The sequence below is a fragment of the Pieris brassicae genome, chromosome 1 (assembly GCF_905147105.1).
Source record: "Pieris brassicae chromosome 1, ilPieBrab1.1, whole genome shotgun sequence".
NCBI classification, from domain to species: domain Eukaryota; kingdom Metazoa; phylum Arthropoda; class Insecta; order Lepidoptera; family Pieridae; genus Pieris; species Pieris brassicae.
In genome coordinates this window covers 13,011,251-13,136,504 of record NC_059665.1, presented here as the reverse complement: position 1 = coordinate 13,136,504, position 125,254 = coordinate 13,011,251, and the positions used below count along the sequence as shown (strand labels likewise).

General features: G+C 33.3%; 3 protein-coding genes across 5 annotated transcripts; 2 read left to right on the top strand and 1 right to left on the bottom strand.

Moving 5' to 3' along the window:
* The first annotated feature begins 49,159 nt into the window (after positions 1 to 49,159).
* Positions 49,160 to 64,498, top strand: LOC123712117 (guanylate cyclase soluble subunit beta-1). Of its 3 annotated transcripts, XM_045665082.1 has the most exons (15): positions 49,160 to 49,297; positions 49,738 to 49,757; positions 49,827 to 49,900; positions 50,222 to 50,322; positions 50,749 to 50,867; positions 51,944 to 52,099; positions 52,901 to 53,051; positions 53,346 to 53,500; positions 54,536 to 54,667; positions 54,986 to 55,068; positions 56,581 to 56,751; positions 57,560 to 57,797; positions 58,496 to 58,633; positions 59,242 to 59,399; positions 62,951 to 64,498. In XM_045665082.1, exons 2-15 carry the CDS (start codon positions 49,755 to 49,757, stop codon positions 63,069 to 63,071), a joined length of 1,800 nt encoding a protein of 599 aa, XP_045521038.1. In that variant the 5' UTR covers positions 49,160 to 49,297; positions 49,738 to 49,754; the 3' UTR covers positions 63,072 to 64,498. The 3 variants fall into 3 exon arrangements, with proteins under 3 accessions (XP_045521038.1, XP_045521045.1, XP_045521056.1); XM_045665089.1 differs by lacking the exon at positions 49,827 to 49,900; XM_045665100.1 differs by lacking the exon at positions 62,951 to 64,498 and having other exon boundaries at positions 59,214 to 59,332.
* LOC123712136 lies at positions 59,874 to 62,043 on the bottom strand. The gene is made up of 3 exons (XM_045665111.1): positions 61,833 to 62,043; positions 61,153 to 61,386; positions 59,874 to 60,600 (listed from the first exon to the last, which is right to left on the bottom strand). The coding sequence occupies exons 1-3, from the start codon at positions 61,960 to 61,962 to the stop codon at positions 59,939 to 59,941; spliced, it is 1,026 nt and encodes a 341-aa protein (XP_045521067.1). The 5' UTR covers positions 61,963 to 62,043; the 3' UTR covers positions 59,874 to 59,938.
* A 2,765-nt stretch (positions 64,499 to 67,263) lies between the features above and the next one.
* On the top strand, positions 67,264 to 124,891 carry LOC123711571 (glutaredoxin domain-containing cysteine-rich protein CG31559-like). The gene is made up of 6 exons (XM_045664167.1): positions 67,264 to 67,445; positions 84,516 to 84,572; positions 97,342 to 98,950; positions 113,421 to 113,654; positions 121,563 to 121,628; positions 123,891 to 124,891. The coding sequence occupies exons 3-6, from the start codon at positions 97,505 to 97,507 to the stop codon at positions 124,065 to 124,067; spliced, it is 1,923 nt and encodes a 640-aa protein (XP_045520123.1). The 5' UTR covers positions 67,264 to 67,445; positions 84,516 to 84,572; positions 97,342 to 97,504; the 3' UTR covers positions 124,068 to 124,891.
* Positions 124,892 to 125,254: the final 363 nt, after the last annotated feature.

Here is a 125,254-nt window from a genome sequence, read left to right as displayed (position 1 = left end):
TCGACACCCTGAAGTTAGCATAGTAAACATATTAAAACAAAAAATGTCATTTTTTTCTATTATCAGTGACGCTTTTTTCTACAAACGTAGAATAAGGCGAAAGATAATAATTTAAAAAATAATCTTGTTACGCCAAAGAAGTATAACTTCTAACGCGTGTACACAAGTACACACACGTATTTTTTTTTAATTTAAAATGATTTCGAGGAGGCCAAAAAAACTGTTTTAACTTAAATCAACCTTTTGACAAGATTTTTTATTTTATAAAGTTTATTATCTTAATTTACCTGAACATGATAACAAGAGGTACGCTTTCAATGTGTAAAAAACTAGTCGTTACCGAACCCTAGGAAGCTCAAACGTGATGAACTTTCTCATTTATCTTCACTAACAAATCACGTAAGCTTTCAAATAGTCACACCAAAATTGTATGCTAGGTCAGGTTGTTTTAAAACGTAGAACCGTAAAGCTAAAAAAAATCTAATATTATGTGACAAGTGTGGGGGAAAATATGATTTACGATCCTGATAACACTACCCTCATATATTGAGAGAACAGGCAACCTCCAGCAAAATATAGTTAGACGGAAATAGTCCAACGGATATAAACAACCATAATTGCAGCAATATTACCCAAGATATGTTAACGTGCTATCGGAGTCGCAAAACTGTTCATAAACAGAACTAAAAGTAAAATCCAATTTAAAAAACTAGGGTGAAATGAAATAGCTCATACAAGGAGCCACAAAACAGTGTATTTTTGTAATTTTAGCAACTAGAAAGGAAATTAATTACAGTGTAATGGTAGCCAAAAGTATTCTGATGACGATGATTCATAAATAATTAGGCCGCGTGTATACGTGATTTGTATGAAGTAGCAGGAGGCATTAAAGAGGCACCAGCCAATTGCTCCTCACCGACAATGCTCATCGGCTAGTAACAAAATCCCTATATACTTTATTAACCTTTAAAGGAATAAAAATAATTTTAGCATGCCAACAAGGGTTAACAATAAATGTGAATGTTGACAGAGGATGTAAAAATTTTACTCAATCACAATTTATAATATTGAAAAAAACTTATTTGTTTAAAATAAAACCTATATTGGGTTAAAAATTCATTAAATTACTAAACCTCATTGTGACAACTAACAATTATGTTAAGAGTTATATTTTGAACACTTACATAGTCAAATTCTAACTAAATTAAAATATTAATAATATCGTTAATAATGTCATTACTGTTCATCCATAAGAAAATTCTGCACACAGACACAGTACAATCCATGTTAGTGTTTGAATATGTAAATAAAGGCAGTGTTGCACATGTGTAGAAAAAGTTTTAGTTTAGAATAATGGAATGCCTGTTTAATTGTTTTATTACGTGATTGTCTTCTGTTATAGAAGAGTACTTCTCTATTAGACGCGGACAGTGAAATTGGTGATATTTAAACCTAAATTATAGTGAATATGTAAAAGTTTGTAATTTTACTTGTATAATTATATTAAACTCGAAGAAAGTGTTTTAAAATCTAAAATCCTTCAATGGCTGAACCTCTCATGCTGCTGTGGGGAAATTATATTACTATTTTGTATTAATAAGTTATTTATATAATTTGTTTTTATGAACTTATTTTTAAGTTGGAAACTTAGTGCTATCATTTTTTATTTTTATATGTATTGCACGATCAATGTTAGAACCATTTAAAAGTTGGCTACAAAAACCGCTCACTTAGCATGATAGATGTATGCTATCAGGACTGGATTTAGAGGTCTGGAGGCTCCAAACATTTCAGTCGCGTTTTTTAATCAATAATTTGTTGTGAAACCAAGTAGATTTTATAAATTCAGAACAATGACTAGTACTAGCAGAGTTTGTAATGTTACTTATATAATTATATTAAACACGAAGAAAGTGTTTTAAAATAGCATTTTGCCTCCAAAGCTCAGTCCACTCAAAATTGGAATCGTCCAACAATCCACCTTTTAGCGAATAGGTGAGGGCATTTCATAGTTTAAGAGGAATGGTTGCTCGTGTGAAATTGGAACAGTTCGTAATGGTAAGACGAAAACCACGAATTTCGCTTTTTCTTAATAAAACACAGAAATAATTATTTCAAGGGTATTCAAACAATTGATTAACTTAGCGTAGACGCGACCGTTTAATAACATATACATTATTGCACCAATAATAATCGGAATCTGAACACGATCAATTACTCGTGAAATCCACAGCCAATTTAGGTATAGAACGCAACGTCTGATCATGTATACCAAACCTACATTATGCCCTAAAAGAAAAGTGGCAATAAGCGGGGAATATAGCAAGATACACAAATAAAAGGTGGACTTTAAAGACTACTTTATGGAAAGGACGAAGGAGAAGGGATTAGGGGGAAGGGGGGGAAGGGACGAAAGAAATAATGAGAATGGAGGAAAAAGCCTTTACCCGTGAAGAGTTCCGATGAAATTCCGAGCCTGAAAGAAGTTCATATATTAGGATAACAAGAATAAAAATGTATTTAACAATAAAATATACCCTACATAGACAACAATAATATATAACCTACATAGTCATAATATTATAATACCACATACGTATATGTAACCTTATTTAATATATCACTCAGGTGTGTAGGATTCGATTTCCGATGATAAAATAGTGTTGCCTTAAAGGTACAAAGGTTTTAAGATAAATCAGCATCATATTAGTACTTTTAATTGTGAGGTAACGGAAATTTACACAGTATGTCAAAGAAAAATAATTGTTCTTAAATGAGGCTTATACAACAATGACAAGAGGAACAGGCCGGAGGCAAGGAGGAGGCTTTTGCCAAACAACACATATTATAAAAAGAATAACATGACATAAATATAAACGTGTTTAAGTTTAAAAGTATCTGAATAAAAAAGGCTGTTATTATTATTATACAACAATAGCAAATCTAGCTTATACAACGTCCGTTGTCAAGATTTGAATTACCTGTAACGGATAATGGTGACTTTAATATACTGAGTGAAGACGTATAAAACTTTAAAATTTCGAAGTTAAAAGACGATTGTGTAAAGTAACGTATGTTTGTTACATCCAGTTGTAGGGGAAGATGGGCCTAGATGAGTTTCTCTTGTTTAGGAAACCAAGTCAGTGCGCCAGCAGAGTAACTAAAAAAGGCATTATCCGACGAGAGCTCATTGTAAACTATTTTTGTTCTTTACCTGCTCTGATGTCATTGGGGGTGGGTATAATTTCACTGTTAGTTCAGAGGTATTTGTTGAAGATTGAGATGAGGAGATGGTTATTCCTTCAATTCCCTTGGAGAGCGTTGGAGTAAATGCGAAAAATATTGGTTCGTATTTACACATACGCGCTCCACAGAGACTATGCAACCAAGTAATTAATATGAGTACATACGTTGCGTGTCAATACCCATTAGGTCTACATCAGCAATTTCAAACACTGAGAAACTATAATGGATACTAGAATGTATCTTGAGCGATAACGTAATATATGAGATACTTTAGCTTAACATATGTGTATATGTTTGAAATATACATAGATTTTTTAATTAGACAAGAAATTCTATTTTTCTTTCCATGACAGCTAGGGAATTGCAATTGTTTCAAAATCTAAAATCCTTCAATGGTTGAACCTGTCATGCTACTGTGGGGAAATTATGTTACTATTTTGTTTTAACAAGTTATTTATGTAATTTGTTTTTTAGCTTATTTTTAAGTTAGAAATTTAGTGCTTTCATTTTTGATTATTATATGTATTGCACGATCAATGTTAGAATCATATAAAAATTGGCTAGAAAAACTGCTCACTTAGCATGATAGCTGTATGCTATCAGGACTAGATTTAGAGGTCTGGAGGCTCCAAACATTTCAGTAACGTTTTTTAATCAATAATTTGTTATGAAACCAAGTATGTTTTATAAATCCAGAGCAATGACTTCTTTTAATATTTAAGAAACATAATGTATGTGTGTATTTAAGAAAATTTGTTTACTAGTGTTTAACTAGTCGGATTTTAATACATTTTTTTTTTCGAAACCTCTATTGTGGGAGCCTCCCTTTTATGGAGGCCCCGGAGCTGTAGCCCCACCCTAAATTCAGTAAGTTTTTGCATCGGGACTATACAAACTATTTGTCTACATCGTAAAAGCAAGTATTTAGTTAGTGTTTAAATAAAAAAAATATTAAATTAAGGAATAATCATTTATTTATTTCGTTATACTACAGCTAACATAGATTATATACGTATAAGAAATACCAATTATAGTAAAGATATAGCCAAAGATGGAATACATAATATATACAAAAAGGTGCAAACATTTACGAAATGAAAAATACAATAAAAAGTATTACTCAGGTGATGGTGTGAAAGTGAGGGCATGAACGGGTGTGCTTATGATGCAGGTGAATTATCCCTAGGGAAATTCTCAATAATAATGCTCTATCCCTTATGAAATATATTACAATTATACCATGTATATGATATGCTCTGTATAATTGATGAAACACTGCATCTGAATACTAATTAATGCGATGTCGGAGTTGTACGAGAAATTAATGTTTGATTCGATAACGTTACTTAATAAACAATTACGCAAATTCAATAAACCTGTATGATTATAAACTTGCTTAATGGAAATTTTCCTCTTATACCATTAAGAATATGATTCTATTATGACTTATGAAACATAGTTAAGGCTTTTAATTATACATATACATAATTTTACGATTCTCCGTTGTTTTATACAAATAAAAGTTATTTCTATAATATATAGGGTCCTGTTGGACTTTCTCGAAAAGTTGCCTATGAACAATCTGTCACAATTTTGTTTTTAGTTTCAAAAATTCTTAATTGTTCAATCTCATACATATAATTAAACGGTATTAATTTATTTCCAGTGCACAAATATACAGCATTTACAATATTCTTAACCTACATAATAACAATATTTATTAAATAGACATTTTAAACAAATTTAATAAGTGTGGCAGTTTAACGCTGGCAGCATTTCCTTGCTGTATTGCGATACTTATTCGTTGAGCGATGAAAACACCAGCTTTGGGGTCACCGATAGTGTCTACCAGCCGCCAACTGAAATTTTTAATTAACTATAATATAAAGTAAATCAGTGGCACTACAACCTTTCTAGGTCTGGGTCTCAGATTTCTGTATCTGTTTCATGATCATTTGTTAGGCTAATCAGCCTTCTGTGCCTGACGCACGCCGTCGACTAATTGGGTGTAAGGCATCCTGATTTTCTCACGATGTTTTCCTTGAATGATAACATTCGCGCGAACAGTGAAGTGCGCATTTATATGCGCACATAGTAAGATATTTCATTGGTGTTCAGCCGGGATGGAACTTACGACCTCAGGGATGAGAGTCGCATGCCGAAGCTACTAGGCCAACACTGCTCCCTGCACTGCACCCAAATGCTTTTGCTTAATTATGCGTAGCGTATGATAATTCCATTGAAATTATGTTAGTTCTCAGTTAAATAATTGTAATTGTCAACGTAAATAATATAAAAAGCGATACCATTATGACAAAACGAGTGTATATCCTGAAAAATCATATTCACTTAAAACCTTTACATCGGTTACAATATTGCATTATCTTGTGGCCTTAAAAGCTAACAAATTCCACTCTACCGTATATTAATTATGATACATCGTAAGTGCCCCAGTAAGTCATAACTTCGTTATTTCGCTATAAAGGTAGTATCGAAGGCATTGAAATTAATTCTATCTTTTATGTAACACAAGCTTTAAATATTAAAGTTTATACTTCCACTTATGTAAGCTACAAGATTGTTTTTGTGGTTAAGTGCCTCAGGGTTTCATGGGGAGCAATGTCTATCTTTTAACTTGGCAATTAATGAACTGGCGGAGAGTTGATTACCAGGTCTTCTTGTCCGTTTCGTCGGCAGGTGTTAATATGTCCACTGGGAGTAAATGTATATTTCGAATCGTTTAAATGATATAATGGGGATAGTAAATAAAACTGACCGTGGTTGGTAACACGGAGGGCAAAAGTATACGTGGCCAACCAGATGGACGGATCAAGCGAAAGACTCATCTTCCTCAAAACTGTACACTGTCATCCGAGAAGTGCGAAACTGGTGGAAAGAGATAGTCCCCTCCACTCTAATCACAACGCTCAGACATTAGTTGTCGATTAAAGAGAAATTAAAAAGATGTTTACGGTTTAGATATAAACACCGGTTTTTATGAATCCTAAACAAATGCTTATTAATAACAAAAATGTTTACTATTATTTTATTAAAAATTCAAAACAATCTTAAAAGTAATGAATAGGCCAGTATGGATTTAAAAGAAAGGGCTACACAATGAATGCGGCTTCATTCATGAAAGTTAATGACATGCAGTGAATAGCTTACTTTAATTATTTTATACGGAATATTGTCCTCAAGTCAAGGCTTAGAGTTATTATTTCAAACATAGTGTTTTAAAAAAAAAATATTGTGACACCTGATGTTAATTGATACCGTCGCCAATAGACACTCACATTGCCATAGGGTTCACAAGTGCGTTGCCGGCCTTTTAAGAATTGGTATGCTCTTGAAGAACCTTTAGTCAAATTGTTTCGTAAATTCATCGGTGGGCAGCTGGTTCCACATAGTGGTGGGTGGCAAAAACTGCCTGAAAAAATGCTAATTTGTGGAACGATATAATAAACATACAAGAAATAAACACTAATAAATCAATGTAAATCACCCCTAAAAGAGGCAAGGAGCAAACCAATTTCTGAACTACAACCAACAGTAAATATTGTTTGACCGTACGTACGAGTTGTGAACGTATGAGACCATAAGTTTGTCAATAACTCGCTTAACAATCGAGCCAAAATTTTAGTAATAGTTGAAGTCGTTGTTGAAGTCGAACTGGTGATGAAGACCAGAATCCACTTATTTAGTTGCTATATATGTTAGTGTACCCTGAGGTTACTGCGTTTTTAAGGAATGATGTTCATAAATATTTTTACTTTCTCCGAACTCCTAACCAAAATAATCCTCCTAAGTATTTTGGAATCAATTCTTCAAGAGCAACGCACTTGGAATCTACAATTGACGTCCACGCATTGTGCGAAACCAGCAAAGTGAGTAATAAGCTCTAAATGAAATCATGCCATCTTTGACTTTTACTTGCCAAATATCCGTAACATTAATTCATATCAACAACAGATCAGTGAACGGTAATTTTTTTTCGTTCTATTATCTGGATTATTGGATCCATATTTAGACCATGCACCAGAACCACATTTGATTTCCATAACTAAGTCGTACCAGTCGCCAATTAATGGAACTAAATTTTATATCACACACTGAGTTATACTATACTACTACTAACTTAGCGGTTTACTTTAAGCAAATAAAACGTAACCTTAGATACAAAAAACATTAGAAGTGTATTTTTATAATAATCAATGACTGAATGTAACACTTTCCTTGCATTATAGGATTTATTTATTGAAGTAAAACTTCTTTATCGGCGTTGGAAAAAAATCCGTCACATTCTTTGGTTACACGTCACATTTTTCGGTTAGGCGTCACATTTTCCCGTTACACACCATCTTTTTCTTGACCCTAGTACGGTTGATTCGAAGAGATTCGAAGCCATTAATAACAAAAATATATAATAGCGATAACAATGCTAGTAATAATTCTATTACAATTAAATATTACAATGAAATTCTGTAATAATCTTAGTAGTAAGGTATAATGAAATAATTGCATTATTTGTATTAATGTCTATGATAATAAAAGCCTTTTGTTAAACTTTATCTAATTATATTTTTATTGTAACCAATTTCCGTAAAGTTGCATATAGTAGATCATTTTTCGAGAAATAAGGTCATAAAGAAGTTTTACTTCATTTGTGTGTACACAAGTACACGCACATATTTCTACTATTCAAAATTGATCTTAGGCTTTTATTTGTGTGTGTCACTGTATCTATTATTTAAACTAATATCATTGGTGCTGCAACCTGATGATATAATAGGCTGTAGGTGATCAGAATCCTGTACCTGACACACGCACGTCAACTTTTTGGGCATATAGCAAGCCGGTTTCCTCGCGATGTTTTCCTTCACCGTTCGAGCGAGTTTTAAAAGCGCACATAGAAAGAAAGTTCATTGGTGCACTGCCGGGGATCGAACCTACGACATTGGGGATGAGAGTCGCACGCTGAAGCCTCTAGGCCAACACTGCTCTTTACTTACGTTAATTATTTATTATTATTTAGTCATTATAACAAGTGTCCTGAGTATAGAGTGGCAAATATTAGAATAACAATAACATCATACCGCAATTTGTTATTTGATAATATTATATTTAGCCAGTTTCAAATAGGACGTAAAGACAATTTTCACGTTCCCTTTGTCTCTTACAATGATAAAAAAAAAACATGAAAATGTATTCAAAATTTTCCTCCTCTTTGCTATTTCGGACATTTTCTCGATTTATTGAAAACTCCTTTGAAGTCATCCTAAGTTAAATGGGATAACAATTTAATATTCTCTCTTCATTAACATATTAAATTCAATAATGTTTTCGAAGAATTGCTTTTTAATGTTTTTGCTTGTAATATAAATTTGTGATTTTTAAACGCCCATCATAGTTAATGGCCCAATAGGATCAGACACATTACTGCATTACTTTAGTTGTTCATTTCGTTTTATTCATTCGTTGATTAAGGAAGGAAAAACGGATTTCAGGCTTTTTTTAGGAGTGAGTTTAACTACATACGTAATAGTCTAGAAAGACTAATAGTAGAGGAGCCCTCGAGCGTCGTAGAGAACTAAATTTTCCGGATTAATTATTTGTATTATTATAAACTTATAATTATTTTACCAAGTGACCATATATGTTTATAATAATACAAATAGCTTTAATCCGGTTAAAAAATTGTTTTCTTTTAATATGTAAAAGCTATGTTAACCAAAGACTATGTTATATAATGTATACCGTATATTGAAAAATGTAAAAAAAAACAGTACCATAGCTATACTCGAGCGCGTCAGATTGATAGCATTCATGTCCTACGTAGTTTTTATAATGTACATATAGGTCATAGGTAAGGGTTGAAATAGGTAAAAATAATATTAGGTCCTTACATATGAAATTGGCGCATTTCGTACTGGCCACTTTAATCACGATGTTCTCCTCTTTGGTAAGGAATTCCAAATTCAAATTTGTACAGCTATTTACTTATGTATTTGTGCTTGGATGACCGTCATTCATTTGTTTTTTTCTGTTTGCGTCACTTATTTACAAAATGGAAAACTTAAAGTATCGCATTATTTACGAGTAAGAGTTCCGCCGTGCACGGCCTCAGACCCAAGTTGATAATGAAGTATTGAAGGCTATTGTGGAAGGAGATCCATCGCAAACCACGTCCGAGTTAACTGCAGTCTGCGGTGTTAGTGATAAAACTGAACAATTTGCTTCAAGTGAATTAAAACTGTTTTAATTCACTTGAAGCAAATTGGGAACATTAAAAAGCTTGAAAGGTGGGTACCTCACGAATTGACTGAAGCTAACCGGCAAACGCGCGTCGACTGCTGCGTTACATTACTGAACCGGTACAATAATGAAGGTATTTTAAACCGAATCATTACCTGTGATGAAAAATGGATTCTTTACGATAATCGGAAGCGCTCAGCGCAATGGTTGGATCCTGGCCAGCCATCCAAATCCTGCCCCATGCGAAAATCAACCCCAAAAAAGTTACTTGTAAGCGTTTGGTGGACTAGTATTGTTCATTGCAGTTTTCTCAAATCTGGCCAGACTATTACGGCTGATGTCTATTGTCAGCAATTGCAAACCATGATGGAAAAGCTAGCGGCTAAACAACCTAGGCTGGTCAATCGCTCCACGCCACTGCTACTTCACGACAACGCTAGACCACACACTGTACAACAGACTACCAAATTAGAAGAGCTTCAATTGGAATGTCTAAGACATCTTCCGTACTCCCCAGACCTAGCTCCAACAGATTACCATTTCTTTTGAAATTTGGACAACTTCTTGCAAGGGAAAAAATTTAACTCTGATGGGGCAGTCCAAATCGCCTTCACAGATTTTATTGATTCCCGTCCGACTGTTTTTTTTAGTATAGGGATCAATGAACTACCGATGGCAAAAGTGCATAGAAAACAATGGTTCATACTTTGATTAATTAAATATATTATATTTAAAAATATTCGACTTTTTGTCTCCCATACAAAACACCAATTTCATATGTAAGGACCTAATATTTAATCGAACGCGTCAGATTTTCTAAAGGGGTGTTAAGTTTATCTAAAAAAATGATCTCATCGATTAATCTGACGATTTGGATGTGACGCAATCTGGCAGCCGTCATTAAAAAGTGCAAAAAAATCTTTACATCACTTGAACATTGTCAGATTAGTGACATATGCACTTTTAGCATGTAATTAACTCACCCTACCTTAATCTGACGCGCTTGAGCGTTTCTGATGATTATTTTTACTAATCTGATCCTTTATCCTCGTCAGGCAGCCATATGTATTGGGCTCACTTGGTAGAGATACTTAACCAGGTACATGGTATCCCCCTGTATATTAATCTGCCACGCTATAGTAAATCCCAAAATCCCCGTTTGGGATCCCCTAGTAAACTGCAAAATTATTGAAGCCACAGAAGATCAGAACATCCTAGGATTTTTTAGCTTGGGGATTTTCTGGATTGTTCATACAATAATAATGATTGATTTAAACAAAAAAGATTATAAAAAAATATATAATTCAAAATTTTACCAAATTATCCAAGACAACGCACTCGCGAGCCCTCTGGCATTGAGAGTGTCCATGGGCGGCGGTATCACTTAACATCAGGTGAGCCACCTGCCCGTTTGCCCCGTTTTATAAAAATAAAAATAAACAAATTTGCACGCCATTTTGACTGAAATACGGAATATTTATTGTAGATTATTAATTTAGCGTATTCACAGCTATTCTATTTTATTCTATTAACAAAGCAACTAAGATCGGATTGTTACAAACTCTAAATAAAACTATATTATATTATATGGATAATATATAATATTCTGAAATAAATAAGTTATTACTATTTGCTCGAACATTGTGTACTTACACATCAGGGACAAGATTTCACCGTTTTCCAATAACGACAGTAATAGTAGAATTCCGGCGAGTCCAAAGTTGTACATCTGTGCAAAGCATTGTACAGGTAGACAATAAAAGCAATACGTGACACAATGGGATACCATATTACCTATAACTTTGTACATTTAGCCATCATGTCACGTAAATTTCAGGATTTACTGTAAATTCTACCGAATCAGTAGAAATACTACACTCAAAGGTTTGTACACTGTTTTATTTAGTTGTAGAAACAATAGTGGCTTTGTAATTTCAAAATGCGACCCTCATCCCTGGGGTCGTAGGTTCGATCCCCGCTGTGCGCTAATGGACCGTCTATGTGAGCATTTAACACTCGCTCGTACGGTGAAGGAATCAACGTGAGGAACCCGGCATGTCTTGGACCTAAATATTCGATGGATTGGCACAGACAGGTACACAGGACACCTACTTGCCTATTAGAAGTGATCACGGAACAGATATAGAAATCCAGACCTAAAAGCTTGTAGTGCCATTGGTATATCTAAAATAAATAACAGAAGATAACAGTATAAATTATTACCACAGCATATGTATATGGCAAACAAAACCTTTTACACTAAACAATAAAAAAATAAAGATCTTTGGAGCCAGTGCAGTCTGTATAGTAATAAAATCTGGACAAACTTCAAATCGATTGTATGACATCATTAAAACGATTATTACAAACAGTAAAATATATAACTTTACATACGATATATGTATGGACTACGTGAGCTATATCACGCGAACTTCCGTCAAAATAACATTTTACACATATATCACCATCATTTCGCTTTTATGCGTAATATGAAGCAGTTTTATAAACCACTAATTTAATCTGGGTGTAACAGCTGCCATTTAATATTAATGAAGGGCCATAGAGCCGTTGTGAAGTGTACTTGTAAGCTTTACGTTGAGGTTCATTTAGCTAAGTTTAATTCATTAGCGAATTGAGTTGAATGTTTCAAATTATCACGATTACTGGCACTCTAATAGTCTATATATTATTTATCTATCAATATACTTGGTTATACTATGGTTGAGTGCAATTCTCCATCTAATCCTTATATTCATTGTTTATTCAAATTCAAAATAATTTATTTATTCAGGTAACACTTATGAGCGTCAATAAAGAAATAGATATTAAATGTTTCTAATTTTACATTTACTGCCAGTTCTCAAATCAATGGTGTAGAACGAACGAGAAGAACTGGCAATAAACTCTCCGCCACTCTTTTTAATCGCCATGTTTTTGTTGTTTTACGAAATGTTTGTAAGGAGCTGCTTCCAATACATCTTTAAGTAATTAATTACTTTAAGTAATTAGTAATTAATATTAAGAAAATATAAAGAAACGTACACAAAAATCCAAGAGTTATTTATTCATACCGATATACAACTTTTTGTATTTTTTAACAACACTCCCAGTCTAGAGAAATTATTATGTTCAATATTAATTCAATACTGTTCATCCCAGTACATTTGAATGGAAATATTTTAATTAGGCGTGGATAATTTCGAATCAAACAGATAATTAAATCTTACGGTTCAATATCGGAGATATGAAAAAAGTTTCTTCATTAAGATAAAAGTAATATTTAAGTTGGGAGAAGATATTTAATCAAAACACGATAATTTTACGCCCTTTATGGGCCGGTAGAGTTTCAATATTGAGATTTAATATTGGTTTTAATATCAATTATGACTTTGACGAATTTAAAAAAGGTTCTTATTTAACTTTGATTTTTATTTAATTTTAGTTGGCATTGAACTGTGTCATTAGATTTACTCGATACTATTTAGTATACGAAATTTATTGAAGTGAAACTCCTTTATCGGCGATGAAAAAAAATTACCGTCACTTTTTTCGGTTGATTCAAAGAGATTCGAAGCCATTAATAACTTAATTAATATTAACGAATAACAAAAATACCGAAAACTAACGAAAAACTAAAATATATAACGATAAAAGTAATAATTCTATTACAATTAATGAATTCTTTAATAATCTTAGTAGTAATAAGGTAAAATAAAATAATTGTATTCATGTCAATGATAATAAAAGCCTTTTATTAAACTTTATTTAACCAATTTTTGTAAAGTTGTATCATTTTACGAAGAATAAGGTCATAAAGAAGTTTCACTTCTTACGTGTGTACTACTATACTAGTACATGCACACATTTTTTTAGTATTGCGGCTAATTTCTGTATGCCGTATTAGAGAATGTTCAATATCTTATGTACCACTGTCAACGCAATGAACATGTCACTTTAAGGTCACTGGGCCAATTCCTGGCCGACATAATCACTGTTTCGGCTTAGACATTGGCTTTTTAATTTGATCCATAAGACTAAACAGCGATAATTAATATTATAAACAAATGTACCTAAAACGTAAATGACAATTTTTTTTCGTAAATCTGGTAAACAGATTAAATAAAATATGGTATATACTTAACTCAATCCATAAGGAAAACTGAGAATTAAAGAAAACGAAATGCACAGAAAGAATACCTTCACTTGCTAGGGCCAAGAGAAAAACACTGGACAGGACAGGGCCATTTTACAACGGACCTAGGAAGTACAGTATATTTTTCGACCGATTAAGTGAAAGACTCGTCGTCCTCAAAACTGTACATTGTCATAAGAGAGGCGCTGGACAAAAAGCGGTGGATATAGATAGTCTGCTCCAGATGCTTCAGACCACAACGCTCAGACGTGACCTGCCTGTCTGATGAAAGAGTACGCCCATAGTTGCAGTTCTAGTAACAACATAAAGCAAATAAAAAATAAAAGAAAGAACATCAATAGTAATAAAAATGAAATATTAGGTGCAGTACGGCGAGGAACAAGTTTTACCGAGGTGAAATTTTATATAACATTGCTTGATTCATCGCAAGCATAACACATAGATAACTTTTTCAATTTCCTTATAAGATACGATAGCAACATATTGGTTTTCGAGTTAACGGCAAATTATTCCATATGTAAAATCGTATCGTCTCAGATTTTCTTAACGGGGAAGATGTTCGTTCTTCCTTGCCTTCTGTCTAAATTCCAGCTGGATTGTCTAAATATGATTTTCAGACTGAGACCAGGTTTAGTTGGGTATGCGAAATGTGTCATAGCAAGAATAGGAGGGTTGGCAACAATTTTGAGACTGACTTTTGACTAACACGATTTTGCAATCCATCGTCCTTAATCCAGGAGTGTCTATAACTGCTCTAGTCTTTCGGCAAAAATATACAGGTCATACGCGAAAAGTAACAAAACACCTTATATCAACAGTGCAGCCCGCAGCTACTAGAAGCCTGCAATGCGGTGAATCTTCAATGCTGGATTGGAAAAAAAAATTGACGACAGTTCACAGATAAATTAATCACATTGCCATAAACACTGCGAAGATCGCCTATTAAGACCAACTTTCACGCGCAGCATTGAATTGAATCTGTTCCGGAATATAGACACGAAAACTAAACTAAAATTATCTAGCAGCTTGGGAATGCCATATCAATGAGAAATATATTCACAACGGCCCAGAGTCGTTTAGCTAGACAGCAAATTTAATCGTCTACGTCGTGTGGCCTTATTGGCGCGGTTATAAATTAAATAATATGTTTATATGATATGAGCATTAATATACGATGTATTGGAAGTAGAAGTTTTACCAGGTTATTTTAATGGATATTTTACCACGAAATATGTATGGTTTAAAACGCGTTGGTTGCCCGGAAGAGATCTGTCATTAGCGATTGCTGTTGCTCTCTTATTATTATTTAAGTTTTCCCATTGTACTAGTTTAAATAAATTACTTTTCAAACTTTCAGTATAAATAAACGATATTTAACTTTAAATATTAGTGAATTGTAAATAAAAAATCTTACTCAATTGTTTGTTATTTCTTCGCTTCAATGTTGAAATTCAGTTTATTTTTAGATAAACTGAAAATAATTAAAATAATTGTTTGTTTTTGGAATAAATTTGGCTACTTATATATATTTTTCTATGTAAAGGTGACTATTAACATATCTATAATATAATGCGATTTTCTTATTAATTTACTTAATTAAATAAATTGGTCCGGTCCACCCCTAATTATAATATAGGCGACATTTTTTTATGATACAACCTACAAAAAATCATACAACCCCTTAATTTTCATCCCTCTACGATCAACCCCTATTCTTTATTTGTTAATCCAAAACTTATGACTTGAACTCTGAGGTATATAGACAAAAATTAACATAACAACCTAAAATATTTTCATTCCGGAAATCCGAACCGTCTCTGTGCATAGCAAAATTTTCCATATTTTTATGTACTACAAACGTAGGCTAAATACAATAACGTTAAGGAGAAACGAAGTTCGCGGGGGCAGTTAGGTATAACTTTCAAGTTATAATAATATAAATACTCTAATAAAATCAAAAACTACTATAACGTTTTCATACTTTTATTTCACAGTAACAGAACTACGTTAAATCTGATTTACATAGGCTATTTTATTTCGAATTTTTTAAATAAATCGATGTCACCCGAAGTTGTGTAAGGCTAGTAAGTCCTTCATAAAGTGATCTGCTGAGTATTCATTTTATACTATCCTACTTGACACTGTCATATTTAAGTGTTTCAGGAATCGAACCTAGGCCATTGAATACAGTTAATCAACTAAATGAGAGACATAGACACAATGTCACAAGAATATTACAAAGTTCTCAACATAATAGTTCGTACTATTTCAATTTAATCAAATTACATGCTCCAGCGCTGGGATTGTTCATTCGCAAACAATGAATTATCATAATAGACCCGCAGTGATCCAGCATTTTCATTCAATCCGCTTTATTAACATTTATGCTAAATTTTAAAGACTCAGCTGTACGGGTTCCGAACATTTTATAAAATATTTTTATGATTTAGAATTAAAAATTATCAGTTCAAACATTTAACATATTTAACTGTGTTAGATACTAGTGATCTATTCTAATAAATTCCTCCAGTAATACTGGGGAAGGTCCTGTTAGCATAGGTCTCTTAGCAAACGTCACGTACTTACGTTTATGTTTATGCTACATAGGAGTTTCTTTGCAGTAAGTGAGGTACTCTGTTCACCTTCTCATAAATATCGACATGTTAGTTAAATTTTCCAAAATTGAAGGAATCTATTAAAGAAATAATGGATAATAGTTACATAATATAATATTGTACATAATATATTTAATAAATATAGCTGATTTTAGTATATAACTAGTCTGGCCATAAATATTGTTATATAAAACCTTTTCATTTCCAACTTTTTAAATTCTTTTGAATTTCGAACACGAATAAGGTGTTAAAAAATAGAATTTCACTCATCACCTTGCACAATGTGGATATGGAGCCGTCCGCCATATTCCAGACACTATGATGTATCAGCCGTATGTTTGTATATTGTACTATCAACAAAAACAACAACACTTCATTCGTTGAAGACAAGATAAGAATTATAAGAGCGGAAGACTGGCCCTCATCTTGCCTAAACCCGAATACCTCAAACCTTTAAACTTCAAATTATGGTCAGTTTTGGAGGACATGGCCTGCTCTAAACGACACGACATTGACATTGAGTTTTTTAAAGTTTTTGGGGAAAGCAGTGGCGAAATGTCCCTTAGAAACATCCATAGATTCGTGGCCAAATAAATTAAACACCTGTAAGCCAAAGGTGGCCATTTCGAATAGAATATTTTATTATTTATTGTTGAAACTTTCATAAATATGTATCTAAAAATTACGTAAAATCACATTACTAAAAAAAATGCAGTTTTATTTGTAACAGAACTTATGGCTGGACCAGGTATATAATACTAAAATCGCCACCAATATCAATCTATCAGTAAAGTGGTGTTTGAAGAAAATATCATATGGTGTGATCCTTGTATCTTTTTACAAATTGGCAACCGAGAGGTTCTTTCAAGAACTTCTCGTTCTACCCCTTTAATTTGAAAATTACTACTAAACTTAAAATCAAGTAATTTTATTGGGTTGAACTGCTTTATTTACCGCTTACTGCAAATCATCTTAAATAAATTAATTAAATTTTGGATATGTATGAATCTGTCTAACGTAAGTAACGTCCATATAAAACTGAAAACATACACATCAGACGGTCTACTGTTGTACTCAACGGTAAATAACCAAGAAATTCAATGGAACCTTAATGGTGGGCTACTTTTTATCGTAGTATTGTCTTTTGTTAAAATAGCTTTTACACATTAAGAAAAATATATATAAAAAAATATATAATATAACCGTAAAAGTCGCCGTCACCACGCACGCTGAAAACCACGCAAAACGTCGGTAAATTTTTTTTTTGAATTATGTAAATAATTATAAGTTTTAATAATAATACATAGCTTTAATCCGTTCAAAAAGTGTTTTTCTTAATAATTTTTATCGTCTTGCTTATAATCTGTTGTATTTAAAATGATAAACGACTATTTTTTGTTGATCAACATGACAAGATAAATTTACCTTGTAGAAATTTTACTAAAGTACTCAAACCAAAATAGCTAAACGCATTGTCCATCAAAGTTTATTAATCGTTTTACGAGTATGCTTCAATTGTGTCGTAGCACGTAGCATGTTATTTCTTAATAAAAACATAGAGCCATAATGTCATTAAAAAAGTTAAATGACGATAAATTTATAAGTCACGGAACAAATTTTAAGCTGCTCCATATACTGTTGGAGTACATTTATTTATTATGAAATCTATGATTAAATATGTACCATATCAAGGACTAGTTCTAGGAAATGCATTGAAAAAAAATTGTACATCGATTTGGTCAAAATGCTTATTATGCGCATACACACAACTCTGAATTTAAGGTCGTCGGAGACACACGAGTTTTAATATTAACTATGCCTACATTATACATTTGTTTTTATTAATAAAAAAAATTACTAGTTACACTAGAACTGTGGCTGTGCACTACGGAGGTACTATTCTATTTGAGCTATTACCTCAGTATAGGTAAACATCGTGAGGAAATATCCTAGACCTACAAAAATTTACCAGACTGACCTTGCTTGCGTAGGTAAATAATATAAGTTATTTATGCATACACCTATAGATTGGAGCAACATAATATTATTATGCTGATACCATCAATGAGAAATTTTAGATTGCACCGATTTCAAGTAAAGAGCTGACCAATCCTTAAAGGGCTGGTACTCACAAGCCCTCTGGCATTGAGAGTGTCCATAGTGTTGATGTGATGGTATTACTTAACATTAGGTGAGTCTCCTGAACGTTTGCTCCATACTATAAAAATAAAATAAAGATCTGAATCCCATCTTTACTCTCATAGAAAAGTCTAAATATATTTTATATTTATATTTTCAATAGATTCAATCATTGACTTATATTATTTATACCATATCCACACATTAAGTTGTGTTGTAAAGTATGACGTTAAAGAAAATTAAAAATCTTTCAAAGGCATATAAGACAAAGCGTATAATCTCGCTAAAGAAATTTCGCCAAACAAGGGCCTTATATTTGGCATATTTAAAACTTCGCCTTTGAAGCTCTCAGCGTGGAGTAAATACGGAATTTTTATCGTTATTAAAGTATTTGTAATTACTTATATTCGTACAATAGAAAGTTGTATCAACTTCCCCTCAAGAGTAATACATGAAATGAATAATTAATAAATAAGTATCTTTTATAATTAAAATTATAGATATGATTCGAAGATTGTTTATAAAACAAAATTCGTACTTTTTCATTTCTTGACGTTTTTTAAATGCAATCAGTATTTATATGCATTTTTATATTAAAATCATCATCACTAGACAGCCCCTTATATGCATTAGCCTCATAAGTATATTCGCCATCGCTATTTCGTGCTTCTTGCGTCAGAGTTCTAACAGCTATTGTTTCGAGGTCCTTAACAATCTCACCCCACCAACGCAGCATCGGTCCACCAATTTTTGTTTGGGAGTTCATTAAGGACTTTAGGGTTCTATAGTCCGCCATGAAAGCTGAAAAATAAACTAAATATCTGAATAAAGTTTATAAAAATCTGAATATCAATTAAACAAAACGTCTTATACAATGTTTTACGTATTATACTTACTTAACTTAAAGTAATATGTCCCGCATAGAGCAGAGTGAATCCAGCATATCCGTCAGTGCTTCTCTTAATGTTTTAAATATAAAATCAATCAATTGTTTCAATGACATTGTGAGAAGCCACTTGTATTTGAAAAGACATGACTCGCACGTCAATTTAATTTCCATAATTGTATCTACATGCAGATTCAATAAGGCACTGGTGCCGCGGTTAGAATATCAATGTAGGCAATATAGATTGAAGACTTTATACCAGGTTACATTATCTAAAGAAGAATATTAACTGAAAACTATAAGTATCAATTGTATAACTTTTTGTTTTGTCAATACATAACCTTAACTTTCCGACTTTCAACTAATTTTCATTTATACGCTGACGATCTTCAAATCTACGTACAATCAAGTCTCGATGATCTCCCGCAAGCCATACAATCTACCAACAATGAGCTGGCAAAGATAGTTGACTGGAGTAAAAAATTTGGTCTTCTAATCAATCCCAAAAAGAGTAAGGTATTAATTATTGGCAGCCCCTATTTCACGACGAGAATTGATTGGGCCAGGATACCCCCTATCCATATCAATGGTGTAATTTTAAATTTTAGCCGTACAGTAAAAAATTTGGGGGTTTTATTTGATCAAAATTTATCCTGGGAGCAGCATGTTAAAGAAGTTAGCCGAAAATTATACGGTGCCTCCAGTATCCTTCGACGTCTAGGAATTTTCTTCCCTTTAGTACCAAAACCTTACTGGCGCAATCTCTCCTCCTGCCATTACTGGACTACGCCGATTCCTGCTCCTCCGATCTTAACGAAGAATTGCTAAATAGACTGGATCGTCTCCAAAATTTCTGTATCAGATTTATATTCGGTCTAAGAAAGTACGATCATATCTCTGCGTTCCGTAAGCGGCTAGGCTGGTTGCCAATTCGTCAGCGACGCGATGCTCATGTTCTTCATCTCCTATATTCCATCCTGTTCAACCCTAAAACTCCTTCCTATCTCAAAAATGATTTCAATTTTTTGGGAGCCCATAACTATAGCTTACGCTCTTCCGAAAACTATACCCTTGAAATCCCATCTCATAACTCCTCCTTTCTTGGCGATTCCTTTAAGGTCTCCACAGTTAGGCTATGGAATTCACTTCCCGTCCCTATTCGCTTAGCTCCTTCTTTATCTTCCTTTAAATTTCTTCTGTACAAACATTACCTGTCCACATCGTATCCCGAACTTTCTTACTAACTACTAACTGACGTGAGACTTATCTTAAATTATCGTAATTTATGTGTCTTTTTACTCTTTAATGTATCTTTAATATTTTATTCCTGTTTAGTTTTGTTTTAATAACTGTGTATTACATGTATTTTGCACTACTTGCCTATCTTATTTAATACATTTTTTTTTTCTTTACTCACAGTGATTGCCTGGAAGAGATCGCTCGTAAGCGATAAGGCCGCCAGTTGCCCTCCTTTTGATTTAATTATGTTAATTTTTATTTTGTAGTGTAACGAAGTGTAAATAAATAAATAAATACATATATAAATAAAAGCTTTTTAGTGTTCCCATTAATAACGTCACTAAAGAATAATGATAAATATATTCTTCAAAACTTAAGCTTTTTTTGTACATGTGTCTTAACTAAGACATCATGGAACATTACGATCTAGCCTAACTTAAAACTAAAAAGTACTTTAAGTCTAACCTAATTTACTAATACGGATATGTAACTAAAAAAGTGTCCGATAACACTACTTACAGTCTCTTTTAAAGGGAAGACACTCTGATCTTGTGTATTATTTTTTCACTCACTGATTAGCACTTAATATTACCGTGCACTAACACTAATTCACTAGTTCAAATGACTTAACATAAGTAAATAAATAAATAAACTAATACGTTTTATTAAAGAAATAAATTAAAATATTGCATTGATCGACATCTGAAAATGTCTGTCGCGATTCAGTTTCCTTACAGAGAGCTATTTCATGTAAGTCCTTTAAATTAAAAATATACTAAAAATTACATTTTTACTACCAAATTAATTTTGCAAAAGTCGAATTTCAGAAAAATCTTCAAAGAAAATACTCACTCAGAATACATAAAATGAAATATCTTTATAGAACCTGTCTGTAAAGCAAATATTCTCGAAAGGATAAGAAAACTTGTGTTATTACTTGAAATGAGGTTCAGATGACGGCACGTAGCAATTTTTCAATAAAGACACCGCGATTCGCTTTGACATTCAATATTACTTTTAGCGACCACTACAGAGTCAATAGCATTTATTTTTCTTTATAAATCACAACAGAGATGTACTTTATAAAACAATATTTTTTACAAAACAGATAGCAAACGTGGAGGAGGCGGAACTGATGTTACTGAACCTTGTATGTAATGTAACTCGCCAACATTGGCGAGGGCGTTGCTGTTTTTTTCAAGAATGTGTACGCTCATTTTTCGACTTCATAAGCAACACCTATTATACCTACCATATGATCAAACTGAAACTGGCCTTACCGTCCAACAGCAATTAAGTAATAAAGATTAAATTTTATGTAGATTATTGACTGTAAATTATTTAAAATGGTCAACATTGTGGTTGTGCATAACATGTCGCAATATTAACAAATTAACTCAAATTTCTGCATTTTATCGATAATTGTATCGAGTAGAAATGTATCAGTTTATTTGGCAAGATTTGGCTGATATTTACAAAATTTATCAGACACCTGAATACAGAAGATACATAAGAGTAAACACTAGGAGTAAAACATATCTTTTATTTTGGAGAAAATGTCTGCTAATTTACGATACAACCCTGGTATCTCACAATAGAAGCTTTGACTATATCTCAAGAGCCGCACTGACTATTTCACAAAGCCGCCTTAGCACCTTTGACTTACAAAACGCGTTTACATATTTATGTATATGTGATGTTAGTATTACCTGTAACACAGTGATTTCATAAAGAATTTAGTGCGAAATGTCTTAGACAATAACACTGAACCGACCAAGTTGTAATATCAGAACAATGCGTGTTTAAATAAAGTATCAAATTCAAAAAAATGTGGCACTTTCATAGAATTTTACTGATTGTAAAATTCGTCTGAATTTTTTGATTAGTGCTGGGGTATAATTAGGATATTTGCGACGACTTTAAAAGACGGAAACCGGATGTTCATTTGAAAATAACACGAGGTTGTCTAAAACTGGTACGCTTAAAATTTTACGTCAAAATTAATTAAGTAATTACTACCAAAGGGTATTAAAGTCGAGATTTAATGACTCGCGTATGTCAAAAGCATATAGGATTTTATTGAATACACAAAAATAAAAACTCTGGCCTTATACAATCAATACCACTATAATACTAACCCATCACGTTCAAAAATGTTTGTATAGGTAACACAATTTACACTTATTATAACTATATTATTTTTGTTAAGATAGAAAGAAATGGAGGCAATTCCTATACATAATAAGAGGTCCTTGAGAATATTTTTTTTTTCATAATTATATCTAAACAATTTAAGAGTATTTTGTGTAGATGGATGTATGTTTAACAGACAGTTGAACGGAAGATAAACTTTTACGAGGTAGTTAAATGATATCTTATATTTTAACACACACATTGTATAAGAAATACAGCTATATATGCAAGAGTTACGGGTACCACAGAGTTCATAGATGTGGTCAGAGGTTTTTTTTAAATACGTGAAAGATAAAAATTTTAATGGTGAAAGCAATTAAATAAAATTAAATTTCCAAGTACCTGTCTACACTACCTTCTGCCTAGTGATAGTGTGCGTTCGAATGACGGGTTTGAAACGGTCACTTCTTTGTTGTCATTTAACACTGAACACAGCTGTCTAAAGCCTACCAAAATTTAAAGTTTTCTCACGACATTTTTCTGCATCGTCCGAGCAAATATTTAGATAGGATGTTCGGAAGCCTAAGTGTGCAATTGGGATCAAACCTACGACCTCAGGGATAAGTCACAAGCTGAAGCCACTTTGTGGCACAGTATGGCTCAAAGGAAATACATATATGTAGAAAATACTGCCAACCAACATTATAGTATTATGAAACTATATAGTTAAAGTGCGAACAGTTAAGCTCATAATGACGAGATAAATCGAGTATTTTTATGTCAAATTTATTTTTTCTCATTCGATTTCATAAAACGCCAGTCTAAGCTTCTTACTGGCCGTTGTCATCAATCAAGCAAAGATTAAAACTGCAGGCATTTTCAACTGGTACGATTAATCTCTCGGCTTTGCGAGTATCGAATGACAAATTGATTTTTACTCAACTATAATCCTATCTTTTAAGTATTCAGTGAGTTTATCTTTTCTGTTTATATTTGATTACACGTAGAAAACGGTAAAGGCTGAAACGAATTCAGTTATTATATGAGAAATATTGCAATCCGAGTTTTGAAACAAACTTCGCGGTCTTTTGACCTGTATTGATGAATTATTTTATGAGTTAAAATAAATAAAAAATATTGTTCCTTTCTTTCGTTTCTTTTGTTCTCGCTACAGTCGATGACAAATGGATTGATGATATGTTTTCTCTGAATGTTGTTTTTTGGGCCGTGAGGTTCATGTACACAGGCGCTCATTTTAGATTTAAGTCGCCGCCTTGTATAATACAGGTGGTGCTTTCCTCGCTTAACTACTATACACAGAGGAACTGTTGCCAGCAGTAAAGGTACACTGCCACAGGGACCAAACTTTTTAAATTTGTTTTAACTCTCTATCAATTTTATTATTATGTAGGTTCAGATTGTAAACACTGTATAAAAGTAAATAAGTTCATGCTCGCTTAAATTGTGGCGGCGTTCATGCGTCGGGTTGTCTCTCTCCCTTAAATATGGAGAGGGGCCGATGGCTGGCCATGCGTCATACTCGTGAACGGGTGCCACTTGTGGTGACTGGTCGTACTTGAATTCGTGTATGCGGTGATGTTAGTTATTTATTGTAAATGCGCTTATTTCAACATGCCTCCGGCTGATAGATGATCTTTGACAATCTGATACCAATCTTTGTTTCGAATTAATTATTTTATTATTATATATTACTTAAGATGTCATATGGAAAATGGTGTAATGGTTGCAGCTCCTTACAAACGTTGTGTAATACAAAAAAACTTGGCGATTAAAAAGAGTGCCGGAGAGTTTATTGCCTGTTGTTCTCTTCCGTTCTACGCCCTTGATTTAAGAACTGGCAGTCAATGTAAAATTAGAAGCATTTAATGTATATTTCTTTTTTTTGACGTTCATAAGTGTACATCGTGTTACCTATATGAATAGATGATTTTTGACTTTGACTTTGAATAAAGTTAAACATAACATTTCAAAAATATTTTTCATTACATATTAAAATTTTAGCTACAGATACTGTGTGAGCCTGGGTATCCCGAAGCTATTTCCAGGATGATCCCTTCCCTCGGTGAAATAATATGCGCTGGTTCGGCTGTCTTGTGTCAGAATAAAAAACGGAATCCAATAATCGATAAGACTAAAACTAGCACTTACCATCAACAGTGACGTATCTCACTCCAAACACCTTCAATGATGAATCAAAAAAGGTAAATGATATACGATAAGCGGTATATATTTAGTGCGCACGCGACAGCGGTTAAAACTTAAGTCCCTTGCGCTATTACACCGGGACACCACCTACCATCTCCGGTTCGTGTGTCGAAGTCAAATCGACAATTGTCATCCTTCTTTGACTGACACCGATTTAGCGCGAACAGATACTGTCCAATAATTTTTAGTGTAACATTGAGTCGATATGTCAAAAACGCGTTTAATTACATTTGGACGCTCGACAATTAATTTTACCCATAATTAACGACCACGCTGTAAATTCTACGGAAGTAAATTACTACCACATACTATAAATCATTGACCATGCTAAAATGAAACGATATTCCGAGCCGTACGTAAAATCAGTTTAATGTGTTATAAGCTTGTTATAGCTGGTAATACCGACCGGCCACGGTAATTGTGTTACGAGACAAAACCGCGTAATGCTACTGTTGGTTAGTCCTATGTTGTTGTTATCTTTGAAAATTGGGAATACTAGTATGTGACATGAGAGTCTGAATATTTCATCTTTACTTATGTGCGCAAAATAACACTTTATTCTCTAACCTCTCGTAGGTCAGAGACTAAAATGTTATTTTGCGATTGTCTTAATAATTGACTGGTCAATCGCTAAGGACAAGGCAGACGAGTAAATCGGGGCCATAAGCCAGGGCAGCAATTGAGAGTCATTGCAAAAATGGTATATAATTTTAACAGAGATAATAAGACATGTTAGATGCTTCTTTTTGCAGACGACCTAGAATTACTCCCGTCAATTTAAGAAGTGGACGACTGTGAACGCTTGCAAGTTATAGACAGAGTATGAGTGGAGCCCAAAATATAAACTTCAATTTAATATTGGTGTTGGAGGTGGATGCTAAGGATTCGCTGGACAGCTAAAGAAACAAACGTGTCAATACACGGCATGGCATCCATATGGCGGTTAAAAGTATAAAATCGTGCTTCGACACTTCATTACCGACGCAACCTAAGTTTTTTTTGGACATGTAACTCGCCTTGAAAACCTTAGTGTGCCTGGCAGAGAGGAGGACAAGAGACCGATCAAGAAAAGGCCAAAACGGGTCTTACCATCACCCAAACGCAGAGGCTTGCCGAAGACAAAATGGAAGAAGTTGTACAGTGCAGTACACGATTTTCGAGACTCTTCTCTCACGAGAGTGCACTGAAAAAATATTGAATTTCGAATTATATCGAATCGTGAAAACCAAGGTTGTTTACGACACCCAGGGCCAGAACCAGACTGTTGCACAGATCACCGATAACAAAGGCGTTACACCTACTGTATGCTGTTCACGACACTATCGACATCTTTATATGTTCGTAAAGTGAGCTAACAGTACAGATATTCATTATCATTTGTATTTAATATTATAGTATATTTCATTTTAAATTTCGACATTTTTCTATTGGCTTAGTACTGTAAAGATAGTGTATTGTGGGTTGAAAATTAAGGGTTATATGCGATTTCTATATTGATGAGAAATATATCTTAACCTTAGATATTAGGTTACAACCTCTCAGATGTACATTAGACGTATATACAAAAGATTATGCAGTCAGGCTAGCTGTTTCAGAGGAGTTTGGTTATTTTTTCTTTTATTAATTGGGAACGTCCTTAACAATTAACTGGATTGATAACAATAAAATCATTTTCTTTCTTCTATCAAAGAAAGCAATAAACTAACTAAAATTACTTGAGGATCACTTATGATACACTACTATTTATTTCACTATGGAGCTCAAATACCAGAGCTCTCCCTGCCAACACCACACTTGAGGCGAACAGGTCCATATCAACGCTTATATTGTTAAACTTACTCGCCGCCCCAACCTTAAAGCTTTTCCTTCTGTAATTAGTGTTGACTTTCGGTGTATACTCTGCTTGCCTTAGATTCAATAAGTCGATGGCGTGCGTCAGTCACAGAAGGCTGATAACCTACTTGCCTATTAGATTAACAAAAGATCATGAAACAGATACAGAAATATAAGACCCAGACCTAAAAAGGCTGTAGCGCCATTGTTTTTTTTTGTGCATATTTTTAGCGGCCTTTTATAAACACGGACGTGATATAAATATGGCCTTCGTTATGAGGGAAAGGAATGGTTGGTAGTCTTGCTGGTATAAGAGTTACGAACTGAGACTGCATAAAGTAAAAGATACTTCACGATTTATATACATATATATACGCTTGATTCATCGACCCAATTACGCCTAATAGATATGTAAAATGTTTTATTACATATGCGAAACGATACGGTCGTGTTTGTTTTAGCAATTTTAATTACAAAAGTAAACTGCAGCCAATCCCTTGTCAATTTCATAATTAGAGAAGTGGTTGTACGGTGTTGATTGTAATGGATATAGATTCATAACTGTTTAGGGTTGACACGAAATATTTGTGAGTGTATATTTGTCAAAGGAACCTTTATAGAATAGAATCAATTTTTTGTATTGCATATGCTATTATAATTTTAATTATTTGAATAAAGCTTATCTTAATTTAGTATTCATAATGGACAGAAACCGATGGAAGCAGAGAGTCCGCACTAAATGCTTCGTTGCTGACCACGACGCTGAGACATGAGCTGCTGATTAAAGAGTGAGAGATTTATCAAAATAACCTTTTTAGAATAGAATAAATGGCTTTGAGTTAATATTGCATATGTTGTTATAATTATAATTATTTGAATGAATTAAGTTGATATTAATTTAGAATGAATAAAAAACAATGGCGCTACAACGTTCCAGGACTAGGCCTCAGATTGTTTAATTTGTTTCATGGTCATTTGTTTTTTCAATAGCGAAGTAGGTGAGTCTTCTGTGCCTAACACACGCCGACTATTTCCTGACAATGATTTCTTTCATTGTACGAACCATAACACATAGAATATCCGGGGATCGAACCTACAACCTTGTAAGAGAATCGCACAAGGACGTTAGCATAAGTATTGATTAGGTTTTATACAAAGGACATGAAGACCCTAAGAGGCCATAATGGTTTCAAAAAAAAAAGTTCACCATGTTCACAGTCACAATATAGAAAGCCACATACAAATATGATTACTCAATTTTAGCTTTTGATTTACTTCCAACATTGTATACAAAACGTATTTCGTTTATTTACGTAGGAAAAGTGGAAAAACTTGACAGCTGTAATGCAACATGACACGTAGTTTTTGCGGTATCAAAACGATTTCCCGAAAACGGTTACCCCTAATAAAAAATCAGCACCCGGGAAATGGATCGTGAAATATGTATCCAGGTTGCGGCTTGGCTTTTTATTTATCTGGGTGATTTACACCCGGAAAACCATACAATACTTAAATTATATAACATTTGGCAACATTGATATCATCTAGAAGAAGCCTTCATCACTTATTCCTTACATAGAATAACAAGAAGTCCAGGGTTTGTTTTCCGAAAAAACCCGAGAAAGACCTGATATGCCCATGTACACATATACACACTCAATGACAGTGAGCCGACAAGTGCGTTGCCAGCCCTTTAAGAATTGGTTCACTCTTTTCTTGAAGTTGAATTGGATTCTCAAACACTTTAGTGAGCAGCGGATTTCTCATAGTGGAGTAGTAAAAACTGTGTAAAAATTTATAAAGAAATTAATGGTGAGTATATAAAGAAAATAACATTAACTTAGCGCAACTCGACAATTCTGTAATTAAATTTTCGCTGTCTATTGTCCATTAAGCGACCGACTAAACGAATATGCCATAGTATGTCGTATGCCGAGTGAGTCATAAGGCAGACGATTTAGGTCACAGGTTATTTTAGGTTTTATAACGTACTGTATGATGAAGAATAAAATATAATTTCATTTATTATTCCTATACCAAATCTCATCATCGCTGTCGAGAAAATTGGATAGGCCATACACTTCGAAGGGATCCCAATCATATTCCGAAGCAGGCCCGTGATTGGAATCCGCAAGGAAAGCGGAAGCGTGGCCGTTCCAAACAAACCTGGCGCCGAACAGTTGCAGACGAGGCAAAGAGAGCCGGAAAGACTTGGAGCCAGGTGAAACAGGAGGCTCAAGACCGGACGCGATGGAAACCCACTGTGGACGCCCTCTGCCCCATCTAGGGATTATAGGATATTAAGGAGGAAAACTCATCATAATCGATTTAACGTATTAAGCATCTAAAAAATACAAATTAAAAATATATTAATAAATAATATACTACTAACAAGATTATTAACTCTTTTACGTAAAATATGTGTGAATTCAACTTACTTTATAACTGATGAGAGTGGGTCCTATGGGTAGGACATTTTCAATCTCCAAGGTGCCATCATTCTAAATCCTAATGGAAATTACCGGATTTGTTGTGGTTTTTGTTTCGAAGCTATTTTTAATTTGACTTCGATAGAAACACGTTATAAATACATCGAAATCGTAGTAGAGTTGTGCTTTTATATCTAATAATACATTATTTCTGATTATAATTGTTCAAATGACAATAGTTCGAATATGAACCCCTGAACATAACACGGACACGACCACAGAACGGAGCGAGCGTCGATCCTGAGTCCATAGATCAAACATCCATAGATCCAGGGCTAAATAGCCCACCTCCGTACAGCTCTGTATCAACAGGGCCCAGTACCTCTCGCGATGGAGGGTGCAACAAAAACGTAATAAACCAAGGTCCGAGTCTCGTAGCACCATGGCGTTAGTCGCGGGAACTCATTCCAGCTGAACTTAACTGTCAAAGAACCTTCAGGCCAACAGCGAGCTACATACATCCCAAATTAATGACATTGAAAGTTTAATGTTTAGTTTTGATCTTTTAGACAATGATTAATATTTATTATTTTTGTTAAAATATTAGTTTTTGTACCGCGATACTTCAAGAATGCAGTATGAAGTTATAAGGTAGTGTTTGGTTGAATAAAATACGAACTTGAACTGGTATTGCGACGGTCAAAGCACCAATCGAGTTAAACTATTTGAAATTTACTGTTTAAACAGTGAAATTTTTTATCACAAGAGAGTCGGCAAAGTTGTTAATATCGGCCAAGTTTACGGAAAATTACTTCAGGCGTTTTCTTCTTTTTACTAAAAGGTTTAAAGTACCTCGATTTACAACAAAACTTCAGTTAAGTGGAATAAAAAATTCTCCGTTGACTTTACTTCATGTTGGAATTGACATTCCGTGAGAATTATTACAGGGATGGAAAACGAGCTTTTAATGAGGGATTATATACTCTCCTTAACGGCCAGATCCGGACATCTTAAAACAGAAGAAAGGACATTCTACTACGAAGCCTTTTCTGTGTCGAACCCGAAATGAAGACTTCTGGATCGCTATTTGTATTATATTATTCAGTTAAGTAGCTGTACTAGCTGACCCGGCAAACGTCGTTTTCCCATGTATATTATTTATAAGACACATTTTTTTAGTTCAATACATGCAACAATAATATAATATAGGGGTGGATCGTAAATGGGTGACAATTATGTATTATATATATTAATGTGACACGAGAGTTTTATGTGTATGTTGCCGTAAAGTAGTTAAATCAGAGAGTTAATTGAATCTCTAGACAGTTAATTAAAAATCGATATTCAATCATTAACTGTCTAGAGATTCAATTAACTCTCTGATTTAACTACTTTACTGCGACATATATAGAGACATATTATGTTTGTCAATAGCAGAGAGAGGAACACCAACCATATGTCATCACAAACGCGAGAAATTTGTTTGTGATGGCATACATGAAACGGGGAAAAAAGTGGGGAAAAAAACGCCCAATAATTCGGGATGATAAAATAAAACAGATAGCGGGGTAGTATTGCAAAATGGTAAGAGACAGGTGGAAGAAGTATAGTAAATTTAAATAACCATGTCATTAGGACATGTAATACTGACTATATAGTATCGAATACAGGCTGCGAGCCGTCTAGCATTGACAGTGTCCATAGTATCACTAAACATCAGATGAGCCTTCTGCCCGTTTTTCACCTATTCTATAAAAAAACAAATACTTTACTGCACAAAATTTTGACGAGCAATAATAATGTCTGCCGTCAAGTCCCTTGATAAACTTTCATACAATTATAGAAACTCCGCCTCTTGAGCAACCAATTCTGAACTACGACAATTTTATTCTGTAGTGTAAAAGTTAAAGTTAAGTTAAGTTAAGTTAAATGTAGTTAAATTTAATATGCTGTGGTTCTACGCTCCTAGCTTAATGACCCACTGTTATTCCCTTTACCGCTGTAATCGTCACACCGTGCTAAAATCTACAAAGGAATTGCACCATTGAGTTACAAAGGTATTCTGTAGTGACGTATTACAGTCGATAATTTTTAACGTAATTCAGACATGAAGTTACTAGCGGAATAAATGTTTATAACTGGAAAAAGCTATATTTTCTTAAATAGGTCAACGACATTTTAATTAATTGAAGTCTGGCGAAGATCACGCCTATCGTCAATTAGCAAGTCAACTTCTGCCGATATCGGAATAAAAATGAAATAAGCTTGGATTTATATATATTAACTGAACTCAGTTGTGGGTTCAGAGCGCTTATTTGCCGCGCATTAAATTTTTATAGAACCAACTGTCAGTCGTAGTATGTCTATGATACCACTTAGAGGCCTTTAAAAAAAGAGCGTACCATTCTCACAAAGGGTGGAACACCCGTAAGCCTCTCGGCGTTGCAGGTGTCCAAAGTTGGTGTATTTTGCCTTCCCATAAAAAAGCAGTTGAGAAATAAACTTGTTTGTTTAAAGACCATAGAGCAAACGGGCTGGCGGCTCACCTGATGATACGCCTGCGTGGACACCTGCATTGCCAGAAGGGTCGCAAGTGCGTTAATTATAATAATAATAATCGTTTATTTGCCAAGATAGTGGTACAGTGGTTAGATCGATCAACTACAAATATCCGCACATAGTCATATGGCATGCAAATGTCATATAAATATTTACAATGTCTTATTAAGAACATAAAATAATGACAAAGTTAAATTATTTACAATCGGTGTCTACTAAATGGTCCAAATATTCGCCTACGCTATAATTACATGGCAGTGATCTATAACTTCTAGGAAGGTGATGAAACAATTTTTTGTATACATCGTGGTGGAACATGCAGGGACCCCAACCGTGTTGGATCCCTCGGTATATAAAGGCTAGTTTCTTTCTACGTTGGCGGCCTTTTAGGCTCTCTTACGCTCTTTTCTTCCAGGACTCTCAATGGTATTGGTTTGGAAATACTTGGTGTGTAGCTGGTTCCTCATAGTGGTGCACGGCAAAATCAGTCATAAAACTCTTAGTTGTTTGACGATAGGCGTCGAGACAGGTGGAATTGCAAAAATATTTTTTTTATACATTATGTTTATACGAAATTGCTACTCAAATAAAGTATTAAAGGCCAACGCATACCTTAGTAAAATACCTTCTTGCGTCTGTCATATCTCGACGGCCTAGGTTTACTACTACTATTTGCGATACCAAGGGCAATAAACAGTCTGTTGCACAGATCCCCGTTATCCAGGACGTTGTGACTACTGAATGATGTCTGTCGTAAAGTGAATTCACAGTAGCGATATTGTGTAAATTATGTGTTTAATATTATATATGTACTTTATTATATTTTATTTAATGTTTCTCGACATTATCGTATTGGCATAGACTGTAAGGTTAATGTATGTATTTCGGTAATAAATACCTCTGTGAGATTTTGGTCAAATATAAGGTTTCCTCACAATATTGCATCATTATACGATGAATACATATCAATCAAAACGTTTAAACGACTATATGAATAAACCAACATTCACCGAAAACAAATTCAATTTAATCATTGAATTTTTTAATTTAAAAAGGTTGCTAGGTTATTTAACAATATTTGTGTAATACATCACTATGCCATAGAGTATGTACCATATATATAATATTTTTTGTTAGCCAATAGGATCTGTTGTTCAAACAAAATAAAACATTTTAGTGGCGCGCTTATTATATGTGTAACCTTTAAATTTTAAATTTTAAGTTCAATATTATGAGTTATATTCAACTATGTTAAGATTTCAGTGACAGTTTTTAAAGTGAAACTTCTTTATCGGCGTTGGAACAATTTTACCGGCACATTTTTGGGTTACGCGGCACATTTTTCCGTTACGTGCCATCTTTTTATTTTCCCTACCACGGTTGTTTCGAAGAGATTCGAAGCCATTGATAACAAAAATATGTAATAACGATAAGAAGGAAGTAATAAAGCTATGAAATAATTGTATTATTTAAATATAAAGTAAAGTTGCATATAGTGATCATTTTTCGAAAAATAAGGTCATACAGGAGTTTGACTTCTTGCGTGTGTACACTAACTAGTACACGAACACATTTTTTTTATTTAGGATAAGCTTATACGCATTTGTTTTAGAAATATATATATCAGACAAAGTAAGAACGGTTGCGTGGATTCTTGTGATTTTGTCGAGTTTCTGTTTCCTCTTTTTAACAGAAAACCTAATAGACAATATTCATAAGAGTAAAAAACAAAAGACAAAAAATTGAATTTGATGCTTTTTCTGCCATAGACAAGAACACATTAGCTTCATAGACAATTTATTGAGTTTACCTAAATAGTATCGATTCATCGACTGATAGACGGTACGAAGTCTGCCAGGTCACTTATTAAGAAAATATATTTTTATTATTAAGTGAACATCACTATTTTCCTACTTTGAAAACGGTATGAGTTCATTTGTAATGCACAACTCCTCAAACACAAAGGCAGCATTATTAAAAGACATAGGTCTAGGTTCTTAGTTTTGCATACTGCTGTATTGAATTGTTAAAACATATCCACCACCAAGATGTAGTTAGCGAATGTTGTTAACCCAAAGTTCCGTTCCATTATTCGCAGTACATTGAAAGCATACATCGTGATCTATATATATAAAAATGAATCCCTATTTCCCTTGGTTGCGCGTGAACTTCTGGACCTATTTCGCTAATTCTTTTTTTGTTGTGTTTGTTATTGTAAGAAGGTTCTTTTGATAATAACAAAATAACAAGAAAATTGCGCAGAAAATTAGAAAATTTAAGAATACTTTTGTTACGACAGCCAATTTATTTTTCAATGCATAGCGTCTTTAGAATTCAAACATTTTTCATGTAACTTTATGGCGTTTGACATAACATTGACAGAATGCGCGCTGCAAATATCCTGTAAGAGAATGAATGAATATCGTTATAAAATAATTACAGTCGCTAATTGTTTGTGGCATTAATCTTGAAAATCCATGTTTTTCACATGGCCAGTTATATGTCGCCTGTTCCCGTGTTGGAATACCAACAAAACTATTTATATACGCGCCAGAAAAACAAACAAAGAATGTTTTTTTTTTTGATAAAGCATTAGAATAATAAACACTTCGTTTCTGAATTATTTTTTAGTTAATTATACCAATTAGAAATTAATATTCATAGTTAAGACAGAACAACGTCCGTCGGGTCAGCTAGGTACTAGCTTATATAACTTTTAAAAGTATGAACATATAAAAACTATCATTTGAACCATATAATTATATAAAAGTTAAATTTATATATCAAATATTTATTTTCGTCTTTTTTTATTTTATTTAAGTCCTTATCGAAAAATATGAGTAAAGTAGAACGTAAAACCTATGAATATTTAAATAAAAACAATTAATATTCAAAGACATTCAACTCGAGAAGAGAATTTCCCAGGCAATTAATTTTCATTATACTTTTTTGTTCCGTGACTTAGTTTTTTGAGCAAATGTTTTATTTAATAATAACCTACGGTAAGATCACAAATATAATGAAATAAACAGCAAACAAAATGTTGATACCCACTTAGTTAAAAAAAAGATTCTAACCTAAAATATGTATTTAATTTGCAAAATTAACTGAACTAAATTCAAAATTCTGAAATGGGAATTCAATCTTGTAACTGGAATTTAAACAAAACATATTTAATATATATAAAAGTATCGACTTCAACATAGGAACTGAAGAAATTGAACAACTTAATATCAAACCTCAAAACAGAAGTCAGCCATTATGGAATACCCAAACGAGGGTAAAAACGTTAAGGTGCAAAAGAAATAGAAGCTAAATTATAGAAGCAACAATTACATGGTAGCGACACCTACAATCCGGCTGCAGATCACTAAGAAGACCATACCCATTAACACCCAGATACGCGATACCAAAGTCATTCCGACCACTAAGGATATATACAACCTCTCAGCTTTAGCCACTGGAGCCTGCGGGCCAGATAGTCGTAGAGCTACCCTAAAGAAAGAAGGTCTCATCCATATTATCGTTTTAAAAAAACAGGTTTATTATTTTTTAATTATTAGCCTTAATAATAAACTTAAAGACAATGGTGCTACAATCCTTGATAAAGTATGTATTACATACGTTCCTTGGATTGTTTTTTTTCTAATAGCTGGTGGACTAGGGGCTGGAAAACATTTTGAGACAGTTAATGCGCTTCAGATGATACCATATTAGTATGGTTAGCCACGATGCTTAGACAAGAGCTTCCGGCTTAAAAGAGAGTTAGCCTAGTAGTCAGTGACCATCTTTTTTTTGTATTACTTTAGATTGAGGATTTAGGAAGACTTTATATAACACTAGCTGCCCCCGCGAAATTCGTTTCTCCTTAATGTGGTTTTAGTTAGCCTTAATACGTGACACGAAAGAATAATTTCACTGTATTATCGTCACTATAATTTGAATTTGATTCACTTCGGTCTAAGTAACACGTGGTTGGCTATGCTAACACCAAATATTAAAAAAAGTAGAAATAATTGAATTTCACGGTATTTCGTTTACTACAAAATAAATGTAATTTATTCTTTAGCCTCAATAACACGAGGTAATCGTGATATTGAATTGTAGCTTATATGACACGTTTGTCGGTTTACCATAGCAGTGCCTTACTACTTACTCAACCCAGTTGAAAAGTCTGTTAGAATATTTTGGAGTTAACAGATAATTGTGACTGTCAATTAATTATAGACAAATAATTTGCAATAAAATAAAATTGCGACTATAATTAAAGATCTAAGCTATCCTATCTCTTAAGTTGGACCAGACTGCTCACGGTGTGCCACTTTAATTTAAAATCGGTTAAGTAGTTTAGGAGGCCATCGCGAACATTTATATATATTAAGATTTGGTCTTGCACTTCTTGCACTCATCATTTTTCTTTTTCGATTATTTCTTAAAAGGGTTGCCTGGAAGAGATCGCTTATTAGCGATTAGGCCTCGTTGCATCCTCTGTAATTTTTATATACTGTGTTATTTGTGTTTCTTATATTTTCGCAACAAAGTATGAATAAATAAATAAAAAATACAAGTCAAATCTTTACTTTTGAAGTTAGTTAAAAGGAAAAATAAACTGGTGCATAATGAGGATAAAACAGACGACCTTAGGATTGGGAGAAACACTGTATACTGTATATATTACTCAACATTTCATGTCTTTGAAGTAAAGCGAGGTATATTATTAGAACAAGTTTTTATCATTAGTATTCTGTTTTAGTTTCCACTTGCCACTTTTATCATTTATCCATGCATTCGTACAATTTAAAGTTTTATGAGAACAAAAGCTGCAGGAGCTTCACGAGATTTAAAAGTTTGAAGCCTTTAGAAAGCTTTTAAAAGTCCATTTCATTCAATAGACAGCGTCTGTCTAAGTTTTATGAGATGTTTATCACAGTAATAATACAATTGTTGTGTAAATTTGTTGTATAGTTCGATTTTCGATGCAAAAAAACTCGAAGTCAAATAATAATGATTGGTTTGGTTTTTATTGCAAGATAAGAGTATGTACTCTGTGATTGCCATGCATCTGTTGAGACAAAATTTTAATTTTAATGTTTATGGTACAAAAAACGTTGTCATTCGTGTTCTTTATTCAAATTTAAAAAAAAAACAGTTACAAAAGAAAGCCCTATTTCCCATTTTTGTATATTCCTACCTAGATATATTATGTTCTCTGTCCGTGCCGTTCGCCCTGTGTTTAAGTTATTTTTAATTTTATATTCAGTGTATAGTGATGTCTTTGTATGTAAGTATATCAAAACTCATAAATTGTCAATGGTAAACTAATAAGTCCCATAGGGGCAGGGTTGAATTTAATGAAATTCCTTACAGACTGAATCGAGGTCTGCATCTCTAATACTTTTGCGGCAAGGTTATCTCGTATTATTCACTGGATTTCCCCAGGCCTTATCTAACAAGGGCTAAATAGCACGTATTCAATAGTGCAAGTTTTGAAATGCATTAAATTGGATATTATCTAGGCCGTTGTTACTTTTCACAATTATTCATTTCAAATATAGAATGACTGTATTACATTACCAATATTTCTCGGATCATAGTAGGTATTTGAAAATCTATGAATAAAAATGGAACAAAATTTTTGACTGTGAAACAACCACTCCTTACCTGTCCATACGAAATCATTGAGGCCAAACGGCTGAAAAGACCTTAACCAAGATTAAAAAAGCTGATGAAGACCGATAAGACGTTCTTCACCTTGACGTTATAGAACCTTAATTCGAGTAGGTCAGCCTCATGATAGACATTTTTTTGAAGTGAAACTTCTTTATCGGCGTTGGAAAAAAATTACCGTTACATTTTTGGGTTACACGTCCCTTTTTCCGTTACGTGCCATCTTTGTCTTATCCCTACCACGGTTGATTCGAAGAGATTTGAAGCCATCAACAACAAAAATATATTACAATGATAGTAATAATCTTAGTAGTAATAAGGTAAAACAAATAATTTTATTATTTGTATCCATGTCTATGATAATAAAAGCCTCTTGTTAAACTTTATCTAATTTAATTTTATTTAACCAATTTCTGTAGTTGCAAATAGTAGATCATTTTTCTAAAAATAAAGTCATAAAGAAATTTCAATTCTTACGTGTGTACACACTAGCACACGCACACATTTAAATTCTATTTATACGTTTAGTACTATTACAATTACTTAATTTGACCTAAATAGACAAATTTATACTTCAGTTTTAAATAAACCTGGAAATTTAGGTCATCTAAGCTCGGAATATGACGCTAATTAGCGCATATTGCATAGTTTATTTATTCGGCTTACCTAAGCTTATTACGGCTTTGTCAGACACCCGAAACTTTCACTTAATTATTGCATTTTATTATTTAACAAACATTGTTGAACAATTCTTTTGTAAAAAACCTTTTAGTCAATAATATTTTTGACATGAAGGCAACAGGCAGTACAAAAGCTCAAAATATAATTAAAACGGTATATTATTTGAATAATATGATTTTCATAAGTGGCGTGTACTGTCCACACGTAAGAAGTGAAACTTCTTTATGACCTTATTTTTCGAAAAATTATCTACTATTTGCAACTACAGAAATTGGTTAAATTAAGTTAAATTAGATGAAGTTTAACAAAAGGCTTTTATTATCATAGACATGAATAAAAATAATAATAAAAAAACCTTTAACCTTATTACTACTAAGATTATTACAGAATTTCATTAATTGTAAAAAAATATTACTATCAATGTTATCGTTATTATATATTTTTGTTATAAATGTGACGCGTTACCGAAAAATGTGACAGTAATTTTTTTCCAACGCCGATAAAGAAGTTTCACTTCAAAATAAAAGAAGAGACAAAATAAAACTCAAGAACAAAAAGAAGAGAATCTTACTGCTGACAGCAGTTTCTGACAGAAGTGCAAAACTACAAAACATACACGAACTAAGAAATAAAGAAAAAAAGCAAATGAAGACAATTGTTTTTTTTTTAATAAAATAATTTAATTTGTTAATAAAATAATATTAAACGACAAACAATCCTTCGGGTTTATTATTAAGGTTATCTCATACTGACATAGTATCGAGGTCCTGTAACCAACAAATGTCTTGTGTAAGTCTTATCTAGTATTGTGAAGACATATATAATCTTATCTATTCATAAGTTTCTAAGCATACAGCCAGCAAGAAGTGAATAAAAGGTTTTGTGAGCAGTTTGTGTTCCACCGTCACTTCTGTATACTTTTTTATAAATATAATTTAAACGACATATAACAAAGGCATGCAACGATCGCCTTGTTAATTTTAACCGATCAATATACAGCTGTCAATTAGCGTACAAGGTCGCAACCGGTAGAGTTTTCTCTGACTTAATGCTGTTAATATTATCACCACATCTATTTTCCATTTTGAGAGTTCTTAGAAAATATATTCATGATTGTGTCTAGTGATCAAAAATATTTATAGTACCTAGTTCACTTTCTCTTTTAACTATACATGCTTTTTTAATATGTGTAATAAAGTTTTTTTTAGACAGCACACTTTCTTCTTTGTGTGTTTTGTGTTTCTTACAAATGACTTCACCCGGCTACTATAAAAACTTCATGGACTTCTCTGGCTCGATCTGTTTCGATCGGTCAATTGTAAATGACATTTTTTTTGTTTTCCTTGACGCAAATGCATAGTGGATTGTAGCTGGCACCTCATGATGATACTGGTTACAGTATAAAATCCTCGAAGGTCAAGATTATTTGTCTTCTCCGTTATGACCACTTAACGTCAGATGACGCAATCTGCCCTTTTAGGACGTAACAAAAGAAAATCGTCGAACTCATTACAAAGGAGGGTTATTTATGTTTAAGTACATAACCAAAGATATTGCCGTTTGATATTTTAGAAAAGAACGGGAAATAGTGATGAGATAACATCAAATAGTATTTTAGTGGTTGAGCAAATATAAAATCTGAGTTCCAGCTTCCACTGTGTCATTAATGTTTGTAGGCCATTGGGCCTACTTCCTCATACAATAAAGGAACAATATCTTAGACTCAAAAAATTATTACTTACGTAATTATAAAGAAAAAAAGGATGAAAGTGGAGTTCTACATCATTGTAAAATCAATACTACTGTATTCACTGACAGTATTCTCTCAAATCGCTTCTGTCAATACAAGGAGACAATAGCCAAGCTTACGTTAGTTTGAAACTGCAATATCAACTTCCACCAAGTTCTTGTCCTCGTTACGGCATCGTATTTTCAGTACAATGATAAAATATTATGCAATCTGGTAACATAATATTATCGTAAGAATACATTTGCATAAAATGCCTGTTCATTGCTTTTGTTAGGAGCACACTAGAATATGCTAGCACTGTTTGGTCCCCAATCTACAAGAAATAGATTAAAGTAATCGAGAACATTCAAAAAAAGTTTCTGAAGTTTCCTGTAAGTACTATTACTTTAGTATTGAATATTTGGAATCTATGTTCCAAATATTCAATACATTAACAATACGACCTAATGTTACATGTTATTTGCAACGGTTTAATTGACTTTGAGTCGCTTTTACTAGTTCACACCCTTCTTCATACAATACAAGGTAAATCCAACTTTTTGAAATGCCTCGGTCTTCTACAAACTATTTACGTATCTCTGTCATATATCATATTCCTTATGATTATAAAAAAATTACCAGCAAATAGATATATTTAATGTAACTAAAATGCTTAAAAATATTATATATAACTCTGGTAATAAAGGATTATTAGATATAACGGCTTTTTTATTAATGATCAGTGCGTCTTACAATTTCTTATATATTTATTTTATTGGTTTTTACGTAGGTAATATTTAACTGTGTTTTACGTTTATGTGTTTCGTTTTTGTCTTTTGTGTATAATGTAATTGTTCAGATATTGATTAATAAGTATCTGTAGTAATACTGTTAATCAAATAAATGAATAAACGTATGCTTAGAAGATACACAGAATCCTATTAACGAAAACGAAATTTATAATGTAAACCATAAGAACTAAATTTAAACGATTAAATAAATTTTAATTTGTTGTACCCTCTAGATACCTTAGGCACCCCATCATCCCATTTGTCCCCCCATTCAGAAGAACGCATTTTGGGCAAAACACACCGATCGAGAATGAGCATTCTGATAAACGAGCGAGGTCTGTATATACATAGTTGCTCTCCTCACACTTTGGAATCGAGTAATTAATTCTTAGCGTTTTTTTATCTCGTATATGTTATGTTTGCCTATACGTGCTTGTCGCATTAAATATTGTATTTTATTTTACTTGTACGAATGAATCAGTGTGCCGAGCGTTGGCAAGTTATATGATTAATAAATTAGAAAAAGCTTTAATTTAGTTGCGTCTATTTTTGATCATGTTTACAAATAGAGAAATTGGCAATTCTAGTGAGAAATGTTACTACTTCAAGCACCAGTCAGTGCCACAATCGTACACATAATCTTTTACTATAAAAGGCATTAGCGGGTAAGTTTAGTTTAACAAGTGAATTTATTTATCGACTTTACTTGTTAGAGTTGAAATTCTTAAAAATCTGATCATTCCAGTTGGTTTAAAATAAAATTTTAAAAATTATTATATTTACATTCGTATTAATAAACGTAAACTGAAAATTTCACTAACAAAACAGTAACAATGTGTTCATTATGTAGTACGAAGTTGTACAAACTGCGAGGCATTTACGCGGAATAATGAGATAGCTACTGTAACAACTCGTACGCTGCTAATTAATTTCACTTGTCTTGCTTAATCTTCACGGACGCTTTTTAGTTTATACCGCTAATTTATAATATTTTAAGCTTATTTATGACTGAGAGAGGCTGTAGCAGGAGTAAATTGTGTCGTAGCAATTTTGCTTAAGTTAACTATCTGCCACTTATAGAACCCATTTTAGTGGTGTTTCCGGTGAGTAGTATCATTATAAGCAGAGGCTTAACCCCTGAAATCTCGGAATTCAAACACAGCATCTGCAGGACTTTGTTTTCACAATTTCAATTTAAAAAAAAAGGGCAAAGCGTTGTTCAAATTGGTTCTGCATTTGACGTGAGGTAAACGGCATGTCTTAGACGATCATGATGTGTATCAGTCATAAATTGTTGCCCTTTTATCTATGAAGAAAAAATATCAATGAGATATGTCTGTACACTACATTATCTTTGGATTAACCAAGGACCTGTTAAGATAGCTAAAGTTTTAGTTAAGATCATGTTTATTTGTTATTATTTCTTAACACTTCGTTACATTACAATATATAAAAAAATTGAACATAATTAAATCAAAAGGAGGGCAACTGGCGGGCTTATCGTTTTCGAGCGATCTCTTCCAGGCAACCACTGTGAGTAAAGTGCAAAAATACATATTATACACAGTTATTAAGACAAAACTAAACAGGAAAATAAAAGTAGAAAAAGAAATAGAAATTAAAAAGACACATAAATCACGATAATTTAAGATAAGTCTCTCGTCAGTTAGTGGTTAATAAGGAAGTTAGGGATACGATGTGTACAGGTAATGTTTGTACAGAAGAAATTTAAAGGAAGATACAGAAGGAGCTAAGCGAATAGGGACGGGAAGTGAATTCCATAGCCTAACTGCAGACCTTAAAGGAGTCGCCAAGAAAGGAGGAGTTATGAGATGGGATTTCAAGGGTATAGTTTTCGGCAGAGCGTAAGCTGTAGTTATGGGCAGGCAAATCCTGACATACGCCGTTGACTTTTATGGTCTAAGAAAAGCTGGTTTGCTCGCGTTTTTTTCCTTGACCGTTCGAGTGGATGTTAAATACGCACATAGAAAGAAAGTCCATTGGTGCCAAGAATCGAATATACGGCCTCAGGGTTGATAGTCGCACGTTGAAGTCACTAGGCCAGCACTGCTCTTAATTAAGGTAAATTACTTACTGTAATAATATTTTAGACTCATATTACAGTGAATTAAACGTATAAATGCATTTCTCTGTATAAATAGTCAGTATATTTTTTATTTAATATCAGTTGAAGCTTATCATATAAGCTAATAAACAGGTAATTACAATTGACGATAATTGATTCGATAACTCACTTTGCATATCAATGTTATTATTCAAATTAGTCAATGTCCGTCGTGTCAATTTATCGCTGAACATCACTTGTCATTCAGATGAGAATTGTAATTATCCAAATAGAAACTGCCTTACAATTTGCTGACAATATATCGTTACAAAGTTAACTGAGTTAGATTTCTATTTAATGGCCATAGTTCGTCTAGGTCTAAACTCTAAGACTGATATTCAGAAACCAGACTTAAATCTGACTTTAGTACATCAGAAATGTATTTACTAACAACATATAGCCGTCAAAAATGTAAAAATCCTGGAAGAAAAGAGTCAAAAAGACGGTATGTTGACGACTTAATAGAAATAGCAGGAAAACACAGGCAGTCTATCAGACTACTATCAAATAATCAGTCATATGGAAAGGGTTAACCCTTTACCCAAGAGGGGTCCATATGCACAGGTAACAAAAATTTCATTACTAACATTTACCTATAAGTAAATACTAAATTACTATCAACATTTGAAATGTAAATTATGGAGATGGAAATAAAATAAGGCCTTAGTATTATGAACTTGTAAGTAATATTTTTTCTCTAAGTTCGTTAAAACCGAAAATCTTAAAAATTGTGTCAAACGAAATACAAGAATCTCTCTGGTCGGTAAGTCATATCTGAGTTTCGTAGTCTGTATCTGGTGCGGTTTTTCCTTCACCAATTGGTCCTGGGGTTTTACAACGGTGTATATGTTTGAGGATGATGTCTTTGACTTGATTAGTCCACGTCGTTGGCGAACGTGAACGCCTTCGGTAAGTTCTCGTCGACAATATGCCTTATCTGACCATAGTACGTAATTATTGTCGGCATATGAATATATATATTCACCGCACCAATACCTTTTAAAAACAGCAGTTAAAATTGCAGTTTTAGTGCTCATGAATAATGAAATAATACATCTTATTTATAAACCATATTAGCCATAACATACGTCCGAGCCCGAACCCTTGTCTAACATTATACTTAGTAGAAACAGATTACGATGAAGTAACAATAGGTACTAAATTTATCATAGTACATAAAGTTGCCAGCTTATAAAATGTAGATAGCAAAATGATCGGCTTAAACTCAAACTGGTCTAAACAAACAAAACTTTAGATTTACTGATATTTCAACAAATTTATTCAGTTTATCTTATCACTTAACTACAACTGCTCATGCTTTATTAGGCTTATACTATCGGAATCAGTCACTTTCTCCTCTTCATGTATGTACTAATATAAGAATGAAAATTCAAAAGTTTGCTTTGTTGGCGAGGCATAAAAGTAGTTCATATAATGTTTGCAAACGAGCCTTGCCACATTAATCAATGGCGCTACAACCTTTTTAGGTCTGGGTCTCAGATTTGTGTATCTGTTTCATGAATTGCCACTCTAATAGGTAAGAAGGTGATCGGCCTCCTGATACACGCCGTTAAATTTTTTGGGTCTAAGACATATCGTACTCACGATCTTCTCCTTCACCGTTCGAGCGAATATTAAATGCACACATAGAAAGAAAGTCCATTTCTGCCGGAGGTATCAAATCTACGACCTTAGGGATGAGAGTCACAGTCAACCAACCACATTAAAAACATAATAAACCATTCCACTGATGATTTACTCCTTGCTGTACATTATTACACTATACACTACTGCTTAATTTCTTTTATAGAACGGAGGTCAAGCGGGCAAGAGGTTCACCTGATGTTAAGTGATGCCGCCGCCCGTGGACACTCAATGCCAGAGGGCTCGTGAGTGCGTCGCCAGCCTTTCAAGAATTGGTACGCTCTTTTCTAGAAGGAGTGGGTAGTTGGTTTCACATAGGTTAATTGAAGTGGTCATAGTTCAATAGCATCAAGGTCTAAAATCGGTTTCTAATCTTTTAATTCACGCCTTCATTTCTTTTAATGTGTCACATACAAGAAGAAATAATAAAGCTCCATTAAATACAATTACTTTGTTAACGAAACCGGCTAGTTTTAAAATCGACCTCTAATCTACTGGTAACATTTTATTTACATTCTCGTGCGTTATACAGTTACTAACAAGCTTTTTACTGTTGCCTTTTCTACGAAAAGCTTAATAGAAAATAAATGCTACACAAAAGCGTCCTTGAGGTTTTTTACATGCGACCCAAAATTACAGATTTCCATACTACGATATGATGGGAGTGACAGTTAGGGTTGTCAACAAGAACATAATCATTTCGAATTTTTATTAGAATTTTATTTGTTTACGCAACTACATAATTTTTGGCTTAGCGGTTTTCATTGATAATAATAACAAAAGCCTTTTATTTCACATCACATTTAAATACATTTTTCTATCATCCCAAGTATTCCTAGGTATCTGTGTGCCTTTTTTTGGAAAAGGATTCCTCCAAATCCCGCCATTTTTGTCTACACTGTGCCACTTTCTGCCATGTATCACATGTTATTTTCTTAAGCTTCCTTACTTCTGAATTGTCATCCTCGGTTGCTTTAATTGTACGTTAACATTGTTACTGATGCCCAGTTTAATACTTTGTTCCTCCATTTTTCTGTTCCTCTGTGACATTGTGGCATCTGTTAGCTAAACAATTCTTCTTAATGAAGATAAAAGAAAGAATCCACATTATTTTATCTATTCTTCTCTTCTGAAGCTGAGTTTAAAGATAAGCGTTAATATAGAGCACTGATGTTTCTGGAAATAAATATTCGTTTTGTAATTAGGTATACATATGTAATGCTTATGCACCCTGTGTTAGTGATAGTCACAAGTGCTCGTACGTGGTTTATAATATAATGTATTCCAAGTTTACCCCCTTTTTGTAATCTGAAATTAAATAACGAAGGTACGAACGAACATAGGATACACATAAAAATCACTCTTTGAAATGAGCTTTAAGTTATGGATACACTGCGACAGATCAAAGCTACGTAATCTTTCTTGTTAATAGTATTATTGTACAACATGTGTACCCTAATCAGTCTTTGATTTAGTGTGCCTTTGGACCTCAGAATCGCATCGTAAGACTACATCCATGCAATTAATAAACGTGGTTCGCAAGTTATATAAAATATATGGACCAAATACATTTTTGATTCTCATCCATATATCAAAGACATACCAGTATTTATTTATTATAGAACATGGGGCAAATGGGCATTAGGCAGACCTGGTGTTAAGTGATATGATGCCCATTGACACTCGAAGCTAGAGGCCTCGTGAGGGCTTTTTGTTTTAAGAAATAGTACGCTCATTTCGGCTTCGCAATCGCGAGCCCTCTGGCATTGAGAGTGTCCATGAGCAGCGGTATTACTTAACATCAAGTGAGCCTCCTGCCCGTTTACGCCTTGTTCTATAAAAAAGATGAGTTGGTTGGGAAAAGCTTTTGTGGATATTGTGTGTGCGGCAAAAAATGTCTTAAACGCTCATTTATGGACTGTGTTCAAAATAAAAAAAAAACATAACCTAAACATTGAATTATTTTTAACGAAATGCTTTTACGTTATTAAATTATGAATACATATTTATAATTACGCAAATTGCCAACCCTATGTAACTAAGCTAATTACATAAATGGAGTGATACAAGGCAAAAGGCAATTTGGTGGGTGTGTAGATTGAACAGTGGTAATCTACGAGATTAACGAATAAACAAATATATGAGGTATTTGACAACTGATATAGGTTGAAATGTCTTGGTTTCCATATGAAATGTGAATATATTATGGTAAAGTTATTTGAGGTCAAAGAACGAGAAACCCCTAATAATAATAATAAACCTGATCTCATACTCGTTCTCATCTTTAAAACGAGAACGAGTAGCTTTGCATTCACCGCCTTCACTCTCACCAGGTCGTCTGTCCACCGAGTGGAAAGCCATCCTCCGCCGACTGGTTTTCGGCGTTTATTCCAGGATTTTTTGTACCATTCATTCTTCGGGCAATGTGGCCCGCAAATTAAGCTTATACGCCATTTTAGCAATGTCAGAGACATCAGTTCCTTTACGGATTTATTCATTTCTTATCAATCGCGTAGAGATACACCTAGCATAGCCTTTTCCATAGCTCGTTGAGCGATGTGGGGCCAGTGGAGTACCAGGCTTGAAGTAAGCGACTCAGAATAGTAAGTCATCCCTGGTAGCACGCACTGATCGAAGACTTTTGACTTTAAGCTTTGAGGAAGAAATCACTGAAAGAAAAGATCTACTTGCCTCTATTCTAAAATTATAATTTAAAAGATATAGGCCAACAGAAATCTGAGGCCCAGACCGGTTTTACAGTCACTCAGTTATTCTACTTTACTTGCTATTGTTTTTAACTGTCTAAAAATTTAATACAATATTTATTATTTGGATGTACAATTAAGTCCTATATGTCATGTATGTTTTGCTTGACTCAGCCGAAATTAACGAATATTTGTTTGAACGTAACTATACCACTAGTGCAATATTGCATTAAGTATACTAATTCTATAATTACTTTAATTATTTTAATGACAGTATTATGATTTTTCTTTAACTACTGTAAGTTTTTGTAATATATCAGCCGAACCATAAACAATTTTAACAAAAGATACTTTAACAATGAAGAAATCATAAAATTATAGAGATTGAGAATTTTATGGCAGGAGGCTCATCTGATGTTAAGTCATGCCGTCGCCCATGGACACGTACTGCCAGAAGGCTCGCAAGCGCTGCCGACCTTTTCAGAAGTGGTTCGCACTTTTCGCACGTCGTAGAATTGGTTCGGAATACTTCGGTATTACTTATATTTCATAATAGAAAATTCTCGTGTCACAAAGTTCGTTCCCATACTCCTCCGAAAGGTCTCGACCGATTCTTACAAATTTTATGCATATATTCAGTAAGTCTGAAAATCGGACACCATCTAAATTTCAAACCCCTAAGTGATAAGGGGTTTTATCTTTTATGATAAAAATACATACAACCCTTAATTTTCACCCCTATATTTTATTTGTTAATGAGAAGTTCGCGGGGGCTAGTTAGTAAGCTAGTATTTAATAAAATCATTCTAGAACAATATACTGTGTAACCAGACTCTAGATTCTATGATTCCATTCTGGGACACTCTTTTTAATTCTAGACATTCCGATTCTCCATAGCCTCTACAAAAACGTATATATCAAGCAATACACATACAATAATAACATCGACGAAATATTAATAGGCTTTTTATAATAATTTAATTGACTGTTATTTGAAGATAAATTTAAAATTTCATAACTCATCATCAATGTCCCCGAGAATTTATTAAAGTAGGATTTAAAACGGGCGAAATAATTAAATTTATTACAAGGCATGCGTACAAAGTTCATTAATCATTTCGCGTTCACCTGCCTCTAACTGACTTACGTAATGGAAGAGGTAATGTGGTTTCCGTTTAATTTATTACAATTTTGTACGACGGCAAATTCTTCAAAAATGATCGCTTGAATCCTATAGTCCGCTACGGCCTGACCTCACTTTTAGTATATGTTTCGTTGATCAGTTTCTTTAAAGGTTCTGATCTATTCATAAAACATACACATCCAGAATTAAAAGGCACTCGCTGAAGATTTCTTAAGCATTAGGCTTCTTAACTACTGCTTCAAAGAAATTTTAGCGTACTAATTTTGTTGTTGTATGTATATGTTCTAATAAAACACTGTTTGAAGCTGGGTAAGAACTGACTTTAACTGTTTAAAACATGAGCTTATAACAGCTAAGATAACATTAGGGGTAGTGGGATTGGGACGCAGTATTAACAAAAAACTGGTAAAAACTAAAGGGCTTGGCTTCAAGTATGCAAGCATTGCTTACATTTTGTTTACGCTTCTACTTACCTTAAAATATATATATATGTGTGAGTTACTGAACTAATGTTGGGTTAAATAACTCACGCGTAGTTAAAACGCAGTTGTTATAGATTTTGTGAATAAATGATGTTAAGGAATCAAAAAACACGATATAACTTTTGAATATTTTCCATTCGCTATTCATAACAATAAATACAATATATATATTTAAATTTAAATTTCATATACGTATATCCTACGATGAAATAATAAAATTGTATTTAAAAAATCTTTCTATCTTGTTTTGCGTAGGTGCTACCATCTAGTGTAGACGCTCAGCATTAAAATTTGACAATTGACAGCTATATTATTAAAACAATTACCATTCATTAGCATTATCTTCATCTATAATTGTGTTTTATTCTCATAGATAAAAATTTTAACACTCTAATATATAGAAATGGTTTAATATTTGTTTGCTTATTGGAGTCTGTGCAGTAATGCGCCAATCACAAGCCAGTTCTCGCCAAACTCTTGGCGCGATCGGTTGGTGTAAATTCTGCGTCGGCCTAAACAAACAAAATATTACGAATAAACCAGTTATATGGCTTCATAAGGCTGTTCATGGTGTATTTTAAGTGTTTTCGTACATAATTAAGTGCCTTAGGCAGAGGTAAGTAACGTGTTATGATTTAATAGTTCTTTAGTTTCAAACAATGCACCGTTCGTCGCAAGAAATGTAAAAATGTGTGACAATAGCGATTGGTTTTTGTTTTTAAAGTAATATAATATATTTAACTACTGTATAAGGTTAGTTATATAAATTTTGTTTTTTTTTTAATGACTTAATAATTTGTATAAGCGTGAAAGATATTTGGATCCGCTGTCATTATTAACTTAATTAATAAATAATATTCTGGCAATAATATTACACAAGAAACAACGAATTATAATGTAGAGAATTGCAAATATTATTCATTTGAGTAACACGTAATACAATTGTTTCTTAAACTGCCCTCTATCAACATCGATAGTAAACATTTCAGTTCACACTTGATGCTTAAAGTTTAAAACGTAACACAGATGGCGTTAACATAATTTTATTTGTTTTAGGAACATAAAGCCGCGAAATGGTAAGATACCTAACATTTTTTAAATTCATTTTGGTACCAAATGCAAGATTTTTATAAAAAAAATTTCAGTACGGGTTTGTCAACTATGCGTTGGAGTTATTGGTGATGAAAGCTTATGGGGTGGAAATATGGGAGAAAATCAAGTAAGAGCTTTTGTAAAAGTATTTTTTTAATTAAATAGCTTTTATATTTGTATTCGTTGAAACGTTGACATTCTTAAGAAATTTTGAGTGGTTGAAAGCGAAGTAGTGCGTGTTGTATTGTCATATATTCATAATAATTTTACAATTTAATTTTATTTTTATATACGTTATATAGACTATAAAATAAGATTAATAAACGATTTACTTATGTTGTAAGTTCTACCTAAGCAGTTTGTTTAAACACGCGGATTATTTCCTTAAATCTGAAGTACTTCCTACCTTTCACACAATGTTTATCTGACTTCTCTTGGTATTTTTTAGGAAAAAGGCTGAGGTGGCGATGGAAGGATCATTCCTTGTTCGGCAGATATATGACGATGAAATCACATACAACCTTATAACAGCTGCCGTCGAAGTATTGCGTAAGATTCTTTTCCATTATAAAACATGGACTGGATATGTACCGCGGTACAATGGTTACGATGGTTTGTCTATGGCAACAGATAAAGATACTATCGTTAATTGCCTATGACATAAAGATCTAAGGGAGATGTAAAATTCCAATATGTTTTTACATACACTTAGCACTTTCATCCAGTCTTTAAATCTTTCCACAAGTTTATACACACACCCATACATTGACAATTAATTGAGGCTTCAATTTCGTATTGATAAAATACCGAATAATTCGAAATGAACAATAGCACAATAGCATTGCCAATACATTACAATTGTAATGTATAGGCAATATAGAATGTATATTTAAATATAGAATATGATTAGTTAGATTTATATAGTTATATTTTGGTTCTGTGGATATAGAAAACAACATAAATCACAATTTACAGAGACACCAGCGAATGAAATACTTGAGCTATTCGGTATGACATTCTTCGAGTTCTGTCAAGATTCTGGCTATGACAAGATTCTTCAAGTCCTTGGAGCTACACCTCGCGATTTCTTACAGGTAATTCACTTTTTGAACGGATTAAAGCTATGTACTATTATTAAAAACTTATAATTATTTACATAATTCTAAATTTTAATTTTTTCCCGACGTTTCGCGTGCGATCCAATAATCCACTTATAATAACTATATCATTGGTTACTATTCGCTCTACGAGGCCTGCGAAATGCCCAGGAAACGTTTGAGCTTCTGGAAGTTGCTAGGCTGGCCTCATAAGCCAGCACATTAAGCACCACGGGCGTCTAAGTATGCAAACTGAGTCCAGACTACATAGGTGTATCCTAGATGGTTCCATAACTGAGAGTTGAACCAGATGCTAACTGAAGTATAAGAAAAGAGCGAACCAATTTCTAAAAGGCCGGCATCACACTCTCGAGCCTTTTGGCATTATAACTGACCATGAGTGCCATATAGATAGTATGGTTAGTTTAATTTTAAAATAAATCCCTATTTCCCTTGGACACGGTATCACGCATGAACGGCTGGACTGATTTCGCTACGCTTTTTGTTGTGTTTGTCAGGAGAACGTTTTTATGAAAGAAAAAAATGAGAAAATTGCGCGAAAAATTATTATTATTATTACTTATTATAAAATATATTTTATGGAGTGAAATATTTATAAGGATAGATAAAGACTAATCTCCTTATTCAAGTCTAAGTATACTCTTTTGACTAAGGGAGCGATCAAATATTACGTAATGAATTTACGACGAATTTAGTTACGACGCGGGGCGGGGATTAATTACGTGTTATTGTTAATATTATTTTCCACTTTCCAGTACATTATGTGGTGACATAATGGTAAGTTTTACGTATAAAGTCACTGGGGTTGGTCACGAAACGTTTTAACTATTGGATATAGAAATGTTACAGCGCGTTTCATGGGGCCCCACCCCCATGGAAGGGTTAAGAATCTCCAAAAATTGCGTGACGTAATACTTGAACGCTCCCTAAATTACTGTTTTGTCTCTTTCTGTTAAATTGTATTTATGATTTGAAGAAAAGTGAGATGAGTACTTCACTGAAACGGGAGACTGTTTTATTTTTATCAAATAAGCTTAAATTTTGTTTATTAGAATCTAGACGGTCTTCATGACCACTTGGGTACATTATACCCAGGAATGCGCGCGCCGTCCTTTCGTTGTACGGAGCGGCCGGAAGATGGGGCTTTGGTCCTTCATTACTATTCCGACAGGCCAGGACTCGAGCACATCGTGATTGGTATTGTTAAGGTAATGTGAGCGCTTACGTCTGAACAGCATCTATTCTATTTTTCCATCCAGAACAAGATAGAACATATAATCACCAATATACATTAAAATACAGATAACATTAGCCTTACTAGAAGCTATAGATCACTGCCGTGTAATGCTTTAAGGGGATGGTGATTAAATTTTTAAAGACAAGGTGCCTTGATGTATGTTCTATGTTGAGTACATAGACAACGTTTTGACAACATTTATTATTAACTGTTCATAAGAACAGTTATTATTATGATAATTACTATGTCTTAAATGCCTATTTTTGTACAATTATCTTTGTAAATAAACGACTTTTTAAAAACAAATATACAGTGTTAGAATATATGAAATACTTTTACGCTGGTTTTATGTGTCAAACCATAATACAAAATAGAAGAACACGAATTGTATTCCAGAAAGCAATACCTAATCGCGATATAAAATTTTGCGCCTGTAACATTTTGTTGGTTTTGATCTCTAAAATGGAAAATCACACTTTATCATAAGATTCTATGCAATCACTTCTGAACGGTGTTACTTCCATTCCATTTTTTTATATTAATATAACAAGTGATGTTTGCAGTTGCTTACAAGAATAAGACAGATTCAAGATATGTCTTCTCAATCTTCTTTCGATTTGACAACTATCAAAAATGAATTTACGTACTTTCGAAATTCATACATTCATTTATAGAAAAGTTAACTTATCGTATTTTGTGTTCTTATCAAAAGCGCTATACTCTCAATTAACACGCTAACAGTTCAGACATTTAGAATCTCTAACAATTTCAGACAGTTACAAGCAAGCTGCATAACACAGAAGTGCAGGTAGAAATCCTGAAGACAAAAGAGGAGTGCGACCATGTCCAGTACCTCATTACTGAGACATCTACTGGAAGGGGAACCGCGCCAGAGATGACAGAGATACGGACTTTGTCTAAAGGTTCTATTTACATAAAATTTAAGATACATTCATTTTTGAGGTTGTGGTTTCATTCTCGGCTGTTCACCAATGGACTTTCTATATGCGGTTTAAAAATCTGAGACCCAGATATAAAAGTTGTAGCGCCACTGTTGTTGTTGTTACATAAGCCAATCAGAGTATTGTTTTAAGACAGACGTGCGATCTGATATATCTGGTTGATAATTTCGGCTAAGGTGCTTGTTTCATTCCAAGAATCAGTAACAAACAGTAAAAGCTTTAGAACTTTAATCCTTTTCATGATTATAATTCCAGAGCCGAAGGTCAGTCCAGCGACATTTTGCCGCGTATTTCCATTCCATCTGATGTTTGATCGGGAGCTGAACATAGTCCAAGCGGGTCGCTCCGTCACTCGACTCTTGCCGAGACTTAACAAGCCCGGTTGCAAGATCACCGATGTTTTGGAGACGGTAATTTCCAATCAAATTTTATATTATCGATGTTTGGGTTTCATACACACACATACATACACATATGAGACAAAGACTAATTATTTCTTTAATCGATAAAGAAGTAGACAATTTTTAGAAAGCTTTCATAATTTGTGTATTTTTATATAAATAAAAAATCTATATTTCCTTTCCTAAGTTATGAGTGGTGTCCAACCCAAAATTTATTTTTTATTTTTTAGACATTACTTGTGTTTTAATTTTTTTAAGATAAGCATACAAAAATACATACAACCCTTAATTATCACCCCTCTACTACCAACCCCTATTTTTATTATAGTAGATAGGTTATTTTTATTGAACTAAAAATTTTTTCCTATAAATAATATACATGGCAAAAGGACGTTTGCTGGGTCAGCTAGTACTTAATATAACAGAAGGATTTGTTCATACGTTTTAAACTGTTATTAAAGAGCGTAGGTTGATCACCTAATAATAATAATTTAGGCTTACTGCCAAAATATCAACACAAGCACACTATGTACTTGTACTGCTGGGTCGCTAAGTGCCTAGGGCTTTTAATTTACCACCGCCTGTAGAATTCTCTTGGGACTGCCACGCTTTTGCAGTGCCTTGTACATACTTGATGACTTCTGGACGATACGTTAGAAAAGAACGGATCATTTTTACCCAGATTGCGAGTCAGTAGAAGCAGTCCTTAGTACAAATAGTAGCAAATTGTTCGTACGCTTGTCAGCTCTGGAAGACAAGAGTAATCTGTTCCTTTATTTCTTTCATTTTTTTATTTTTTATTTGTTTATGTTGGTACTAAAATTACTCTAAAGTTGTACTTATGAAAAAGGATCTGTGTTAATGTATGTCTGTCTAAATGTAATTAATTATTATTATAAACAATTTCATTTTACTACTGACGGCAGACATTGACCCATATAAGCGACTAATTTCCTGCTACACAATCACAGTCCTATATACATTTCTTGAATATTAATGTTGACGCTGCTTAAATTAAAAGTTAAAAAAACTTTTTCGGTTCAGGTACGACCTCACCTTGAGATGACATTCGCTAATGTGTTGGCTCACATTAACACGGTGTATGTTCTGAAGACGAAGCCGGAGGAAATGAGTGTCAGTGATCATCATGAGGACATCGCTTCTTTGCGATTGAAGGTACTTTTTATAGAAAATATGAAAAATTAAAAGTCGAAATTAGTTATGGGTTTGTCTTGTTAATTGATTTACTATATGATAGAAAATATTATTGAACTAAATTACACCATTATTTTAAATTTTCCTCTTTTCTCACATAGTCAATATGCTTAATTAAATTAAAAGTAACAATAAAAAATCCTGCTAATATTTGTCATTGTATAAGAAAAACTTACTCAACCAAATTCGTTTTTAATTCAAGTTAAATTGATTTCTGTATAAATCTTTCCACATTTATTATCAAACCACAGATACCGACATATTTTTTTTATATTCCAGGGCCAAATGTTATACATCCCTGAAACCGACGTGGTTGTCTTCCAATGCTACCCCAGTGTCACCAATCTTGATGATCTGACACGGTAATTGTATTGATGCTTTGTGTACGAGCCAAGAGATTTACTCATTCAGGATTTCCTAAATACTTGGAGTCACACCCCGAGAGTATAGCCAAACAAAGGCACTCTCTTTGACATCGCATTCATTCGTTATATAGCTATTAACATTTCATAATTTCGCTTATATTAAAACGACTAAGAGAAACTGTTAACCATGATACGGTATTGGCTGCTTATCATGCATATGTTTCATCTATTATTAGATATGGATTTATAGTTTGGGTAAATTCAGTCGAAGTAGATAGAGTTTTTAAGGCTCAAAAGAAATGTATTAGAGCAAACCGTGGAGTATCTTATAGTTGCGTACTTCCCTGTATTTATATTTTAGAAATGTCCTTATTCGTGCACAGAAACATACATATTTTTTATTCGAATGTAGAAGTAGAAGTAAGAAGTAGACATGGGGAGAAATTGGCTCTGCCAAAAAACACCTTTTGGATGGCTATTAAGGTTTACAATAATTTACGAAAAGAATTAAAAGATCTTCCGATCTTTAAAAACCGACTTGGTGTATTACTTTTCGGAAAAATGTATTATTCAATATATGATTATTTGCGTGAGACACTGTAGTTGATATAAATTGAATAACATTTGATATGATGTACGAATCAAATAATATAAGAATTGACCAATTCATATGCCTAATAATGTAAAATGTAAAACTCCTTTGAAGACAAATTTTCGCGCCATTGTGTGTGGCAGAATATACGAACCTACTATTGTACCACCTTTTTGTACGATATTCTTGAAATAAATTATTATTATTCTATTGCTGTACGCGAGTGGTTGATATGGAGGAAAAAAAACTCTATTATTTAAAACACCCCGATTATCTAGGAATCGTACACATTGTATAACGTTTGGCGATTAAAAAATCTAAAAGCAATATTTGTAAAACCCGTTATTTAGTATTGTCTTTTGTTAACATAGCTTTTACACATTAAGAAAACACTTTTTAAACGGATTGAAGCTATGTATTATTATTATTATTTACCGTATAACCCGTTATTTGTTTTTCCAAATTACACATTTCATATTTTTCCCATTGTATGAATATGGCTGTACCCTATTTTGTATTTGATACAAATTATTTTTATAAGGACCTCAAACTTTATAGTTAACACAGTATCTCATTCAATTTATCATACAAATAATAAATTTAAAAAAAAAGACCTATTTATTTCTTGCAAAATCAAAGTAAAAATTATCATATTATAATTTTTAATGGAAAATAAATTACAATATTTTTATATATACTAAGTAATATCAATTTCTTATTTGAAAGAACCACTGCTCAAGTGAAGGATGGGCTAACTGCCTCCAGCTAGAGCTAGCCATTTTCTTTCATATAATACATGTAACATCCAGGTATAATACTGGATTACGGATACTATTATAGAATTTCTATATTATTTATATCTGTTGTGAACTATTTGTGACCAAATAAAAAATATATTTAAGAATATAAAATTCCAGTCGCGGCCTCTGCATCTCCGACATCCCTCTCCACGACGCCACAAGAGACTTGGTGCTGATGTCCGAGCAGTTCGAGGCTGACTACAAGCTCACTCAGAATTTGGAGGTTCTCACCGACAAACTTCAGCACACATATAGGGAACTGGAGGCTGAGAAGCAGAAGACTGATAGGTAATAATCCATTTAGAGCAGTGTCTAGTGGCTTCAGCGTGCGAATCTAGATCCCCGGTTGTATACCATTGGACTTCTTTGTATGTGTGTCTATGCATTAAACATTCGCTCGAATTGTGAATGAACATTGTGAGGAAACTGGCTTGCCTTAGATCCAAAAAGTCCATCAGTCAGACACAGGCTGATCGAATTCTTGTCTATTTTATTGACAAATGATCACGAAACAGACACAGAAATCCGAGGCCCAGACATAAATAGGTTGTAGCGCCACTGGTTTTTTTTATAGTTTATTAAAGAGTATTTTACCCTTGTCAGGGAATCAAATGGATAAACCATTCAACAGTATTTTAATTTACGAATTAAACGATAAGTATTCCCTACTTATCGCATCGACATATACTTAAAGACTGTGGATTAACAACCACTGTTCAACAGTGGTTGTTAATTTGAACTTGGTATAATTAACTAAAAAATATTAAAGTTATTCAACTTCTTTGATTTTCAAAGATATATAGATAGGCCTTTAACGCATATCATATGCAACATATCAAGCGACCATATGTATGATCTCTTTTTATCTATTTTAATTTTTATATGAATTTAGACGATTCTGATATTATATTATCTCTGACCATACAGAGTATTACATACTTATTGCCAGTTCTCTAAACAAGGCCCTTACACGGTAATAAACTCTGCTACTCTTTTTAATCGCTAAGTTCTTTTAGAAGAGATAGAGAACCTTAGACCGGGTCAGGATTGCTGTGCCACTGAATTATTATTCTCCGTTGTCCTTTGTTATCTGCAGACTCCTATACTCGGTATTACCCATGAGCGTAGCGACGGAACTACGTCACCGGCGTCCCGTACCAGCGCGGAGATACGACCCCGTAACCCTTCTGTTCAGCGGTATCGTCGGATTCGCCAACTACTGCGCCAGGAACATTGACCACAAGGGTGCCATGAAGATTGTCAAAATGCTCAACGATCTCTACACGGCCTTCGACGTGCTCACCGATCCGAAGAGGAATCCCGACGTTTATAAGGTACTTGATGAATTGCGCCATCTATAGGCCGTAATTCGAAGTAATCCTTGCCTCTACCGTTTATCGTATTATACGTTTACGATAAAATACCTGCGTCTGAGTTTCATCATTGGACGTCGAGGCAGAATACGAAATTCCACCCGTGTCACCTCGACATTCGTCGTTCCTCAACTGAGCGTTTTCTAAGGCAGTTTTTGCCACGCACCACCACTATGTGGAACCAGCTGCCCACCGAATTATTTCCGAACAAATTTGACTAGAGCACTTAAAGTAAAGTGCGTACCAACTCTTAAATGCGAGCCTTCTTCATTTTACCATCAGCTGAGCCTCCTGCTCATTGGCCCCTTGTTATATAAAAAAATATATATTATGGAACAATTCTTACTATAATATTGACTATTATATTTTATAGATTGACAATGTGTGTGTGACAATAAATACAGATAACACAACTTTCTCTACAGCTGTGATACTTTTGACATGCAACACCTTTTGTCTTCAGTCACCGTGACCACGCACGCTGTAAAGCACGCGAAACGTCGGAAAATTTAAATTTAAAATTATGTAAATAATTATAAGTTTATAATAATAATACATAGCTTCAATTCGTTTAAAAGTGTTTTTCTTAATATGTTTCAAGTAAAAATTTGACATAAATTACGTGATTCATACGTGTTATAATTTTATTTCTTTTTCAGGTGGAAACAGTAGGTGACAAGTACATGGCGGTATCTGGTCTGCCAGAGTACAAAGAAGGCCATGCTAAGCACATCTGCCTCCTCGCTCTGGAGATGATGGACTTATCCAAAACCGTCACTGTTGATGGAGAACCTGTGGTAAGACTTAACTTAAACGAATCGTTTCTTTGGTACAGATACCGGCAAACATCTTGAACAAATATCCTTGCCTGTGCAGAAGCGATTTTAAGGTATCACTGGAAGGGGGAGGGGGTAGAGTGACGTGCCGATGGCGTGAGTGGTAAATCTTAAGGTTGGCGTTTGTGTTCCGCGCTGTATACGATGCGTAAACTTACCCCCACTCCCTTGTTTAATGCTCAAAGTTTGCCGCTATCTCTACTACCTATAAACATAATCGCCGTATTAAAAATTTAATTGAAATTTGAATGTAATGAATGATAAGTGTAATTTAAGTTAACTTTTAATAGACCGCTTTAATCATAATAATAAATTAGTTACACCGTTTTAACTAAAGATATGATGATAGCAAATGAAAATTTACAATTAATTTAACTTGTTTTCTGACATTCATATGTGTACTTGTTTACCTATTTGAATAAAGTTATTTTGAGTTTGAGTTTGATGTCCATTCATCATGTATAGTCACATCGTAAACACAATTTTATAGAAAAGATTTATCCGCCACGATGATGCCATATAGTTCTTTTTTACTTTATAGCCTTGAAAATCTACTTGAAATTATTTAGGGAATAACAATCGGGATCCACTCCGGCGAAGTGGTGACGGGAGTGATCGGCCATCGTATGCCGCGGTACTGCCTCTTCGGGAACACTGTCAACCTGACAAGCAGATGCGAGACCACCGGCGTACCGGGGACTATTAATGTCAGCGAGGATACGCACAGGTATTAGAATTTTGTTGAGGTTTTTGTTTAGTTTTATTTTAAAAAGTTAGTTATTTTGAATAATCTTAGTTTTCAAAATTCATCAAGGCATGAGTTAATTTCGGTGGTGGTTGTTGGTTACACAACCCTTTCCTATGTCTATGTCTTCATATGTAACTTTAGGTTAATAAGTAAATTTTTCATATATTTTTTAAATATTAACATATTTCATAGATATACAGGTGTATTAAATATCTGCGATGGATCATAAGACTCATTATCAGGTGATCATAAATAAGGTTTTCTCAATATATTATAATATATTCACGGGGGCTCTTGTCTGCAAACTGTATAAAATATTGATCTACTTGCCTTAGAAGGCGTTAAAAATTTACGTAATCTATTTTTTTTCTAGAATAATTATAGTAGCTTAGAAGCTAAGCTAAAATACGTAATAAATAATATTAATGATACATAATAAAAGTAACCTCGTTATTTTAAATAAAGATTATATTTCCAAAAAAGTTTATTTAATATTTATATTGAAACAATAAAAAATCTCAATCCTCACACAAATCCAAGTACTTCTTCAAAGACATCGGTAGCGGCAAATTTTGTATCCCAAATGGCAACTCAAAATTCCCCCACAAAACATACCTAATTTGACAACGACATAAGTGCTTCAACTCAACTGGTTGCAACCCACACCTTGAACTGGGCACTAAATGATCCTTTAAAATCTCCCCGTACTTTTCCAATACAATTCTTCGTTGATAATTATAATCTTCTGGCAATTCTAGATGCTTTAAAGCGCTCTTGTCAACTGTCAAATTCAAATGTGGTACGGCCCTCAAAGTCAGCTTCAAACAAGTGACCAATTCATTGGGATACTGTCGGTTATACTCCTGAAGCCGGTCCAGGATTGTCTCTATGGGGTTACTCGATACGTGGTCCGCGGTTATTCTAGCCCCAAATCGGAGTAGGATCATCAGAATTTCAGCGGCTCCCATCTGTATAACCACTCGTACTGGCGAAGCTTTGCCACAGCTCTCCAAAGGAACGTCTATAAAGCGATAACTCTTCTCTTCGTCTTTGAATTCTAAATTTGCGTTCGTTGCGTGATCTAAGAAGAAGACTAGGGCGTGAACGTTTTCCTCTCGGTCTACGAAGTCCGACTTCCATCCGGCTAAGAAGTATGGTGCTGAGGTACCAAAGATTGCACCTGGAAATCAATTTTTAATTAAGTTATGAGAAACTTTAGGCCGTCAATACTGTGAAATGTTATGGCCACAGAATGATCAACAAATTAAATGGAATAAACTTCCTAATTAGATAAAAAATAAAAAAGATCAATGGAGCTACAACCTTTTTAGGTCTGGATCTCATTTCTGTATGTGTTTTATGATCATTTGAAAAAGATCAATGGAGCTACAACATTTTTAGGTCTGGGTCTCATTTCTGTATGTGTTTTATGATAATTTGTTAATCGAATAGGCAAGTAGGTGATCAGCCTTCTGTGCCTGACGCACGCCGTCGACTTTTTGGGTCTAAGGCAAGCCGGTTAGATAACGTCTTATTCTTATTAATTTGGATCTTTCAGCGTGATGAAATAATCGTACAGACCTTGTTGGTATTAGGTTGATAAGAATACCAATTTTTGTACGGATCTTCCAAGATTTTTTAATTTTCTACTGGTGGCAGATGCAGATCACATAGCCCAATTCAACGAATCTCTAAATCAATTTCAATTTCCACTATATTTATGTATACTTACCTAAAAATATCCTTTCAAAAGTCCGCTCACAAGCGTACAGCTCATCTAACAATGCAGCGACTACTCCATTATCCTGTAAGCTCCAGTCAAAAGCCAACTTCATGGCTATATATAAGAGATTGTGGTACTTCCCCATAAGGCACACGTCACCATTTTCCGACTTACAGTTATTGTGGTACTTAAGAGCCGAATTCACGAAGTTCTTGCATGTTGCGTTATCGGATCTATTTTGTCCTGAAATTAGTTAGACTTACATTACGCAAATGATAATAGTAATGTTGGCTTTGAACGAAATAATACGACCGGTAGTAGTAGTAAAGGTCCGGTAACGCACTCGCGAGCCTTCTGGCATTGAGAGACCATGGTCGGTATCACTTTACATTAGTTGAGCCTCCTCTTTGTCACCAGGTCTATAAAAATAGTACGAAACAGCTGTTTTCAATCTGCTTTTGAAAGCCGCCTTTTTAGGTTTTTTAATATGTCTAAACCTTTGTATTCTAGTACAAGCGATAATAGTATCGCTGACCTGGGTTAAATTATTTCAATACAAAAAGCGATACGAATAGGAATAACAATCACATGTATCCTAAACCTGTATGATATGATTGTAAAATAACAATTTACGCAAAGAAAAACAAAGGTATTCCAGTAACTAAATTATCGTATTTGGTCAATGTAACCTTTGGCACAACCGGTAATCACAGAATTAAAATACTGCACTAGTTCCCGTCTCTTGTATCGCTCGTTTAGACAATCTCTATCCAGATTTATGAATACTTCGTCGAAATAAAAATCCATAAATGAATCCATCTCGATTTGGTCTGTCAAAATGGATAAAACCTCTTTCGCGCTATACTTATTTCGTATCAATTGAATCACCACAGTCTTTCAAGTACGAACTACGACTGTTTTCTACGCGTAAATCCGAATAACGAAAACTTAGATGTGCATTTTAATCCTATTGATTGGAAGCCCTTTTTCTAGTTTTGTATCACGTGTCACTTTCACAAAGACATAATAATAATAAAAGCCCGTTTAAGTTACAATCATTACAAAAAACATACAGCTTAATTTTTTTTCTTGTCACCTATATAGCTTAGCCTTCGCTTCCTGCTATTGCTTCTATTTCTTCTGTCCATGTTTATTTAGGGCGCCTTCTTCTCTTTCCCTTTGGTCCTTTTTAGAGACACATATAACAATACAAAATGATTGCTACCTTATCGAGAAATTTAATATATAACTTTAGTGTTGCGTAGAAAAAATTTGGCATTTTTTCGGACATAACATCTAACCACTTAAAATCTCTTATATAATAAAATTATAGTATTGTCTTTTATTAAAATAACTTTTACACATTTAAAGAAAACACTTTTTCAACGGATTGAAGTTATGTATTATTATAAACTTATAATTATTTTACATAATTTTAATTTTTTTCCCGTCGTTTCGCGTGCTTTACACCATGCGTGGTTACGATTATGTAAAATAATTATAAGTTTATAATAATACATAACTTCAATCCGTTGAAAAAGTGTTTTCTTTAATAAAATTATACTTAATAGTCGAAGCTGGCAACCCTCTCGGGAACCCTCATTAAGAGTGTCCATGGGCGATATCACTTATCATCAGATGTGCCCGGCCGTTTGCCCAATGTTCATTTTATTATAATATTAAGACATTTGAGTTTAGATATAATTATTATATATTTTTTTAGAAAATAAGGATTATATATACATATATATATATTATAATATTGTAATTATTTATATTTAGAATAATAATAATTTCTTGCCGCTAGTTACCTTATGCGTGAAGACAACTATGACGAACAATTCGATCTGACATACCGCGGTCATGTCTCCATGAAAGGAAAAGCAGTGCCGATGCAGACCTGGTTCTTGACACGAAAGACAAAATAGGCCTAAACTGTTTATGGCTTTAGATCTCATTAGTATTGTATTCAATGTTTAGTATGGCCTACTATGGCCTACAAATTTATATAGAGTATTTACCTATCAAAATCTATATTCTCTCGGCTTTAAACCAAAGAAAAAATATAATTCAATTAATCATAGAAATGGTTTGAAAGGACTTTAAGTCCAAGTTTATACAATGCATTTCACATATTATTGATTGTTCAATTACAAGATTTTGCAGCACGCTTGCGGTTCAAATTGCATATGCATTGCAGGTAAGGATGATATTTAATGTTTGCGTCATTATCGAAATATGAAAATATAATATAAAATTCAGAAAGAACTCACCATATACTTGCTAGTAATTTTGATAAGTTTTATACTGACGCTCAGGACTTAGGTTTTAAACCAACCAGAGTTTTCGGCATACAAAATCAATAGAAAATATTAAGTGTATTAATATTTCCTAATTTTTAATTCAAGATCGCAATTACGATGGTTCATCTGGTTCCAGACCTTTCTATTGTATTCTATGTATAAGATTACAAACGATTTTTTGTGAATATTTACATATTTCGTATGAAATGGATCCAAATCCTTAATTTACTAAGGCATTAAGTAAATTTATGTGTAATATCTTATTCATAAATATTGAAATTTTGTATTAAAGACGGGACTTATAACTTCGCTCTTGATTCTCATAAAACTTCCCGAATTACGTTCCTGATATGCCTAAAATAATTAAATTTATACCTATGATGTAACCCAAATAGATGTGAAAATCAAAAAACGCTTTCTCCTTAGTGCTTGGTAAGGCTTAACCGAACATTTTAAAGACAATTAGATTTTTGCTTAAAATTTATGGTGTCAAAGAAAATGTCTTTTGGACAAAAACATGACTTAACTCGAGTAAATATAACCTTAAACAATGAGTCTCCATCGCCTTCGGTCTTGAGACTCGTATTTCATGTCGCACCTAGTCTTTCCAGCTCTCTTTGCCTCATCTGTAGGACCCCAGGTTCGCTTGGGACGGCCACGATTCCGCTTTCCTTGCCCATCAAGCGCCTGCTTGGGGTTATAATTGGAATCTCTTCGGATTGTATGGCCTATCCATTTCCACTGGCGTCACTTGATCTGCTGACTAATCGGTTGCTCGTGAGTGATCTCGATCCAGAAGATACTCAGAATACCGCGAAGACAGTTGTTGACGTAGACTTGGAGTTGAATTTTCTTTTACTAAAATTACTAATGCGGTTTTAGTACTCACGTTCGCCTAATATTACGATAGTTAGATGTTATTTATTTATGTGTTAATTGATTAAGTTTATGTCGATTGTATACTTACATCTAGTCAATATATAAATCTTATTGATGTTGTATTTATCGTTGTCAAGATTTTAAATGTCTAAATAAAATTATATGGAATGTAATATGCTTTTTATTTTGAAAATAGTTGAAAAACCTTATACTATCTAAATGGTTAAGTGTGAACTGTGTGAAGAGTAGTCGTAAGGTAAGTGATAGCTTTTGTTATAATTTATTCAAAAATGCGGTCTGCCACCCCAAGAGAAACAAATATTCGTTTTAGTAAATTTTTGATTTTAAAAATCAACTTATTGTACTACTTTTGAAAAAAATGTATTATTTGTGTGAAACAATCTAAGATATTAATATTAATTAGATAAAATAATAATATCTTTTAATAATGTAATTATGAGTGATGATGATATGTCTCATAGTGTAATAACTTATATTATACATTTTAAGACACATTTGCACGGTAATATGTGTGGCAGAATATTCGAACTTTACATTGTACCACCATAACATTTTTGTACCATATTCTTACCAATAATTTATAATTGGTGTATTATGTTTGCAACATCATGATAATAAAACACGATTTAATATTTTAAACTTAATTGGAAGCAACTATATATTATAACACACTATAACTAATAAAGCCAAAATATTTTTATACTTAAGTTCTCTAAGGCATTAACACAAAACCAGTGCGTAAAAGTTTAAAAACCCGAAGGTTGGCTTGGCTGGTTTTGTTGGAATGTGGACAGATGACCTCAGCGATCCGGCGTTTAGCAAAATCCATTAATTGCCGTTAATCCACACTCAATTCCCAAAGAGATGGAACTCATCATTTTTCTCTAATGATTTTCTATTATAAGTATTGAAATAAATATATATATCTAATATGAAGGATGACCTGTCTTTATTATATATATAAGGATAAGATATTATATATATATATATATATATATATATATCCTGATCGAGAAAATGAATGAATCATCCATTAGTAATATTCAAAAACGAAAAACATAACGTAACTCACAAAATGTTTTTCGAATGTAATCCCACTGTGTGCCGATGTACTGATCTTGACGTAGTATAGAGTACATATGAGATCACTGATGTTGTATCCTTCGAAGCAGGTCGCTTCCCCATACTTTTTGTTGGGAAGTATCGATAAGTGTACAATAGGCGCAAATTTTAATAAAAAAACATAGTTTTCGCTTATTGTACACGTCTTCCAAGAAAATATTTACGTTTGTGGTTAAATTTAACGTTTTTTATTTGTTAATAAACAAAACAATTAAGAGGCTCACTTGTTGAGTGATACCGCCCGTCCATGGACACTTGCCAGGGGGCTCGCGAGTTCGTAGCCGGCCTTTGTTTATCTGTCTTTAATTTATGGTCATGCTGAGTTCGTTCGTCTCCCTGAATAAGCAAGCGGAAGCGAATTGGTTTTATCCATTTAGAAAAATATAATCTAAGTATATAAAACTGGAGATTTGTAGAAAAGAGGCACTTCATAGGTTTCGGACACAGGCTCTGCCTGGGGTCAGCGCGGCCCTGCTTCAAAGCAAAATAATATCGTAAAAGTAACGAAATATTTTTGTATAGAAAACTGCAGAATCCTTCGCGGCGTATTTGGAACAGAAGAAACTTGTAGAAACTATACAAATTGTGTGTCAATGGTTTCGTGAAGTCATCAGCTGACATCATCATTTTGACATACTATATACATAGTTACTATATAATGTACTTGGCAGAACTATCGTATAGATCGTGCTAAGTAAAGCCGTGCTCGTCTTAAGTACGAAAATATTTTATTACAAATAAAGCCTAAATATTCATCAAAGAATAGAGAAATAGATCACATCTTTTGCAATTTAAGGTATCCTTATATGCATAAGACAACGACGAAAGTGGGATACACTCCGGAGACTTCAAGTCGCATTATCATAATCACTGCCAAGCAATATCGCGATTGGAATCGTCAAGGCAAAAGAAAACGTGGACGCTCAAAATAGACCTGGCGAAGGGAGCTGGAATGACGTGGAGTGAAGATAAAAGAGCTGCTTAAGACCGATCGAGCTGCTCTGCTCCACTTGGGGAACATTGGACCCTATGTCAAGTAACGATTATAATTTTACTTTCAATGAAACTGCGATATGAAACTTGAAATAAAGTTTACGTTATCTGTCACTTGAAATTAAAATAAAATATTGTGACAACTATTAGCTAGCGAGATAAGCAGTGTTGGCAGTTAGTTTGATCCCAGAATTGGATTTTTCTGTACAGGTAACACTCGTTCGTACGACAAAGGAAAAGAAACGCGAGGAAACCCTTAGAACCAAAAATGTCGACGGGATGTGCCAGGCACTTCTGTTCCTAAATGGCTGATCAACTACTTGCATATTAGAAAAAAAAAACAATTATAAATCAGACACATAAATCTGAGCACTAGTATATAACATATACTTATTTAGATTTATAGTATTTAACTGAATAATAGGTGTAGTATTATATTTAAAAAAATTACATTGATTATTAACATGAACCTATTCCTTTGAAATATCGAAACAATCTATTAACAACTATAGTGTTTTTTTTACTCAAAGCCTTCGAGTAAAGCCACCATTCAAAAATTAAAAAAAAAACAAACTTGTACCGCAAAAAAACTTGCATGTGAAGGCGATCGAGGTGGCACTTGACCGCATTACAAAAGGTCGTAACTGTCATTATTTCTGCACACCATCCCATTCGTTCGACCAATGCATTACAGCGCACAATTCCATAAAAACGTAACAGAAAAAGAACGCACAATTCGAATCAAATCAACCGTCAACGTCGCTTAAACCGTTTCAATTTTTAGTCACCTTGCGTCCGTCACCTGTGTAGGTTGTATGCGCGCACGCATCGCGATTCGCTAATTTGAATTTTATCTCGTTAAACCGGACTGGTTGATTGTCCGATATTTTCTCGCTTGTTCCGTTAGTGTTTAGTGCTTGTGACATTGAAAATACTATATGTGACGGCCAGTGCTTTCCTGTCGACCGGATTTCTCACTATAATGTAAGAAATGCTTTGAAATATTTAATATAGACAAATTTTTAGTACATTAGATAAGAGAAGGTTTGGAACTTCCCTTGCTAACGTTATAGCAATTTTAACCCAGTTGAATTAATCTTCAAGGATCAATGAGTGTCTAAGTGAGTTTATTAATTTAAGCAATTATATTGTAATGCTGTAATACTGAGAATCCTTACCTTGGCCTAACGTTTATTAGAATTTAATGGCTAATTAAACCTGCAAGCCTTAAAATATACAATTACACTTATCTGGATGATAAAAAAGTTATATATATATATATATATATATATATACATGGATATATATACATATACATGGATATATATATACATATACATGGATATATATATACATATACATGGATAATATAGATAAAGAGGCTTTGTATCTATAGGTATTTATATCTAGGCATTCTATTTACTATACAGGTGGTAAGTATTGTAAAAATATCTAACAAATACTATGTTTTGATAACCCTAAGAAATTAAAAAAACATCAAATCTGCAATACTAAATTTGTAATCTAATACATAGTAAAAATGCCGTTTTAGTTAAAATAAAACCCTTACAAACATTTGTGTAAGGTTAAAGTTGTAGTGTAAATTAATTACTGTTCCACTTTCCCATTTCACTAGCAGGTGGTCAGCAACGCTCTGTTTGAGTTGACTATTGATTTCGTTTTCTTGATCATATGCATATCGCTATGAATAGCTTATGTTGTTCTTAATATCTACTATAGAAGTTATTATTTATCTAGAAACTGCAAGGTTCCTTTTTGAGGTGAAAATTCAATTATCAAGTTACTTAGTGACGAAGCTTTTATAAAAATTACAAAACCGAATGTATCAACAAAGTATTTCCATGAAATAACCCTAATGATTTATGGTTGTACGTAAAAGTTACGAATTGTGTCTATATATAGCTATTTTACGTATACATAAATGTTAGCTTAGTTATTAAGATGGATTTTATTAAAGGATAATATCAGGAATAGCCACGAAGGCAGTAAATTATAAATATTTTTTACGTTACGTCATATTTAAAATTGATACCTACCTCGATGCTACAAAGGTCATGACCCCTGACTCAGGCCAAATTTGCCTGCAGACTGATATTTTTAATATTAACTTTTGGAACGGTTCCGCGAAAAAAGTATTAAATATCTGAAGGAGGAAAACAAAAATGAAAAAATGGGTCTCGCAAGCAATTGCAGCCCGGCTCGCTCATAATTATTGTAAATAATATTATAGATGTAGCCGAGGCGTATCTGCGTGACGCGTAACACACATGAGTGTGATTTTAATTTATGTATCTTTTAAGTAACAATGTAAGAGATGGAAAAAAAGTCCCTGGAAACAATGCCAGTTTACTGGGAGTAGAGAGTATTACAAGCAACATAAAATTTTTATTTGGGCCTTGGCCTGTTTAATTTTATAAGAATAAGAAGGTAGATCGTCGATAAGACGGACAGAGACAGAGTCTACCCACATTTCTACCGCTATTTAAGTTAATTTTGTATTGGAAAATACAAAACCATAATACCATAATACATACGTAAAACATAATAAATATCCAAAATATATACTTAAACACGTATTTTTACTACAATCTATTCTAGAACAAAATTAAGAAATGACACGTTTTCAACAATGTGGTGAAACTAACACACTCCCGACAAAATCACGTACAAACAAACAGTACCTACTAACACAAATTACAATTACGTAAATGTCATGAAGCAAAAATCAGTCCGATACGCGGAATTGAAAGTAAACCTTTCTGATATTTTGTAATTGGATGATAAACAGTAAAATGTCAAGGATAAAAATAATTTAAAATATAATAAATACTCATTGAGATAATATATGGAAAATCGATCTACTAATTATAAAGACAGATTTGTATTTTGGTATTGGAGCTCAAAACTGAAACTAGAAATTACTTGATTATTATTCAACATTTTCTGTATTTACAAATTTAAAAAAATAAATGTCCAGCCATGAGAAGCCCTCGGCCCTCCACCTCACGATACCGGAACCTCCGGCCCAGCGAACAATGAGAATTATGGACTCGAGACTGCGCTTGTGCCTGCTCTACCCGTGTATAATCTGTAGCGTATATGGCCTGCCTCAACAGGGATTGCTGTGGCTGAATCGGTCGGAACCTTTTAATTCGATGTTTAACGACACCTTATGTGATACGAAGTGGAAATGCATTTACGCATACCATGGTCCTGGTACGTATAGTAGGGGATATACCTACACCAGAGTCTAACACGTGACTGGGTGGTAAGGCCTAAGTGGTAATACCCACAACTCGAGTAGTTCCTACCGTGTAAGAGAAGTTACGGGGTTGATCTCGCATTCTCAGGACTCATGTCCCGATCGAATGCTAACTAGTATATTTTATACTTTCATAAAACTATTTTAAGCAAGTTGAATTTGATTAAATGTTATTATGTCATCATACTACAGAACATAACGCTCAATCATGAAAGCGTAACAGAGATTTGCATTTTTATGATGGTACTCTAGTACCCGCTATACCGCCTTGTATTTTTATATCTTTGGAACATCTTATTAGACGAGAGTTATTATAACAACAAACTCATTTCTCTTCGACAAATTAATCTTCATTTGTCTAAAGTATTCATTAATATTTTACCGACTCAAATTAGTATATGATACAATTCGATTTTTGCTGAAATCTTCATTGGTGAAGGCGTCAGTCTCAACGAATAACAAAATCAATCCACATGCAAGACCACACAATATTAAATTTCACGTCAAATTAATAATCTCGTTCGTTGCTACAACCAGCTTTAAATCTGTCAGTATAGTTATACTGACTTTCACATTTAAAATATTAGGATGCCACTAATTAATATATAATTGATAATAATTTGCAGTAATATTACTTGATACGTACATAAAATTGATACGTGAATCAGTAAATTGCACAATTTAACGGCAATTAGAAAAACATGCTGTAATTGCTATAATAATATAATTGATCGTGATTAATTACGCTGAAAAAATAGTAGATATTTTTAAATATCAGTTTGTTTGATTTAACGACGTTATAGCTAAATGGTCGTTGCAGCCAAGGTCGTAATAAATGAAATCCACTGAATATGTATATAAAGAGATCTAATTAATGTATATAAGGATTTATATTTCTCAAATATGTTGGATAAATTGATAACATAATGTTTTAGAATTATTTTATAACGGTATCGACTGAAGCGTCTCTCCTCAGGTGTATAAACTCTGGTGACCAGAACTGATCGTGATGTGAGAATAAACACCAAAAACATACTATTTAAACTATTACCTCAAATATCTCAAGTTTTAACCAAAAAATTTTCTACTCTAGATTCGAGCTAATAATAAGATAATTATTATTTATGATTGTAAATATGACACGCACTTTTAGTTGAAATATTGTCATGAATACATCCTCCTCATTACTTTCTTCATTTATTTTCGATAGTACAAGCTCATCACCCCACGGTCAAGAAAGTGTGATATCAATTTGAATAAACTTAAAACTAAAAATTTTGATGCTGACTTGTTTCACTAGTTACTTTCAATTTTAGCGTTTCTCATTTTTTATGAGAGAAATTTGTTGTCTAGTTTTTATTATGACTTATAATCTAACCATTTCGTTAATTTTAATGTCATTGTGTGAAAGTTAACTGATTCGGTATGATACATATCCGTTTTTTAAACTGTTAATTTAATAATGGTTCAAATTAAAACTCGTTATTCTTCTATATGTGTATAATGTAAATAGTTCATAAATTATTCGGTTTTATGTTCTTCTAGTTTTGATACGTCTCCTTCTGGAGGTTGGCTGTCAGTCTCGTGAAGCGGGATTTGCCTAGATGCAGCAACTTCTTCCACTTCAGTCAAAAAGCCTACTCCCCCTAACATTAAGAACCCATGATTTTACGGTGTTATGATAGTTACAAATTCCTTAGCAAATTCTATAAAATATCTATAGAAACTTTATCCCCATATTTATAAACGCGCCTGTTAAATCGTCTGCGTTTGTCAAGTTACGCTTATGTAGATGATTTTAGTTATTCAATGAGACTAATTATTGAGAGCAGTGTTGGCCTAGTGGCTTGAGCGTGTGACGCTCATCCCGGAGGTCGTAGGTTCGATCCCAGGCTGTGCACCAATGGATTTTCTTTCTATGTGCGCATTTAACATTAGCTCGAACGCTGAAGGAAAACATCGTGAGGAAACCGACTTGTCTTAGACCCAAAAAGTCGACTGCGTGCGCCAAGCACAGAAGGCTGATCACCTACTTGCCTATTCGATTAACAAATGATCATGAAACAGACACAGAAATCTGAGGCCCAGACCTAAAAAAAGGTTGTAGCGCCATTGACTTATTATAACTAAGGGAATTTGACTTTAACAAATCACACAAAACAAATGTGTAAATATCGACTTGGGTTGCCTAGCACATAATTTGTTGGCAAATACCTATATATGTAAAATCTAACATCCAGATCAGAAATAGCAAATAAACACATATATAAATAAGAATTAGCAATAAGAAATATATCAACTTCACTGTAATCAAAGTTACAGTTAAACGTAATGACGTTTAACTGGGAGAAATAATTATTATACTTAAATAACACTTACATTGTGCTCTATATTCATAGGAAATACTACTTTTCCGAGTTTTACATCCGGGTAGGAAAAGAAAAGTAGGTTGTACGAAATTATCTTTGCGACTGTTATTAATTCTACTGATGAGAAAGCAATCTAAGTTAGGCGGGCAATATTGTAAAAACACACAGATTAATACTAGAAACGTGTTTGAATCTGTTAAAGCTGTATTTTAGTTTATTATAATATTTCCAATTTATATTAGACGTTTTGAAAATGAACTCTATATCAAAATACGTATACATCTGTTTCATTAAAGAGTAACACATATTCAAACGCTTTTGTAAAGATGATTTTTTAGACATGGAGCAAACTATAATGAATTGACAATTGAGTACAATTAAAAATTTATTTGATTATTATTTATACATTTCAAATTCAATATATACATTGCAAACATTCTTGCTACCATAGGCTTTAGTTATTTCCAAAATATAAAAAATATATGTAGCCCTGCTTGGCCGAGACTGCGTGCTAGGTTTTTTATATGGGACCTGGGGCGGAAGCTAGATTATTATTCACTCAACTTAAAACAAAGCTTTTATAAAATGTTGATGAACTCATTGTGCGCAGACGGAACTGGATAAAACGTGACCGATAGTACAGTAACGTACAAATAATATATTGTATCATTATTTTTAGGAGTATTTCTCGTATAACATTTTTATTTTGTTCGGATTAATACCTGCTGCTAAGTGACATCATTAGGGCAGAATAAGAAATTCCGCCCATATCACCTCGACGTACTTCGTTCCACAACTAAGCATTTTTAAAGGAGTCTGCCTCGCACCACTACTATGTGGAACCAGCTGCTGACTGAAGTATTTCTGAACCAATTTGACTTAGGATCCTTCAAGAAAATAGCGTACCAATATCTTCTACGCGAGAAGCGTCTTGAAAGGCCGGCAACGCACTCGCGAGACCTCTGGCATTAATGTCTATGGTATCCATAGGCGGCGGTATCACTTAACCTCAGGTGAGCCTCCTGCCCTCTGTTTGTTCTATAAACAAAAAAAGAAACTTACAAACATCAGAGGTTCCAATCCAACTTCGACCGAAAATACCCTTTAACCACAGCCAATTTTTTTATGATCGTTTGATATATCGTGACCTGTTGCTTAAAATAAAATATAATAAAAACTGTTGTGTGACGCAAATACTTAATATTTCCTGACCATATTGGTCTAGTGCGTACGACTCTCATGATAGAGTTCGTAGCTTTGATCCCCGGCACCATTGTACTTTCTGTCTATATGCGCATTTATCATTCGCTTGAACACTAAAGGAAAACATCTAAACGGAAGACTAATAGTCGACGGTGTGACGGAACAGGAGGCAGATCACCAACTTGCCTATTAGATTGACAAAAGATCATAAAACAGATACAGAAATCTGAGGCCCAGACAGAAGGAAAGAGTCACAACGAATATTTACACCATCTATTAACTGAAATTATATACGTAAAATTTGATAGGTTTTGTGACATCTTCCGTAATTGATTATGTGTGTACTGAGAAGAATTCCTGACATTTCATTAAATCATGGCCTGACGTGCATATTTGCTTTATTATGCATCTACGATCTATGCATTCATTTGCAAATTGTGGTCACGATACGCGTTGTTTTATTACTCATTAAGCTATTTATTATTTGTTTTATTATAAACTCCTATCTGTAAAGGTTTATACTAGGACGTTTAATATACACAAAATAAATTCGTAATTTTAACCGTTATAACCAAAGGTCATAGCATCATTTATTTAACTGGAGAGTGCTGTGTCATCATTGTTGCCGTGTTGGTTATATAGTATTATAGATATAGATAGTCATACAACAGATCTAACTGTCAACAGAGTCTAGCTATGAGCAGATACAACAGTGTGTCTATGACATACGCTGATATAGGGCTAGTGGTTTGTAAAGGGTTTTTTTTTATATAACAGGAGGAAAACGGATAGGAGGTTGATCTGATGTTAAGTGATACAATCACAATGCCAGACGGCTCGCGAGTGCGTTGCCGGGATTTTAAGAATTGGTACGTTCTTGAAGGGTTAACTCGAATTGTTCCTGAAATACTTACGTGGCAAAGCGGCTAATACTGCCTACGCTCGGTTGTGGAAATTGTTGGGTATTGCTTCAGAGCATATATATACTTTAGCTATAGTTGATACTTTACAGGAGTAAAATAATAGTTAGATAATTTCACATCATGTGTATCACTAATTTGTATAGATTTACGTGTTATGGTCATAAATATATTTTTACTTAAATTGTATATACTGGAAAGTATCTTAATTGGTAACAAGCGTTTAAGTTTTATACGAACATTAAAATACTATTGACTTTCAAAATGAATTTGCAAGGAAACTGCATTAAAAATTTAACGATTATAATTAGCTAAATATAATTTACATTAATTATTAAAAAACTGTTCTTGCCTTTTGAAGTTTTTAGCTTTGTTTTAAGCGTATTTCTGCAGTCCTTAAAAAAACGTACAATTGCTTGAAAGGTCGACGAGAGATCCGCTAGCTTGCAGGTGTCCATAGGCCGGTGATTATCAGCTTTCTAGCTGTTTGTAACAGGACAAATAAATAAATAAATAATGTGCAATTCTGTGTAAATTGCACATTTTTTATTTTTAGAAATTATTGGTAGAAATTTAACTTTAATTTTTTTGTAAATAACTTATTAATATCAATATCATATTAATATCAATCTTTAACGTTTGAAAAAACTAAAATATTTAAAGTTTAAAAGTCGATGGAACGAAAAAGCAACAGTAAAAAGAGACAGACACATAAATTCATAAGATTTAACGTGGGAGAAAATGACATAGGAAGCATTATACAGTGTATAAACTTTAAATTTGTGTGTATTTAATCATTTTCTGAATTAATCAACATTGCCGTGTATCGTACGCATGACCTGTGTCGAGAGATTATCCGTAAGCTGCTAAGCCAACACCACCATACATTAATTGTATTACTAAGTATATAAAGACTTAATAAACGAAAATAGCTAAAGTAACGCAAAATTATTAAAATACCATGAAACTGGCTAATTATGAAACAGCACAACAATGGTAGCGGCACCCATACAAAATTTCACTCGTTACGGTTAATCAAGCGACTGTCGAAATTTCCATTTGCCGCACCTCACTAGCTATTGTGTCCCCATTTCCCGAACTATTGTGTCGCCCACGTAAAATGGTTGACACTAGGTTTCGAGGAGTTAAAACACTTCTTACGTAACGTTCCGTCTTCGGGTTATTTTATCTCTAGGGGCAGATTAATGGTCGGCAGTGACGGGGAATGGTATACCATGGTATCCTTCTGTGAGCAAGCAATGCTACAGAAGAGACAGCTGACCAAGATAGGGAGCGCATTAGGACGAATCCTAGGGTTAAAAGACGCGGAGTAAGCAGAGAAAGAAATGCCTCTCCTGCCTCCTGTAGTGTATACTGCACCGGGGGTTTTGAGCGGAACATGACGTTGAGGATCCGGTAGAATGCGAGGGCGTCCTCGAAGCCTTTGTTACGCGGCTTTGTAGGAACTACTCGGAAAGTTTTAGTGGTTCACCCAGTCTCTGAATAACAGAGATTCTGGTGTGGGTCGTGTCCAACATACCCTTGCAACTTTCGGGGCAGAGGTTGCACAAATGAATTCCACCACGGATATAAAAAAGTGATAGATTAATGAATATAATAACATATGTAAACCTCAGATATTACGTATCACGTCGACATCCGTCGTCAACAACTGAGCGTTTTGTAAGGCACTTTTGCCGCGCACTATCACTATTCAAGAAAAGAGTGTATCAATTCTTAAAAGGCCGGCAACACACCCGCTAGCATTGAGAGTGTCCATGGGCGGCGATATCACTTAACATCAGGTGAGCGTCCTGCCCGTTGCACCATGTTCAATAGAAAAAAATATTGTTCGAAAAATTTTGGATCGAGCCTTAAGTTTTTTATTGCTAATCGCCCTGTCACTTGTGGTACGGGATCTTATTCACATGATATGAATCTTGTTTTCTCTTGTTACGTAACTTGCGAGAGGACTGGTGTTGGCTACTACCAATATTCATAGGCGAGAGGTCGCCGTCTCGCGACTCCCGTTCTAAGGCTTTCGTTGCAGTGCATTCAGATCGCACAAGGGGACAATTATTGAACCGAATCTTCAATTGCCATTTATTTTATAAAGATTTAAGCTAGATGAACCTAGATTATATAATTTAGGTTATTTTTTTAAGAATATTAATATAGTTACCACCCTTAATATTGGTTTGACATATGAATATTTTACTCTATAATTAAAATATATTACAAAAGTACAATATATAAATAATACTTATTATAGATGTATGTAATTTAAAGTTGTCTTCACATATAATTATTTTACTAATGTATACAGATATTGTAAGTCCTATTTTAAACTATTTTAGACTTGAAAAGGTTAAAGTTGACTTACACACAATATAAACCATCTATAAAGTAATCCTACAGCTAAAATAGATGAATAAAACAAAAAATTATAACTTACCTTAAAATATAATAACTATATTAATAAAAGGAGTTCCTTTAGTTGCAAGGTTCCGAAGTTACTGGCAGCCTTTCCCCTTTGAATAGCTAGACTAATTCTTTGTCCGACGTAGCCAGCTCTTCGGTCTTCTATGATGTCGACTAACCTTTTGCTATTTCCGTAAGCTTTGTAGCGCTAGGAACCCCACGGACTAAGGGTATCGACACCGAATGGGACAAAATCATATTTGGAGCCCAGAATCCCACATTTAAAGGTTAATAATATGGGATTTTTTGCCTTTATTTCACTCAAGTCGCGAACACCAGTTAAAATTTATGGGTTAACGCCCTGAGACTTGATAAAAAATACATGTTGCCTCCGAGGAGACCCGTTCTTGTGGAGGTCCCTAATTTTGACAAATCCAAGAAAATCGGGTTTATCGACCTCAGAACCTGATCCCGGACTCCAGGTAATTGGTTTTTGTAAAAACGATCATAAATTACCTGTTCGTAATGGCGTTTGGGGAACTTTACCTTGACGTATGATTTAAAGTAATTTAAACTGAAATGTTATGAGATTAACTAATATTTATTTCATAAACCAAATATCTCTTAAATTTACTTAAAAGCAACTTCTGAGAACTGCTGTTATTCCGCCAATAGCCCTCCGAATTTTACAAAAACTCCAACTTATCAAAATGTTATGGACAAGTAGACGTAAATAAGATTTAATGTATAATTAAAGAATTATCAAATTGTTACAATATAATTCATGGTAAAAACGAAAATTTTATACATTATTAACATTCTAGTGCTTCTCAGCTGTTGTGGTCAGCGTGGGATCGAATCACCTTCATTCGTTCAGTTACTCCCAAATTGACCCCATAATTCTTGGAGCTCCTTTGGACGCTACGGAAGGTTTGGAATATTGCTAAGGGCACAACTCAACTGATGACTCACGCCTCAGTCATTCATCAATCATCATTCAAAGTCAGTCACATTTCTATTCATATTTGATTGTACATGATTGCTTATAAACCTCAGTTTGAAAAATGAAATTAGGTTCATAAATGTCAAGATACGCTTCCAAGTCTTTCAAGAACTAGCGAAGGAATTCCTCTGTATTTATATTTTTAAGTGCTGGAGTAACTCATTTGTAAGCACTAGTAACCATTACAAAGAAAACCGATCAAACGTTGTCATTAAATAAAGAACGGGATCTTGTAACTAGAAGCAATTTGTATATGTGTATATACCAGGAACCAGCTGCCCACTGAAGTATTTCCGAACCAATGCGACTTAGGGTCCTTCAAGAAAAGAGCGTACAAATTCTTAAAAGGCCGACAACGCACTCGCGAACCCCCTGGCATTGAGAGTGTCCATGGGCGGCGGTATCACTTAACATCAGGTGAGCCTCCTGCCCGTTTACCCCTATTTTATAAAAATAAAAATATAAAACTTAGCTCCAATAGTATTACTAATAGTTTTCTCATAACGCAGAACAATAGCATTACGGTGTTCCGATAAAACAAAGTAACAAAACTCCTGCACGTGCCTAATCAGTTCCTTCCGTTTATTCAATAAACTGTCATCTGTGTGCCGGATGTCACGCTATTTATAAGAATTCGCTATAAAACTTCCTCGATCAATATTCAAAAGGCAATTATTGTAAAAAATATCTATCGCGCTTGTAAACAACACACGTAAAAGACTGAGGAATGACGATCTACTTTCACTGAACGAACTGAGCGAGTGGAGTGGCGCGTGACGTTTGACAAATTGATCATCAGTATAATTTTGTGAATGTATTATTGAATCTGGAAATGTGAATTCTTGTAACTTTCTAGTTAATATTGATTTTAGTTAGAATTAACTTATTAGTGAACTGATCTGTCTTGTGTAACGTGTCAAAGTTGACTACTGATTTTTTCTTAATAATAATAATTAAGCCTCATTTATTCCTTATAAAAATTACAACATATACACACACTTAAAATAAATAAATAATATATTTATTATTATTTTTATACTCTTAAAGAGTATAGGCCTCCTTCAATTGGCTCCATCCCTGTCTGTCTTGAGCATTTTTCTCCCAATCTTCTCCACCAACTTCCTTAAGCTCGTCAGCCCACCGTCAGCTCGTCAGCAAAAGGGCCTGATAGTCCTTTCCACTTTGTTAATCTATTTTCGCCTAAATGTTGATTAGTTAATACTATGTCATAATCTGTACTCACGCCGAACGAACCAAAATTATTCTCAGATCATAATAAAATATCGGTATCTTTATTGGCTTTATGTCGCTTAATTATGATTCTATCTAAATGTCAATGCCCGAATAAGTAATAAAAGCTTTCCCAAGAATAAAACTCAAGATAGAAATAAACAAAGAGAACTATTTCACAAAATAAATATTTGTCTTTTGTTATTGAGAAGTCTCCGTATTTGGAAGAACATTAAAAGAACCGTGAGAAATTTATCATTAAATAATATTTTTAGTCTTTTTGTTGGTGCGTATTGTATGCGACGAGATTTATTTTTAAATATAATAGGAGGCAATCGGGGTGGCTCACCCGATCTTAAGTGGACACTCAATGCCAGCGGGATCGTTACCGGACTTTCGAGGAATTGGTATGCTCTTTTCTTGAAGGACCCTAAGTCTATGTGCTTCAGAAATACTTCAGTAAGCAACAGGTGCCACATAGAGGTAATGAGCGACATAAACTGCCTTAAGAAACGCTCAGTTGTGGAACGACGGATGTCGAGGTGATACTGATGGTATTTTGCGTTCTGTTTTGAACACGTCCGATAATGAAGCACAGCTGCAGATATTAGTCCTAAAAACTCCCTTGAAATGCGGTAGAAGATGCAGAGAGACCCTACACCTCACATAGAGATTATATGAATTCTATTCAACATTTGAAAATTTTCATATTTTAAATATATTATTTATTTAGTTACCTGAGTGAATTAATATTTATTGTGTTTAGAAAATTTATATGACTTTAAAAAATCTGCAGATTTCGAAATTTGATTGCACGACAATGATTTGCCAACTTTGTGAGACATGATTCATCTCAGAACAAAAGTTAACCAAGACCTTGTCAGCTTGCGTGAGTATTGCATTAGAAGGGAAAAATTCTATTATCTGAACGTCATACTAAAGATCTTCAAATAACTATAAAATATTATTTATTTTTTGTTTTCATACACAATAAAGCTTTACCTAGCAACTATTAGATGATATCCAAAGGTACCTAAAAAGCCATGTAATCAAATTAAATAAACCTGGTATTTCCACCTTTTGTTTGCTATTCTCTGATGACGTGAAGAGTGAACGACCTGAGAGTACCCGCGAATGACCGAAAGATCTGCGAATTTAAATGTCGATATGTCAACTTTCTTTATTGACTAGGCCTGATGTCAGATTTTTATTTAGAGATGTAGGATTTCGTAGAACCTAAATATTTCTTAACCACACCTGTTAACCAGTTGTTAATAAATCTGCTTTTTTATCATATTCAAGATCACCTTAATGAATATTTAATTTCGCGGTGTCTAGAAGTTCCCGAAAAATCGTCAAAAACTATTTTTACAGTTGCATATTTAAGTAAAATAATTTTATAAACGTTGTAAATTATGACAAATAGTTCTTTATTTAAATTAAGGAACGAAACAAAACATTTCTAAACTCTTGGCATTATTTTTATATTTTGGAAGTAAATAGATAGGTAGATTTGTGCGTTATTTGTTAAATTCTATTTATTATTCATTGTTGTTTTTTATTTGTATTTTTTTGAGTTGCGTAACTGTTAATAGTCAGTGCAAAGGCATTACTATAGGTATTTATAAGTTGTAACATATATAAATATTCTATAACCATAAACTAGTTTTAGAAATTGTGAAATGCGTACAGAACAACAAATCATCATCACGTCTGCAAAAACCAACCTAGAAGTTCAGGCACTTCTCATTCGAATTTTTCCCGAATATAACAGAATAAACACTACTACCAAATCTGGTATCTTATCACAAAAAAACTTCAACAACAAGTCAAGTCGAAGTCAAGTTAAAAATCATTTATTCATATACTTAGGTAACACAATGTACACTTATGATCGTCAACAAAAAAGAAATATACATGCCATGTATTTTAGAATAGATAAATTGTAACACATACTATAGAAAATGTGTTATGTATGTGGTGTCAATAAATAGTATTTTTTATGTTAGTGCGTACAAAACTACAAATGTTTCCCCTTTATAAAATAAGAAAAGAGAAAATGCCGGAAACCTCCTGCAATGTTGTTGACTCTTCCACGGCCCACAATATCCATAAAAAGTCTACAATTATAGTAACTGTTTCGGTTCAATAGTCGATACTCAACAAACGTTACGGTGTATAAACTCGAAGTTTTTTTTCATTTTACTATATTTGTTGTTCTATAGATGGATGTTGTGTTGTTAATCTGATTTCTACAATAGGAATAGTTAGTTAGTTACTAGTTAGTAAGTCTGAGAAAAGTCATAGTTTGTCTTTCTAATCATTGTAATATAATTCTCGATAAATTAACGACTGACATAAGCAGGAGGTATACGATATAACTATTAAAAATTAGCCCTCCTCAAAATCGACATTATCTAAAATTCTAGAATCCATAGCAACAACTTTGTATTTTAACTCCATTAATATTTTAATTAGAGGAGTTGTTTGGATTAATGGAGCTGATTTTCAAGTCAAGGCAAAATGCAAAATTCCACCCGTATTAACGCGATATCCGTTGTTCAACAACTGAGCGTTTCTAAAGGCAGTTTTTACCGTGTGCAATGTGCCAGTGCCTATCATCAGGTGAGCCTCCTGCCAATTTGCCTCCTGTAACATAAAAAACAGGAGTAACCTCCCAAGGTTCAATAAGAGAAGAAGAGGCATGACGTATTTAATATATAGTATTAATGGATACAAGAGGGCAAGAATGTACTTAACTGGTTCCCAGGGTACAATAAACGTAGGAGGAAGACCAAATTAAAGAAACACAGTGTAAAATATCTGAAATAAAAGGCTACTATAATGGAAACGGCTTAGGTCAAATTTCAATTGACATTTATTAAATAGATAATATAGTATGAGCTCGTTCGAAACTGTATGGATGATGGAACAGAGGCATAACAAAATCTGACCATACGTCATGGGACTTACGGAACAGATTTAACTAGAATAAAATTTCACTACACAATCTCTTTGCTCATGGTAATTAAAATACCATACAACTTACCAAATAAAGGTATCTTTTTACCATTACCTAAATAATGCCGGTTATATAATACACTTGTCAGACAGCCTGGAGGTTTTTCGGAGAAAGTATCGATTACGATATTATGTCGATTCATGAGGATAGAACACGCGATAACTTGATTGTATGTAGGCCAATTGATTGAATTTATTTTCGTTAAATTGACTTATTTGGCCTACGTCTACTCTCAGTAATCTCTATCAACGAATATAATGAGCTCGGTCTGGATATACATAGCTTAACCCTCACACGATGAAATAATTTTCCTTTAGTGGTTAAAAATTTTTATTTTTTATTTTTTCGTGTTCTTATGTTTGCTTGTCACATTGAATATTGTATTTTATTCTTGTACCAATGCATCAGTGTATCAAGCGGCTATAAATAAATAATAAACACTGGCCCCTGCTAGAAAAGCTTACTTATTGGACACTTATTACATATTGATAATATATTTATATGAAGTTCTTGAATTGGTTACGTTTCATAATACATTTCTCTTTGGAGTAGAGATCCTTGGGTTTGGAGTTCTAATGGAGAGTCTTTAAAAAAAAATTGTTGGCGTATGGTAGATAGTACCAGTGACTCCGGAGCTGGTGCTTTCCTTGCTCAACGAATAAGTATCGCAATACAGCGAGTAAATGCTGCCAGCATTAAAGATACACTGTCACAGGGACTAAACTTTTTACCTTTGTTTTAATTTTCTTTTTATTCATTTATATTTATTGTTATAATTACTATATAAATTCGCATAAGAGCCTTAGTACTGGTACTTAGGAAGTCTAAGTCTCGACTCTGAATTGTTGTTGTTATCTCTACGAGTAGATGAATTCGTTTGATGGTCACGTCGGAATACGAAATTTCACTTATATAATGTATGTCGTTCCATAACTAAGCGTTATTTGAGGTATATAAGGGATGTACCTATTTAGGATCCGATCTTGATTTAAATTGCTAACTAAAAACGACTGTAAGCCGTTTAATTAACCTCAAAATGACCAATAATTTATTTAATAAATGAAATAACTAGATCCCCAGACGTAATATCGAAGTTGAAGGAATAACAAATAAAAAAGTTTTTGCGATTTCCCGTGGGATAGTGTTTGTAATACGATCGTGCTTTGTAAGGGAATTGTATAAAAATGGTCAAGCGTGCGTTGCTTCACGGTCTGGAGTAGGCACAATAACCTTTAGGCGGCTATAAAAAATATAGAACTATGCAAGAGCACAACAGTATGACAGTGAAACCTACACTTCTCAGTCTTGAATCCCACTGGGAAGTGTGAAAAATAAATACTTTATAGGTACAGTAACTAATTTTAAAAATATAGGCAGACCTACAACTGATTCGCCTCTGTGTATAGCCAATATTTACAAATATTGTCAATATTTTCTTCTTACCTATATCCTTCAGTGTCATTGATCGGAACTCTTTGACGCCTCCTCCAGCTTCTGTCAAATATCTCTATCAATGGCTTTCTTTTCGCTTCTTGCTAACGTTTCTATATCTTCTATCTTCCTTTTGTTTAAGGCGCCCTCTTCTTCTTATTCTCCTTGGTCATTTCAATATATTTATCTTTAAAGTCCAACTTTTATCTGTGCATCTTGCTTCCATCACCCAGTGCTACTTCTGTTTAGGGTATATATAATAAGTTATATATTTAAACAGTATATTATTTAAACAATAATTATGCGGTAGTGGAACCCGAACCCGTGATCAAAAGATGTCTTGTCTTTTAAAAACTTGTTGGTGCAATTTCTTTGTATTTAATCCAGCCCGTCCAGTAAAGAATTAAACTGCATATTTTATTATTACTATGCAAGTCACGTAGGGTTGTCATTGACCATAGATAATAATGTCTATTCGTAGTCTAGTCTTTATTAACAGGTTGTCTAGCCATTAAATTCTCTGCGGACAAACTCTTTAAAAAAATCAATACTATATTTTGACGACCCCTCTATGCAGACGGATATATGTACAGGACATATATTTATTGAGAATGGCTACATATATAAAAACTGCATAAAGTAAAATTGTATCTTGTATTAGTTAAATAATCATTTGTTTAAATTATGCTAGAATGCCTAATTATTTTTTTATTAATTAATGTTTTAAAACTTCTAAAGCTCTGACACGTCATTCTAATTTTGTTCCTACCCGCATGTTAGCGCACTCTCTCCTGCTTCCTATTTCTGATGAAGAAATGAAACTAATGAAGAAATGAAGATCTTATTGACAAGATCGATCACCTGCAGAATTTCTGCATACGCTGTATTGGAAATTTCATCTCACAGCCCATCCTTCATATGCAATTCTTCTTTCTTTTGAAATTATTCTACATAAATATTTCTTTACAATATCCTATCCTGCTCTATCGTGACTTTTGTAATTATTATGTATCTTATTCTTTTAGTTTGGTTATAATTTTTAGTTTATTTTATTAAAATTTTGTTTGAATTATTTTAGATTAAGGTTGGCGATTTAATTAAGGCCGCCTGTTGCATCCCTTATAATTTTTAAGTGTAATTAAGTAAAATAAAAATAAACATTTTTATTTCAGATACACGAGATTATAATCCCGCATCATATCATTCAAGAAAATCACTTTTTGAAATAGGTATGTATATATACTTTAAGACCCAACCTATTTAAATTATAACTATATATTATAAGATCATTATTATGGAAATATCCTGGATAGAATTGTATGATTGTGGTTGGTCATATGAAATGACGCATCATGTCGTGCGTTTTTAGATAAATTATTAACAATCACAAGCAAGCGAAACACGCTATCGTTTTGTCTTAATTTTTAATTTTAAAACTGTGAACATAACATTATAATTAACATGAATTCAAAATATAGCCATTTCATTTATTTGTTTATTAAAGCTCACCTCTCTCCTGGAAGGCACTTAACGATGCCTTTTTTTAATTTATCAGCTCAGTACCGAATATGTCAAGCTCTGGATAAGTAGTGTTTATTCTGTTATATTTGCGAAGAATTAGAACGAGATGTGTCTTCATTGCTAGGTTAGTTTTTGCAAACGGTATTTACACAATACTGTTTCTGATCCTTGATTTTAAATTCAATGTAAAAATGTAATACATGCCTTGTTGCTCATGTTCAAAGGTCATAACTCAGCTTATAGTCCTTCCAAGAATGGTAAGAAATCCATAGCATACATGAAACCTTTGATGAGTCAAGGCTTTTTATTAAACAAAGTGTTGTTATGAATTTTATTACAACGTGTTAAAGTTGTGTTTGTGACTACGAATGGATGGTTATTTTGTATGCCTTAGGCAGGTAGCGTTTCCGGTTTTGGCTTGAGCTTTCATTGTTAAAACTTTAATTACTGTATGGTTAACATCGGACCAGTTTTTTTTTAATTCCTTTCATATATTTCTAACACGAAATCGAATCTTATGTTATCAACTAAACTTAAATAAATTTTATTTGCCTCTTTACAAGATTGCATTTTACGGCTGCAGGTGTTAACCATCTTTGTGAGAGGCTGGTGCCTATAATAAAAAAGTATGACAAAAAAATATGACTAAACTAAAGTAATAAACAAAATAAAGTTATTTTATTTAAATTAATTATCATATTGGAATTGTGTCGTTTCTTTGTGTTAAAGTGTGTCTTACTTATTGAAGTGTCTGGTCCTCTCTGAAAATTATAATTAGCCAAATTGTTTTATTATAACTAATTAATTGGAATTACGGCCTTATTAATTAGAGTTAAGGTGTATGTACAAATATGTCTTAACTTTGACAGCCGCTTCCCGGATATATGCATATACTCAGACACTGGTAATGAGTTGCATCAAATAGGTAAATATATAAAACTTTAATCGTAGTAATCAACTTTGATATAAATTAGTATTTTAAATCGCTGATTAATTCCCAATCACGTTTTGAAGGCGAGGCAAGGTCGATGTAAAAAACTTAATGACAATATTTTAACATTTTCATTAAATGTCGTGTTACATTGAAGTAACAAAAAGTTATTAATTGGATTAGGAAAGGACATAGAAATCACGAATGTTCTATTACGTAACATGATTTTAACAAAACTAAAGTATTTATATTATTATTTTTTCGTCGGGACGTGACGACCACATCGCCCACTGTCACAGGTTATTTCACCAGTGCAATCAGCTAACCTTCTTACTAGTGGGAGTGTCATGCTGTTGCTTTCGGGCTTCAGCCAAATGGGCAGGAACGACTGGGGCAGTACCACCGTCTCACAGAAAACTGGTGTGAAGGCAATAAATTCGTCTAATTGAACTCGTGTTTCGAGCGGTGACCGAGACTCCCGGAGCTCATTTATATCCGAACCAATTCGACCTAAGCTTCAAGAAAAGAGGGTTTCCAATTCCTCAATCGCCCTCGTGAGCCCTCTGGCATTGTGAATGTATCACTTTATATCAGGTGAGCTTCCTATCCGTTTGGCCCCCTTTTCTGAAACCCCACAATTGCCCCCATAGCAGCGTTTATCATGGACGCACTATTGCATCGGCTCCGAGCTCCTCTGTTAGATCTGGTTTGTCCGTGGGCGGGGCGGTATCACTAAATATCAGGCGAGCCTCCTGCTCGTTAGCACTTGCCCTCAGTTCTATAAAAAATAAATTAATGACGATATTTTTTTATTTGAAAAGGCCGGCAACGCACTCTCGAGCCTATACAAAAGTTAAATATATAGTTGACCGTCATTCGTCCTTTGGTTTTGCTCCAGAGTTTTTTTTCATACTAATAACTATTAATTCTATATTACCACAATTAAGTATTGGAGACCGTTGCAAAAATTGTGGGTAAACGCAAACTTGGTGGTCGCAAAATGTTTTAACTACAGAACATCCGAGAGTTGGTGGTCAAGTCAGTGAAACAACAGTTAAGTTTGGCAATTATGTTCAGTAGTCGGAGCTTTATCGCAAGAGAAGAATTGCCGTTGAAAAGGCTGACTCAAAGAAATTTGTTTGCGGCATACCCTATAGTCATGTTTTTGCGTAAGGTGTGTTACGGTCTTGGGTGTCTTTTTTATCATTATTACTTCTTCCCTAAAATATAAAAGGCCTTATGATATATATATATAATATTTTCTGGGACTATATTTCACTGAACCATCTGGTGTCACTGACTGCAAAACTATTTTATTTCTATATTTTACTCGAAGTTGTTGAACTATCCGTTCGTATTCGTTCCGTATAGGCGATTTTTTTCGTATCTGAATCTGTTTTGTTATGATGTCATGTGGAGTGGCTTCCCATTGGAAGTATCTACTAGAGCTACTCCCGGTCGACAGGTTCCACAGACAGAATCATGAAAACGCAAATCGAAATTATATGCGCTTGTAACTGTCCCTTGGAGATTCAGCTATTACTGCCTCTGCAAATGGCAATGATGAGGCACGGTTTACAGTTTCCGCACAACGAAAAGATTTAAAACCTTTCGAAACAATTTATAATAAAATTTATAGCTTACTTAATCATAAAATATTTAATTACTTTTGTTAATACTTGCGACAGAATCTCTATCGCAATATTATCTAACAGTTAGATAATTTATTTGAATCTAGTGCACGACCGCGCTGTAACCATTTGTTTGGTATTAATGGGATTTATTATGATTTCTAGATTATTTTTTCCTTTACTAGTTCTGAGAGCGCTTTAATTGTAGTAACTAAGCCCACGACCTCCAAAGCATTTTTTTTTGTGTCTCTGTGTACGTTTCCAACACAGGTTACGACCAGCGACGGTGAATATTAACAGTGGTTACAAGTTACCTGAACTTGCAGTAAAAGTGTGAAATAAATTACGCCATCCATCCATTTTACACATACCCCTCCCCACACCAGACACCCCTAATCTGTAATTAATTATAATTATAATTTCGTTATAGAACAAAAGCTGTTATATTTTTATATATGTTACCTTAATATCTGGACATTTTTAATGGTTCTTACTTCTTACCTTACCTACCTATTATCTTGCCAGATTGAGTACATAACACACAGATTAAACAAATCGACGATGACTATATATGACGACGACGACGATGACTCTCTTGAAGTTTAATTTCGTTGGAGGCTGATTTCGGTCGAAATATATTTAGTATGTAATTAAAGAATTATAATAAATACAGGTTTACAGAAATGTCATAGGAACTGGTACTACGCCTAAAGCGTTTTTAACTCTTGAAATTGTGTAGGTATAATTAATTAAAACTTAGTATAGGTTCCCGGTTCATGGTTGCACAATGGTTTTTTTATAGGTTCTATCGAATCACGAATGTCAATATAACGATTACAGTTGAAGAGGTCGCAAAAATCCTGCCAACATACTAAAAGTCCAGGTTGGAACTTTATAACAGAAACCCAGATTCCACTTCATTCAACAGTTATATTTTTTCTCCGACTCATGAATGAACTACGTCCTTGGTAATAAAGCGATAGAAACTAAGTTATCTATATACAGAAACTTGTCTGTCCATCCGTTGTGACAAGTTTTCCGCTAATGGGAATTGAGATCGAGCTTTGAAAGTTGTTATTTATTGGCAAGATTCCGCAAGGATGTCATATATATTACGGTGTCATATGACAATTTATTTGCAACACACAATTATATAGTATTATAATATATTCTAATCTGTGATCCTAAAAATATAGCCATGGATGGAATACATAATAATTACGAAAAGGTACAAACATTTACGAAAGGAAAAGATTAATTAAAATTAATAAATACGTAATGCATAATTCGGCTATGCTTGTCCGTCTACTTGGGATAGCATTTAAAAGTATTGCCGGAATTTATTACTATATCTAGAATGATTCATGAGCAAGGTTGAGGTCTATAATATACTAGTATTTTACGTATTCAGTATAGGTTTAAATTATAACTTGGTGATGTAAAACATTAAATGTCGAGAAAGATTTATTGGTAGAATATTTGACCTATTGTATGCCAATTAAAAAACAGGAAAACTTGAAAATATATTTTAAATTATGTGTTTATATCTAGGTAATCGATGCATATTTTATGTTTTGTAATTATTAAATGATATTTTAGAAACAAGTACCATTCCATTCACAAGGACTTAAAACATTAATAATTTGTTAAATAAATTTTATTGATTTTTTTCCGCATGTAAATGTTTGAATCTTTTTGTAAATATTATATATTGTATCTATGTCTATATCTTTAGTATGATTGATTTTTGTTATCCATAATTTATTTAAGCTGAAAGATTACGAAATAAATAAAAAGGTTTATGTATTATGCTGTCCTGCTTATGTAATATTATGTTATTTGTTTAAATTTCGTAAAAAAATATGTTGTATTATAACGTTACTGTAAGAAAATAAATATCCTGATGGGACGAATATGCGACTATTTCAGAATCCGATTATACACAGCGAACTAAAAATGTTGTAAGATGGCAATTTCACAATTATTGTTTTTTTAGATCTTATATCATAATGATTAAGGACTTCTTTCCATCCCTTATACTTTTTTTTATACAGTTTTTTTTACACCGCCCAGGTAACGCTCATTCCTGCAATCACACTTCTAACGTCTTTTTTCGGCGCTTAGAATATGACAGGGAATAGTATCCGGTGTACCAACATGCATCTAAAAATTATATTGAATCTCAGTAACTTTGCAGCACTCTTTAGTTGAGTCATATTGGAGACCAAATTTGACGCCTCTGTTGCCTTTTTTTCGACTGGGGGATATAAGCGAATTGCTTTATTTGACAGGACCTTGAACAATCAAATCTACGTTTATTCTTATTATTTTTTTTAGAACATTGTACGGCCTTGACTGCGTGACTTTTGCCTTTAATGTCGGCATCGTTTGAAAGGTCGAAGTGATTAAAATCTCATAATAATCATGTATCTTCCATTGCTGTCATTAGACATGGATACGAAACACATATGCGGTTGTGAGGTGTTTTGTAATCTTTTGAAAGCGGAAACATCTGAACTTGAAAACTCAACAGGTGGGTGTAGAAGAAATGAAATTACTGACATCGTATGCAAACGTTAGACAAGCAGACTTACAAATTCGTGTTTTCAATATAATAAACTATATCAAGAAGTTTGCTTCGAAAAACTTAGCACACTAGTTACAATACAAACAAAAAATATGTCAAAATACGTTTCGACTCCGAAAAACCACAGGTTATTTGAACGTGTATTTTTTGTGTATCTACAAGTATAGCTCCGCTGTGGATTGACCTGAATCCTAGATGATCGAGGTGTCAAATTATTTAGATTTTTATAGAATAGCATTTTGTTATCAGACTGATACATTTTAAAGTGTCAACAGAGATCTTCCAAAAAACCGCTCAATATATTTATACCCCATATATAATATATATTAAATATCGTTTAAAACATACAATTCTCTTAATAATACAGGAATATTTATACAATGCATAAGAATACAATGAACAGAAATATTATAATATAATGCATTCCTTCTTATTGAAGTCGGTTCTAATTTTTTTAAATACTTAGTCATCGTGTTTAATGTTACTTAAAATCGTTATAGAAGTCTCATCATATCTCGTATTTCGTTATCGTAAGTTATAATCAGCGTGGGAAGAATATTTTTATCGTGCCCTAATTTTCCCCATAGCTTTGTGGGTCACTTGTCGAGGTAGACGGTATTCGAAAACAATACATACGCTTCTGCTGTAGAAAATACCTTTCCGGGCGTACACCATCGGAACGATCAGCATTCAGCGGTGGACTCACAGGCCGCCCTTCGTGTTCTGTGAGGAGCAACTCTGCGCTTAAAAACTTAACATCATCAAGTAAACCTCCTGCCTATTTTACACATTCTGTAAAAAAACGTATTGATAAACAGAGAACTCCGTTGTACGATAAAGGAATATGTCGTGATCACGCCTTAGACCCAAAACTAGGCGCGTCTGGCACAGATCACGTACTTGTGTATAAATATGATTACCAAACAGGTAAAGATATCTGAGCCCAAGCCACCACCACCACCCCAGGCGTTGTAAAGCCACTGATTTAGCCACAAACTAGTACAAGACGACCTACTAGATGTAAAAATTAGTGAAGAAACAGCACTTTGTCTGCTAAATTAAATTTGCATTTACAGTTGCCTATAAATAGTAAAACATATCTTTAATACCGTTAATAATTAATTAATTGACTAGAATCTGCATCCTTATTAGTGACATTCCGTGCTAATAATTGGCAACAATGTTTAGTGTGACCATATTAACTAACAGTTTAAACTTTTTTATAACAGGCATAAAAAATCAAATTCGCAGCGATATTTCTTAAAATCGTGTTTAGGTATAACATAAGGAAATTGTAAATTTTTATATTTATTAGTTGAGATCAGTCTTTACAAAAATAAATATTTTAAAACATCAAAATTTGGTACAATTTTAGACTTTATTAATCAGATAGAAACGGGGCATACACAACATCGCACAGCACAGCAAGGGCTGGCAACCTACCCACTAAAATGGGTGTCCACAGACTACGATGACTGGGCTTTTTCTCCATGCCGTAGGCTTGTTTGCTCCCCTATCCTCGGCTTTGTAATCTATAAATATCACTCTACAAATTTAATTTTGTTTTTACTGCTTTGAAAGTTTGGTCCGTCAGATTTGGACTAATATTGGGATCCCTATTGGATCAAGAATTCATATACTTCATTAAAACTGACGCAATAATAATTCAAAAATTTTGTGTATGTTATATATTTAATAACATAATATAATACAGTAATTCACTCGATAATGCGGTAGACCCGGACCGCGCTATAAGAAATCGCGTTATAGGTGTATTCTTGTAAAAACGTTTTTTTGAGCAATTCAAAAACTAGAAAAATGCATTATAGTGTATTTTATAACAAGTAATGACAAGACCTTGACAAATCATTAAAAATTTCACACTACAGAAATATAACTTAAGCTATCTCCGCATACCATACCGGACCATGCATACGTCCGAAAACGAATATACTTTGCCCATCCTACTTCACTAGCGTCATAGTCACCGTACTCAATATATTTATAGTTAGTATGTTAATTGACTTAGTTATGCGTGAGGTCGCGTGCTAGCCTTGTACGGGAAGTATACCGTGAAGTTTTCCTAGTAAGCAAAATCAAAGAACTTTCAAAACGAATATGTTTTAAGCATTTCGGTTCAAAAAGTTTTTATAAATACCACGAGCTGGTAACGCCGAAGAGCGGTAGTGTTAATATCTTCAATATTAAGAACTATATCAAAATTAGGGGGAAGGAAAAGATGATGAAGTGGAATTAGGACTTGACTGTCGTTTGAGCGTTATTAAAGTTTTTTTTGTCGCGCACCACCGCTATGTATAACGAACTGCCCATCACGGTCTTATAGATTTAGCGTTCGTTAACAATATTTTTTTAGAACAGTGGGTGACACTACCCATGAACACTCCCAATACCAGACTAGACTACCAGGCTTGCAAGGACGTTACCTAATACGGCGTACAAACAAATAAGAATTGGTACGCCCGCTTCTTGGAGATTTAAGTCGAATTGTTTCGGAAGTAGGTACTTCAGTATGCATATTTAGTGGTGGTGCGCGGTACAAATAGCTGAAACTCAGCTGCAGGTATTAACAGATCATACTTAAGGAAAACTATACTCTGAATCATATCAATTAAAATCAGAATATGGGTTTAGACCCTTCTATAAAATCATCATTCACTAATACTTTCTAGTCCCAAGATATAACGTAATACATAGATACTAAAATGGCCCTTATTTAAAAATAATTATAGGCACACAACGATAAGCACTTAAACGTACTACTTTTGCGTATCATAGAAACTAATTATTTGTTGACAACTTTCATTTGTTAAGTATACATTTGGTTTCGTTTGTAAATTAGGGTTTTGTCAGTCGTGATGTAAGAGGCTTTGGTGTGGAGCTACTGGTGTATTCACGGCTTTAATTTATTAGACTCTCAAACATCAGAAATGAGGACAATCAGATACGTATGAAATTTTGTTATAGAAATGACATACAAATGTGAAAATGGAATGAGAACTTAAGAAAACGCAGCGCTAACCATATCCTCACAATAGAATAGCACACAACTCACGTAGGGACCTCTTTGTATTGAAGAAGTCGTATGGGTGCGCCTAGAATCCGCTAATACATAATGTAAATACATAATTATGTAGAAATAAAGAAGATATATGTTTGAAAATGCCTCTGCCTCAATTTCAATGTATTCTAAATGCATACGTGTGGAAGGCAAGTTTTGTGATTCGTATAGATTTTTCCCTAAAAATTATTGCACATGTATTTGGTATATGCTCCAGATATGGGACTGGAAGAAAAAAAGAAAATGTCTCTATAAAAGCAAAAACACATATGGTGTATAATTTTAGTTATGCTTCCTACTCGTTAAACTCCTGGCATTGAAAACACCAGCCTAGCAGAATACCGATGAATTTATTATTTTTATAGTATTTACACTTTATTACTACATGTATCTAAAATATTCATATCACAATTTTCTTTTGAAGAATGATTAAACATTTTTTTTATCATTTGCCTCACAATGTCTATTATAACTAACAATTAATGATACGTGTGAATGGTCAACGGCGCGGAACGATCATTTATCAATGCAAACATCTTAATGACCACCACCATTATTCAATTGGAAATTGTCTCGCCCGATATGCAATCTCTATTGGACAAATAGATTTTTAATTTATATATATTTTGTTCAACTTTGATTATTTATTTATTTATAAGTAATCTTACAGCTACACATATCCATCCGGATTATAAAGATAAATATAAAAAAAAAACAAATTAATCGATTAAGTACACTAATAAATAAAAAGAATAGAAATTTAACATTAAACAAACGGAAACTTAATATTTTAAAGAAAAAACTAAATTGTTCAAATCAACAAAGAGGTTGGAACGTAAACTTTAGTCCATAACACATAATCATATAGGCCGTTTTAAATACCTTACGTGATAAATTTATAACCGGGAAATTACCTAGAATTTTGTGAAGCAATAAGCAACTCTTAACGTCCATCTGATATTTCGTAGTATTATGTTGAGGATTTATAAACTACACGTAATGGATTTGACATACCGAAGTTGATTTAATTCAATATATTCTAAACATTATTTACAAGTATTCGTTCTTGTTTTACTATAATAAAAATCAATTATTTTCTATGTTACTATTGTCGATCGGTAAAATTTAGTTTCTTTTACGAATAAAGTCCAAATTCCTATATTTAAAAAAAATGTATTGTCAGTTTCTATTTCATTGAACGAACCCCATCACTATGTGTCTTCCAGTCGATTCCATTCCTCTCTATTAAACCGCATATTTAAACCGACCATTGCTTCCTATTGGAAAAATAATATAAGAATTGACTATGATACTGAAGTATTTCCAAACCAATTCGACTTAGGGTCCTTCAAAAATTCGAGCGTACGAATTCGTATGCGCATCACTCAACCACAGTAACCTGATGTTTCTGATGTACCTTCTGTCTGTTGCCCTCTGTTCTGTAGAAAACAAAAATAACATGATTGATAATGTAATGTAACATATAACTTCTATGTAAAATTCTACCTTTTAATTATGTGAGACCAATTGGCAGTATGAGTGGCAGTAAGAGTGGAGTATGACATGTTTATACTTACACTTGGCGGGTTCGTTATTTCTTTATTTAGTATATTTTTATTATATACTATCCACATACATGACTGTCATATATTTGCAGGTTATTGCCCGTTCCTAGGCAATGTATTAATTAATTCAACACGTTACCGGCAAGCGATGTCACTTATTTCTCTAAACACGGCAATTGAAAGTAAATTAAAAAATTATTACAATCAGAGCGTAATTGAGATGAACAACGCAATAGTTTACGTAATTGTAGATTGAGGCATGGTTCATAAGTCACTGCAACAACCATTTCATAATAGAACCTTTCAACTTTGGATTGGACGCGGTACTTGCAAACATCTTGTCAAATTGATTTTATTTATTATAATGTCTGACCCGGCAAACGTCGTTTTTCCATGTAACAACTATTTCCAGAAAACATTTTTAGTTGAATAAAATAACCTATCTACTATAATAAAAACAGGGGTTGATCCTAGAGGGGTGACAGTTAAGGGTTGTATGTATTTTTGTATGCTGTATCATAAAAAAATTTAAACAAAAATTGTTGTCTATAAAATATATAAAAAAATTGGGGCGTACACCCCTTATCACATAGGGATTTGAAATATAGATAATAGCCGATAATAAGACTTACTGAATATGCATGAAAAAATACATAAGCATTCGGTCGAGCCGTTTCCGAGGAGTATGGGAACAAACATTGTGACACTAGCAGCTTAATAAGTTGATGCTCGCGTATTTGCGGATTTGGAGAAATTATTAAACTTGTTTTTAAAAGGGTTCAAAGAGGGTGTACTTATTAGACTTTCCGGAAGCCTAATCCAGTCAACTAAAAAACTTAAAAAACTCCGTACATTTACAACGTACTTAGAACGATACCTCGTAAGGATATATAGCTTTGCGATATTATTCTTAATACATTCGTGAAATATATTTCATTAAGTGATGGTATGTAGTAAAAAATCAAATTCGAACAATGTTTCATGTTTTGCTTAGTTGACTGATCGAGTTTATTAAGTCTACTAACATTTTTGTTGCTGTTTTGTTTTGTTATTTTATATACCTACATATTATTTCTCAGTAAGTAAGTGCAATTCTTATGAGACATAAATTTATTCTTAAACCGTATATAGTCCACCTAACCAATATACTAAACGACGCTCATGCTTAACGCTTTTGCTATTATGTTGAAACCACTTACAGATGCTAATTTATTACATAAATTTGGTGTAAATAAGGCTAAAACGTGATACTATGCTTATTATTGCATGTGTCGAAATTCATTATATAATATTACATAGAAACTATGATTGTTTAAAATTTCACTAGATTTATGTAAATATTATCATATATTTACATAATAGTTCATGATGCAAAAATTTGCATCTAGATATAAACATTGTATGTTGCTACATTTTGTCCCATTCTTAAACTAGAGTACAATCGAACCCAGAGTTCGATCAAACCATATTAGTAATTTCAATTACATTAAATATTTAAATTATTATTATAGCTTAGCAATTATTATTTACGTATTATTAATATAATGTTAAATTTTTTCCCTTGCTAGTTTGCTGACGTTCTAATATATTTTATGTATATGCGTATAACGTTTGTGCTATTATATTTTAGTGTATATTTATATACATACACATTGTTTTACAACTTATAAATATATGAAATAATTTAATTGATGGTTCGAAGGCCCATAGTCCAGAAAATCGAAATTATATCTAGTAAGATCTACCAAACCACTTTTTCTATTTGAAGTTTGACATATTTGTCAGCGCTCTAGACAAGATACACGTTTTATGGACAAAAGTCCGTTGTGGTTTTTTTTATATCTAAAGCTGCAAGGATTGCACTATTTAGAAGATCTATCTTATAATCAGAAATCTGTATTTCTGAAGATAGAAGTAATATTTCAAGCTATTATGTAATAAAATTTATGCAAAGAAGCAAAAGAAGCGTTACAAATAAAATGCTTCTGAAGACGTTCACCACCTCATTGATGCATTTAAGAAGTAATTTAAATATTTCTGCTTAGTTAAAAATAAATTAGAATCTTAATTATTGGTGCATATTTTTTCGTAATAATAGTCTCCACTTTTTGTATTTTTCCATTTACTTTGGTTGCATGACTAACTTTTATCTTTGTTACACTTTTAAAACCAAGAATGTGCTTGGTATATTGGTCACGTAGACCCTAGAAAATGTGTCATTATTATGTAATGAAAATTATTTAAAATGACTAAGTTATTATGTGTGTTTATTATATATATTCTAGATTTGTTCGAAAACACATAAATATTTTTAAGTGAACGGTAATTTACAACCGCCTAAGTAGAATTTGGAGAATTGTATAGGAAAATAACTTTTGTATGGCAATCAAGGTTTATACTATTTTATTTAAAACATTCAAAGATCTTCCTACTAGTTTCTTTTCTATTAATTATTATTTCAATGAAACGTCGTAAAAGCAATTAACTGTGATGATGTGATATAGGGATAAAATAATAAAAGGTTTGACTATAATGATATATTTCATAATGTAACTATAGAAGTTAATGAAAAAATGTGGCAGAATTTGCGGAATTTAGATTATACCAGCATAATATTTTTGTATCATCGTCTTGCAAATAAACTATTATTATTATCAAACTAAATGATGACTCTCTCTTTGCAGGTACAAATAAACAAGAAAAACAGGCTGTCGTGCGGATTATAGACCTACATTCGAGCGACCGGAACCATTATGCCTTGTACATCAACCAATATCTAAACCGCCACCTGACTAGAATAACAACCGGAAGAGCCGTTAACAAATTATGTCGATTCATTAATCGATAATGATGGAGGAGGTAACAACCCGGCCGAATCTCGAGTACATCGCCCCTCTCTCAACCAAAGTGATGCCGAGGACCGGATCGACTACTTTTACACAAATCACTAGCGATGATTCTAAACTTAGAGTGAACGGATTCTCTGATAGCCGTGCTAACATGGACTCTCTAAGTTCGATGCACTCGCTTGTCCTTGATTCTAAGGCACCATCAGCAACGGTATTTGTTGCGGCGACCCAGTCAGATCGACCTGAGAGCACGCCTTGCACAGACGCACTAACCGCAAACGGCCCGCACGTGGTTACAATCAGAATAAACACAGACACAGATAAGCCTAAAGCCCCAAAAATATCAAGTGTTCATCTCAAAAGTGACGTCGAATTTGATACTTTCAAAAGCAGCGATGCAAACAAGAAAAATAACAGTCTCGTCCGGCTCAACGTAGAGGAAAGCCGCCCGAAAATACTCGAAGCGGAAGAGTTCGCCAAGGTCGATAAAGCGCCGTATATTTACTGTAACTCGTACGTGAATCCGATGACCAACATGATAATGTCAAGCGGCCAGTGCTCACCGAGCGACACGTTAGATTCAGGCACGTGCAGCGACCTTGACGGAACGCCGCCCCCTATACCTAAAAAGAAATTGTCGAAATCTACCAAGAAATCTGTATCTGTTACAGTCATTAGCTCTATAAGAAATCAGGGTGAATTAGATTTTGAAGATAACGACTCCAACATATCGTGTGACTCATTAAACAGCAGTGAATTGAATGGAAGCATGCATGCCGACGAAAGTCACAGCGAAGACGTGAGCAAAAAAGAAAAGAAACAATCGCCTGAGCCTTTGCAAACGTTCGCTAAAGTAAACAATAAAGATAGCTTTCTACCGCAGGGTTTGTTGCAAGATATTAGAGACCGCACAGCGAAACTAACGACTGTCGACATTGAAAGTGATTCGTCAGACGAACGTCAAAGGGAAGTTAGCCAGAATATTAATGAGAATGCTAATATTCCGAAAGAAAGTGCGCAGTTGACGTCATTCCTGTTGGTTTCCCAGTACAACAACGAGTTGAAAAAAAACAGTTCTGAGTCCCCAGAGAGGGAGACACAGAGCCTTAAATCACCAGTTATAACTGAAACTCCATATGAGGAGAGAAAAAACTTGGAAAAAATGAAGGAAGATCAAATTTGTTACAGTAGCCATTATTTTGATACGGATAAGTTTTATGATTTTCATCTGAATGAAAAACAATTCGATGACGTTTCAGTGAAAAGTGTTAGTGTTAAAAATGAGTGTCCTGAGTCTGAGATGGAATATTTTGCCGGAATAAAGGACTTTAAAAGTGAAGAGGCGCCCTCTACAATAAGAAGTTCAAAGGGAACAATCCGTGGCGTGAAAAATCGCGTTCGCGCCGGTATTGCGACATTCCTTCAAATGCAAACCACTACTAAGGTAAGCTTTGTGTTTATTTAAAACCATTTCACCTTATACTTTCTCATAATTAATATAATCTGACGATTACATTATTACCCATTACTGTAATAATTTGGTTCTATATCCCACAAATTTAAAATTACATCTAACTTGGAATTTTCTCTTAATTGCCGTCCCTGGAGTTTTTTTTTAAATCCCATATAGAACAGGAGTAAGTAGACTCAACTGATGTTAGTGACATCGCCGCCCATGAACACTCCCATGCCAGAATTGGTGAGATCTTTGAAAAATCAGTTCATTAAATCAACCCAAGGAAACAACAATCACCAAGTCAAGTCGCTAAAAATAACGAGATCATTCTTTGTACAGACATTTAACTTAAACTACATTTTCTCGTCACACTTCGACATACGTCTTTGCATTTAGAGGTCACAGTTAACTTGGAAAGTGAACACGAACAGTTATATTTAAATGGCACTTTAGTACGTGTCATTAAGGTCCTTGGGCATATTTTTAGGCGGAGGAATAATATATATGAAAGTAAATGTCCTCGGTTTCGAGTAAACTCTGGTTTACTTAGAATGTTAATGCCTCAATGGCTAGGTCACTGCTGTAAGGTTATGTCATTTGCATGACATCATAAATTTTGTTTTTGTAGTTAATATACTAACTATTTCTCTTCCTTCTAGTGTAAATACAATATGATAGAAACGGACGAAGAAGATAAACGTATGGCTAAATGTTTTGTAAATTTGGGGATATTGTTTCAACATAATATTGTTTGATGGCCATTCAATTAATAGAGAATTCTAATCTCTATTTCAAAATATACTAAATGTACAAATATTTATTATAAGCATCTAAAATATGTTTTGTTTGTTGTTAACAATGTTTGTATCTTTCTTACTATATCGGTTTAAGATATTTATTTCTCATTAAGAATATTACACTCACTTACATATGAAAATATTCTTATGCAATTATACATTATGCTTATTTAATAATTATATATTATAATAGTAAAAACGTAGTAGGCAAGAAACAGAAGACTTATTAGATAAAAACACACAAATGTTCTTTTTTATCACCCAATAAATAATAAATTAATATATTTTAACAGATAACACCCAAAAAATATATCTTTATAAAAATCAGTGGCGCTACAACATTTTACGGTCTCGTCAGATTTCTGTATCTGTTTCATGATCATTTGTCGATCCAATAGGCAAGTTTATCAGCCACCTGTGTCTGACACTTACGTCGACTTTTTGTGTCTAAGGCAAGCCGGTCCTTACTTTGTTTTCCTTCGCAGTTCGAGCTAATGTTATATGCGCTTATAGAAAGAAAGTCTATTGATGCACAGCTGGAGATCGAATCTACGACCTGAAGGATGTCGCACGCTGAAGCCACTAAGTTAATTCATGGATATTACTAGACAATCTTAGCTTACGCTCCTATAAGCCTCAAACAACTTTTGTATGTTTTATATGGCGTCTGATAAATATAGAAACGAGTTTAATAAATAAATAAATTATCATAAAAAAAAAGATATCAAAATTCTTTCTAACAATCAAGTGGCAACGGCATTCCCATCAAAGATGGCGTCCTAACCGCTTTGACATCGCAATAATTAAAGAATTTCTAATGATTTTCCGCTCTTCCGAGAGTTACGTGTTTCCGTGAGTCACACGGGATGCGGCGGAAATCGACTTTCAATCGATACAATTCCAGTATAGTTCTTACTTTCAAGCCTATTGTTAAGAATTGCATAAGTAATCACTGAATGATTTCTTATTTAACAGCTTTGTGTAAACTCCTGATTGCGAAAGTGCGTTGATTGATGAAAAACGCGCTAAATTCAGTCGCTTTTCATAATTTTATCAAAGCTGTTAAATAATTTATTTATATAGTCTTATATTACTGATAGAATTTTTTAAACTACTTACTATGTGTTATTTTAAATGTTGTCATACCTAATTAACAAGCGGTTTCAGTTGTTGTTGTTCAACCTTTGTTTCAAAATATATTCGAAATAAATATTACCTATTTTAATAGTGAAAGATGAGCAGTTGGCTATAGTTAGAAGCAATGTATTCCTTTGTAAATATTGAATTAAAATTTACAAAGGAATACATTCATTTGATTAATTAAACGGGATTAAAACTTTAGACTCAGTTAAAGATATATATATATATATATATATATATATATATATATCTTTAATAATAATAATAATCTTTTATTTGCCAAGATAGTGGGTACAGTGCTTAGATCGATCAATTACAAATATCCGCACAACCTGCCATTTATAAATAGGCATGCAAATGTCATATCAATTTTTACAATGTCTTATTAAGTACATAAAATAATGTCAAAGTTAAATTATTTACAATCGGTGTCAAAGCTATGGTCAAAATATTCGCCTACGCTATAATTACATGGCAGTGATCTATAACATCTAGGAAGGTGATTAAACAGTTTTATAGCCATGGTTTATAACGATTATATATACAGACTCTTTAAAATATTAAAAATAGCCTATAGTTTTATTATAATAAATAATAAAAACCAAATAATAAAATTTATTTGCCATTTAGACGTCCGTCAATTAAAACAAGTTTCGTGTTATTTAAAACAAGTTTGTCATTTCAATCTATTGTCTTCCGTCAATATGTCCTTCATTAATCCACGTTCACTTTAAACGTCATTACGGTTAAGGGGGTGCAGTGCGTTATATACTGGGTTCCGCATGTATAATAACACTATCACTAATAGTCATTTGTAATATGTTTTGTTTTCATTCTAAAAATCTTATTAAACCTCCTCTTGATTTTATCGAATTTATTAATCAAATAAACGCATACAATTGCATTTTTTCATATAACCTGGCTTTTGGCATTCACAATTGACGACCTTCATCGGGACTTTAATGTATAGGACGTGGGACGTCAAGGCAGAATAGACGTCCTTCATTCCACAACTAAGCGTTTTCTAAGGTAGTTTTCGCCGCGCAGCATCGCAGCTGAACTATTTCCGAACCAATTCGACTTAATCTTTCAAGAAAAGAGTGTACTTATTAGTCCTTAATTAGGCTAGAACGTAATATTCTTAAATGATTTCTCAGTGACAATTGTATTTAAAAAAAATATATGTTTCGGTAACATTGGTTAAGAGTCGACGGAATCCCAAAATGATTCATTGCTAACACAGCGAACTTAATTATAGTAATTACAACTACGTCGTTTTTTTAAATCAATAAATTATCACATATCATTTCGTAAATATTAGTTAATTAAGGCACGTTTAGAATGTTATGTAATGATGATTTAGATCAAGGTAAATAAATGTCTGTAATAGAAGTGAATTTAGTTAACTTTCTGTTGTAATAGTAATATAACAATAGCTTATACTATTAATATAAGAATAATAATATAAGAAGGCTATAATCCAAATAAATTCATTTTTTATTTTACATTTTCAACAAAACTGCTCTACAATTATGTTTTTTCTCTTATAAAGATTTTTATTTTTTAGAATAAAATGAATGTGTAAATGCTTATCTTATTACAATGGTATTAGTATATTTATCAAAATAAATTCTTTTTTTTTTGTATTCATGAATTTTTACTTCCATGTATAGAATATATATTTCCTTCAAGGATCTTGGATCCTCACGAAGTCTCTTTCAACCATGGAAACTGCGCTTATACCGAGTACAACCAACCCTTAAGGAATTGCACGTTGACATGGGTAACATTACTGACAATAATAAATATGTTATAAAACCTTATACATAATTATGTGAAATGTACAATCAACGCAACAAGTTTACATCGATGTGGTAAGGTTGGCGCCGCAAGTTCTCTTTAAATATCTGTGTTTGTGTTTATTAGACTTTCTAAAAGTTTTTGAGGTGATTTAGTATAAAATTATATAAATATTTTCTACAAAATGAAAGTGGTTAGATTTTCACTATAAACTCTTAATTAAATATAAAGTTTCTAATACATCATTATTATTTAATATCATTGCTTTGTGATGAAACTTTCCACATATACGTTAGTAAGTGCTTTAGTAAACTTAACTCCAAATATACACTGCTTTTGTTTTATATTGAAAAATGGGGTTTAGAGATTTCATATGTATATAAGTATAATATATAATAGATACTACAATCCAATACTTAACTTGTTTTGCCTTGTAAACATCTAAATGTATGATGCATAAATTCAAACAGTATCACCGCTGTAAGTGTATTAAAGCTCTAAATGTTAAATAATAAAAATTGGATGAATAGAAAGCTAAAATAAATTTAAAGAGTGGTCCCTGTGGCAGTGTACTTTTGATAACAGCATTTCCTCGCCGTATTCTGATGTTCATTGAGCGAGGAAAGCATCAGCTCTGGGGTCATTAGCTCTATTTTTAGTTTATGGATAGGGGGGAAAACGAGCCTTTGGGTCGCCCATAGATGGGCAGTCATAGTGAGTGTGCTGTCGGCCTTTGAGGGTATACTCTTTAAAAACATCATTTCATCTTAACCACTTTACCATAAAGAAAAGTCTATTTATTTGTCGTAATTGCATTAATCACTAAGAGACAGATGATGACCGGACAGCCTTTGATATGAGTTAGGCCTTTAGAAGTAAAAGCGATACTCAAATTGCTCTCCATTTTCCCACAAATCAAAGTCAGGAAGAATTGGTTCAATCATTGTTTTCTTTATCCGGCTTTCACCATCATTAAGATTGTCGCAATTTTCAACACTTGCTAATTCACCATAACCTAATGATGTTTTTGTATCGTATAATGGTCGTTGATTTTCTATTTGTCACGCTTAATACGTAATGCATTATTACGGAAATGAAGAAAATCTTAAAATCGTTTTCTTTGTTACTTGTTAAACATCAAATCTTTACTGACATCAAAGTTGAACTAATTTAAAAATAAACTTCATTTAGAGAAGACACTAATCAACGGATTGAAGCTATGTATACTTATAATTATTTTACATAATTTTAAATGTGTAAAAGTTATGTTAATAAAAGACAATAATAAACTTCCTAATAATATATAAATATAATACCCAATAGTTATAGACGCAACAGTATTAGTATCTTAATACATTCAACAATTAAATGCTACAAACTTCACCATTATCAAAAAAAGGCTACATTCCCACCATAACAGTAACCAGTAAAGTCCTTGGAGATACAGATCTACATCAAACCACTACACAGGACATAATTAATACAACGACTACGTGATATAAAAAAAGAGTAGAGACTTGCCTGTCTTATTCTTGAGGGTCCTAACAGAGCAGACCCTCAAGAAAAAAGATACGCACTCGCGATACAGATACGCCGTGCTTATGATCTACTCAACTTTTCATTTAACCAATAAGTCCTAGCGCTGGTTTTGTGTGCCCCAGCATACATTTTCTCATAAGTATTCCAACAGCAACTTATTATACAATATCTAAACAATTACATTACACACAAAATCCATAAACAAAACACAGTTAACAACTATTACCTACTTAAACAAAAAATATATATAATAAATTGTAAGGCGCATTGATGATTATAATATATTTAGTTAAAAGTGGTATAACAAAGCCACCATATCTAATAAAGGATACCAGAGTTCTATAATATTTATTAAGCATTTTTTAGTTACATTAATTATATCCATTTGCTGGTAATTTGTGTAATAACTGAAGGTGTATACAATGACTGAGTTACCTAAGGAATGAGGAATTTGTTTACAACATAGACATTTATTGAATTAATTAATTAGCATTGCTTCCAGGCTTTAGGCCTTTTTAAATTTATACCTAGAGATATCTAACAATATATTACTAGCTAACGTAGGCTTAAATAATCCTTATTTATGTTTATTTACACAAAATCGTAATGGGCAGATACTTACCCCAGGTATCATCCATATCATACAATATACCCCTATATTCCCTTGACTTGCGAACTGGTAGTAAACGTAAATTTACAATTAATTTAACTTTTTTTCTGACATGCATAAGTATACTTGTTTACCTATATGAATAATGTTATTCAAGTATGAGTTTATAGTAATAAAAACCATTAAAATTAGTTATTATGTTTACCGGGTTCCAACAGAAATATACACGCTTTAATATATATATATAAAAATGAATCTCTATTTCCCTTGGTCACGGCATCACGCGTGAACGGCTGGACCGATTTCGCTAATTCTATTTTTGTTGTGTTGTTATCGTCAGGAGAAGGTTCTTATGGAAGAAATAATTAATAAAATTTGCGTGGAAAATTTAAGAATACTTTTGTTCTGATAGAAAATAAAAAAAATACAGTCGCAAATCTTGAAAATCCATTTTTTTCACATGGCCAGTTATATGTCGCCTGTTCACGTGTAGGAATACTATTTATTAACAGAACTATTTATATACGCGCCAGAAAAACAATCAAAGAATGTTGTTTATCATAAAGCATTAAAATAATAAACACTTTGTTTCTGAAATTTTTTAGTTATTACCAATCCGAAATTAATATTCATAGTTAAGACAGGACAACGTCTGTCGGGTCCGCTAGTTTTATAATATTAAAGGTGTTTCTATTTGCCAAAGTAGACAACTTCAATTGTATTATATAGTAATTCCAGTGATTTACTCCTGCTAAAACCCAAATAAAAAGAATTTGAATACACTGGTTATTAACCTCATAAATAATAGAATAAAGACAAGTTTTCTATAATACACAGCCTACTGTCTATTAATGGCAATGAATAGGCGTATTTGAGGTCGTCTTGTATGATAATAGTTAAACTAAGGTAGACAAGAAAAAACAAACAAAACCAGTGGCACTACAACCATTTAGGTCTGGGCCTCAGATTTCTGTACCTGTTAAGAATAAAATATATTTTATTTAGTCAAGACTAATTGGAAAAAAGTCAGTTTTGTTTTGCGCAGCCCGAACAGACAACGACCTATAGTAGCCTTGACTTGTTTAAGCTATCGTGGAATAATATGGTTATGGTACACCTTGTATTAAGAATATCCATACCGCTAAATCATCTGCGTCACGAGAACACTTCACACAAGCTTTCACGTACTTATAACTTAGTTAAATGTATTGAATAATTTTTATGTTTTTTTCCTTTTGTAAAGGTTTGAACTTGGATATATTTTTAGAGTAATTGTTTGTTATATCAATGGCAATAGGCAGAATATGATAAATGCAACTTCATCACTTTACAGGACAAGCAATTAAATTATCAAGAAATCTTGAAGGCACTATTAAAATATGAAACACTATATATTAATAAGTCATACTGAGCGAAAATGTACTTATCATTGTCTTATCTATGACCACAGTTATATAGGTTTTGTTATCTGTAGTATTACGAAAAAAATAAAATAAAAAGGTAATATATTTCACAATTAACCGTTTTTAGGATAAAAATGCTTTCTTCCGCATATTATGGGTCGCTATTACATAAGAACTAAAATAGTATTGTACAACATTCTAAGATTGTTTATTACTTATTTTGTATTGTATCTTGATAAAATATTATATCACTTCTCTATTATTTCCCGTATCACCTCGACGTCCATCGTTCCACAACTGAGCGTTATTTCAGTCAGTTTTTGCCACGGACCACCACTATGTTCAACCAGCTGAAGTATTTCCGAACCAATTCGATTGAGGGTTCTTCAAGAAAAGAGCGTATCAATTCTTAAAAGGCCGACAACGCACTCGCAAGTCCTCTGGCATTTAGGGTGTCTATGAGCCGCGGTATCACTTAACATCAGGAGAGGCTCCTGTCCCTATGCCTACCGTTCTATAAATTAGGAATTAAGTATTTCCGAAGCAATCGACTTAGGGTCCTTCAAAAAAAGTGTATACAGATACCGGCAAACATTTTGAACAAATGGCAGAACCGATTTTTAGGTATCACATGTGAGTGACGTGTCGATCACGTGATTGGTAAATCAGTTGACGTTTGTGTCCCGCGCTGCGCATCATTTCCCCCACTCCCTTGTTTAATGCTCAAGAAGTTTTCCGGTATCTGTACTAATTCTTAAAACGCCGGCATCGCGATTACGAACCTTCTAGCAATGTGAGTGTCCATTGGCGGCGTTATTACTTAACATCAGGTCAGCTATCTACTCGTTTGCCTCCTATTACAGACAATACCCAAAAACAAACTTATTTATAAAGTTGCTTAATTTCTTATACGCTCTACTGTACATTAGTTACAATCGTTTCCCTATAGTAGAAGATGCATTGTTTACGAACGTCCTTCCCACGCTTTCAAGTTTAGTGTATTCCTACTACTCGTGTATATAATGTATGCGTAATTAATTCTTCCATGTGTCGTTCGAAGAACGTAACAATATTATCTATATATTTCTAAATCAATTTGATTCTTTGATATATTTGCTCAGTATTGCCGACAAGCAGGGGGATAAATAATTGTAATAATGCTTATGTAATACGTGAACGGCCCGATATTTGTAAAATTATATTGTTTAAACCTCCTTCAAAAATAACGAGTCGGCTTGCATTTATAATACCTAATCAGAATTAGGTTCATATGTACAAATATTAAATGTTGAAAAAACGCATTGGAAAGTCTACTGTCATCCAATCACGCGACACGGCTTTTTATTAACACTATGTTGTATTACATATTTGGTACTAAGGGAAAGTGCAAGCAAGTAAAAATAAAATAGCAGATGTAGTCCTATACAATTAGAAAATCTAAATGTTATACTTTAAAGTGAATCACTTTAAAATAAATATATAATATTACTATATGAAAAATTTTATAACTACAAAAGTCCCAATTTAACCGCAGAAGATACTTTTATATAGAAGAATTTTAAAAGACCTTAAAGATTCTTAAGGGATTAAACCAATCAAACGACATCATTTAATAACCTATTTCTTAAAGGTCATTTGCATTCGGATTTAACTTAAGCGGCAATGGTCGGTGCTTAATCAACGCACTCTACAAACGCAATGACCATCTGGGGTTTTATATTATTCATTCAATGATAATGTACAGAATACTTTACATTCCACTTATAAATAAACAATCACGAACAATTTACTGAGTCGAGGTGGCATAATTATACATTAGCATAGTATTTAATCAAAAAGGAATGTTTATAAATATTTAATATTCAACACTAATATAGTATTACATAATATACATATTTAATACTAACACAGTAGTAACATATTATATATATTTAATACTTCAATACTAATATAGGAACACATACAATTAAGAAGTTACGTATTTATTTATCCTGAGGGAGTTTCATCACTGATAAACTAATTATATATTTAAAATGTATTGAGTAATCTTACAAATTGGAAATGTTTTAAAGAAAGCGCGAGATTATTCTGAAAGCTATTAAATACTATAAAACCCTTTCTATGTGTTATTTTTCTTTAAATTTGATAGCATTTGCTGCTATGAAAATCAAGATTGCCCGACGGACGGAGGAGCAATGCAAACGATTTTAAGACAAATGACTTTCACCAGTATAATGCGCGAAATAGAACTAATTTCAGTGTACGACCAACCAGGCTCCAGAAGATAAACCACTCCTTATATGGCAATTGTATTCATTATTACAACAAACTCCCAAGGGAAATTAGAGAATAATCACTAAATAAATTCAAAGTCCTCGTTAAACGTAAATTAATCTATAAAGCTTTTTATAAATTTAATGAATACTTGAATGATCCCAATCCTTGGGATTTATTTGCTCCAGTTCATTTAATATGTATGACTCAATACTTGGCGATTAAAAAGAGTGGCGGAAAGTTACTTGCCAGTTCTTCTTACCCGCTCTACGCCCTTGACTTGCGAACTGGTAGTAAATGTAAATTTACAATTAATTTAACTTCTTTTTGACCTTCATAAGTGTACTTGTTTACCTATATTAATAAAGATATTTTGAGTTTGAGTTTGAAAACGAATAAATGTCGTACTGATAACGACTTGCTATGCTTTGAAGTCAGCTGTCATCATACTTTTTATTAAAGTTAATTATACAATTTAATTTTATATTTATTTTATTTTTTTGTTTTATACTTTTAGACATGTATCTGTTTTGTATCTTAAATGAATAAATAAATACACATTAGTGTAACCTAATAAATAATGTATGTTATAGTTAAGTCATTATTAAAATCTCCAATACACCAAAGGGACCATAATTCTCTTATACTTGGTATTCATTGCTGACATAAAATAAACAACGTCTGTACATTGAAAACAATATCAGCATATTACCTACCAACGCAAGAAACATAATAATGTAATAAAATACACTTGTTAGGAGATGTCGTGGTGAATAATTACAGATCGTTATTGTCAACACGGCACTTTGCCTGCACGCTGCTGCTTAGAGTTATATAATTTTAATACACGACTTATGTAACCTACATATATATTTTAGTTAATAATTAAAAACGTAAACTTAAAACAATAATCGCACACTTGAAGCCAATATCAATACCAGACTCATAAATTGTAATTTAACATTCTCGTTTCCGATAATGGCGAAATAGGTCAACAACACTCACATAGATTTATGAACCCTTAGATAAGCCAAATTCGTTTTAGTTAGCGTCGCAACCCCGCAACCGCTAATTTTATGTTACAGTCAAAACCGTTTACGACTACATCGTTTAGATAAACATACCGGTTATATTGGCGAATCAAAGGTCCCGGCTGAATTCTATTGTGTTGTAGGTGATTACGACTATAGGTTTTTACGACCAAATAAGAGTAGTCCCTTCGATGTCGTAATAACTGATTTTGACTGTAGTATTATAAGCTCATATTGTAAACGACTAAAGTCAGTTACGTCAAGCAAAGTGTTCAATTTAACATATATCAGAATATATCTTCAACAACCGCCACGGACCTTAACTCACGTTTAAATAAAAATGTATATAGTAAATAACAATATGTACTAACTATTGTATGTATTATTAAGGCTGTAGTGTCGTATATCTATCTTATATGTATCTTTTACCCTAAACTCTAAGTACGCTAAAACTTTATGTATATGTTTCGTAATCGTTTATTCCAATACGCAAGTGCCTTCTCTGCCTGGTACTCGTCGTCGAATTTTTGGGTCTACATTATGCTGGTTGTCGCTGAAACAATGAAGCTACTACACGAACACATTAGTTTCCATACATTAAAATTTAAATTATAGATTTTCTCTAAGTTCACTTTTATTGGTACGCAATGACATTAAGAAATTATTCTTTAAGCTGATTATTTATATTTATTTAGACTATTATTTAGTTGCAATCATTTTCATATTTATTGCTTTAAACAATTTAGGTAATGTAGTATTTGTTTGACAGGTAAATTAACGTCTAAATCAAAATAAAGTAATTTCTTAGATATTAAGCCCTCATATAAAGAAGTATTTATTCTATTTATACCAGATTAGAGAGCCATCTAAGAATACCCACCGAGTTAGTCATACATTTTCTCAATAAACAGAGGTTTTCTCCACATAACTGTGAGGACCGGTCCTACGATACCGACCTTGCGAGGCTAACCACTTGCTGCGAGGGAAAGTGCATACGAACCTACTTTGAGACACGATAATTGGGATTCCAAGTTTGGATCGTTTTTTTTTTTCATTTTTCTTGATTTTTATACTTCATAGAAACTTAGAAATGTTTATTGATATTTCTTTAACAATTCGACTTAGGGTCGAAATACCGTACCAATTCTCAAAAGACTGGCTGTGCACTTGCGAGATCTCTTGCACTGTGAATATCCATGGGCAGCGGTATCACTTAACATCAACTATCCTAGATAATAATAATCACGTTGTTAGGACCTCGCGGTGACCAGTTTTATATAGGAATTTGCAGTCTAAGCCTACAATAGATCCGATACTGTTATACAAATTTAAATGCCAAGATGCGTATAGCGGTAAACGACGAACGAATCCAGTTATAAGCTATTGAGATTAATCTTTCAGATTATCATGTCACGTATCACTTGAATTATAGCATATTTATTCAAACCTTCAAATAAAATACATAACTTTAACGATTAGGAAATAACTTTTTAAGTAATCAATGCATTAACCGTTAGAGAAAGAAATACACTATAAAGTGTAGTGTAATCTCCCAATTTGTCATAAAAAACCAAATAAGTCTATTTTTGTGAAATTGTTTGCAAGATTTTTGGATTAGTTGAAACGATGGATAGGCAAGGAAAAGTTATTTACTTGAATGTTAATTGGAATTATATTAGAACTATTTAGATAATTAAAACGGGAAGATTTTTATGATCTTTAATTATCCATAGGCGGATAATTATTGCCTACATACACAAACATACACGTTGAATACATTTTGATCTCATTAATAATATACAGAATTTAATTCATGCTCTCCAGACTGACTTGGCACTGGTAATCTTTGGGATTAGCTTTGTACGCCGTATATTGTACAAAAGCGTGTATCGCGTAAACAGAGACTATGCTCTGTTCGATTTTTTTATTTTTTTAAATAAATTTTGATGAGGGTGATCGATAATTTTAACTCGGCCGACCATTGTTTTGCTTGGGTTACGCCATCAATTATATATTTTTTAGTTGTGTGCGTATTGTGAACAATTCAAAAATTAATTACCATATCAGTCTGACCTCCTTCGTTGTTGTCATACTAATTTTATCCTTATGCTTAAGACTGACAATTGAATGTCTTTCTTCGTGTTAATGATACTCATGGCATATTATTTGAAGATAAAAGGTAACAACGGCCACTGAACCGTACTTCGTCGTTCATCTACTATTACTAAACACCCATCTTCGAAACATCTTCCAAACGTTACGCAAAGAAGTACACACGCAATGGGTGTGAATTTGTTGACAGTTTGGATGTTTACAATGTTGACATACCTAATGGTACTGTCACAACGATGTTCAAATTACGTATTGCTGCATATTGTACACAAGTATAGGTAATTGGGAATGGTGTCATACAAAATGTTAATACCATATTTGTAGCTGTGTTCTTTTATTATTAACTAAGGGACCCGATAGACTTCGTTCTAACAAAAAGATTTGGAATGTGGCAGTTTTTTTGTTCCTACCTATTTTGTATTCGGCGCAAAATTCCACGAACTTTGGCCACCCTTTTGTGACCCACTAAGAACTTCCAAAATAATTTACTCTTTCTCTACTACTACTCAATTTGGACGGGTTTGCGATATTATCACTTTTGTTGAGTTTCGGAACGCGACATTAGATCCTCGCGAATACGCACACTCAACTTTGTGCAGCAATAATAAAGTGCAAATTGACTTTAATTTACTTTAAATTGATTTTAGTTAGAAAACGGTTGTATGGTAAAAAGAAAAGGGCTGTTTTTAGGGTTTTTCTGGAAATTATTCAATTTTTTCTCGCCGTTAAAACTTGGACATCAACTAACATTAAAAAAAAGAATTGGTAAAATTCCTCCAGGCGTTGTTGAGTTGTGCCGCTATACCAACACATTTTGCGATTCATTTATATATTATAAGATAGAGAAAACATTGTCTACTAGAATTTACAAATTATTATCTGATGAACTGTAGGATTATATTTTTATACTTCCTAATGGCATTTTTTGTATAATTACAATAATTTAGCTTAACGTTTAGCCTAATATTAACAACAATACAAACAAAGCTTTAACTTAAAAAGGTTCTTGCCTTGTATTTAATACATAGTAGTTTTTCTATAGTGTTTTTATAATATTCACCTAGATGTAATATTATATGGTTAAGAAATCACAGTTTAACTATTCAATAAACTAAAGTATGTTTATTGCTTTTAACGCCATCTAGTGACTCATAAGTCAATCTAACAGATGTTATAGTAATGAAAACATTTATATGACGCGACACGTTGACGCAGTTTGTTTTTAGATGTCGCTTTTTTCAAAATGATGTGATCAATTATTTAGTAGTAATTTAAGTTTTTAAACTTTTATTTTTATAGGTTGGAAATGTGAATCCTTATTAAACGCTTCATGTGCGTAGGGTTAATTTTAAGATTTAATAAAAAAACACGAATGCTCATTTATTTTCATCTAAATTCAGTATCAGTGGCATTATTAGCTTGAGAACCAACCTCTTAGGTCTCTTAGGACTAAGGTCGTAGTCGCATCGACCCCTGTGTGATTAAATTTTCTCATAAGGAACAATGCTCGATTGAACAATTCTATAAGTAGATAATATAATATACTGTTCCAATACTATAAAAGTTTCACGTATACGACACGTATAGACACAACGAAAGGTAAAAAAGGCTTCAAAAATAAGCAGCACTCAAATTATATTTGGGGACTAGGCAGCAAGCTACACGTGTCGCAGAGCGCTGATTTCCCCCTAGCACTAATAAATTTCCCTGTTATATCATAACGAAAATGAACACTTAATAATTATTTTCCAGAGTTACAAAGAAAAAGATGCCGGAAAAGTGGTTGTGTACACCACAACTATGGGAATCGTGAGAAGCACGTACCAACGATGTGTGCTGGTGAAAAAGATCTTGAGAAACCTCCTGATTAAGTTTGAAGAACGGGACGTCTTTATGAGCATGGAGTACCAGGACGAGATCATGGATCGGATGAAGAGTGACCAGATTCTAGTGCCACAGCTGTTTGTTGATGGATATCACATTGGGGTGAGTTTATTTTTTTACACGCTAGATGGCACTAACTATGTAATTGGCGAATTAATAATTTTCTATAGCAGAACAATTGGCATTGTCTTAGATATATTAGAAATACATAAATCTAAAAAAAAACAATATTTTTTCATAATCGGGTTTAACTAATTAATAAAACTAGCAACTCAACTATAGCGGTCGCCGTATCTATAAATCTAGATTTGAATAAGTCAAGGTTTATGGTCTATAATTTTCCCAAATTTCGGTAAATTTGGTCAACCAATAGTATTATCGGAATATGTACCATTAGATACATTGTCCGATATTTTAAACATTGTTGTATCTATAAACGTCTAACCAAAGCCGTTAAAATGATACTCGAACGTATTTAAAAACTTTGAGATACAAAGCTCTATGCATGTGAAGTTAGAGCTTTGGAGCTTATGCTGTCATTTTCCTAATAGCTAGTGCACTATCGGCAAGAACATCAATTAGTGTTTTAGCGGGTTTAGACCAGGCTTAATAGGCTCCACGTGCAAGCGAAAGCTCGTAAGCGATGGCTTTTAGAATGATGAGCTGGCGGTAGTTAGTCGAATATTTCCATTTAAATCCACTTAAAATACGTTTGAACAATAACTATAAATGATCATGAACAGATAAAATATAATACATACATATATACTAATCGTCAATAGGAGTGTATAATAATGATTACAAATTATATCGCTTAGATTTACTTGTTATGCAGAAAAATAAAATGCGACCAACATCTGACCAATCTCACACAAGCATATGATTACTTCGTTTGTTTTACAGATCGATTTAAAAGGGCAAAAGCATATATGAAGTTGACGGAGCGAGTGTATGAAAGTTTATCTTTTATTTAATATTATCTTTAACCGCAATCACAAATGCCATTTGCTCGCGCTGTACGTTCAATAAAGTATTACAATAATTAATGTCTTCGTACAACTTTAATTACTTGCAAATCGTTGAAGTTTAGGCCCTTGAATGTAGATGACATTGACGAAATTTTTTATTATTTTTTTACTGACCAAGATTGTTTTGTTTCTTTTTCTTCTTATTAATTAGTAATTATAAAAGACTAGCTATAATGGCGGATACAGATTAAAAAAAACGCAAAATGTTTTAAACGACCATAGTTTTACCAGAAGTAGCAAGAGTAGCAACTGCTACGGGCCCCGCGAATTTGGGGGCCCCGCGCTCTAACGTACCCATAACCGTTATAAAAAATCACTTTCACTTAAAAATCTTAAACCTGATTTAGTTATGTTGTATCCTAATAATGTTTAATTATAATCGACATATTATGACAAGCATCTATACCACATCTACCTTCCATATTTTTCTTCTCCATACCACGGTTGATTCGAAGAGATTCGAAGCCATTAACAACATAAATATATAATAACGATAACAATGATAGTAATAATTCTATTAAAATTAATGGAATTATGTAATAAGCGCAGTAGTAATAAGGTAAAATTAAATAATTGTATTATTTGTATACATGTCTATGATAATGAAAGCCTTTTGTTAAACTTTATCTTATTTAACTTTATTCAACAAATTTCTATAAGGTTGCATATAGTAGATCATTTTTCGAAAAATAAGGTCATAAATAAGTTTCACTTCTTACGTGTGTACACTAGTACACGCACACATTTTATTTGTAACGGTTTTGTTTTATTTAGTACCCTAAACTTGAGAACCTCTTTGCTTTACAAACCAAGGGCCCCTTGATAGAATTTGCTACAGGCCCCGCGCTGGCTTATTCCGGCGCTGCCCTCTGGCATTGAGAGCGTCCATGAGCGGCAGTACCACTTAACATCAGGCGAGCCTCCTGCCCGTTTGCCCCCTGTTCTATATAAAAAGCGAGTCCTATACTCTATGCGGAAATGCTTTCCACTCAATAAAATGATAAGGAACTTCATCTTGGGACCCAGGCTATACGCCAAAAGGGTTATTGTGGTCTCCCCCACGACCTAGCAAAATGAAAAGAAGAAAGTTTTTTTTTAATATCTTTAATTCGTTGAATGGCTTTTGATTAATCAAAGTCAAACTCCAATATCAGTGACCTCTCTTTTGATTTTAGGTAATAAGTTTGATTGATGAAGATTTTCGTCACCCACGCACTTTCAAATTTAGTTGGATATTTAAAGTAGGGCTTTACGATCATTGACTTATTTAAGTTAATATTTCTGCAAGTATCAAATTTAATTCGAATTCTCAAAATAAAAAATTGCGATATTTAATTCTATACTTTGCAGCTTTGAAGTAGACTAATAAACATAAAACATAATATTTACCAAAGGTTTAAGAAGAAACACTGTATACATATAACATAGGTATGTTAGAGAAAAATAATGTCAATAAATATTTTACCACGTATTTTTTGCTCCGTATAAGTTTATTTTTCTAATAGGATAAATAAAATATAGTATGTGCACACTGAGACACCGCTTTAAATAATGAAATACACATTAAATAGGGTAAGAGTTTTAATATCAATAACTATATTTAGCAATTCTCATTACTTGTGCTATTCATACGGTACGTTCATCGCATGAATTTTTATATATTCTTTTAAGAATAAAATATAACAGACACGTGTCAAAAAAGGTTGACGACCTCATTCCTTAAAAATTCAATGTATACCTAACAATGTAATAGGTTCCTACTTCCTAAAAAAAGTTTTTCCCTCCTAATTAACATATATAATAGTAATAACAGCTACAGCTATATTGCTGTAAAATACTTATCCTAGAACATACAAATGTGAAGGACTATAAATCCGGTTAATTTCTATTTTACCGCTTGTCCTTTTTCAAGTTTCTGTTTTTCTGTTGCTAAGCATTGGACCGTAGAGTTACAAATACTTGGAAAAGGGGGAAACTGGTCACTGTCAGAAATTATGAAAAAGTCAAAAATTATTTATTCATATACGAAACACAATGTACATTTATAAACGTTAAAACAAAAGAAATATACATTAAATGCTTCTGATTTTACATTTACTGCCTGTTCTCAAATCAAGGGCGGAGAACGGAAGAGATGAACTGGCAATAAACTCTCCGTCACTCATTTTAATCGTCAAGTTTTTTTTTGTATTACATAACGTTTATAAGGAGCTGCAACCATTACACCATGTTCCACATGACATCTTAAATAATAATAGAATAAAACAGAAATTAACATATTTGTGACTTCAAATTCTACCTGTGTACCAAATAAGGTACTATTTACCTACCTGAATATACTAAACAAGAAACAAATGAAATACAAAGTAAATAGGCAAGAGTGCACCAGTAACAAGGTGGATGGAAGTTCAGTGAAATAGACTACTGTTTGTTCTAGGAACAGATTCAAGCGATATAACTTTCTTTGGATAGCTCTATTCAAAAGGTGCGCTAGCTTAGTGACGTCACAAAAAAGACGTGACTTTTTTAGGTCTAGGCCTCAGATGTTTGTATCTGTTTTACTAGCATATGGCAATCTAATCGAATCGGGCTCGAAACGACAACCTCAGGGATGAGAGTCGCACGCTAAACCAACACAGATCAGTCATATTGTTTTTTCTCTAAAAAAAAATTAAAAACCATTAAAAAAATTATGTGTACTTGACTGTATATGCTATAAGCTATCACTAACTTTAATTATTTCTTGACTGTGATGTCATGTACTTTACTAATCAAATATTTAACATAAATAATGTGTTCATTATTCCTCGTCGTTTCTGTCACCATCCAAAAACTTTTATAGGCGTGATCGAATTATTTATTGTTACTTCCAATTAGTAGGGCTGCTTCAATTTCAAGCAATTTAATTTATGAATGTGTTTTATCGTGTTATATCACCTAAACATAGCAATCAAATATTTGTATTTACTATTTTCTTAACCTACATAGTAATTATAAAAATAATTAAAAACTAATTAAGAACTTATTTTTTGTTCCCTTTAGAGTAGAGACTCTTGGCCCGTGGGGTTCAAGTGCACAGACTATAATTTACAATTTAACTTGGCGGCTGGTAGATAGTATTGATGCCCCCAGTGCTAGTGCTTTCCTCAACCAATAGGTATCGCAATATAGCGAGGAAATGCTTGCAAACTTTAAGGTTCACTGTCTCACTTTAAAAATTTGTATTATTTTCTTTTTAATAATTGCTAAAAAGTTTTATTTTTATTTTTACGGCCCCTATTCAGCTAGGACAATCGAATTTCTGATTGTACTGTATAAAACTATGCTGAATAAAACGAAATCAATCATTTCGTACCGTACTCAGGTTTTTGTTACCTATTTGTTATTAATAGTCAAAAACGCTGTAGATTTTTCGAAGTATAAAAGTGTAAATTCTATATAATCTCAATTATAAAGGTCGTTATGGAGCTAAAAATGTCCACGCTACGAGCTGGGTTATAAACCCGCGCTGGCTTAGATGTACCTGTAATAACAAAAACTGAAGAAAAAAATCTCCTGTAATGTTTCTTTCTTGAATACTGCCATCCAGTCGAGCTAGATTCACGTGGTACGCGTGACCGTGAACTATTTCATTGTAGGCTAGCTCTATTTGTTGCAGACATTAAGTGATTTGTTTGCCCATTAGCCACACGTAATTGATTTATATTAGATCATTATAGCCTCCAAACAAATTGAATTGTCACCACAGCATTCGTAACTGTCATTTTTCAATATGGAGATTAAAAATTAAAAAAAAAAACATTATGATATATAAGTGCTTTATTATTTATTAATTCACTTATAACTATACAACTCTCATCCGTGAGGTCGTAGGCTCGATGCCCGGCTGTGAAGCAATGGGTTTTCTATGTGTGAATTAAAAATTTGCTCGAACGGTGACGAAAAGCGGCTTGCCTTAGGGCTTAGACCCAAAAAGTCAGTGTCGGGCATGGGAGGCTGATCACCTACTTGCCTATTAAATTGACAAATGATTATGAAACTATTCGTTTGTTGTAGCGCCACTGACTTTTTTTATACAACTTCCCTAACCTATAGCCATAGCCAGTGTTGTGTAACTTTATTACCGTCACATAGTATATTTAACGTCGTATTTGCGAATTCGGTCTGAGAGCATATAATAATATTGGTTTCAGTGACAGCTTTATACCCGTAGAGTTTTAAAGTTCTCGTTTAAACAGAAGATAATATACTTTGTTCAGATTTAATTTAAGCATTTACCAGCTGACACGGCTCGCGTGTGTTCCACTTACATTTCACAGTCTACTTGCTGGCAAGGTGTACATATATTTTTCATACAGATATATTCTTAATGGTTAATTAAAACTATACGTTGTAATGTAGCAAGGAACACTTCAAATTTCAGATTATTTTCATAATTAGACGTAAGACAATTGTATTGATTTTTTGTTTTGATTACTTAATTGAAGTATTGATATGTTATCAAGGTGCGACACGAAAAAAGTAATAAACAATCCTAGAATGTACCTGTTTAACATCTACACACCGAGTTCTTGGCACACTACTGTGCTGCAAGTGGAAATGGATCGGAGAGACTCCGAAGAGATTCTAAACGCAGGAGCTCGATTGGAACCCACAATGAAAGCGGAAGTGTGGCCGTCTCAACCAAACCTGGCGAAATACGAGGCTCAAGACTGAATGCGATGGAGACTCACTGTGAACACTCTCTGCCCCATCTTGAGGGTTTAGGACATTAAGTCAAGTTATGTCTAGGAACTGCAAATAACCTTCGTTTCCGCCGTCTCACATAGCCGTTCGGAACACTAGGAAATCTAATAATTCCCCGAAAAACTTAACGTTTGTTCTAGTTGTGTTGTTGTATGCAACCAACATAAACAACGTGTGGTACGATAAATGATAAATAGGATGAGAACTACAAAGTCGTCAATATAACAATTATTTGATATACGTTTATGTTTCCATTCTTTTGGTTCCGTTTGAAAGTTTAACTAACGAGCATAAGTAAAAACTGCTAAATGCACTTTAAAAGCTTTGTATAGTACATACTATTCACAAATAGGTATCTTTGTTTTTCTAAGTGTTTACTTAGATGCGAGCTTTCTTATGTAATCGCTGAAGATTGCTGGAGATGTCATTTTAATGAGTCACTGTAAAGACAACCACAAAACAGCCCTTATCTATGTCAAACAATTTACAATTACAATTGTAAACAAATTACTGGACCTAATGTTCTATAACCCGATGAGGCAGAGAACGTCAACAGTGAGTCTTCATCACGGTCGGTCTTCAACCTCTTATTTCGCCTCGCTTCAATTCCTTCCAGCTCTATTTACCTCATCTGATGTACGACGCCACGTTTGGTTGGGACGGCCACGCTTCCGCTTTCTTTCCGGGTTCCAATCATACGCCTGCGTGAGGACATGGTTGGAATCATTTGGCCTATTATTTTCCAGTTGCGACGCTTGATCTACTGGCTAATAAAATTACGAGCGCTTATTTTGATTTATGACATATTACAAAACCAATTAACCATATAACTGCTTAATCAAGGCCCTTCACGCTAGTATAACCAGTAATAGTGTAATAACGAAATTATGACACCAAAGGTCATTTATAATTGGCCAACCCGTATTGCAAAATCTATGAAATATTTGTTTAGTAAATGTCAAAATGTTCACGTGTGATTTTATTTTGGAGGATTTTTCTTCAATAGGCATAAGTTAAACTTGGTTTATTTTAAAATATTTACCTCCAGGTCGTGGGTTTGCTATGTAAGAAAATCGTGTATAATATGTTAAATAATAATAAGACTTTATTTAACCACATCATATTATATCATTGACATATTTAACAGAAATATATATTTTAAGTAACATTCTACTACTCTAAGATCCTGTCCGCAATAAGGCCTCCTCCAACTTTTTCTACCCTATTTTATTTTATGCCATCGTCATCTAATTTTTTTTCAGCTACCCTTTCGATCCCGTCGGCATTTCTTGGTCCTTTTGGACCAGTCCAGTCCAGTTACTGTTTTAGAACATATGTCATCTTATTTTATCATTTTACTGTTAAAAGTCTTTATTAATATTCAAACGTAACTTAACCAGTAACATAATAATTATTAAGGTAATCATATGTTTTAATCAGCGGTCTTGTCCAGATTGTAACCCAAAGGTCTGCCTGAGGTTGTACAGAAATTACATTGCCTGGTAGCAAAGGAAATAACACAATTAACATGAGGTCTACCTCCTTCAATGTACTTTGGTCTAGGGCCCCAGGTTTCCATGACAACCGAAATACCTTTAGCTGTAAAAAAGCTTAAATTTATGTAAACCTTTGTTTCATATCCAAATTAATGAAAGCCTTTTCCTGTCATAAATTCTTATTGGTCAATATTGCGTAGAGTTTTCGGTCAAAGTCGTAAAAAGCTTCGACCCACGTTTGTGTAAAGTAATCCGATACTTAGAAGAAATAAAAAGTTAAGATCTGCTTAAAGGATATTGCTTTTAGGGATCCAAATTGTAATATATCTTTGGATAGAATTACAAACCGACCTTTTTAGGTATTATTATTTGAAATACGTTACTTTAAGTACTTCTTTTTAAGCCTACGAGTTGGAAGTAGGTATTAAATAAGTTCTATATAATATATAATACGGTTAATCAGTCAGGTATTAGCAATAAAAGAAAGTTGAAGAACTATTTGTATATGTACGCGCTCCTAACAAGACTGCTTGCTTACATTAATTCAAATATGGTTTTAACATTTATAAATTTAGATTGTAAATAAATAACAAAAATATACCTGTCCTGGAATGCTGCCGGAGCATTGCATTTTGCTCCGCAGTAATAATTGCTTTAACTGGAAACTGGAAGAAACAAAGCTATCATAACACCAAAATTTTACCCTGATTTTGTTTTAAATGTCAAATTTTGTTTTCTAGGACGCAGACACAGTTGAGAAATTAAATGAGTGTGGAGAATTAAGGAAGATGCTGAAACCATATAAGGTGCGTACCTATAATATTATAATTAAGTTATGTCTTTTTCAATCACTGTGATTGAAAAAGACATAACTTAATTATACGTAAACTAAACTCAATATGAGTATAGAGACAAATGAGTACTCTAAATAAAGAACTGGTTAACTTTGTATAAATCAAGAGTAAGTAATATGCGCTTAGCACAAAGGAATTCATTGCTATACCCAAAGAAATAAGCTGGCCTCTGGCATTGTCAGTGTCCATGGGCGGAGGTATAACATAACATCAGATAACCCTCTTGTACGTTTGCGCCCCTGTTAGATGAAAATGAGCTACACTTCTACGTCTATTGAATTGATTTTTAAGGCTGGTAACCCGAACAGAATTGCCTAACCAAAAACCCAGGTAAATTAAATATTTCAAAACACATTTAATTAATAAGTTCTTTACAATAAGCATCTATAACCTTTATCGATTCCCGTGTGACTCTCATCCCCGACTGTGCAGTGGACTTGTTGTATATGCGCTTCTACACTCACTCGCGCCGTAAAGGAAAACATAGAGAGGAAAGCTGCAAGCCAAACAAAAAAATCATCGCAAGTTACAAAAGGCTGATAACTTACTCGGGTTTTAGAAAAACATATCACGAAACAGAATTCCGTTTAAATATCTGAGGCCACGATGTAGTAGTATTTTATTATTTAAATCGAAACTCATTATAATCTCTAATACTGATTTCGCTAAATGTTTGGTTAGGATAAAATAGTTAAGTATAGCATTATACAACATAGAAACAATCTCCCATTAGGCAATTTGTTGACAGAAGGTGTGATTGTGTGCACGCGAAATTGATTCCTATAGTCAAATACAAACACATTATATTGTTGAGTAAATAAAATCAGGTTTATTGGCAAAAGTATAGTAACACTTTTAACTTAATAATACGAGTTTACACCCGTATCACCTCGACCGTCGTTCCATAACTGAGTGTCTTTAAGGTAGTTTTTGTTGCGAACCACCAGTTGTGGAACCAGATGCCCACTGAAGTATTTCCGAAGCAATTCGACTTAGCAACGCAATAATGTTATTATAAAAGTCACGATTAACCATATATTACGCCTAAATAGCTTATCACTTGGACTTGTATGTGATAATGCTGGAATTAAAAAAATATTGATAAATTTTAATATTGTTTCAAATTTCATTAGTGTACATAGTGTGTACAGGAGATATAGAATCTATTTTGATTCAGTATATGCCAACTAAGAGAACGGTCCACGTTTCATCAAATCATTCTTGAAATGTAGGGACGCAAGTAAATGCCGTAGGTATTTGAAATGGGTTAAATTGTATTGTTTATGTTGTGCAACACGTGCTCTTAGCATGAAGTTTTTTTAAGTTGGTAATAAGCCTTCTCATATCCGTTGTCGACTGATGAATCGACGTAACTCCGGTTATCCGACGTGTGAAAGAGTCAAAAATATAATGCAATTACCATTTGCTCTTAACGTGAAATATTGTTTTAACATCCTGTACGCCGTACTTACGTCGTTGATTGCTGAATGAAAGCTATCCCGGTATTTAAGTATTAAGATCATTTCAGATGGCAGAGCTAGTGTCTCCGGAAACTTAGCGCCAAAATCGAGCTGTTTTTAATAAACGCGTATCGCCGTCTTTTTGTAAATTTATTTTGTTATTGAATACATATATGTAACGAATTAATATTAATCTTAGTGTTATGCAAATACAGCATTTAGAACTATCCATTCAAATCTAGTCTGAAATATCTGTTTCTGTTAGTACTTCAATATCAATCACTTTTCAATCTGTACAAATTCAAAGCAACCTTTGTACAGTACAAACAAAACGTATTATTTTGCGGTCAAACGCAAACAAAATACCTACTCGTATTGAAATCCATGTGCAAATATTTTGTTGAAAAACATGTTTGAGTTCCACGAAGCGTTAATGTTGTAGCGGTCGAAGGTTTGACACACGCTGCACCAAACATCGTGAGAAAACGTCGACGCTGTGTGTCAGGCACAGGAGGCCGATAGTCTACTTGCCTATTAGATCATGAAACAAATTCAGAAATCTGCGGCCCAGGCCATATGATAAAGTAGTGCCAATGATCAGACTCTCTTTCTGATCGGCCTTTTCTTCTCTACAACAATTTCTATAAAACACTGTTCAAACTTTGGGCCTACGTGTAAAGTCACTAACAAATCGAATGAAAGCTTTTTTAAAAACATACCCTATAGCAGTGATACATTTTTTTTTTCATTCCAGAGTCCAGATGCCTGCAACACCTGCCAAATGTGCGGTGGCTTCCGCCTTCTCCCGTGCCGCATCTGCAAGGGATCCAAGAAAAGCCTACATAGAAACCACTTTACGGCTGAATTCGTCGCTTTAAAGTGTATGAATTGTGACGAAGTTGGCTTAGTACGGTGCGAAGCGTGTTCTTGATGCGTGTGCGCTGTAAGCTTAAATCATTTGTGCTCCTAAGTTTCATGGAAAATATGAATATAGTCATTCCATTAAAGCCTCAAATATGCGTACACGCTCATGAAACGAAGAGGCGTTTAAAAATTATATTTTCTCTTAGTTATCGTACAAGTATCATCAGGTATCCCTGATACCTCTCTCCATATTCTCCTTGCCACGTGGCTCTCTGTTTCAATAATGTAATCAATAAAGAAGTTGTTGTGTCAGTATTAATGCTGGCCATAGATGGCGCTTTGCATAATAAGTACGCTGTCCAAATATTTATGTACCAGCCTTCGTGTAAGTTAATTGTCGCTGTCTATGTCGAAGGTTGTGATATTTAATAAGCGCCTAACATGCGTTTTATAAGTACATAAATGTAGGCTCTATCGTCACAAGTGCTACAAAGAAGTAAGTTCATGCAAATAAATGCCATAATTTAGTTGCAATACTCTTTACAATTGTTATTTTTTATAGTTTTAAAATAAATTCAAAGAGATTTATGTATAGCACTAGGAATATTGTCTTAAAACTAACACTTATTCTATTAAAATATCTTCGATTTTAGTTATGTATGCTTTTCTTAATGTTATTCTATCATAGGCTATATTTAATTCTCTTTGACCTTAGTGAAATTGGTAATTGATTATTTTTAGAGGATCGTGTCATCGATTTTAATTACACGATTTAGCAACAGATGACGCTATTATAAACGATGAATTCTTTCGAAAAAATTTATTAAAATTTTACAAATTGATAATGATTTGTTGGAGTTATATGTGATAAATTTATAATAAGCGCCTTGAATTAAGCTTATTAATTAATCATTAAAATGAATTTAAATGTACAGCTTTGTAAAATATTACTTTCATTTTATTTTATATAATCGCTGTGCTCAGTTTGATTTGTAATTCTCAAAACTTAATAATTAAGTTACAAGAATTGATTGTCGATTCTGTTTTATAGCTTTCTATCAAATATATAGTTTTTTAATAAATAATTTTTAATATATATTTCTGTTATTGAAGCTTCTTCCTACCTAATACTAATTGATTGAAAATACGTATTGGAATATAGTCTATATTATTGAGACTCGAAGAAAAACCTATTTTAAGCGTCAAACCTAAATTAACTTATATTATACGGCAACGTGTTAGGCAGCTTCAGCT

What these genes read in the sequence shown, in the direction of transcription:
- LOC123712117 (XM_045665082.1), top strand. An exon ending in TCGTGATTGGTATTGTTAAG is followed by an intron (nt 52,100 to 52,900) that starts GTAATGTGAGCG and finishes TAACAATTTCAG; the next exon opens with ACAGTTACAAGCAAGCTGCA. An exon ending in TCACCGATGTTTTGGAGACG is followed by an intron (nt 53,501 to 54,535) that starts GTAATTTCCAAT and finishes TTTTCGGTTCAG; the next exon opens with GTACGACCTCACCTTGAGAT.
- LOC123711571 (XM_045664167.1), top strand. Translation starts at nt 97,505, where the DNA reads ATGATGGAGGAGGTAACAACCCGGCCGAATCTCGAGTACATCGCCCCT. An exon ending in AAATGCAAACCACTACTAAG is followed by an intron (nt 98,951 to 113,420) that starts GTAAGCTTTGTG and finishes ATTATTTTCCAG; the next exon opens with AGTTACAAAGAAAAAGATGC. An exon ending in AGATGCTGAAACCATATAAG is followed by an intron (nt 121,629 to 123,890) that starts GTGCGTACCTAT and finishes TTTTCATTCCAG; the next exon opens with AGTCCAGATGCCTGCAACAC.
- LOC123712136 (XM_045665111.1), bottom strand. Translation starts at nt 61,962, where the DNA reads ATGGATTCATTTATGGATTTTTATTTCGACGAAGTATTCATAAATCTG. An exon ending in GATTACCGGTTGTGCCAAAG is followed by an intron (nt 61,387 to 61,832) that starts GTTACATTGACC and finishes AACTAATTTCAG; the next exon opens with GACAAAATAGATCCGATAAC. An exon ending in TTTTGAAAGGATATTTTTAG is followed by an intron (nt 60,601 to 61,152) that starts GTAAGTATACAT and finishes ATTGATTTCCAG; the next exon opens with GTGCAATCTTTGGTACCTCA.